Genomic DNA, 124,086 nt, shown 5'->3' on the forward strand with positions numbered 1-124,086 from the left:
TTGCTTTCTGTCTGTCTGGCTTGTGAAAAACATCTGTTCACATTAACCAACATCTAAACGACCCCTCGAGCCAGAATCTCTGCTGCTTGTTGTTTTTGTCTTCACAGGCTTGCCCGGCTTCGTCGGCACGTTTGACTTCATTTGTAGGCCGCAGTACATCAGGTCTAATCACGTCAAGTGGAGTCTAAACTGTCTAAACTCCATATATATGTAAACAGCGGGATGAAAGTTGCAGTAGTCCCGTCAATGGTGCAACAATAGCAGCAACAAAGTACAAACGACTACTTTAAATGCAAAATGTTCAACAGTGCAAATCAAGTACAAAAGAGAATAGCAGTATGCAATAACATAATAGAATAAATACAACAGTGCAGTACAGATAATTAAAAAACTGAAAATTTGGCAGTGACAACACAGTACGTTAAATGTTGTGATGTAGGAATAGAGCTAAGTTTATGTCTCTACTGTATATTTGTATTAATCATGTTGTGACAAACTTATATTATGAAAACACAGTCACATTACGAGAATTCACCTCCCAGTTGGAGACACAGATCTGGTCCACACCAGGTAAAACATTCAATTTCAGAGTTAGGGTTTTGGTAGGGGTTGGGGTTAGGGCATGTAGTGCTTATGGTTAATGTGAGGGCATTGGTCTCCAGGGATTTCGTGTAAGTCAATGCAGTGTCCTCCTAAGTGTGTGTGTGAGTGAGTGTGTGTGTGTGTGTGTGTGTGTGTGTGTGTGTGTGTGTGTGTGTGTGTGTGTGTGTGTGTGTGTGTGTGTGTGTGTGTGCGCGTGTGTCTGGGCGTGCGTGCGCGTGTCTGTGTGACGAAATGCGTGTTGACAACATTTAAACCTGGAAGCCCTGTGTGCGCTAATAACACACACATGTATACACACACACAGACACACAGACAGACAGTAGTTGCTGTAGGGTGAGTGGGGCCACGTCCAGTATATGAATGTCTTCATTAAAACCATTTCACAAGCTGTCGGCGTGTATCACTTCATCCACCATCATGACTTTGTTATTGTGACATTTTTGCCATCTACTGCATCTATCTTTTAACTGGCATGTATTTCTTTTCCCACTATTATACATTCACTTCTCAAAAACATGCAGTCTACTCCGTTACTTTCACTTACGATTGGCATGTAGTTTATACCCTGTGTCTGCATGCATTGTTTTGGGTTCTTACTACTCGCCTGCCTTAGCTGTGAACATTGGAAGTGGAAATTATGGTTTTGGTTGGATGAATCACTCCTGTGAATATGTAGTGTAGCTTACCAAAAGGAGATATGCTATTGACCCCAAGTTACTCTACATTTTTGCAGCAGTCGTCATACAGATATTCTAGTTTGTCCACACGCACTCTGCACAAAGACACTTACACGCAACCTAATCTCTTGCACCTCCTTTGTTGATAAGGTTGTGATCGCACCTAAATGTGTTTGCTTTGCATGCACGCCTTTTCTCTGTCATCACTGCTTTATGCCATACACACGGAAACAGATGTGCGGACACCTCCTCTATTCTGCTGTCCTGAATCTTCATCCCTTCATTCATTCCCTCCCTGCCTCTAAGTCTTGCCCTTATCCATCCTTTGTCATTTTTCTCTTTCAGATGCGTGTCTTTATGTACTTTTACACAGGTTTTACTGTTGTTGGCAACATAATAACAGACCAGACCAGTGATTACATGCATCTGTCTGCGCACAGGGCTGCTTCAGGTGAGTTTAACATGCTTTTTCTTACAATAACACACACCTACAAAAAGGGTTGATTTGGTCAGATTTCACTGACAAGCTGGTGTGTGGGAAATAAAGCATTTTTGCCTCCTCATTTAAGTGACACATTTGAAGGTAATTACAGGGATGTATTTCATAGTTTGACCCATATTTTATAGTAAACTTTGCGGCTACGTTTCATGTTTAAATTTTGCAGCTAATTATAAGTATACTTTTCACAGTTTAACCTAAATACTGAAGGTAATTACAGGGATACATTTCATAATCTGTGTTAACAAGCAGAAACTCCTCACAGCGGTCCTCAAATGGCCTCCTGGGCATACATGTTACAACTATTACAATAGAGAGAAAATGCCGCAGCTGATTTACAGTAGGCAAGAAGAGGCAAGAAGAAGCTAGATTGAAAAAAAATTAAGGCTTGTCAAGTGAGAAAAATGCCAAGGGGAAAAGTAATATTATGAGCATAATAGTCTGACAGTACATCAAGTTCTGGTTTGAGCAGCAGAAATTTCTTCCTCACACGGACAGGTTTCAGATCCATTGAACTATCACCAGTTATCACTTTTCCAGAATCAAGTCTAATTTTTTTCTTGATACTAGTGCAAATATCCCTGGTCATTTTCATCTTAAGATGGTCTGATCCTTTCAAATTGAAATTTCCTAGTTTCCCTTAACGGCGATATGAGTGCGAAACAGGTCTGAAAAGCAATCCACTTTACAGACTTGTTTCTCGTCAGATTGAATTTAAAAGAGATTAAATACCTCTCTAGGACACATACAGTGTGAAGGTCTTTTTAGCATGCTTCTTTGTTTTCTGACCTTTCTTCATGCAAGTTTTCATCGAGGAACGCGTTCGTTCTTTTTTCAACGAGCAGTCCTGTACAGTTTGGCTCAAAGCAGCTACTACAGTACAGTTCCCAATTTACTTTCATAGATTTTCCCAGCCGGTCTGGGGAATTGGAGTGCTCAAAGGGCTGCTTCTTTAACCTCTTCGACCACTGTTTCCAAATTGGGTAGGACGAGTCCCAGAGGCCCGTGAGAGCAATTCCGGAGGAGCACAATTTAACTACTAATTAATACAAGAGAATATAAAAGAATGGCTGTTGAAGAGGTCTCATTTCTTCAACTGCTGCAACTCTACCCACTGAAGAGACCAACTCCATTCTGTGCATTACATGAAAGTTCTCAGATTTTAAAGGGATCTACCTGGGCGAAATTTTGGCAAGAACATATTTGGGAATCATTGCTGTAGGCTACAAATTACCATTAAAGTGTACATTATAAATGCGTGCAGTTGGCGGCCCAGTGGCCCAGTGCTCTAGCAACACACGGACTTTAGTGTGTTGACTGAGTTAGCCAGGCAAGCTTTTTAACTTCACACTCCACACTGTGCTGGCAACCAGGAATTACTCTGCACCAGCCCAACAAGAACACTCAAGCCACAGCGAGGCAGCTTTGTAAACACTCTGCACTCCCATCGTGTCAGCAGCATCCCAGTGTTTTTACGACAATCTGTAGAAGCAGGAGGATGACTTCTTTGCATAAGGCTGTTTGATTTCATTTCCAAGAAGAATTGTGTGTTTGACAACATTATTTTGTGATAAATTTGTTCAAAGACACCAGAACGTGGAAATTGGAGGTGTTAAAGAAATACAAATTGTTAGTAAATGATCATATTTGTAGCAGAGAGGGTTGCTTTGGGTCTCCATCAAATTCATTGTAACTGGTGTATGTAGAAGTATACCTGTGTATTTGTATATGACTTGTAGCCACTAGGTTCCCATTCATTATTTATTTTTTATATTTATTTTCTTTACTCGGTTGGTTAACCCAGCTTTGCTGCCATCGTCTGTGAGGACTAACGTACAAACTTTTTAAAGCTGCTTTTCAGACCTGTGGGGCATGATCCTCAAAGGATAGAGTTTCCATGGAGTATTCCTTTCATTGTGTGGAGTATTCCTTTAATTGTGTTAATTGTGTCCTCCTGGTCCTCCGCTTTGTGGAGGACCAGGAGGAAGATGAAGATAGATTTCAACATTAAGGTGTGCAGGTAGTTTTTCCATTCTTTATCAGAAAAACAGAGGAAAGACTTTAATCAGGGTGGACTGAAAAAGGGCTTCAAAAACTGTACACGAATCCTGCTACATTGACACATGTCCAACCCATTTTGCTCAAAAGCATCAGGGTGCTTCGTCCAACTCTCTGTCCGGGCAGAAAGATGAAAAACTAAGTGTAGCTGTGGCACAGCCTTCTCCAATGAGCTCATCCAAAAACAGACAATACTCATTCAGTAACCACAGAGGGACTGGGATGACAGACGGAGAGAGTGCAAGAGGAGGAGGACTGAGAGAAAGTTTGTTTGTGGATAACTGGGTTGGAGCATCTGCTGATAGCTAAGTAGGGAGTTAGAAAATGGCAGCAGGTCCTGGTTATTCAGCACCTATGTGGTTTTCATGGCCATGTTGATGTCTGGTGGTGGGCAAGGATTTTGGTTTTTTATAAGGAAATTACAGTCAACCACAGCTAATTAGGTTGAACTGATATTTTGTTTAGATAGTGATTCATATTCACATTTTATTATGCAGCCTGCAATTTACAGTGGAATTATTTTGTATGAATCAGGTACCAATAAAAAAAATTACTGGATCCTACTGGTATTTAAACGTGGGGAGAGTGGAAGAAAACAAGACTAAACAAGACTGTAAAATACAAATTTTGGGAAACTGCTTTTAGCTGCTATGCTGCACAGATCTCCAAACGAGACTAAGAACCTACAGCCATACCAGTGGCTCTGTGAGGCTGTACTTTGGTGCACAGTGGTGTATTGAGCTAAATGCCACTATTGGCAAGTTAATATGGTCACAATGACCTTAAGCAGGTATAAGGTTTACAATATTCAGCCTCTTAGGTTAGCAGGTTTGCATGCTAACATTAGCTAATTAGCACAAGACAAAAAAGTACGGCTGAGGTTGATGGGGATGCCATTAGCTTTGCAGTTATTTGGTTATAAACCAAATTGAAATTTTGACCTGATGTTGGCGCTAGATGAAAGTCAGAGGATTACCAGAGTGATCGCAATTCGTCCTGAGGGGTGCATGAATGTCTACAAATTTCATGGCAATACATCCAATAGTTGTCAAGATGTTTCTGTATCAGAATATCAACTTAAATGTCAACCTGCTGGTGGCAACAGTCTGATGATCACCACAGTCAATAGGATTCATCCTCTGGGCACCATCAATGTCTGTACCACATTTCATGCCAATCCATCTAATAGTTTTTAAGATATTTCAGTCTAGGGCCAAAGTGATGCACCAACCAACTGACATTACCATCCCTAGAGCCACGCTACTAACTTCGCTAAAAACATGCACAAGATCTGAGTCTTGCTCCAAAAACCAAAGTTGTCCAAACCCATAGAAATCTATTTTATATTCTGGGGATCCCAAAATTTTCAAAAACAGCCAATATGTCAGGCTGAATTTGGGGAAATGGGTATTCAATACTGCACAAGACATCTAGAATATTTAAATTTGATGAAGCATGCAGCCATAAAAACACTTCATTCAGGGTAAACATAGCTTCAATGAAAAGCTAGAAAACCTTGATAAAATAAAAATAGTGATTATTTTTCAAATTTCTAAGCTATGATATTTTATTGATTTTTTTTCTGTATTTTTTCCTTTTATCTGCCCTTTTACAAACTTCAGGTCATATGTAGGATCTTTTGGTGCTTTCTTACTGTCTTAGTTAAAGCAATTTGAATTACTCTGCATGAAATGCACTATAGAAGTTAATTTACCTTGCCTTGCTTTTCTGCATGCTGTGCTCACACATTCAGGGGCTTTTTTAACAGGATGATGCCGGCAGTCAAAGCAGACCACATCAGGATAACAGGACAGGGACACATTGGGAATAAACACAGCATTGTCAGGTTTAGTTTAAAATTGGAAGTCATGCACAGCAACAGTGGCTCAGTGGTTGGTTTTTATGGAAGAAGGGGATTTGTCTCTTCCTAAGAAAGATGAAAAGAGGGGCTTGTGGATAGGAAAAGAAGAAAGGAGAGTGTTTGGCTCATAGAAAAAGTTTAAAAAAACAACGGAAAGGGAAAAGAAGTAAGAAGATACAAGGAAGTGAGGGAAGGAGAGGGGAAGACGGGTATTCGAAAACAAGAAATCAATGCAAGGAGGTAGCAGATGGAAGGTAGAAGGGTAAGAAAAAGGCAGGAGAGGAAGAGGGGAACATGAAAATGTTAGCGAGAAGGTGGGAACAAGGTTGGAAGAAAAGAGCAGAGGCAGGCTTGGAGGGAGGATAAGACCATGAGAGGTATGATGGGGAGAAAGAGGAGAGACCTGAAGGGGAAAAGCGGTCAGGATCTATTTTGGACAAGACCTGATTTGATGTCCGGTCAGTTCCAGCCAACACCAGTCATCCCCGGTTAATAATCATTCATCTGGACGCTGGCACTGACGCAGGCCCGGAGGGCAATCTGTGCCGGTCCACTGATCTGTCCACCCACACCTCTCCACCTTCTCTCCCACAGAAGTCTGGGCAGCGGTACCGACCAACCCCACAGGATGCGTCGTCCGTGTCAGAAATCTATTTCCACCTAATCTCGAGGTCTACATCCTGCGATGTTTGCTTCACCGCTGACTTGCCTTGGCACCACAAGGCTCTACTGTAGCTCAGACACAGTGCCATGACTCGGCGGAATCCTTTCAAGCTGATCTATATCTTTCTATTTACAGCAGAGTTAAGCATTAAACGCACATGAGGGTCAGTTCAGGAATGCCTATTGTCTGTTGATCAGTTGTGTCGTAATCCCATGCTATCAACAGTCAGACCCAATTCTCGACGTTTGTTATCAGCATAGCTTAGAGCCAAAGTCAACTCCTTTCGTGTGTAAAATTCCTTGGTGTTCATCATGCACTGGTCATGATTGCATCATTATTGTGCACACATGACAAAGATTGTTCAAACAAAGGAGTTTGGTGGAAGAAGTCACGAATCATTTCGTCCTCACTTCAAAAGGCATGTAAAATATGCGGGGCATGCATGGGTGAATTACACTTTGGGGTTTTATTGTCATCTTGAGGTTGAAGTGGTGGATTACAGGAACGTGGGGGTTCTGGCGTCGAGGAATGCGGTCACACAGGCGCAGACTGGGGCAAAGTGTTTATATTTCACCCTGTGAAACGGGTTCTGTTCATTCGGCAACCCCCTCTGACCCAGATTTAACGAGACAGTACCAAAATCTGACATTATACAGGCGGGATTTTCATGTTGCCCCGCGTTCCGCACAGTAAAGCAAAGTAAAGGCACACCAGGAAAAACCCACACTCTGCTCAAATATTTACAGTCTAATTCAAACAGCAACAGCCTTCACAGAGTGTTGGGGAGATTTTATGATTTCAACCGCACAGTGTTTTTCCAAGGCTATTCTTTTTTTTTTTTCTGTAGTACTTTCTGAGTAAATATACAGCACTAAGCCATTCCAGTGATGTTGCAACGTTAGCTCGGCTGGAATGAACCTATAGTGCTTTAATACGCATTAATACCTTAGGCTCATTAAATCTTTCTCTAAACAGTTTTCCTGGCACGTGCGAGATGATATCTGCAACATCTCACATTCTGACACAAGCTTTTAACAAAACCCCAATAATAGCAATTACCTATAGACTGGCCAAGACAAACACAGCGACTCTATTTCTAGATGATGTGCACATGCAGAAACTGATGTCACCCTTACTGTGTTTCTCCACGGCTCTCCTTGGCCCATGCACTCTCTTTTCAGTGACTGGCCTCTTATAAGCCACCCCTGCTCCTGGTTAAAAAGTGAATGTGTCCAATACCACCTGTCGCCTTAGTAACAGATTGTTTTACAGGATGATGCTGGTGGAGCGATCTTGGTGTTGTGCACAGATAGAATTAGTTCCATGTGTGGATGGCTACGGCGGGGCTGGAGCGAGGGATAAGTCATTAGTGTCAGTGTAAACAGGGAGGGTGTGGGCCCGATCTGCCTGGCTCATGCTTATCCTCAGACTAATAGACAGTGAAGGCCCTGGAAGAAAATGAAGGGGAATTCATAATGGATTAACTAATGGAAGAATTCCAGCTGATTCTGCACCCTGGATTCCATTAAACCAAAAATAACACAATACTGCTATCAAGGATCCCCATTGTGTGCAAATTCAGCAATTAAATTCATCAAGAATCAATTGGTTATTGAGTAAATATTGTTTAGTTGAACTTTCTGACAAACTGTGATGCTCAGTGACACACAGATAACTTTCCAAGGAACAATACCACCTCTTTAAAAGCCCTTTTGGATTAAAATTAAAAAAAAAAAAAAAATCCATTCTCTGACTATGTGTAATGAGTAAACATGTAGGCTTTTTCTTAGAAATTGAAAAATCCAGCAATGTTTTACTTTAACAATCTTATACTCCACAAATTACCTACGTTTTTAGTATCTAACACCCTACAAGCCTACACCCCCTGTTGGCTTGTAGGGTGTCTGTTGAATGTTTTTAGCGTACTGCTTCGTGGAGGACAGCAGCTGCACTCAGCTGGAATGAAAACAGTGTATTTGAAAGTGACCCAGATTCAAAGCATACAAAGGGTCTAGAAGTCTGAAGCTTTTGCCGTGAGAAAGAAGCTTCAAGATGCATAGAGGTGAAATTCTCCAGCTGGAGTGACCTTTTTTTTTTTTTTCCTTTTCTAAAATTTCTTTTTGCCAAAATATCAATAAGTGCACGGCTTCAATACATGTATGTTGCTGTTAGGTTGTTATGTAGAGCCAGCTACGCAAATGTACTTTAGTTGCATGTTAGAAAGATACATACTAGTGACAAATTGAAACTGATCACTAAGCATTTTTTAAATATGACTAAATATGAATATTAAATATTAAATATGAATATTGGGAACATACTTGGGCATTTTGTTGCTAGTTTTTGATGCTCAAAATATACGCTGGTGAGCCAAAATACTGCGCCCACTCACAGATGAAGTGAATAACGTTGATTATCCTGTAACAACGGCACATGTCAAGGTCTGGGATATATTAGAAGGTAAGTGAACAGTTGGTTCTCGTTGTCAGCGTGTTGGATACAGGAGAAATGGGCACATGTAAAGACATGAGTGACTTTGACAAGGGCTAAGTTGTTGTGGCCAGATGACTGAGTCAGAGTGTGTATCTGAAACAGCAAGGCTCGTGGGGTGCGCCCCGTCAGCAGTGGTGAGTACCTACCGTCATTGGTCTTAGGAGGGACGATCCATGAACCGGCGACAGGGTGTTGGGGGACGTGCTTGGAACAACGAGTCAAACCCACGGCACTTCCACCTCACAAGGTGCAGGAGGTAAAGGATCTGCTGCTAATGTCTTGGTGCCAGACACCAAATGGCACCTTCAGAGGTCTTGCGGAGTCCATTCCGTGGCCGGTCAGAGCTTCTTTTGGTGGCACATGAAGGACCAACAGTATGTAAAGCTGGAGTTGTCGTCATGTTTTGGCTCGTCGTTGAACCAATATCATGAACCAATATCCTGTGTAGCAACACGCTCTCGGTATGATCCCTGGAATGCCTGGATGCATGGAATGACTGTGACCTCACAGGCATTTTATCAGACAGACGGCAGTGTGTGTTTACCTCATAGAGTATCGTGGTGTTGATCTTTTCATTATACTGACATCCATCCCTCTGAGTCATATATACAAGTACGCACATGCTTGACTATGTGCGTGCGCGCGCATGTGTATCAGCGCTCGCGCTTGTGTCACGTAGCAGCTCAGTGGGCCTCCTCGCCTGTGTGCTTCAGCAGTAATGCAGCTAATGTCAAACGCGTGAAACAAGTGTAAAGCCTGAAGCCTGCAACGCAAGAACTACACACTGAAATTAACATGAGGGGGATGTCTTCCGGAGTCATGTTAGCCATGTTAGCCATGTTAGCGATTACGCCGGCGCCGGTGGGTGGTGAGGGCCCATTTATGGGAACATATGAAACGTGACTGGCAGAGAGCAGCTCTGGGAGGAGAGAAAACAGACAGAAGGGAGTCCAGAAGGTCAACACCAAGAGCCTGGAGAAATCAGAGGCAAAGAAAATAAAATGGTAAGGAAATGAAAAAGAACAGCCAGGCAGAGAACGCCTAGTAGAGAAATGCGGGTGCCAACGTGAGGGCTGGTACAGAAGGCAGAGGGAAGCTAGAGGAAGGTAAGGCTGAGAGAAACAAAGAGAAAAATTACTTGGAGAATAAAATGATAAAAGGAAGTACAATTAAAGTGTATATTAAATTCCCATATAAAATACTAAACTATCTCCATTGGATAATGGAGATATCCTGCATACTCAGCTGCTGCTTTAACTACGGCTACAGCCTAAAACCCCTGTGAGGTATATGGAAAAGGTCATCGCGTCAAGATATCTAGAAGACTTACTACCTGTGTTTTTAAATTTATAAGATCCGCATATCCAACCTGGGAAGATAATTATCCTCCTTATTTGAACTAATAGCTAATACCCCTGATACCGGATCACGGCACATGTAGTTTTAAAAGCTTCTTCTACTAGTCCTGAACTGCGGAAGACTGGTTTCTGATACTTTGCACCTTCCTACTGTAATGAACATGTGGAAGTTTGAAGTCCAATATTTGTAACTATCTTCAAAAGTGTGTTTGAGATGAGTGTTTTAGGTGATTGACTTTTCTTGCCTGAATCATTACATACAGACACTATGTATGTAATTTGTTCTCAGGTTTCTGTGGCAAAAGAGGTCTTTATCTCAGTGACCATTGCTGAATAAAGTAGGCTTTAAGGAAACTATTGTTTAATGTAGCATGGGTTTTATTTTTGTTGCTCTAACCATCAGTTCCATCAGTTATGATTACGTTGTACTGCCCAAAGTAAACGCTGAAATCTTGGAAAGCAGGAGCGTTGCTAAAAACAGAAGAAGAAACAATAGGAGTAGGTCAATCGGGCAGTTTTTTAAACCTCCAGGTTATTCAGGTTACTTCAAAGAGAATGGCAAATGTTAAAATTATAACCCAAATTGTCGGTTATAAACATCCACCACAGTTTACAGATCTACTCTATGGTTGATTTTTGACCTACTGTATTTGCACTAGTTGTGTACACTCACTGGTGTCCTGTGCAATTTGAGATTTTCAGCAACACTGTAGGTTGTGCTTACTTTCGGGCTCCAAATAACTGGTTTAGATCATCTGGTTAAAAGGTCAGCTTGTTTGAAATCTGTTTTTCTTGCCCTATTGGACCAACTTTTAGCAGTGCTACCATATTTCCAGATCTCCACAATTACTTTGGTGGGTATGTTATTATAGCCAACAGAACCCAGTGTTATATTAAACTGTTGGGGTTTTTTTTTAGTATTTTCATGAAACAGTGGTACTAGAGAAGAAGACACAAACTTCCTTGTTCCATCTTTTTGCAGTTTGGTCCTACAAATTTAATAACAAAAAAGATAAATTGGGGGAATGAATAGAAAAAGAAAGAAAAACAAGCTGTCAAGTGAACCTCTGATGACTGGACCAAGCTTGTGACACCTATACTGGATATACTGGACTACAAACTGCCCAGTGATGCTTTACGTTCTATACATTTCTTTGTAAATACTGGCAGGAGCTCCTCTGTTGTTCGTTTACTATATACAAGAGGGCGGAAAGTATGAAAAATGTGAGTTGCTGTGTGATTCTGAGGTCAGAGGAGATCTGGAGGAAAAAAAACTGCTGAACTCAACAAGATTAGATAGATGGGACATTTGCTATGTTGCTCTTCCAAAAATCCCCAAAAAGTTGGACTTGGTTTTCAAATAAGAAAACTCACGTATAGTCACGTTGTGGATTTCCCATCACAATATAGCTACACAATATTATTGAGGGGATTTTAAAATAATTCCATCACCAATTTTTTTTATAAAAAGCAGCATCCAAAATAGTCTTCCCTGAATGCGTTCATACGCTAGCTGCTGTCTTACGCAGCTTGGCCTCAGAAGGGACAACACTATTTATGATTGTGTAACTCCAATTCTGACATTTCAGGAAGTCATTCCGTCAGCCATTTCCTCCAGCTTCCCCAGATTACAGGGCCATGAGTGTGCTCGTGGCATGGCGCCACACTTCACCACCACATTAGCCTTTCGTCACCTCCGAGACATTCACCCAGGTGTTTCACTACAGTCACTGTCACAGTTTAATTGTGGTTGTGACTGACAAGAGGGCAGTTCAGCTCTCTGCTAGGGGTGTAATTATGGCTGTGGGTTTGGCAGCTGATGGCGTTGTCGTCATTGTCTGTCAGAGAGAAAGAGAGAGAGAGAGAGAGAGAGAGAGAAAGAAAGAGAGAGAGAGAAGAAGATTGATAAAAGAGACTCAGTGTCTGCCAACATGAGGAGAGGAGGAAAGGAGGGGGGATGACACACAAAAGGATGTTTGAGATGACAGCGGAGAACAAGAGGATTCCAGTCGTATATAGCTGCAGATGTGTGCGTGCATGTGTGTGTGTGTGTGTGTGTGTGTGTGTGTGCCTGCTTACCTGTCCTCCCTGTCGGTACACACTTACAACAGTGGAGTGTGTACAGTAGCTGCTGAGGAAGGACCGTCAGTTTTCTTATTCACAGTTTCACAGCCAGTGCATTTACTTGCACGGAACATCTGTCAGGATAGGGAACACCTTCCTTGCATATTAGTTATTTTTGGGTCATTTTATGCCTTTATTCGATAACGGTAGAGAGATCACAGGAAAAGCGGGGAGAGAGAGATGGGGAAAGGGCAAAAAAGGTCTCGATGAGGACACACACACAAGAAACATAGCAGACTGTACAATTAATGCCTGGTGAATCGTATCTGGGAAACAGCGATGTCAGCTCGCAAACGCTGAGCTGCTCTGCTCTCGTCTTTTAAAAAAATGCAGTAAAACAAAACGACGACAACAACAAAAAAACAAGCTTTTTACAAAGAAGTTACACAGGTTTTTTTTTTTTTTTTTGTGGCTTTTTTACTAAAAGATGATGCTTACGATGTTGCGTCAACAAGTGACAGCCAGGGGTTTTACTATACTAGACATGAAGAACTGTGTCTTTACTTCAGATTTTCCTAAGAAGACTTGTGCTTTACCAAAAGGACGTAAAACAGGGGTAACATACATGACAATAATTTACTGTATTCTAGACCAGGAGAAACCTTTCAGAGCACAAACAAACTGCAGAGCATTCCCACTTAGGTCAAGGTCTTTTTTCAGCCATTATTAACATGATCTTGTCCCAAATCAAGAATGTTAAGTCATAGGTCATTCTTTGGGTAGCAGGTCAAACAAGCTCTTCCCGGGTAAATTTTTTTGCTGGACTTAGTTTTGTTAAACGTTCTGGATAGAAGTCTCCACCAAAACAGAAAATTTGCATGTGTCACCATGAAGTTATGATAGAGAACTCTCTGATCTCATAAGGGAAAAAACAGATTATTAATATGTAAACATGAAGGATCAGTACCGAGAAATCTCTTTCACAATTCCCCCTGCAAGAAACATATTTCATGTTGCCTACATGGAAGTAAAAAAAGATGCAGCTTTAATATCCTTCTTAAGCCTTTGGACTTGCTGTTCATTTACGATGCCAACTTTCCTTTCATTTGTCTCCGCAGTCCTGGCTCAGACTATCACACTCCTGGACCAGGTGTGTGTGTGTGTCATTGAGCAGTTAGTGTGAGAGTTTACTGTAAATCACAGCCTATTTAAATCAACAGTTTTGATGGTTGACAGGGCCTTGTGTGCTTTGCAATGTAGTTTACAGCAAAGCAGAGCATAGGAGACAAATAGTGGTTTTAACAGTATCCTCTGGTGAACTTGTCGAGCTTTTGAAATTTCCAAGCAGTGCTTTGAAGCTTTACTCACGTTACAGGGAAAGAAAGAACCAACTGCAGATTCCTGCCAATAAGCCCAGGTGTGTGGCTTCTGCCCCAGTTCCCAAGAAAGACAGGTGAACTTGGTTTATTCAGGATTATTATGCGTGGGAGTGTTAATAGATCTTGTTCTGTAGCCAACATTTTCTGCGGCTATGGAAAAAGTGCTGGACCTGTTCCCTGTTTTTAACTCCCTGCAATCGAAGGCCAACAGTGCCAGTACAAACTGGACGGGGTTGAGGTGCTTCTTCATCTGATGACTGACATTGTTGTCATTTCAAATAAATAAAGATTTCACCTCCTTAAAATAAATATTTGGAACAACATTTGGACAGTTTAGAGCTGAGCTTGAAAATCTGTCCAAAGTTTGCAAACTAAACAGATTCAATTACTAGTGCAAATACAGGCATACAATAAATTACAGCCCCACGTTAAAATGCTTGCGTAGGATTTAAAAAGTATTTCTTTGGCCTTGGGAGATAAGGGATCTTATCTTGAGAAAGCAGTCATTCGGAGTACCTCTCCTCTACAGTACTGCTGGATACAGTTCTGTAGTCTTGGTTTAAATTATTTAATACATAACTTTAATACCATTTAAACAGCCTACGATAAAAACATAAAACATGCACAAACAACATAAAAACCGACATGTGCATAAAACAGCTGAACCACACGGTGATACTTCAGCACATGTTACAAGAAGACCTGAGTGCTGCTCTTTCTTTGCCAAAGTTCTTTTGTTTTAAGATTCCAGTTGAGTCACCCGAGCAGCTGTTCCTCCATCTGATTCATGCAGGAATAATGAAGGTGGGAGAGCGGTTCCTCAGTCAGTGCCAGCGACCTGACGGTGGAATGCGTCCCAGTCAAGTCGTGTCCCCTGACACATGTCGCCTCCTGACAAACAGAAATCTGCCAGCGGTACATGGTACCATCAGTCAGATGGCAAAGCCTGGGTGGAAAGAGACGGAGAGATTTTTTTTCATTTGTGTCTCATAATTTCCATAATAAAGCCTGTGTAGCTTTTTCAGTGCTACTGGAATATTTTCCTTGTTTCGTTTTGAAAATGGTCCTCACTGCTGTAGTTAACACCTTGGTTCTGCAGTGCTGGCAGGAATAGTGCCTTTATACTTTTTAGCATGCAGAGAAGAAAGTCAGAAAAAAATGAAAGGCATTAAATGAGCAAAGTTGTGACCAAAGCAGTGCTGCTCTGTAAAGGTGATCTCTGTATTCGCGTTTAGAACAAAAGCCTTGACCAGCAGCCCCAGCAATTATCTTTTCCTGATAGAAAATAATAGCCTGATGGGTGTGGAGGCTAAACTCTGTCTGCACTGCAGACCAGAGGATCTTTGAAGGACACTCAAAATTTTTCTTTCTGGGTGCTGGTGCAGTGCCCAGTGCTCTTGATCCGACCCAAACCTCCACACACTGATGGTGTTTTTGCCTTCATGATTTTTTTTAGCCTTGTTCACCTTTCTCTCTACATACGCTGATTCAACTCAGTCACATTTGTCTACGTCTACGTATGTGTCGTCTAAAATGTGTGTGTGTATGTGCGTATGACATGTATGTACTGTACATGTATGTACTGTATATGTCTATTATGTATATGTATGGAATATGCATATGCATAAACTAATATATATATATATATATATATATATATATATATATATATATATATATAAAACCAAAACTATCTGCATGGTTAGACACCACTATACAGTATATCACTCGAAGACACCATATGTTTTTGTTAATTGCTTTTCTTCTGTTTTTATTTTTTACTTTTTTTTTTTTACTCTCTTAGCAAAGCCTTTTAGTTGTTCTCACAGTATGAATGTGTATTTTGGCCTATTAGTATTTTGTCTTTCAAATTAATGGGGTTTTTTTGTTTTTGTTTTTTTTTTCTTGGTCTTTGGGTCTTGTGATAAGGTAAATCAGCCAACACTAACTTTGCCTTCTATCCAACCTCTCCACCCCTCTTACCGCCCACCCAGGAGGATCGAGGCTCTCACGGCCTCAGCCCCACCACAGGGCAGCTGACAGGTAAAAAAAAAAAAACACACACACACATACAAGAGCACACTATCACACTTATACTTGTTCTTTCTCACACACACAGTCAAAAGTATCTCTCTTTTACACACACCCCCACGTGGATCCAAACCCTCTTTGCTGACCCCCCCCCCTCGCCCTGAGAAATGTGCCATATCAATGCTGAGAAGCAGGTCAAGCATTCTGTAAGTGCAGCAAAGTGAGATAATTGTAACATAGACTGCTCTCGGCTTATTATTAAAACACCCTCACCCCCTCAACCCCCCTCAACAAAATCACCCAGTCCCCGCCCCATTTAGACCCAGCCCTCCTCAACTCACACAACATTCTAAACAACCTGCTTTTCCAAAGGCAGCGGCATGAAGGGCCGAGTGGCAGTGGTGTTGAGCTGATCGTTTTTGAGGATGGACAAGTCGTGAAATTCTCAGCGACAGAGCGATCCGTGAGCCGGGCTAACGAGCAGCCCGATTGGTCTGATCTCTCGCTCTCTCCCACCCTCTCTCAATTCTTCCCCTTGATGTGGATCCGTGTGATGTTCGACGGGTATTAGGACACAGAGGCGGCAAGGCTGGTCTTAGAAACGCACCGGCTTTTCAAGTCACTCCCAACGACTGGTACCCCGTCCTCCACCACCACTGCCGCCTCTTAACTAATCCTTTGAACCTAAAGGATGAAGAGTTGAGGGTGCAAGGAGGCATGACCAAGAGTCATCAAGCACATGTGAATGTATGTGTAGGTATGGGTGAATGTGAGAAAGGGGGGAAAGCGGCAGCAGGAGGGGGGGGGTGACCGAGGACACAATGGGTTCACAGGCAGTATCCCCGACTTTGGGTTGTTTTTAATGACTGCTGGAGCTGGAGCTACTGTGGCCTGGTGCCCTCTTTTAATGTGGGACGTGAGCTGCTGGTACCGATTTGTTGCAGGATTACCACCGCAGACTTTGATGTACCCTGAGTGACCAGAAAAACAGAAACTCATGAACACTGTAAAGCAATCCAATACAACAGTCCTGTGATAAATACTGACTGTTTTGCTCACCATTTCACCCCTAATTTCCATGTGCGTATAACAGGTACACAGAATATTAGAAACACGTTTGATTTCAAAGAAAGTTGACAAATTGAAGGAGGAATCTTTATTCGTCTTAGTTTGGTGTTGGGCCTTCACAGGCCTCCAGAGCAGCTTCGGAGTTCTCCAAGACTCTGGAACTCTACTGGAGGGATGAACACCACTCATCCAAAAGATATTCCCTCATTTGGTGTTTTAAAGAAGGTGATGGAGCGCACTGCTGGTCAACTGTTTGAGCACAGTATCCAAAATCTCCCATAGGCTGCGTTGAAATTCGGTGAGTGCAAAGTCCATAGCATATGATTCGCATCATTTTCACACCACAACTTCCAGTGACCCCTTGTGCCCTGTCTGAAACTATTCATTTTACTCACTACTCATTCATACAGGTTCTTCTTTTAATTCGTCATACATCGCCCGATTGGTAATGGTTGCTCTCTTCTAACTCTTCCAACAGTGGAGTGAGTAGACTCACTGTATATCTGCGGTTCCTGATCCTAAATAGTGAGGACAAGTGATAGAAAATTGCTTCGAAATCTAGAAAAAGACAGACAGGAAAATCAAAGTCTGATTGGACGAGACTTCAACCTTTTTACAGTAGGCTAGACAGACCAAGACCTCAAAAGCTGCTATTGAAAAGGCCACAAGCCTCAGAAATCTGTAACCTATGGACACAATAATGTAATGGGTCCATTCGGAGCATATTGTGAACAAATAGGAAATATCCCCCACCCCCAAAGTTATCATCATTGTGCATCATGTTTATTGATGCGGTCACTTCCCATTACAAAAGAGCAGCCCTGTGTCTGTTTGTGTCAGCTGACCTGGATCTAATTATAACCACTACTCTCAGGCAGATATCCACCAATCAAAAATAAAAGTTGACTTCGGAGACAGAAAGCAGACAGAGAAATAATACAAATGTGTGAAACAACCTGTATCACATTAAGGGCATTAAAGTGACTTGGCCTGTAGGTAGCTGTTACACTGATTTCAAAGGGGCAAATTCTCTCACTCCCGGCTTATCATTCTTCTTTGTGTAATGGCATGTCTTTCTCTGACCGGACAAAGAGATTATGGAAGGTATAAAGCGAGTGTCATTTGCCATTGCCCCTGCTCTTTTCATGTTGTGACCAAATGGCCTGCAGGGGGCAACCACTTAAAGCCAGTCCATGAGTCTCCTGGGCCCTTGTGTGTCTGCTGACCTTTCCTTTTTTTTTTTTTTTTTAATTTTCTTCAGACGGCCAGGACCCAACCTGAAAAGAGCTAAGAGGCTGTTAACTCACCATGCTCGCAAAGCTAGGGGGTCAAAGGAAGATAAAAGGTTCCTCAGTGGAAAAAAAAAAAATCCATGATGCTTCCATGGAAAAAAATCTATATGTCAGACGTTTGCTGAAGTAGCATCCAGGTTAATCCACTCTTTCTAAACGGTCCGGTCCATGTACCTTAAAGATTCATCTGACTGCATTCTGATGGTTCTCAGAAGACGTTTGACTTCTAGAGTGCATGCTGTCTATGCAATAAATTCAGTACTCCAACCCTGTACCCCTACTGTGCGACCCATAGGAGGGAAACAAAGGAGTAGGAAGGGGGTTGTTGTTTTTTTAATAAGGCCTTTGAGGTACACACAAATAGACGGCTTCTAATAGACATCCTCTCCTGTCACATGAGATGACCCACAGTAAGTGATTCAGGAAATAGCTGGATAATAACAATAAAGGGGATGGATGGTTGTACATGGCCTATGTCAGACATCAGGAGAGAGCTAACGAGACAACGCAGCTTAATTAAGAACATCGCTAATGAGTAAGCTATTTGATAAGGGTTTTGGGGGGTGAGGGAGGGTTATTGTTCCTAGAGAAACACAAGGGGAAATCACCCGAGGATGGGAGGTGACCCACATTTGGCAAGAGGAAAGATAGGGGCAACCCCCATTCCCCTGACCGGCACCCCCACATCCCCTCCTGGGCAGCCCGCTGATTGGTTCATTACCCATAGTGAACACGTCTACCACCCCCCACCCTAGTACACACACACACACACACACACACACACACACACACACACACACACACACACACACACACACACACACACACACACACACACATAGCTGGCCCTGCCCCCCTTCCAGTCCGTCTATGATCATCCTGCCCTGGTAAAGACCAATGTCCAGATTCCTTCAGTGCCTTAATCAGATTCATACATAGCTCCACACTCTCCCCATCTGCTGGAATGCGGAGCGCAGGATGGTGAAAATATTTCTTTTGTTTGACATAGAGTTCACAAAATCTGTACAGAGTCCAGGTAGCGATTTCTCTGTATAAAACAAGTTTACAGATTTGTCACTGATTAGATTCCGTTAGAAATGAAAATGTGGCTTCATTTTTCTTTGCTCTGGAAAGTGAAATAAAAACCAGGGGTGAAGACCAAGTGATTGTAAAACCTCACAAGGGGAAATGCTAAATTATGGCAAATACAATCCATCAAATACACTTGGTGACACACACAAATATATGAAAATGCATTTCTGGGCATAAATTACTTTCACTCCTTATCCATCCGTCAACTCAAATACCCAATTACACAAAATAACCAATTAATGAGGATGAAGATTTGAACGTGAACTGAATAGGGTTCTTTTAAATAGGGAATTCATAGGTGAATTTAATATCCCGTTTAGTCTTTGGTTTGGATTTATTGTACATCAAACAAATACCAGGATAACAAAAGAAGGCACATTCTTTTATTTTGTATGTTTGTCTGTTCTGTTTTTACACCACATCTATACTGTAGTATATGGAAGGTACTGTTAACATTAGTCATAAAGACGAGGGTATGCCAGATACATTTAAAGTGTTCCGTTTCTTCCTTGGGCCAATGTGTTAAATGATCTTGAATATTTTCCTGCCTCTTATTAGCAGACAGATGTACTTTATACCTGCAGGCGTTTTGACACCTCACACAGAGATGGTCTACTTTCACTTCAGATCAACGCCAGCAGCTGTATCCATTTGGACACTTACACAAAGGTGGGAGTTGTACTGTTGAAACACATGTATTTCAAGTTGTTCTTTGGGGCTGCATCCTGCCATCTCTACACGGAAAGACCCCCTTGATGCGCTGCACTCTCATGGCCCCCTCCAGGGATTTGAGCGAACGCTCTCTGAAGGTTAAAGTTTTGACCGTGTTGCATAGCCTCCTAGACGATCTACCTTTACCATCTGATGTCTGTGCCTCCCTGCTCCCCATTGGCTGTCACTCCCGGTTACTGCTGCTTCGCTGGGCGGCTGGCCATTGTCCTCAGGCGGCGGTGCTGCTGGCAGCTGCGCTCAGATGGAGGAGAGGACCGACACGCCGCCGTCAGGCCTGCTGTGGAGCCTTGCAATTGGCTCAGAAGGAAACAAAAGAATATATCACACACCACAACAAGGCAAGAGGAATGTGTGCTGTGACAGATAAAAGAGATGATAGATGATAAAACAGTGAAACAATAAAGAACATACAAGTAAATAAAAACAAGTTAAAAGCACAGTTAAAATGATGCAAGCTCATACTGTTTCAGCTTATAGCTTCAGTTCAGGGACATTAAACACATTGGTACTCAATGAGCTTTCCTTGCATTCATAAACATCTTCCAAAATAACCATCGCAGCGTCACCTGCAATGCTTAACCCAGAGATCCAAAGACAAAGGGATGTCAAACTGCATATCTCCAACGAGTGGTGATGTTCAGTAGGGTGAAACGTGATGCCAGAGATTCAAATTTATCCCCTTTCAGACTTTCTCACATGGTTCATATCAAAAACAGAACACACAAGTGAATATTTGCACGTACGAAGAGCTCCGTGGTACAATTTTTCAGCTGTCCTTTGCAAACCCATCATCTCATGCGCCATCTCTGTGCGTCTGCCTTAGCCTTTGTCGCCCTCAAGTGTCCACAAAAAAGATTACATAACTAGGACCCATGAAATTATTAGCTGTGACTCACTGACCTTAATCTTTGTAACAGATGCTGAAAAAAAAATATATTCGATGGGTGCTTTTAATTTGTATTTGATGTTTATATATGGGACAGCTGCCATGAGTGAGAAGACATCAATACTTCAGTCACGGCCAGATTATGGATATTGTGCTTTTGTGTGTGCGTCTGGTGGTTTTGTGTCTCTTTGCAGATGTTTTGAGTCCATTTTGTGTTTATTTTGTGTCTCTTTCTAGTCGCCTCTGTCTCTTTGCGGTCTGTTTGCATCTCTTTCTGGCAGTTTTGTGTCTCGTAGTGGTCCTTCTGTGTTTCTTACTTGAGTAAATATACTTTGTGACTTCCCACTACTGCCCCTAGGGTACAGATACCCCTGATTGGAAATCACTGGTGTCCAGATTCGGCTTTAAATAATGTCTGCACATCAGGGCTTTTTATCTAAAAAAACAAAACAAAAACAAAACCCAGGATGTGTGCTGATGAGATGAAAAGAGTTTTGTGGTTAGACCCTAATAAAAACTTCAGATTCATTGGCACAATACTTGCCACATACTCATGAACTCGTCACCAGCATTTTCCAAAACCTACAAAAGTTGTGCTGGCCCTGAGCCCGAGGGCACACGGTGGCCCAGCAGCAATTCCAACAGCTGGAGTGGGCGCGTTTGAGGGATTCAGCCATGCAACTGCAGCTCAGTGTAGCTCGTCGTATGCGTGTGATCTGTCCTTTACAACTTCAGAAACTGGTTGACTGGGCTATGCTGTGTCCATGGCCGTTGCTGCAGGCATGCACCTTTATTGTGTGTGTGTGTGTGTGTACCTAACAGTCATATGTGTGTATTTTTATTTTTATCTTTTACTTAACTCTATATGTGCCAACTTTTTCTCACCTACCGGCTTGTGAATAATAGTCATCTGTTGTCCTTGTTTTTGCTTTACGTCCACGTACACCTCCATGTTATTGGTGCTGTGTATTGTGTGTAAGTACATTGAGAGCCAACCCCCTTGTATGCACAGACATACTTGGCCAGTAAAGATGATTCCATTCAGATTTTTATTGTTGATTTTATTGCTGATTATACATATTTTATTTGTTATATGAATTTGATGGCAATATGTCCCCGAGGCATATGGATTGTTTTTTTTGTTTTTTTTTACATCAAGGGCCACATTGGAAATAAGTGCGAAATAAGCTAAACAAAACACACCAAAAAAAAAAAAAAAAAAAATCTGGAGACTATATCTACGTGGAGGATTTTACCTGATGCGGTAAGACGAGACACACTAAAAGCATCGAGGCGGAATTAATCGGAATGGGATTTAAAGTAAAATATTCTTCGTTATTCAAGGGGCAAACTCCGAGGACGCTGAACGCACCTGCGTGGTCACGTGACAAAGACAACCGCCTGCAGCTCATCGATTAGGACAAAAAATTTAAAAAAAAAAAAAAAAAAAAAAAAAATCATTTTTACTGACATTAATGATGGACAGACGGGACAACCCCAGCGCCGTCGTATGCGTGTTATGTGGAGAGGCCTTCACTCTGCCCGGTAGGATACTTACATCCCCTTTTTTTTCTTACGGTTTAACGCTCCGGGTTTTGTGACAAATGAAGATGTCGTCGGCTAAAAGACGTCTGCTAGCTAGCGGCAGCTAGTCGGTGTAACGAACCGCGTCCCGGCGGGTGTCTGGACGGGCCAAATTCACCCCCTGAGCCCGGCGTTGACATCCCAGCGCGACGAATACAACTTATTAGATAACAATTGTCTTGGCCGAGGTCTTCAGAGGTTGCGGTTTCTTCCGTGTCCGCTAAGCTAACCCTGAACCAGAGCGCCCAGCGCCCAGCGCCAGACTTAAAAACGTCGCGCCAAAGCGACAGCATTGACACGCTTCCCCGACGAGTACTAGTGCAGCTGCAGACGAGGTGTTTAACCCGTGATTCAAGTATGTTGACAACGTCCTTTAGAAAATTTCCCTCAAGATTTTCCTCAAAGGTTTAGATTAGTAAGGCTGCAACTCACCATCGCGTCCGTTATCAGTTGGTCTGCGGATTCTCTTCTCGGGTCAGTCCCCGAAATGTCAAGAGTCCAAGGCGATGTCTTCAGATGTCTCTGTTCTGTCTGACCAGCGGCCCAAAATCTTAAATAGTTTCAAGTTTATCTACACGTAACATCGACAAACAAAAAGTAAAGTGGTAGTAATATAAATTCTCACAAACGGTACCAGAGATTGTGTGGCGCTTTAGCATGAAACATTAGTGAAACGATGAATCGATTGTCAGAATAGCTGCAGACGGTTTTCCTGTTGCAGCTCTGATATTAAAATGCATCAGATGCATGAAGCTTACACTCATTAACCCCACCAGCTATTCCTGCTCTCTGCTGCTCTGCCATACTGTTGTCTTGTCTGAACAGAAATTGTACTCTGTCTATGGAAAATAGTACAAGTTTTATTTTAAAATTAAATTAAATCTGTTTACAGCTTAACAGTGATGCCAAGTTGGATTTAATGCCAGTAAACTAGCAATGTTGTTTTTCATTACTCAGTTTGGCATTGATCATATATTGCTGCTTTAAAAACACACTCGGATGAAATCGCCAGTGTGGTGAAAACTTGTAAGTACGCATGAAACGTGTAATTCACATGTAAAACGACTCTTGGAAACATTAAAAGGAGCAACATCAACATCTTTAGGCCCTTGTCTCGGGATGATCTACCACCGTCTGCTTCTGTGGTAACGGTCTGATTCGGCAAAGCCGCTGACTTGAATTGTAGTTTTAAATCAGAAAATTTCAGACTTTGACAAATTTGTGTCTGCCGCCAATTTGTGTTGTGTTGTGGCTGTACAGGGATTGTGGACCATGTTTATCAGAATATCTGAAACGCTTGGATGTACCCGACCACAGTGCAGTATTAACAGCTGGACACATGTCAGATATGGATTATATTGAATATAAAGATGTTTTCGTGGTCAGGGAGAAAAGAACATAACCGGCCCCTTTATTTGTGTAGGAATCAGTGACCATTCACCGCAATAGCAAATATCTACATCGTACGCTCTTGTATGTATCATTTACACTGACATTGCCTTGGTCTTTATGGTGCTTGTATGTGTGTGTTTGTTTTTTGTTTTCTTTCTCAGATGACGAAGTTGACGGCAACCTCCCTCGTGTGCTGTTATGCGGCCACATCTACTGCACGTCTTGTCTGCGGTCCATTCAATGTGACAGAGTCATTAGATGCCCAGAGTGTGAGGTAAAGCCACCAGTGATCTTACTCTTGTAACTGAAGTAATGCTTTAGGTAAAGCCCAATACAAGTAAACATGCCTTGCCTTAGCTAGAGAGCGGCATGACTTAAGTGTAGACCAAAGGAAGTGTAACAGGTCACCACTCAGTGGGTTAAATTCATTCAGGGTCAATCCCTGTTTCTCATAGTTTGGAAAAAAAAAAAAAAAAAAAGGAGTCACATGAAGCTGTGTTGATAATTCTGGTTTGTTCTCATAATAATCTGTAACTGGATGATATTCATCATAAATTGTTTAAATAACGGTCCTGGAATTTGTAGATGAGGAAAATGGGCGAACTCCAGATGCAGCCTCTTGCCGCTTGTCATATCATCCACCCTTGTGATTAGAGTAGGAACAGATCACAGCGGGGCCAGAGGTGCGACATTCGAAGGGCTCTTGGTATTGTCATAAGGCTGCTGAAGAATTTCCCAATGCTTTAGTGGCCTTATGCAACACACCTCAGCCTGTTCCAGCAGGCGGATTATCGTCAAACTGTGAATATGGGGTGTGCCTTGTTGTGTGACTAGGTATAAAATGCAAACCTTGTCCTTGCTGGCCACCTTGGTTGGTAAACAGCCAGCCATTTGCTCAATTTTGCCTGGGAAATTAATGAAAAGTCGCTGAAGAATTTGTGATTGGTGTCAAGTTCAAGGCTGAAAATGTTCAGTTGGTATAATGACAAACAAAGTTTCCTCCCTGCAGGTTGAGTCGACCCTTCCTGAAGGTGGGGTGTATCATCTGCAGGAAGACAGCAGAATAATTGGCCTCATTTACACTGCTAAAATGAACAAGATGAAAAGGTAATTGTTAAGCTGAACCACACTACTGACACGTATGTAGTTTAATATATATATATTTATACATTTTTTTAAAAGAGAGTTTTTCCTCTTCCTCGTGTAATCAGATTGTGTTGTAGATTTTTAAAAGAGAGCGGGTCTTTACTTTGATCATTTCTCTGGTGTTGTCATCTCCTGAAGCCTCCAGTGTGACAGATCCAAGAATCGCAGAAGGAACAAATTATCTTCATCTGATGGCAATACCGAGAATATGGAGCAGGTATGTTTGGGTAATCACAGGGGAATGAAAAGTTGCCATGCCAGCCCCTTCTGTTAATGTTCAAACTGCCTGTCTAAATTAATTTGACAATTTGCATATTTCAAGTCACACAGCCCAAGCCTGAGTGAAAAAGGTAAATTGCTTATTGTGTGTTGCGGGTGAGATGTTGCCCAAGTGTGCAACTTTTAGCACAGGGTTTTGTTACTGGCAGTCCAGTAAAGATGGAGATGGACAGATGGATTGGTTCAGTCACTGCACCAATCGGTTTCACTAGACTGCCGTGAAATTTAACCGTTCAGTCTATGTGCAACTCAACACACATTGTTAGAGGTTTTCACCACTGACCAAGAAGATTATTACAGATACATGCGGCTAATACATGTCTGGCGTTAACTGTTGAGAAAAGTTGAAGAGTTCAGAGAAGTCAAATGAAATACTAAAAGTAGCTTTGTGATGTGGATAGGGATGTTTCTTGAGTTACTTCCTTTTGAGATAATTGGACATGTCCAGCTGGGAAGCCACCCCTGGGGGGGAGACCAAGTACACCCTGAAAGATTTATGAGTCGTCCTGGCTTTCGTGGGAAAGTCTTGGGTTCCCTGGAGGATGTAGCTTAGGAAATGTTTTCCTGGGACACTCTGTGATGAGATAAAAATTCCTGGCTGACTAAGGTATACTGGTGTTGCAGAATGTCTGATCAGAGTTCAAACTGTTACTAAAGCTTCAAATTATACTTTGAGTATCTGCATTGCCACATTGTTTTATCATTGTCATTTGATACGTTGTCAGAGTTAAATATTGGTTATGGACCCTTTAAACTCTAAAACTAAATTGGAAGGGAGGGCGGAGTTAAGATTCTGGTTATGTTTTATTCAGCCAGCTGATCCTGAGAAGATTGAGAGGGCGGTGGATGAGGCATTGGCCCAGGCTGCAGAAAATCGTGCCCAGCTGGAACACATCCATGAGGTGAAAGCTGCACTAGGTCCAAAAACTTCACACAACTTGAGGCAAAAAAAAAAAAAAAAAAACATTCCTACATGTCAGAAAAAAACAGTAAAAGCAAAAGTGAGTGTTCCGTGTGTGCGTTTCATCTGTTTAGACTTTGACGACTGGTCTGGCAGAACAGGTGAAGAGAGAGAGAGCTCGGCTGGAGGTGGAGATCAAGCAAGCTGCAGACAAGGCTTTGCATGCAATCCAAAAGTGGTATGGATATAAACAGCCAAAATATACTCAAATAGTAAAAGCTTTATGATGGGATTCTAATTATGAAACCAGAAGACATTGCACACAGCGCTAGCTTCTCCTCAGATTGTTTGATTTTCTTAAAAAGGTTCTCTGAAGAAAGTCTGTAAAGCGACATCTTGATGCCTGTAATTTCTTTCCTCAACAGGAGGGATGTGCAGTTGAGTCAGCTGACAAAACTGGAGGCACAGTTCTCCACCAGCCAAGCTGAAGTATGCCGTGTCCAGGAGAGGATGAAGGCCCTGGAGATTGCCATGCAGATGGCCAGAGAAGTACGCCGTGTCCCCTTCCTAGGGCAGTACTGCACCCTGGATAAGGTATGAAATGTTATGCTTACATACATCCAAACAGTTCCTTCCTAGTAAGCACACAATGCACAGTCAGATAATAATATAAACCACTGACACAAAAAGGCTGGTAAACTGTGTGTGTGCATGTGTGTGCGCGCGTGTGTGTGTGTGTGTGTGTGTGTGTGATAGGTCCTGGAGACGTTGAAGGCCCCTGTGGTTAACCAGTCCTTCAATATGAAATGCATTACTACGGGCTCTGGAATGCGGTTTGTCACCTGATGATTGTGTGCAGTGTTTTATAGTAGACCTCGTGTTCTGTTCTGAAAAGTGTTTTTTCACCACTGCAACAGTTTGCGCATGACACGCATAAATGACGATAAACAGTACAATGTTGTAAACAACTTCTTTTACTGTTGTATCAGCTACTGTAGAAGCTAAACAAATTGTTTTAAATATCAAAATAACTGCATTTGAAATATTGATGTATTTGCCACTGTTCATTTCTTGTGTCCTGTAACTTTTTTTTTTTTTTTTTTTTGGGTGCTGTAGATGCGTGCAGCATGGGGGGCCTGACAAACATCGCAGTGACAAGCTTTGACTCGATAACTATTAATTTTGATTGAGTATGTATGTTTGTGTGTGTATATTTGTGTTCTAGCTGTGTTTTCCAGTCAGAAGGTTACAACCAGAGTCTGGCATTGTCCTTGAAGGTGGAAGTTAGCAACCCAAAGCAGTGAGTCCCTAAATATCTTCCAGTATGTCATTTGGATTAATTTGGGCCAGGGGATGAAAACTGCCAAAAAGCCCTACCTGTTTTTTTTTTTTTCCTACAACCGGAATTATAAACCTCAACAGAGAACATGATCCCACGGCCGGTTTTATGTTGCTACAGCTGTCTTTACCATAGTTACCAGTTGTGGTCATGAGGAGAGTTTGTCTCCTCTGTGCCACTTCAGATATCACAATACATCGTTAACAACGTGAAACAGTGTTTTACTCTAGGTTGTTTTGTTCAAATGAGTGTTTGTTGTTCCATCTTAAAACATGCAAACATTTTTAAATTTTCTTTTTTTCCTTTTTTATCAACTGGAGTGGCTAAAATGCATTTAAATATTATGTTTTACAGTAAAACAACTTTTAAAGGGTGTTTGTGGTATTAGTTTTTAAGTACTAAGTACCTTTTTGATCTTTTTTTAGGTTAACTCAAATACTGTTGTGTATCATCTCAACATAGGCAAAGTTTCAGATTTCCACTAATAAATGCAGCCCTCTGTATTTGGGAGAAGCTCTTGATTTTGTACCATATCTGTGACTAATAGGTATAAATATATTTTATGTTGAATTTGTTCCCAAACATATTTGATGAGTGGGAAAATACTACACCCCAATACAAGCAGTACCCTATCCTGTAATTGCCTCAAATCTTGTAATTTTGCATCTGCAGCCAGTAGTGTTTGTCAGGATAAGTCATATCATTTTTGAGAGTATTACACAAAATATTATGTGTAATTATTCTTAATTTTTTTTATATGGCTCCGTGTTCTGAAACAAAGTCCTCTTGCTGTTCCCTCTTAGCTTGTCCGAGTTTCCACCCAAAGGCTACCAGCCGGGCAGCTCCAACAGAAAGTCACCCTGGCAACATGCAGAGGGCAGTAACAGCAACTGTATCCCACCCAGTCGCAACAGGCTCCCCACCCCACAAAAACAAGACAAGGGGAGCGCGGGAGCTAGCAGTCCTTTGTCGCGAGGCTCCTCTCCAAGCCCAAAACCTCGCCGCAGGTCCAACCATTCATGCCACAGCTCAGGCTCAGACATTGGAACTCCAGACGTAATTATCGAGGAGCTTTTAGACGAGCGACAAGAGCACGGTGTGTGTGTGTGTCTGTGTGTGTATGTGTCTGTGTCTATGTCTGTGTCTGTGTCTGTGTGTGGCTCTTTGTCATATGTGCCTATTTGATCTCACTTACATAATGTCAGATCCAATCAGAACATTAAAGTGCTTATGATGGACGCAGGAGAGAAGCTTTAATCTATTTTTGTTCAATGCTTTGTATCTTCCTGCAGCTCTCCCACCCACTGGCCCGGAGTTGGCTAATGACAAATGGAGAATCCAAAGGATAAGGAGAAATCAGTTTTCTGGCAACAAGAGAAACGGTAGGGAGAGGCAACTCTTTCATTTAGTTGCATTAATATTATACATACAGTATTGTGCGAATATTAGACAAACCTCAGATAACGACTTTTTCTGTTTTAGCTATAGCTGTAAGACATACACTGTCTTTGAAGTCTTTAAATTTATTGCAAGATTTAATTAAAAATTAAGTGAATTTTAAAAAATATTTTAAAAAAAGGTTGCAATACATGTAATATGGGGTGGCAGAAAACACTTTCTTAACACACACTGCGGACAGGTGGGTAGAACATTGGCAGCCTGGCTGTTTATACAGTCAGACTTTAAACAACCCATAATACAGCACTCCAGGCTCATTCTGTAACACAAAAGACATTACTCGCTCCATTATCCATCCTCTTCTTCTGTCCTCCCCCTCCCGTCCCGACTGTCCAATCTCAAAACGTTTATCTCCTTGTCCTTATTTTCCTCTTCATCTTCTGTCACTCTCTTCCTTCTTTCCTCCCCACGCTTCCTCTTCTACTTTGCTTCCTGCTTTCTTCCTTTTGTCTCTCATCCAACCTGGTAATATGGCCAAGTACATCTCTCTAACCTCCTTTCTCCCTTCTTCCCCTCTCTCCTCCCCTTTCCTGCTCCCTTCATTTCCTTTCTTATCCCCTTGCACCTTCCCTGCCATCCCTTCTTTTCTCGCTTTTGATTAAATTTTCCTGTTTTCTCATCCTTTTTTCTCCCTGTCTCATCCTTCTCTTACCCTTAATACCTAGTCACCCAGTGGGTGGTGGTGACCCACGTTGTGAACCCAAGTCACTTCTACGTACGCTATGTGGCTGAGAAGAGGGAAAGCGAGAGCCTGTCTAAAAAGATCAACCACTTCTGCTGCAGAGATAGTTGCCACTTCACTTCCAGTGACACAGTGGAGACTGGTGTGTGTATATGTGTCTGTGTGTGTGTGATTGTGCATGTGAGTGTGTGTGTGTGCATTTGTCCTCGAAATGATGAGGAAATAAGTTTAAGCATATGGCAATGAAAGTTAATGTTATTCCTAATGGTTAAAGGCTGAAATTTCACGTAATTAGTGTTGAGCTAATTAGACAAAATGTTTATTAGGTTTATTAGCTCTGCAAATTTATGATGACGGATTAATTAGTTGGTGTGTGTGCACTTAATTGATTAAGAATTTAGTGAGAGGTTGACTATATGTGGCTGGATCTATGTTGTAAATAATATTTTTAAAAAACACAGTTTTAATCATTACAAAAATGCTTTTATTTTCTTCTCCATGATAACAGATTAACAGATTATACTATTCCACTCCTTTGTGTTCACTTTCATTAACTTTGAGTTTCCCACCAAATAATATTATGAATGCACTGCACACCACTCATCCTCCCAGAGTGGAGTAAAAGCATGTGATTCGGCCTTTGTTCCTCTGCTCCTGTCCAGGTGCCATGATCTTTGTGAAGTGGAAGGAGGGACTCTGGTGCCGGGCCAGTGTGGTAGAAGTCTTGCAGAACGGCTGTGTTGAGGCTGTGAAAGCCTGCAAAGTCACCCAGCTGGCCAGTATCCGAGTCTTCTTCCTTGACTATGGCCTCACCAAAAGTATCATCATACAGAGGTACATGCAGAAATGGACGGGTAAACGGATCAGTTTTTCCCCACCGGTTGATGGTGGAGCCTTGCAGCTCAGGCAGGAGCAGAAGCCATTTCACTTGACATGTTCCATATACTGTCCAACGAAACGAATGCTGTTCCATCCCTCCAGTAGCGAGAGATTCAAATCAATATGTCTCGTTTTTAAAATATATCATCAAAATATCTTAGCCTCTCAGTATAAAGCCTCAGTTTAAAGAAATCGTTTCATCAGTGTGTTTTGACTGGGCTTGTGGCCAGGGCCTGTTTCATCAGAGGAGATGCACATAAGTATGTAGTATGTGCAGCATAAATGCTTAACTAACCCATTGTGAATGTTTTGAATGTGAAGCATTTGTCTCAGTTATTCAATAGAAATCTGTACAAAGTTATTCCGGTACATCCTCCACTCCTCTCTCGCACCTTTCCCAGTGAGGAGGGGACCACTGAGTCTTCACTGAAGGCTGTGAACAACCACCTGAGGAAGGTGTGTGAGGCAGCAAATGTGGAGCTAGGTCACTTTGCTCCTCAGGCCATCAGATGTTCCCTCAAAGACCTGGTCCCATATGATCTGGTAAGACCACTGAGATTTACAGTGTATATTGATACATTATGTGTGTTTGACCAAATTACTTACGTTTTCCTTCTCTGATGAGGGACATAAGAGAAAATCCATCATACGGTGGCCCTCAAGTTTAGAACACAAGAACATTTAAGAAAACACTTGAACAAAAGCAAAAACATAACATGTATGTTGTTTATGATTTATTCATAAGACAGAAAACACAACTACACAACCGGAAAAAACTAAATTTCACAACAACTCAACAGAAAACACAGTCTTTGAGCAAACAAATCAACAGACTTAATGCTATCATTTACCACTTTGTCTGCCATTTTGGGGAAAAATTTGTGGTCATTAGCAGAGACGCTGTGCCTTTCCCTGTGGATCAGAAAGGGTTGCCAGGTAATCGAACATTTGCTGAAGTATAGAGAAAATTCTGCGTGCACTCGTTTGGACAACAGGTAATTCACTAAAACAGTACAGTGAATTGAGAGAAATGAGAAAGATGTGGCCAGCGTGAGCTCGTATTCCTTACCAGGCCACGTCACCAGTACAACACTGTAAAGGGTGCACAGAAAGGAGAACACAACTGCATCTTTGTCAATTTTCAAGTAGTATCTGAGGGATAATGTCGAAGACAAACAGTCAGAAGTAAGACTGAGAAAGACAGACGGTGCCTAGAGCACCTTTTCCCAGTTTCTGAAATTTTTTTTTTTTTTTTTCTGTTTTGTTAATCGTTTCTTAAAACCTTGTGTTTTTTGGATGTTGCATTGTTTTTCTCTTTGATTTGTTTTTTATGCACCACCACCATGGTACATCGTATGCAGGGCATTATGTTGTCACGCTGGTGTCTGTGACTCTGTGACTCTGTAGACACATTCTTGTGAACACGATAACTGGAACGATACATAGTAGAAACCTGGTGGGACATAAAACAAAATGTAGAGTTAAATTATGTTTTTTATGCAAAAAGTAGCAGTATTAGGAGGTGTGTTTATGCTGTTGTTTTAATTCAGAGAGGAAACTGGTAGATGAAACTAGGATCTAAGTCAATGGTTTGTGTGTGTGTGTGTGTGTGTGTGTGTGTGTGTGTGTGTGTGTGTGTGTGTGTGTGTGTGTGTGTGTGTGTGTGTGTGTGTGTGTGTGTGTGTGTGTTTTCAGACAAAAGGCTGGAGTAAAGAGGCACAGGTTGAATTCTGCAGTGTAGTTGGCTCTGCAGCAGTGGAGATGAGGCCTCTGGGTCAGGACAGAGACTCTTTGTTGGTGGACCTGAGGAAAGCGCCCATGGACCAATCCAGTGACGTGCCCATCTCTGTCAGAGAGTTCCTTGTCTTCATTGAAGTGGCCAGGTACATGTGCAAGTTACAAGTAAAAATCTGATAAGCAAATTGGTATTTATCTAATGTGATTAAATGATCAATAGTCAATTACATTGAATCAGAATCAAATTCAGACTTTGTAAACATCAAGCTCATCTACGGAAGTGGCCTAACTTTGGCTTTGCTCTTTCAAAATTGCTGATAGGTTTTATTCTCCAGTGACGTTGGGCAGGAGGCCCCTGCTATACTACCCTCCTGTCCATCCCAAGATCAACACAGAGCTCAACGCTGTGGTGTCCCACATCAACAACCCTGCTGACTTCTACATCCAGCTGGTACTAAATATGCACATAAATAAACACACATTAACTATATATATATCTCTATATAGATATATAGATAGATGTAATATCCTTAAAGAGGCCCAGATGCCAGTGGCAATCTTGAAGATTCTCATTAACACAATGGTGATTGAGTCTTTGGCCCACTGATGAAAGTCTTAAAATTATTATATATTTGCAGTATTATGAACTGGGCATCTGTGGCGACATTCCCGGAAAAAATGCAGTATTTGTTACTGCTAATGCAAACTGAACATTGCCTACAGGCTGCACACCTCCAATTTTTCAGTCAGGTATCCAACTTCTTTCACTGTGTTCACAGAATGACGGAAAAAGGCCAATTATGGCCTGGCTTCTTCATTTAAATGAAAATAGTTTGTTTTGCTGCCTCCAGATTTCTGTGACCTGTGCTATTGAACCGCATTTGCTGTTACCACCACTAGCTAGAGTTGTCCCCAAATCAGCCAGGACTGAAATCTTTGAGATTGCCAATTAAATTAACAAGAGAAAAGAAAGAAACCTTGTGGACTTAGAAGAGGAAACATGAGGAAGGTTAGCATTTTAAGGAGATCATAGAATGAACATTTGATAAAAACAAAACTTTCCTTTTTTTTTTTTGTCATTACCTTTTTTGGTTCTTTTGTTTGTTTTGTTTTGTTTTTTTCTTTTTCATTTCCCAATCTTTTCCCTTTGTCTGTGCCCCACCCACCTCCCCTATCCCCAACCAGACTGACAACATGGAGTCCTTGTTACTCTCTGCCAAGCTCCAGGATTTTTACAGTGCGACAACAGTGGCTGGACAAGATGACCTCAACATCTACTGCCCTGTGATAGGACAGGCCTGTGTTGCCCGCTATGACGACAAGTTGTGGTACAGAGCTCAGGTCATAGGTGAGGGAGCGTGTGTGCATGCCAGTGTCTGTTTTATCAGTGGGTGTTGCTTATTAGTGTAATGTAATAGTGATTCAACCTATACCCAGGTCATGAAAGTTTTGTCTGAGTGTCCACTGGATGAGGCTTAGTTTTGTCCCAGCGGCAAAGTGGCTCTGTCATGACCCCGCTGTGGAGGACTATCACTGCTGCCCCAATTGGGCAGAAGAGTTACTTTGCAAACTAACCAGAAGTCTGGGCGTGTGTGTGTGTGTGTGTGTGTGTGAGTGCGTGTAGGTCATCCAGGGGGCAGAAAAGTGGAAGTGCGGTATGTAGACTTTGGTAACAAGAAAATCTTGTTGGTCGGCGACTTGAGGAAGATCAAGGACGAGTTCTTTGCCCTTTCGTCCATGGTGAGAACACAGTATCTATTGATGAACCGGTATTTTGTTTTTTACTTTTGTGATAATAAAACAACACAATCTATATCTGCTGTAATTAAGTGTAATAGCACACTTCGACTGTCCTGACTAAAAGTCCTTAAGGAAAAATCTTGTCTAGATTAGATTAGTTCCTGTACTATTTCTTCAATACATTTTTTTTAAACCATATTTTTATATTTATATAAATATAAATATAAATATATAAGGAAATGTCTTAGGACATACTGTATGAAACATCAAAGAAACAGTCCTTCAAAAGTCTGTTTACATTATTTTACAGTAAAATGTTGACATTTTCAAAATATCATACATAATGTGCACATTTTATTTACTTCACACTCTTGAAGAGAGCTGAGTTAAGTCAACTGGAGGTTTGTCCTCTGCTGTCCAGGCAATTCACAGCTGTTTGTCAGATGTGATTCCTCTGGATGGAGAGACCTGGAGCGACGCCTGCACAAACAGATTCATCAGCCTGGCTCACCAGAAACTGGTCACTATTGTGGCTACAGGTACTGTGTGTGTGGGAGTGTGAATTATTTTTATTTCTTAAAAAAATAAATAAATAAGTGGGCAGGAGAACAGAGTAGTAAGTAGTAGTAGTAATACTAAGCTTGTATTTTTAATATTGCGCTCACTTGTCACCAAAACCGATTTTGTGGTCTGTGGGTTTTGACACCAGTTTTATTTTCTTCCCTGAGCCCCTCCAGGAAGAGTCCCCAAGACTGAGCCTCTGCCAGTCAAACTATTTCAGAGCGGCCCTAACGGGCCACTAGCCAACATCGCTGAGCTGCTGGTCGAAGAGGAGCTGGCCTGCTTCAAAGAGGGGTGAGACTTATCTGGAGTCTCTTCTATAACTTGTACTTCTAAGATTGAATGATTAAAAAGGCCACCATAAATTATCTAATCTAATAAAAAGAATTTGACTTTATATTTCTACACCATTGAAATATGTTGTATGTCAAAGAACCAGATCTGAGTAAGAGCTTCTTAGTTATTAAAGAGGGAAAAAATGAGTGTCTGTCTGATTGGTATTGTAATCTTCAGCTACTCAGTGTTGGGATATTGTTGTCCAAATGGAAAAAATGGTATCAAGCCATTCCTACTTTGTACGTGTTTACTTTATTGTATCATAACATCTATCCCTCCACCTATCGCTGTCACTCCTCTGCTTTGTCGTTCATTATCTTCATTTCACCTCTTTTTTCTTTTTTTTTTTCCTTACACTCCCCCCCCTTATCTCCTCCAATACCTTCTTCCCTCCTTCAGACCTAAGTCCAAGCATGCCAGTAATGACTCTGCCGTATGGGACCCTCCGCTTGAGCTCAGCTCGGCCGCGGAGGGCGTTGATACCTCGGAGAAGAAAACCTTCGGAGAGCAAGATGAGGAGCCGCTGGAGCTTCAGCCTCAGCTGAAGCTCCCTGTCCAACTCAAAGACCTAAAAGTGAGAGTCAGCCACGTCAACTCACCGAGCAGCTTCTACGTCCAGCTCACCCAGTGCGACTCTCAGCTCAAAAGGTCAGCAGCTAAGACACAAAACCGTGCTTTGAAAATCCTTTAAATAAACCAAATATTGGTACAGAAAAGTCAGTGTTGTTCTTCCAGTCAAGGGGGCCAGATTTTTCTGTACTCTTGTGTAGAATACTCAATATTTACTATGAATACTACTCTAAGAAATGCTGTCCAGCCAGCTAGTACTGAAAGTATTAGTATATTAATTTTTCTGTCATTGCTAATCTACAATTCTGAATGTCGAGAAATTACTTTGAGCAGTTATTAAGCAAAAATTATAATTTTTGTAAACTGATTATCTTTAAATTATCTTGATTATCTTTAAATTTATGCTAGTAGGCAAAAACAAGTAAATTGAATATGTCACCTTGGACTCTGGAACTTGTGATTTGCATTTACTCTATTTTTTTCCAACATTGTAGATGGACTGAAAGATGAATTCATTGATCAAAAAAAAAAATCTAAGGTTAATTGACAATGAAAACCATTATTAGTTGCTGCCTTAACTCTCACACACCATTATTCAGAATTAAAATCAATTCTAGAACATACTGGGAGCCAGTGTAAAGGAGCTAAAACAGGAGTGATGTGGTCAGGGCTGTTGGTTCTGGTTCGCTAAAGTCTGGGATCGATCGATAGCTTTTTGGCTAAGAAAAATAACAATAATTAGACCTAGAATTGACTAGGAGAGAAAGAGAATACGTTATATGTGCACACGAAGAGACGTAGTTATTGATCCACACACAGCACATCCCGTTTCAAAAGATACGAGGAAAAATACTTTGAAGCTTTAAGGCAGAGACAACCACCCAGCGCCTCGGTCTGTTTGTTAAAATACCGTGGTCAGTTGTGTCGATGGCTGCACTGAAGTCCAGCAGTACCAGAATGAAGCACATGCCTGCATAGAGGCTTGAGGAGATCACTGGTAACCTTCAGAAGATCAGTCTCTGTGCTGTGGTCTTTTCAAAAGCCGGGTTGAAACTTTTCGAAAACTGGAATTATTTTCCATAGCAGAAAAAACTTGCTAATACACAATTGTTTTGAAAAATATTTTTGCAAGTAAAGGAAGCTTGAAGATAGGATGATAATTCTCCACTTGGTTGGGATCCAGCATAGGTTCCTGTCTCAAAGTAGTCAGGAACACAGCCAGACAATAGTGAACTGTTAAAAACACAAAGTAAACAGGGCTCAATGGATTCCATACAACTGAATAAAAACTTAGGTGGCAGTACATTCACAGGGCTGGAGGACACTCTCATATGCGATACTGTTTGTAAGAGGTCAGGCAGGGTAATAGGAGAAAAAGTCTCTCAGACTGTCCTGATGTGGTTGATGTACTTGAGAACAGGTGGCGCTTGGGTTAATAGAGGCTCTTACGGACTAAAAATAGCCTCATGGTGGATCTGGAGACCTGATTTCTTCCCTCTCTGCTCTACTTTCCTACATTTCTTTATACAGCTACGGACATTATCATTTATCCGAGGTTGCCTTCTTTCTCTGGACTTTAGATCTGACCTTTCAAGGTGCTATTTAAGTATTTAAGGTAGATAAACAGATCTTTTTAAAACGATCAATCAGTTCATTAATAAATGATTGATACATTTACTATCTGACAAAGTCGTGTCCTGTAACTCCAGGCAGGACATTCTTAAACCACAATGGACAACTCTGTCATAAATTAAAAGAAGACTGGATAAGAATCCAACAAGTTCCTCTAAAAAACCGCCGATTGGATTTGGGGGGTTTTGGTTTTCTTTCTGTGTTTTCCAGGATATGCGAGCTGGTAAAGCAGGAGTGTGTGCTTACGGAGCCCCAGGATGTGGTGTGGAAGGCAGACATGCACTGTGCTGCTCACATCAACGGGGTTTGGGAGAGAGGACGGATCTGCTCTGACGTCACATCCGGCAACGTTGCAGAGGTAGAAAAGCTATTGCTCCCAAAGACCAACCTGAAAGTAGTGTTTGTCTGCTATTACATCTTTTTTTTTACAGCCATTTTAATGCAACATGAGAGATTTTTTGAGTCAGTAAGTCAAGAGCTTTGATGTATGTGTCCTTGTTTAATGAGAATGTGCTTGATCTTGACTGAATTTTGCAGCCTGGCAAGTGCAGCCTGATTGGCTGGATTATTTAAAGATATGTACCCACCATACCGTAGAGGACCTTAGTTCAAAGCATTCGCTGTATGTTAACATGGCTTTAAGAATGCTTGATGTTAATAGTAGTGACTCTCTCTGCTGGTTGATACCAGGTGATACGCTGTGATCATGGCAACACGGTGAAGCTCCACGTCGGCGACCTGCGGCCACTGCCATCCTCTTTGATCGGCTCTCTGGCCCTGGAGTGCACTCTCACTGACATCAGGTTAAATACACAAACACTGTCTCTCACACACACACTGCATTTTAGTCATGCACTGAGACACATCCAGCATGTATCCATCCATAAAATAGACACACAAAACCTCCGATGGTAATGATGTGCTAGATATCACAACGTCTAACCAGTTCTCGTCATTTCAAAAGAATGTGACTTAAATGCAATAAAAGGTGCTGGGATAGTAGCTGTTTCTGTCTAGAATTAAAGTTTTTAATCAGTTAATATACTTATCAGTGGTTGTGGAGGCTGAGTTTCATACATGTGTGGGATTAGCTTCATTTTCTTATGACAACTGCTGTACAATTTTAGTATTCTAGTTTTGGGAGGCAGCTCCCTTTCTCTCGTCTAGACCTATTCCTCAGTCTTTCTCTCTTTCAGGCCGGCAGGGGGCCGATCCACCTGGACGGCTACAGCCTGCGATTTAATCTCCTACTACCTGACGGGAGCCTCGGCTGTTATGACCATCAAGGTCCTCCTCTCCTTTTCTCTCCTCATGCCCCTATTTCTTTCTCCTTTTTCTCAAGTGCTGAAAACATTTCCTTTATCTATATACAGTAGTTTATAAAGATTAGTAATTTCTTCACATCACTGGCTCCAGAGGGGCTCTTCCTGCCTTTTTTTTTTTTTTATTAAGAGTTACTTCACCCATCTTACTCTTTGCCCAAATATCCACATCTTTTCTTTGTTACTGTAGTGACCTAGTTTCAGTTTGTGTCTGTCTCTCCTCGCTTGTTGTCCAGGAGCTGACAGAGGAGCGTCCAGTACCCATCACTCTGTTCTGCTCCAACAAGATGGGACAGTTTGTCAGCATCGCAGACTTTCTGGCCAGCGAGGGCCTTGCCCTCAGGGAAAGAAAGCCAAGGTCTGTGTGTGCACCTGTGCCACATGCATGGAAGTGTGTGTGTGTGTGTGTGTGTGTGTGTGTGTGTGTGTGTGTGTGTGTGTGTGTGTGTGTGTGTGTGTGTGTGTGTGTGTGTGTGTGTGTGTGTGTGTGTGTGTGTGTGCGCGCGCGCGATTATTGTATTTACAGGTCTTTAATGACATTGGAAACCTTAGTTTTCTCTTTTCCATATACGTTACAGTGCACAAGTTTTAGGTACAAAAAAAAATGCCAGGAATAGTTTTCAATTATCAGTTACCTTTATGCAAAGTGCAATTAACAGAAAAAAACGAAATCAAATCAATCTTTGGTGTGATCACCCTTTGCCTTCAAAATGGCACCAATTCTCCTCAGTACACTTGCACACAGTTTTTCATGTTACTCAGCAGGTAGGTTGTTCCTAGCATCTGTGGATTTAGGCTGTCTCAGTGTCTTCCGTGTCTTCATGTAAGCTCAGACTGACTCAGGGCTCTGTCGCGGTCAGATCATCTGGTGCAGGGACTCATTGTTCTACCTGTCACCGATGATAGTTCTTTATGGCTCTGGCGGTGTGTTCGGGGTTGTTGTCAGGCTGCAGAATGAACTTGGGACTGATCAGACGCCTCCCCAATGGTATCAGGGGATGGCTAAGAATCTAAACACTTGTAGTGCCTAAACCTTTACTCTATATTTGTCTGAATATTTCTTTTTCCAGTAGGTGTAACCACACATCAGAAGCTCTGAATACAACAACATCATAAATTTTTTACATGCTATATCTACTTTTGACTGTCATTATTATCTTCAGTTTGACTGTTTTTGTTAACTGCCTGTGCAGTAACGAGGGTCTGATTTTTATGTGATTTTTAGAACTGTATCACTATATTTGTAATAACCAACACTTGTGGCTGATATTCATTTTTTAATTTAAGCAAATGTCTGTCTAATGTTGGCGGGCACCTGATTTTGTGTGTGATTCTGTTTTCTCGCAGAGATGCTGTCATTCAGAAACCCAAAGAAATCGATGAACAGTCTCCAGGGAGCGAGACACACACTCACAGCTCTGATGCCGAGAAAAATCATCCAGCTCCTTCTCTCATTCCTTTTCCCTCCCAGTCCCCCCTTGTCTCCACTCTCATCCCTCCCAAACCAGCCCGCCGCACAATTATGTCTGCTGAGAAGGTGATATCTCTCACGCGCACACGCACACACACACACACACACACACACACTCTCTCTCTGTGGGCAAGAGACCATTTTTATCAACTTGGATTCCATGTAAATACAAAAATATGTAAAAGAATCAGCAACGGAGGCAAATCTGTTGACAATGTGTTGCACTTTTGCCATTCAGCTACGTTCAGAACAATATTCAGTGTGTGCAATAGTCAAATCAAGTCAAGTCAGGCTAAGTTTTATTAAATGTGCATCAACACACTTTACAACAGTAAAAACAAAAGCAAAACTAGCATAAAATTACAATTGATAAATTAATAGAGGAAACACAAAGTGAAATAAAATAGCTAAAAGAAATGCCAGTACCTGAAATGCCAGAACACAATTACTATTTGATGGACATCTTGAAGAGAAAGTCTTTCAGAATCTAAGGACTATAACTAGTAAAATATGGAAACGTGTATTTGAATAAATGAGGTGTATAAGAAATGAACTGGCCAAGCTATTATTATCCATATTTGTGGTTGTATTCCACTTGTGTTTGTGTGTATTTTTGTGTGTGTGTGTGTGTGTGTGTGTGTGTGTGTGTGTGTGTGTGTGTGTGTGTGTGTGTGTGTGTGTGTGAACAGGTGAAGACTCAGTTGTACCAACCCCCAGAGCTGCCATGCCTCGGTCACATCCAGATAAGTGTATCTGCCATCGGAGAGGATGGTCTCATTTACGCCAGAACACAGAATGCAGGTGCACATAATAGATCATTATCACTTTGCTAATGCTGAGATTAACTTTTTTTTTTTTTTTTTTTAACATACTACATGCTTGATCTTTCATTATGAAAACAGAAATTTGACTCAAAACATAATTTTTCCATCATCAGTCCTTGTTCAACTGAAACTGGACTCTTGTCGTTGATACAGGTTGATACAAGTGTTTTTGTATTTGGTAGAAAGGGGACAAACAGGCTTGTATCTGCTCTAAAATCACTACAAAGCACAGTGTCGTTTTTATTATCTTGACTCTGTTGTTTTAATTCAGAGAGGAAACTGGTAGATGAAACTAGGATCTAAGTCAATGGTTTCTGTGTGTGTGTGTGTGTGTGTGTGTGTGTGTGTGTGTGTGTGTGTGTGTGTGTGTGTGTGTCAGCATGTCAGTTGGAGCAGCTTAGAGAGAGGATTCAGCAGAGCATGAAGACACTGCCAAGACAGAAGCCCTACACCTGGAAGTCAGTCCTGGGCTGTGCCGTCATTGGACCTGATATGTTGTGGTACCGAGGACAGCTGCTGGAGGTGCTGGGAGGACATGTTCAGGTCTGGGAAAAACACTCACATAAACCCCTTTACTAGTAATGTCCCTCAACCATTTAAAGTACCAATCAACAACCAATTACAATTGAAAACAGACAGTTTTAGATTTGTGTTACCTTCAAAGACAAAGGCCTTTAGAGAATTTAGAGAGCAAAGTAGCCAAAACCAAGACAGTGGTTTTGGCCATTGGTGGGCAATTCTTAACAAACAATGGATGGACCTCTGTCAAATAATGACAGTTAGTCAAGCCACAGTGTCACTTTTATCCTATATTGTATATACATAATGGATACGTACGTATGTACATACATACATGCATAATGATGTTAAAGTATATATAACTTTTATTAAGTAGACACATCAACTTGAAATACATAAACCTTGATGTTTATTATCATCAGTATGGTATAACTAAGAGATATTACCTAACACAGTATCTGCTAAACTGCATTTGCATGAAGAAAATTAAAACCTTTTTAAAGGTTTTTTTTTTTTTTTTTTTGGAATATCCATGTATATGCCTGTGTGTATTTGTGTGTTACCAGGTACAATATGTGGACTACGGCCTGGTGGAGAACATCCCGGTGGTCCACGTGTACCCCATGCTGCTGTGTGACGATGTCCCTCAGCTCTGTATGCCCTGCCAGGTGCAAGGCATCAACCCCGTAAGAGTCCGTGTGTGTCGGTATACCCATGAGTTCTTTTTAAAAAAAAAAAAAAAAAAAAGCGAAAATTATCAACTCAAAGGTCCACTTACTAGCTTTTCAAAGCCATCTTCTTCAGTGAATAGGAAAAAAACCCCTGAATTTTAAGGTGAGCATTTTATTTTGAAATTTTAAGTTTATAGTTATTTGGGTGAAATGTGCAAAGCCACTGGTGTCGTCCTTTTTTTTTTTTAAAGGTCTTAACACGAGGCTTTCAGGAACCTGCAAGTATCTGTTGTAAAGCCACACAGCAGAAGAGGATTGTTCCTCGATTCATGGATAAGCCCCTTTAACATGTTCACCTCATCTTTTCTCTCCTCACTTCTCCGCTCTCTCTGTCTCTTCAGGTCGGCGGCAGGTGGCAGCGGGACGCCGTGGCCTTGCTGAGGGAGGTGTTGCTGAGTCGCTGTGTGGACATGCAAGTCATGGTAAAGTTAGACTCAGTACCTTGTTAGGGTTTCATGCCTGAATGAAAGTATTATAAAGTGTATAAATAAAGGCATTGATGGCTTATATGTGATGTCTTGGGTTTTTTTTTTTTTTGGGGTGAAATTTCCTAGAATAACAATAAATTGATTACTCGAAAATAACTGGCGGATTATTGATGATGAATAGTCATTAGTTACAGCCCTATTGGTTTTAGTAGTCAAGTACTCCACCAGTAATGTAGTTGGTGATCCCTAGTGTGTATTTGTGTGTGTGTGTGTGTGTGTGTGGAAGGAGCTGCCAACTGACCCGAGGCAACCCCTCACAGTTGAGCTCTTTCTGGACGGGCTGAGCCTCAGCAGGATCCTGTGTCACCATGAACACGCCTCCATGGACCGGACTGTCTCAGCACAGGAGGTTTTTGTGTGTTTGTGTTTGTGTTCAATTCTGTTGTTTTATATTTTCCAAAGACAAAGCAGTGCTGCCATAATTTAGACTGGAGCATCTATGTTTCTCTGCAGGGACAGGCAGTGATGGCTCCTGTCCCCTTCCTGGATGATTGGGACATTGACACTGAGGTATGTAGTTAAAATTAAGACTGGAAAATTTTATTTTAAGAAAAGCCACAACTCGCTTTAACTTACTTGAACTATATTTATAGCTGTAATTTAAAACTAAAGATCAACATCAATCCCATGATTATATGTGATGCAGTCCATCTCATATAATTGTGTTTACCCGAATTAAACTGTTTGTTTTGGTATGAACAGTTGTTCGTCCAAAGGAAATAATTCAACGTAACTTCAGAGTTAAACAAAAATATTGCATTTGCTGTATCAAAACTGAGCCAAGTAACCCCGTGTAATGTGAAAGGGGACATTCATAGTCCTGAGGCGACTGAGAACATCCAACTCAGCAGCTTTGTTCATGTTTTTTTACTTATTGTTTTTTGTCCTCTGGCTACACATAGTCTATAAATGATTCTTACTGCTCTTGCTGACCTCCCGAAAATACATTAAAACAGTAATAAAACCGTATCCAGCAAACAGGCTGAGAGAGGCTGAATATTTGCTAACTGTCCGATAGAAGTGAAGAACTGAAGTAAACAAGTCGCCGTCGAAGGAATCGGAATATGTAGCACCTTGAGACACCGATATTTTTCTCAGGAATTGAAGACCAAATCAGGGCTAAAAGGAAAATTGATCTGTTCATCAGCTGGACAGAAACACAAATAACTCTGGTGCTCATGTTGCTCCATGTCTGCTGCATGTCAAAATGGGCAAGAGTTTGCTACCAACAGGCACCGGGAAAGTTGGCAAGGCTGTGTTTGTTTTCGGCGTTTTTCTGCCCCTTAACGGCCGAGAATCACTTAATACCGCCGCTTTCTAACCAGCAGGGAATGAGAAAAATGGCCTTGCTTACATGTTTCACAAATAGTTTTGGCTGCAATTTTTAATAAAACATCATACTGGTTGGTAAAGAGGAGCATGCTATGTGCAATTTATTGACGTCACTTCACAGGATTCCTGGGTAAGTTTAAAAAAAGTTTCCTCTAGTTGCCCTTTGGGCGTCCATTTTGCTAAAAGGAGATTGAAGCTGTTAACAAGGCATTTCCCGGGATGAAATTATCACAAATGAAGTCAGTAACGTAAAGCATACAAGTCAGAGGGCTCATAAAAAGCAGGGTTATGGGGATTCATAAAGAAATTACTAAACAGAGATTCAGGACCTAAAAAAAACCTCAGTTACCTTTGGTCTGTGGCTTAAGTTTTAGATTGGAAATCTAACGATAGTGATGGAGGTCACATTGATTCAGGGTGCTTTCACACCTGCCCTGTCTGGTCTGGTTTGGTTCAAATGAACCCGGGCGCCTTTGCCCGGTTGGTGCGGTTCATTTGGGCTGGTGTGCTAGCCGTCAGCTGAACCCTGGTGCGGGCCAAACAACCACTCTAAAAGGAGGGTCTCCATCTCCTTCCAAGCGGACTCTGGTACCGTTCATTTGTGATGTGAAAGCAACATTTGACAATGTGCGGTCTAATATTATTAATAATGCTTATAATCAGTTATTTCTTAAAACCAAAATATACATGTGAAGCATTTTAGTGTCTCATAACCTGCTGTCAGTCACTGGACTTTGAATTTTTCCACATATGAACAGGAACTGATCTAGAACTAAATTACAACAGTGACGATTTTTTTTTTTTTCCCCTTGGTCTGGACCAAGTGAAATATAACTACAGGAAGGCTTTAGACTGATGCAGATGCTGTGTTTCTAGGGTCTGAGGGGACCAGAGGAGCCGATGCTGGGGCCCTTTATCTACCCAAACCTGCCGGAGGAGGGAGAGCAGTTTCAAGTCAGGGTCAAGCACCTGTGGACCCCCAATGAGGTAACTACTTTTCCCCAGAGATAACTATTTAAAAAAAACTGTTAAGCTAAACTCTGTCTGTCTGTCCGTCCCCGCAGCTGTTCCTGTGGCCTTTGGAGGGAACAGCAGATGTGGAGGTGGATGGCGAGAGACTGGAAGAGGCTCTGACCAGAGTCAATGCAAACATCAGCAGTCTGCCGCGACTCACCAACTTCCCTCATGGTAACATTTGACCGTCTTCTCTGTGTTTCCAGGCAGGGTGGAGCTTTTTCAAAAAGATTTTAAACGTCGTTAACATCATATCAGCATTAGCTGATCTTTACATTTATGTAAGAAAAATGAACAAGTGACATCTTTAATCTATGTGAAATTTATATACATATTTAATTCAAATGTGGCAATGCCAGCTGGAAAACTTGCAAATTATTAAATTTGTGAAATTAAATTAAATTAAATTACGTTCATAAAACAAACTGTCGCTCTCTGCAGTTATTGTAACACTAAGTCATGTACAAGAGAAATCCCGAGGACAGAGAAGGTTTTCAAGCCTGTGTAGATCTACACTGTGTAGCCTGTGTAGATGACTGCAGATAATCACTGCGTCACAAATGTTTGTGTGCAGAGTCCAGTAAGTTAGACAGACCTGACTTTCTGTTTGCGGTTTCCAGGCGGTCCGTGTCTGGCAGAGTACAGCGATGGGAAGTTCTACCGGGCCAAGCTGATGAAGTTCGCCAGCGTGGAGCCCGTCACGTTCCTGGTCCAACATGTGGACTTTGGCTCTGATGACACTCTGCCCGTCAGCAAGTATGAGCTTTCACACACTGCAGGAGCACGGTCTCATTCAAATAACCGACCGGGGCTGAACTGCTTTCATCAAACCTCAACTAGGAAAATTCAGCAGCCACGTTGGCCAAGTGGAAAGCACCCTAAGGCTCTACAGCCTTGCTAGCAGCTCTGTGAGGCTGCAATGTAGGCGCAGCGGGGCTTTGAGGTAAATGCCAATGCCGGCATGCTGCCATGCTCACCGATGCTGATGCTAATCAGTTGTTTACCACAATAACCCTCTCAGTGTAGCATAGTAACGTTTGCTAATTAGCAGTAAACAGAAAGTCCACCCGAGGCTGATGGGAATTTCATTAGTTTGGCAGGCATGTGGTCACAAACCGAAGTGTTGGACAATAGGTCATTTTACCTGATTGTGGCACTAGACATAAAGTCAGGATCCCCAAAGTTATTACAGTTCACCCTGAGGGGAACGTGACTGTGTGAACCAAATTTTATGGAAATCCATCCGGGAGATTTTGAAACATTTCACATAAAATCACAAATGTCAACTTCATGTTGGAGCTCAAGCAAAATGCCAGAGGATGACCAAAGTCGGATTAGGATTCATCCTCTGAACTGTGTGTGTGTGTGTGTGTGTGTGTGCACGTGTGTGTGCCAGTCCATCGAGCAGATGTGGTGATACTTCACAAAATACGTGAAAACTTTGACCAGCTCGTGGTGAAGAAGGCAGACAAAATACAGGCGATCTCCAGAATCGTTAGGATTCATCCACCGGAAACCATGAGTACATGAAATAGTTGTTTCAGTCTGGACCAAATCGGTGGACGGAGCGAACAACCGACATTGCCATCGCTAGAGCCCCGTCACTTGCATGGCTAAAAATGTTAGTGTCGCTGACAAGGGAGACAATGAAAAGCGGTGGTGATGTGCAGATAACAAAATTAAAACATTCAGGTATACTTCATGTGGCCATTAGTATCTTCCACAGGTCAGTACACAGATTTTTAAATGACTTCTTGTAAAGGGGATTATTACAGAGCTTAGTTTATGTTTCTGTGTCGATGTAAAAGGTATTTGCTGTCAGTAATTAAGTATTGGTGTTCCCATGAATATACTCAGCACTTCACTTCAGCTCCAAGTACCATTAAACCCCCCCCCCCCCATAGTGTCTGAGCTACAGCTCGTGTATCGCTCTTGATATTCTGTCGCGTCCCGTCAGGCTGCGTCAGCTGCCGGCCGAGCTGCTGAGGTTCCCGTCGCAGTCGCTCAAGGTCAGAGTCTCCGGCTTCAGGGCTCCGAGTGTCAGCGGGCAGGAGGACGTGCTGCCCTACAGCCCCGGGTGGAGCGTGAGGGCCGCGATGGACATGATCGAGCTGTTACACGGCAGCATCACAGCCTCTGTTGTGGTAAGAAACGCACAACGTGACTGTTTTTGAAATGAAGAAACGTAAATAAAGAGCCGTCATTATGTTCCTCGGATTTTCTTGGGGACTGGGCCTAGAGCGATAGTCATTCAATTGCTGATATGAAAAGGAGGAAGGAATGAACCCTTAACGAAGGAATGATCATCTCATATTTATCTATCAAACTCCAAACGACCTCATGTCTTCTCTCATTTGTATCTTGTAGCTACAGTAGGTGATCCAATAACTACGTGACCTCAGATATTTTATACGTACGCACTGAAATTGGCAGAACTAGTTTCAGGTGTTATTATTAGGATCCGGATTTGATACTGGATTTGTTAAAATGCTATCAAACGTCATCCCTAGTTAAAGAAGATAACGTGAAAAGACAACTTCTGAGTCTATATTTCTACATTTCCAGAGCTACAACACACTACCACAAGTCAACAAGGTGTTGGATGAGAGAAGTAGTAAATTAAGAGTCGTCAAAGCACCTGGATACTCACATTTCTATTGCAAACACCATGTTTATTGCCCAACCTTTGGTCTCAGACGTTTGTCAGAGCGTGTGACAGTCAGTATCCTTCTCGTTGTCTATTCAGGCGCGGGAACCGGAGCTCACAGTGCTGCTGTACGGCGAGTACGGAGAGTTGGTCCATCTGCCTCTGGTGAGCAGCGGACTGGCTGAGCTCGAGTGAAGGGGAGCGGAGACGAACTCTTCAACCCACGGGTTCGTGTAAGTTTTCAGCTTTATTTCAAATGTGGAAAAACAAGTTTAATCGTAGCAGTCTTCAAGTTCGGTTGTCGGTGACCTTTTATGTTACTGCACCACGAGTCTGACTGCAAAGGTCAGTTTTAAATATCACTTTACTGTATTGTTAACGTTGCCTGAGAAAATACTAGTCCATACATTGCGTGCCTTGTGACCTGATGGTATCCAGACAATATACAGTATAGTTGAATTCACATCACATTAGCCTGAACGCATCCTTATCGGTACATAAAGTAGTGCTGAAAAACGGTCACCTAATTCAACAGAAAATTAATCGGCAAAACTTTCTGTAATTAATGAATCATTCAGGTTATTTATCAGGCAAAAAACATTTCTCTGGTTACAGTTTCTCCTGGAGAGGATTTGCTGCTTTTCTGTTTTATAACCCAAACTTTGGGTTGTGGAATGTTTGTTGAAATAAAACAAGCTTTCGAAAACATTACCCTGGGTTCTGGGAAATCATGACGGACATTTATCACCGTGTGTATATATAAGAAGTTGCAGCCTTGGATCCAAGTTGTATCAGATACTAAATGCTGCAATGAAACAGGTTTAACCAGCTGAATCTATAAGACAAAAACAGTATATTTCACTGGTTTGACATTATTTAAGCTGCTGTTAAATTCCTCATCTCGTCTTTCCCCAGGTTTACTCACTGGCATCCTGTTCTGTGAACATCTTGATTTCATTCTGTTGCGCAGTTTGACTGCTGCTCTTAGTTTTTACGTGTTGCAGAAAATTTGCTCTAGTTTTTACTTTCACATTGTTCATGTAGAGCAGTGATTTGATTTCAGTTTGTTTAACTGTTGTTTGAGTGGGCTGTGTTGACTTGGCACTTTGTTTTCGAGTCATTTGGGTCACGCCAGACGGGACTTGTCTGTATGGTGCAGATTAAAGTCTTCCAGTGCTGCCAAACTTTCTGTGGCGTTTTTTCTTTGCAATTAAAAACTTGAAGCTGTTCTCTGCAAGATGTCCAGACCAGAAGAATCCTGATACGGAGTTACATCTCAACAACAATGAACAAAACAAAAAATTTATTTTACAAAAAAATATATAGCCAGCTAAGACAATAAATATGTATTTAAAATTTTTACAAATTAAAATGACTGCAAACAAACATTTCACACACCACACACCACACTAAAGCAGTTCTCTTTCAATCGATGTGTTTCAAATGCTGCAACGGTGACATTTTGTTCCTGCACAGCATTTCATTATTCCCAAGCCTTTACTGGAGACGTAAACAATGAGTCGATGGAAGTATTTCTCAGTCTGAGTTACTGTCAAAATATTCAGATTTACAAGACTGTGAATGAAGTTTGGTGGTAGATCATAAACGAACAATGTCCTGATATAAATAAAGCACCGTCTTGCGTGACTAAAGGAGGGATTTCGTTGCAAGAATTCAAATAACTTTAGACAAAAGACATGGTCTTCGTATCACTGCAACACTAAAGATGACCTGTGGGATTTCCATGCAAAGTTTCTGTTTGCGAAACTTAGTGTCTGTATCTTTTCAGGTCTGACGAATATGCTGAATGCATTTCCTCCCTCCTAAAACATCTGCAAAGCCATTTTTTTCTGGTGGTATTGCGCAAAGAAATGTAGCAACGTGCCGAAAAAGACTGAAAGCTTGAAAACATGTAAACAGTGCAGGGTTTAAAATATTTCCAAAATCAATTCTGCAAATGTTTCATGAAGAAGAAAATGCATTCAGCACATTTGTTAGGCCTCAATGATGAACGCCCAACGTTTATGAGAAAACTGTTCGGAGCATCTGGAAGAAGAGAGAGACTTTTGTCTCAAAGGGCAACACATTGGATGCTACATAGACGGACGTGGTGAAGGTAGGACAGCTGAAAGGTGCTCATCTGGGGTGGGGTCAAAAGTTGACCCTGGAGTGTTGAATTTTGGAAATGGGGCAGTGGTGTATACGGGCATCAACCCATATGTGTGTGTTGCCATAAAACAGAAGGAATCTCAACTTTCTCACCTTTAAAATAAATAAAAAAATAATTAAAATATTTTTAAAGAGGCTGAAGACTTCCTCAAACCCAGTTGTTGTGGATTTCCACCCGCAGCTTTGCCTGTCCCTTTGGCAGCACGTTAGAGTATTGAAGGAAGATCTTTCCATGGATATTTTGAGAAAATATCCCAAAAATCTTTTTGCGTTCTCACCAAGAGTTGAGAAGATTGATACCAACCTTAGGTCTGAATGCTACAGCTGGCAACTTTTTCCTGTATGAAGTGAGCTGAAATAGAAAATCTCTGAATCCAGACCAGCTGACCTCTGACCTCCCTGTGGAGAGGGGAGCAACTGGAAGTCCAGTATTAAAAGCTGTCTCTGATATGTTAGAGACTTTTTGTCTTTGGGAATCATAGTTGTACAAAAAGTAGCCAGAGGAACCCAAAAAATGTTCAGAGCTTGCTTTCAGATGCCGCGCTTCTACGCCCTGTTGTCCAGGATGACGTTGCCGTCTTTGTCTTTGATCCTGAGCCGTCCGGTGGGGTAGCGGGTTTCCTGCCTGCCGTCGGCGTAGACCGTCTTCACGGTGCCGTCGGGATACTCCCTCCTCTTGTAGTCAGCTGTGTGGGTCTCCTTCTGGCCCGTGTTGAAATGGATCTCCTTGGTGCCGTCCCTGAGAGAAGGGGCACGAGTTTACACCCAGTTAGTCTTCATTTAAAGACTTTTTTTTTTTTTTAAACAAGTAACTTATGTGAGTAGCTCGGATCAGTATTAGTATTAGTCGTTTCCAGTGGTGGGAGAAGAACTCGAGTTCCTTACAGAGCTGCAATTGTTTGTTGATTAGTCGATCCAGTTATTTTGATGGTTCAATAATTTTTTTTTTTAGTAATTGTTTAAGCAAAAATATGTCACTTTGGGCGTTTGGTTGAATTAGAGCGTGAAACAATAGAAGCGGTGAGAGAAGCCGGAGCTGCGTGTGTTTTACTTACGGGTTGACCTGTATGATGGTCCCGTCCGTCAGCACGCTCTCCTCTCTGCCGTCTGGGAACAGGTTCTTGACCGTCTGGTCTGGGAAGGTGATTTCCTTACGGCCGTCTGGGAAATGCTTTTCTGGAGGGGCGGGGGACACAATGTAATGTACAGTGCAGTGTGGTTCCAGACACTGATTAGCCGACTGTGGTGATCACTGACACACTCTGACAAGATATTCATTTCACTATCCAAAATTCTTTTTTTTTTTTTCTTCCATTTACCTGCCAACTGGATTAAAACAAAAACACCAGATAACCAGACTGTGTCAAAGTCCAGTTGTGGTAAGTAACTAAGTACATTTAAGTACTGTTCTTAAGTACTTGTACTTTATTAGGGGAATTTCATTTTAAACTCCTCCACTCAATTTTAGGCAGAATTGTTGTACATTTTACTCTACCACATTTATTGACAGCTATAATGACTTTGCAGATTCAGATTATTAAAACAAATATAATCAAATAAATTATTAGGCATTCTTATAGATTAAGCTCAACAGCAAGTATACTTTATGAAGTAGTTAAATCTTTACACACAGATGTCAAATAATGTAACCAATAGTCATCTAGAGCTATGACAATAAGTTGATTGATAATGAGAATAGTTGCTGATTCATTTTGTCAAACTGTTTTGAGTCATTTTTTAAAATTTTGGACTGTTGTCAGACAGAATATCAGGGACTTTTTTGCTGTTTATACATTTTTTGACCAAGCAATTAATCAATCATTAAAATCATAATGATTAGTTGTGGCCCTTAAATATTAGACGTGGGCTGTACTGCATACCGAGTATAAGTATACTTTGATGCTAATAATTTTGTACTTTTACTTGTAATAGAGTATTTCTACACTGTGGTATCGCTACTTTTACTTAAGTAAAAGATCTGAGTACTTCTTGCACCACTATCAAAATAACTCCTTTACTACACAGTATAGTGAACTATATTTACCCCTTGGCCATTTTATTTAAATGTCCAAATTCTGAATGTTGAACGTATCCACTACATAGTGCTCTCAAAAATCCCCACAACAGAAAAATAAAAAACTACTTCCAAATATACTGTCTTCCAATATGTCAGCAAAGCCAGATTCACCAGAAGGTCATTTATATAATGCACTCATCAGTTCAACTGATCCTCTACAGACAATCTGACAAATTGGGGATAATGCCTCCTGACAGCCAAAACTGAGCAGCTTTTGTCTGGTGGTAATGTTATTGCCTGATACTAAAAAAAAAATAATCATCTGCTCTCACCAGTCTGGTTGTTGGAGAAGTGCAGGACCTCCAGGCCATCTGGGTAGGTGATGTGTGTGGTCTGGGCGTCAGAGTAGTAGTAGATCTGAGCACAAGGAGCAGAGCCGTGATAAGAGATTTACCAGCAGACGAATTCAGACGGGTAACATGGCTCAGGTTTTATTTATTTATTTATTTATTTATTTGCTCTTGTGTTAGAGAAACTTATACAGCAGGTTAAACTAACTGTCCAGATTAATGTCAGAGCCAAGAGTTTTTTATTTGTGGCTTCATAAAATTCTTCTAACCTAATTACCCTAACAAAGGAAACACGTTTATTTCCAAAATAATCACGTGTTCAAAAACCTTAAAATCTCCCTTGAAACATTCAAATCTGCCTGGCAAAGGTTAGTCAGACACCTCCTCCCCTCCTGCTACATTTACTGCCCTTGAGCAAAGCACATAATGTCCAGCAGACGATGACCAGAGTATGTTTCAGGATCCAGAGACCAGAGTCACAGTTTCTACTGTAACAAAACCCGCTCGGCAAATGTTCCCTGACTTACTGTAGCACTAAACCCGCTCTTAGTTATTTGTTTGGGAAGACCTACGGAGATTGAATGCAGTCATTTTAAGCCACTATGAACAAAAAGCGCCTTCAACATGAATTTAATGTAACGAAGGGTAAAAGTCTCACCACTCTCTGGTCGGCTGTGATCTGCTTGGTGTCTCCGTTGAAGAAAGTGACCCTGACCGTCAGTCCGTCTGCTGAAACCTCCTTCCTGGTCCCGTTGGGGAAGATGATAAGGCGATCACCGCCGGCCAGAACCTTCTCTATCTGGAAGGATCACAACCAGAACTTAACATTAAAAAATACAAAAACAAAAACACTTCTTTCTTCAGTCTTCATTTTAAACTAGTAGCATCTTGTCAATGCATTTTTTTGTGAAGTTAACAGTAAAACCACCTGACATAACCATTGTAGTGAACTCTAGTTGTTCACAGATGTATGTGGTTTGTCACCGGTCATATTAAACAAGCAAACTTCAGACACCTAAAATCTAAAAGTCTACAAAAAAATTTCTGTTACCATTAACTGGGGAGGTAGATTTAATTTTTGACAGGTTAATTCGTCACTATAGCCCCGTTCAGACCAGAGTAAAGTTACAGGGGGAGGTAGGAAAATACATTTTCACAGTGCTCTTGTGTAATTTGAATCATCGGGAGGGCATTTTGACCATCTGGAAATTACAGGACATGGTCTGTAATAGACATGGATGTCCATTTTTAACTTTTCTTCTGTATCAGAGCAATCCAGTTCCAGCCGGAACTATGAATAGCTAATTCAACATACTTCAAATGGTGTCAGTTTGCCAAAATGTAACAAATTTAGACTGAAAAAACAGAATACCAGTATCTCTGCAGCCCATTTGATGAGTTTCTGCAGGGTCTGGCTCTCCGGATGGCTGGAATTTTTTTTTCTCAGATATGTTGATGTTTGCATGTTTCTAGATGTGCAGAAACATTTTCATACAAAAGTCAAATTTCACACTGATAACAAAAGAAAATAAAGTAGAAGGACAAGCAGCTCTTCCCACGGAAGAGAAACGTTCAGAGATCCAATTTAAGATACGAGGGCGCCTCTCTGGACGAGATTTAAATTACAGAGGGACCAATGAGTTCGATTTAAAAAACAAAAAAAAATAAAACAGGAGGTAATTGTGGCTGTGAATATTACTGAGGTTGGGGTGAAAAATTACTCTCATACTTGCTCCAGATGGGATTAAGATGACTGACCACAGGCGATGTTGAAATCAACCCACATCCCTGAGAGAAATAAACCCGATCTGAATGGGGCTTAAGTACGTACTTTTGTTTGAGATTCCTTGTTAGTGGAAACTTTACGTCCCAACTTAAGGGGTAGGTCTTTAAGTATGATCCACTTTTTCTAATTGTCAACAAATCCCATGAAAAGACCAAACCAACGATGAACTGATGTTACTAAAGAGTATTGTGTGTCCAAAGCCTGAGATATCTTAATCGTCCGTGCCGCAGCGCTCCACTGCTGTCCAGAAAGTATTATAAACACACCAATGAGCCACACTGTTGCACTGGGTGAGATGTTCTTACATTACAATGAACAGAGTCACTGGGGTTTATTCTGAATCAATTCCACGTACGTTGTCCTGCCGCTATAAATGCTCACAAACGCACCGAATTTCGCAATTGAAAACAGTCCTCAACAAATTCAGAATTTATTCCCGTTTGAGCAACGTCCTTAAAAACTTCAGTGTCCATCTGTTTTAGTAATGCTCTGTTAACAAAGTTATACATTGGGGAGCCATAGTTAATGATTAACATCTTTAATGGGGCCACAAAGAGCAACAGACAGGCTGAGTCGGAAAGTATTGAGAGATTTGACAAGCGCATTGTTATTTTTGTCTCTTCATGGGATTTCTTAACAAGAGAGCTGTAAAATATTGGCAGCCTTGTCCTCCAAGATCCAAATTAAGGTCAACTGACAAAAGCAGCAATTTCCAGTTTCCCGATTTTCCTCAGCGGAGTCTCAGCGTTGAAGACATCTCCTGCCCGGTGGTTCCCATCAAGTCACAGAGTTTTCGGGATTTCATAGTCTGTCGATGTACAATATGACACCATCTATAGACTTTACCTTCCCGTCAGGGTGTGTGATAACCTCCTGAGCTGATTCCGCCTCTTCGGTCTCGCTGCGCTCTGGTTCTTTTGGCAGAGAATCCCTTTTCTACAAAGAGAAGATGTGAGAAAAACAACAAATTATTCAACATGGGCGTAGTGACTGAGCCCTGTGATGGACAGCAGCATGTCCAGATAGGCTCCAACAGCCCACGACCCTGATAGGATAAGAGATTTCATGTGGGAATAGATTTGTGACAGGTTGAACTCACCACTCTGTCAACAGTCTCCTGAGATGGTCAGGGGCTATAAATTCCCTCTAGCTAGACGACCAATATACGTTGCACTTTATGCTTTTTTTTCCCAGATCGTATGATAATGTTCAGTGGTGCTGTCCCTGTTACCTAAAACAAATTAGTGAACTTTTCACAGACTTCAAATCTATCCTAATTTTGAAGGAGAGCCAGAGCTTTAAAACCGGCAATACATTCTCTTCTTTTTCAGTAAAAAGTGCCACCGCATTTTGAAGCACCCAGTGTTTGTGTAGATTTGTTAAAACAGACAAGAGACAACGGTACTAACGATGTCTCCTACCGGGGAGAAGCTGTTTGCTGATTGTTCTTGGTTTGGCGGCTTGTCCTGGCTTTCGCTGGCAGGTGTTGACCTCTCCTCTGTCCTCCTGCCAGGCAATGAGGAGGAGGAGGTGCTCGGCCCTAACGGCCTCCTCAGGCTGCTCTTCATCCCTGCTGACAATGACAATAGAAACAAGACAAAAAAATTTTTAAAAAAAGAAGAAAAAAAATCCTCATCCTCAGCTACTTACACAATAGTTCACCACGATGACCTTGTTTGCAAAGAGATGCTTGTTTTCACCTCCAGCAGTTACAGATTACCGGTCCCATTACTCTACTTCAACCTCTCTCCTGGCCTCAAAACAACTGCTGAGGGAACTGTCTGGCTCTTCAGCCAACCAGTGGTCCGTTTTGTTCACCGGCCAGTCGTTCACTTTGTGTGGCTGCCGTCTGCTGCTGAGCAGGTAGTGTACACCGGGTTTATCAGAGCCGAAGAACGATGCTACAAGGGTGAGCGAGAGAGCGCCACAACAGCAAAGTCGTGGGTTGCTCAACCAAAACAACGACCTGAAAGTTAGTATAAAGCCTCAGAGAGGTAAGGAGAACTTTGGAGACACGTATCTGTTGGTTCATCCCTTGACTGTACAAAAATATTGATCATAGCTGCTTTAGAGTCAAACTTTTGGGGCAAAACAACCAAATGTGAGTCTGAGTGTGTATCTGGATGAACAAAGAGCCCTATAGTAAAGACACTCGAATGGCATTAATCCAAGGAAAAATACTAAATATCAGTGTGAAAAAAATGTGCTGCTTTAAATATATCCATTACACAGTATATTTCCATCAATACATGTTTTATTTTAATCCTCCAAAAAAGGCACCTTTCTGAAGTAATAAGTCAGCAACAACCTGTTACTCCATAACCCATGTGCAGGAATTTTTTTTTTTCCCTCCCGGTGGTAGAAATCTCCCTTTAAACGGAAACTATCCTAGAGTACCTAGAGTACCTGTACTATCCTAGAGTACCTGTAGTACTACTGTCCCCGGAGCTCCTTCTACTGGCTGCGGCTGTGCTGCTCCACGGGGGACTGCTGCTGCTTCCCCTAGACTCAAGAGGACTCTGAAAATCAAGACAGAGAACTTGTGATTTCAATGTGATGCTGAGATGAGGAGAAAAAAAAAAAATCTGAAGAGATGATCAGAGCACCTACACAGGTATGAAAAGTGAAATGGAATTTGGTCTGTGAAAGATCTGGGGACTGTCAGAGACCTGATGCCTATTTACATGGTTGTTAAATGTTATTTTATGATTTTTTTTTTTTAAATCTTCACACATTAACTATTGTTACGGACCCATTATCTTAGTCACACTGATATAAAATATTTAATTAAGTTTCAGTCCAATCAAGAAATTAAGGTCTGAGCAGAGTATCACATTGGTTTTGTGATCATACTATTGAAAAATGTAATCCAAGCCACAGACGGATTTATATTGAGGCTACATTCTAGAGAGCATCAGTATAACCAATAATAACAAATTTTATAAACATGCTTACCGCAAATTTCACTCCTTTGGTCACAGATGAAACACTGTTTGCAAATATTTTGGGACCGTCTTTTGTTTCCTTGTCCTTCTCTGCACTGACAGGGAATTTCTTCCAGGCATTGAGGCGGAGCTTTTCCAACATTCGGACCTTAAAGTAAAAAAAAATAAATAAAAAAAAGAGGAAAAAAACAACAACATGACATGGCTGCCATTACAACTTAATCATGATAGCAAAAATATGTAATGACTTAAAGTTATTATTTAACTATTCAGTAAGACTACCACTTTAGCCACAAGCATTCAGGGTATCTTTCTCCATTATTGTCTAAGGCCACATTGACACCTGGTATCTGGACTCGGTATCTGGATAATGACATCCAACCCAGGGGTCTCTGCATTTACAGTCGGTATTGAAATGATCACGTTTTCTGAGTTGTACCCGCATTGTGATCGGGTCTCATTATGCAAATTAGTGAGGGGGAGTTTTGCAATAGACATGGTTTGTCTATTGCTGCTGATGCTACTCGTAGCTGCTTGCCCAGAGCCAACAGGAAGAAGCAGAGTTGGGCGACTTTTCAACAAAGAGCCGGGAGGATTTTTCTCTTAAGAATGGGGTCACGCTGTACAGGTTGCATTCACACCTGGCTGAGGTCTGATCGCAATGCGAGTCTGACCGCCTCCAGATGTGGCCGGGCCGATCCGATCGCATTCCTATCCCGGTGCGTTCTGCAATGTTTTACACCTGGCGTCTACATGTGTTTTTCCATCTCCAGATAGCGTACCCAGATACAGATCGAATTTCAATGCCAGGTGTAACTGGGGTAAAGGGGTCAGAGGCCAGGTGGGTACCTCGTCCCGGAGAGAACTGTTCTCCTGGCTGAGGGAGTCGATCTGTTGCCGCAGCCGGCTGTGTGTGCAGGCCCAGCGACTCTCCTTCCGCCTCAGCTCCTCCTGCAGGGAGCTCAGCTGCTGCTTCAACACCTGGTGGGGAGGAGGAGGACAGATTAAAGGGGAGATTCACCTATTTAAAGATTTCACACATAATTTCTTATTGTGCTGTTGAACAGGTCGGTTACTTTTTACAATTGGTTTTGATTTTGAAATTACACATTTACAGTAAAAGAAGTTTAAAAAAAAAAAAAAACAATAAATTTTGACCAAAAGGGAAAAAAGTTCAGTTGCTTGTGAATGTGAAACACACTTTCTAGATCTACAATCGGAGAACTCCCTGTTAAACCTGTGATGTGTAACATTTGACCATGACTAGGAACTTTCATTGATAGCTCAAATTATTTTCTTTGAATTATTGCCACTAAACACTGTTAAAATTCTAGTTCATGTCAAGACCTGCTTGCAATGCCTTAATATAAACTTGATTTTGGTGTGACAAGTCAATTTAATTCAATTTTTTTAATTTCTCCAATCTCTATCTTAATCTCGCAATAACAATATTTATTCATATTCTTTTTTTGGTCACTTGGGGGCAGCAGAAAGAGTCTGTTAATATAAAACTGACTTATCTTATGACTTATCTTTCAAGATGTTCTGTCAAACCTTTGACCAAACCCAAACTAATTTACACACCCAGCACATATGGAGGAACGTTAGTATTCTCTCTCTCATAATTCTTACTATGACTGTGAGCTCCAGATCTCATATTTCCAGATCCAACGTTAATATTTATTTTAAGTCATGTTCTTGGGAATGTTTTTGTAAAGTACACCAAGTTCCTGGGCCCGGAAATTAACAAGTGAACTGCTGATTCGCGTGTTATTGTCTGTGTGTCACCTGGATTTCCTCACGCTCCTTCTTGTCAGGAATGGTTCTGGCGGCTGACGCGTGCTTCTCAAACAGTTTGCGCTCCTTCTGCAGCTTCTTGTTTTCGTCTTTCCTGTACTCCTCAAACTTGGCCAGCTCCTCCGCTTTTGTCTGCTCAAACTCCAAACGCTCTTTCCTACAAAAAAAAAAAAAAAAAAAAAAAAGTAGACATAAATCACACAGGAAAGGAGAGATAAACCCTTAATTCATTGAAATATGTCCACCCAAAAAAGGACATGGTAAAAGAAAATATGGAGCTGACTGTACATTTCAAGAGATTACTTCCAAAGTCATGATGAGATGTTCATTGTTCAGGGTCTCCTAAAGCAATAAGGTCAGACATTTATCAATGAATTCTTTGCTTACACAATAAAATCTGACAAACCAGTATACAGTTATGACCTGTAGCATGTTGGAATGACTAATTCAAAAAACTCAGAATGTCAGTGAAACAGGTTATTTGATTCTGAAACTGGTTGACTATTTAAAAACAAGAGGAAAAATTTTGACACCTTAAAAAAAAAAAAATCACCACCATACAGCCACAAATTAATCAATATAACAGCATGAAGGAAAATACAGAAAGATAGTAAAACAGCATAAAGCAGGGAATCAAAAGTCTAAGACTGAATAGGTACATCTGTTTCAAAAGGTAATTTAAAGGGTATTAAAACAACATTAAGTCAGATCTCTCACCTGAGGTTTTCCTGGTTTTTCTCGTTCTCCTGTCTGAGTTTGGCAAGGGCAGCGTTCTCCTTCCTAAACCTCTCGATCTCAATCTCCAGCTCAACTAGTCTCTCCCTCAGTCGTCTAGACTGGACCTGCTGGCCTGGGGAAGGGAAACACACACACACACACACACACACACACACACGCACACACAAATTATAATAACAGATATTCACAATGAAAATAATGATAAATTACAACTCTATTGTCACGCGTCAATGCCAATCAGATTCTTGTGTGAACAACAATGAAAATTTGCTTTCTGTCTGAATGTAAAAGGAGAATAAAAATACGGATATAGGTTATGATGTGTAATAGACTAAGATTCTCACCCGTCTCCTCCTCTGGTTTTTTGGACCCAGGAGCAACAGAAGTGGCCGGAGGAGGGAGAGGTACATTCTGGGCCTTTGGCTTCAGCGAGGGGAACAACCTTGTCATGAGCTGGGAGGCAGGAGGAGGCGGTGTAGCTGGCTCAGGAATGCCTGAACCAATGACTGTGCCCTTATCCAGCGCCACAACTTTGCTCACTGCCACCTTCCTCAACAAAGTCCGCTCCGGTGGTGAGGCGCCATTGGCCGTTGCCTTGGAAACTGGACTGACTCCTCCACTGTCACCGGCTGGGTTGACTGGAGTTTCCTCCAAGTCGTTCCATGTGTCATCGTCATCAAACACAACTCTCCCCTGCTGGCCATCTTTGTCCCCTATCAGAGTGGACTCGTCAGCGTCGCTGAGGACGCTGTCTCCCTCCCCATCGCCATCTTGTGTCGCATCCGAAGCTCTACAACTGTCCTCGTCCTGGTACGACCGCTTATCGTATGGCGGGTTAGACTGTGAAGGAAAGTAAAGGGTGCTGGGAAACAAAGGTGGTTTGACCGCCACTCCCTGGTCCTCAAATTCAGAGCCACCACAGGATGAAACATCAGAGTTCTCCTGCTTGTCTTCTGTCCCACTGTCCTGTCCTTCTCTATCCTCAGTGCTCACTTTGTTCTTGAGTGCATCATCTTTTATCTTCACCACAAATGCTTCTGAGTTCACAGAACTGCTTCTACGTGCCAAATCACCACCGCTGCCAACACTGCTGCACCTCTGAAGTGCACCTCTGGGAGGTGACTTGATGGGGGTGGAGGAGAGCCGTCGCAGGTGGTGCCCCCGAACGGCCTGTAGCTGCTGGTGCTGCTGGTCCATCTGAAGAACCTGCAAGTACAGAACAGAGTCTTTCAATTAATCTGCATTACAGTCAACAGGTCAAATATAAAGGGATGATACAGGGAAAAAAATCCACACAATCAAATCTGTGACTACGTAAAAGATAGTACATCCTTGACTTAGAACACAGCAATTACTGGAGAGTTGAATTGAGCACCTTCATGACAAAAGAAGAGTTGGACGAGAAGGACAGCTCTTCGGCTGCCTGCTCCAGTAGCTCAAACTCTCCCAGCTCCATGCTTTCCAACTGCCTGTTGCACTCCCAGCGCTGAAGCTTCTCCTGGAACGACAGCTCAAACGAGTCCATTGGAACTCCATCTCCTTCTTCTTCTCCCTCTGACCCCATTCGTCCTTCCACTGATTCCACTTTTGAACCACAATTTTTCTCTTTAGCTGCATAATCCTCAGCCTTCCCTGGCCCTTCCAACATGCCCACCTGTTTGGTTACAGGGTTTGGCTGCATGTTGTGAGACCCAGGTTTCCTCACAGCCAGTGCAGACAGACCCACTGTCCTGTTGTTCTGTTCCTTTACTTGCCCCAGTTGACACTGTCTGGTCTGTCTGCCCTCTGGGTAGGTTTGAATAGACTCTGGTCCCTCTGTATTCTGCCTTTGATGACTACCCAAAACCTTCATCCTAGCTGCCTTACTTTCAGCTCTGATGTCCTGAGGTGGCGAACTGAGACTTCTCAGTCGGTTCTCCTTGTTAAGTATGGCGGTTTTACGCTGAACAGGAAGCCGCTGGATGCAATTTGTGCCACCTTTCTGTATAGCTGCAGGTTCTGAGTTGCTGCGGGAGATTATTCTGGCCTGGGGTTGTGGTTTGCAGTCCTTCTTCACCTCCTTTTTTGGTAAAGAGGCTTTTCGATTGTTGGTAAATCTAGAAAGCCCCTCGCCTCGCTTCAGAAAGGCCCTCTTGGGAGGGACTTGTACATCTTCAGCTCCATCCTGGCTCTGTTAAGGTGAGGAGACAAAATGTGAATATAATGTGAACGTGGTTGTTTGTCGCATTAAAAGACTTACTTTTTAGAAGAAACTCCAAAGCTTCCATGAAAGCGCAAACATGAAGAGGTTCTGCTCACAACTATATTAACAAGCAATGACAACACACTCTGGAAGAGATCTGCCTGAGAGTGATGAGTGTTATAAATTTAATAGATGGCTCACAATTATTCACAAAATTGTTGTGGTTGTTTTTTTAATGAACAATGTGGACTCCATTTTCATATTCTCTGACCTGCTGTTGCCGGGCAGACTTCAGCCTCTGCTCCTCCAGCCTCAGTTGCTCCTCCAGCAACTCCTCAAACGTCTGCTTGTGACCTCCAATGCCTGGTTTAATAGGTCTGGCCAGGGGACACACACAAGGCAAGTATATGCATACAGCCAAGGTTGTCAAAAAAATATACACCAATAAAAAAAAAATTAAAAAAAAAAACAGCAGCATTGGCATTATTTAGCTTTGTGACTGGCTTAGATTCTCTTTTAGTTTAATACTGGCTATGGTTTTATAATAGAATATCGTATGTACCTTTCCTCTGAGATTTTATCTTTTTTTCTAGCATGATCCTCAGTCAGAGCCACGCCGTTACTTGGTATCAATGTGTCATCAAGCTCTTGGTCATAGTCTCTGGAGTTCCAGATGCCTGTGGGAAACACACACTTTTAGAATTTCATACTCAAGAGATTTATCATAGATCTGTTAAAGTTAAGGGTAGACTTGCGCTGGTTGCACTGTAAATGCAAATACAAAAACAGTGCAACCTCTGTTGTCAGCTTATAGTAGGTTGAGGAGGAGAAAAAAAAAAAAAAAAAAAAACCTGCTTTCTCACCCCCATCCTTGTCATCCATCTCCCCATGATTTTGACCCCTTGGTAGCCGCTCCCGTCTCGCTGCTGGTGAGAGAGTTTGTTCCTGTTGAAGGCCATAGGTAGAGTCCTGTGGGATCCCAGAGCAGTTTCCGGTGGGGCTGTTTGGGCTCTCTCTGTGATGAGAGGCTTCCTGGAGTGAGTTCTCCTCCCACCTAGCTCCTGACAGCCCTGGACTCTCTGAGTGATCTGTAAGGTACATTACAGTCACTTCATATATAAACACAAAGAAGCTATGACTAAGTGAGAGAAGCAGGAAAAAAACATACACATCACTTTCCAACCTACGTAGTTTATATCTTATGTGATACAAATAACCTTTGCAGTTATGCTAGTCAATATTCTTTCTTACCTCCTGTGCGGAGCTGAGATCCATTCATCATTCCCAGCAGCCTCTGCTGCTCTTCCTGGAGGCAAAGGAGCTCCTCCAACTGATGGGCCTTTAGCTGCTCCTGCATGTGTTGCTGCCATTTCCTCAACTGCACAAAGGCACAATATTATTTTTAAATTAGTCGTGTAGATAACACGGTTACATATAGAGCGTCTCACAGTGTTCCTCATTAGGTTTAAAAGGCATTTCAAACAGACACTTAGCTTCTGAGTGTTTTACAACATGTACATTGAATTGTGGCTGCCCAACACAATTGTACACTGCACATACTGGACACACTCCCATCACTATTTGAGTCCTCGGCGACATAAATAGTCTTAGGGGAAATATACTAATAATAGCAAGGAGAGGCAAAGTTCCTGTGTGGGAGTGTGTGTAGGAGGTGGGGGGGTATCAAGTCAACAGGAGTCAGTGATATAATCAGCACTGAATTCCACACATCAACAGACGTCCTAACAATAATGGTTAAGTTGCTGCTCTTATTTTCATTTGGTTTGATATGTGGAGCTGTTAAAACTGAATTAAACTGAACTTAACCACTATAACTAAAAGACCTTCCCCCACTATCCATAGAATATATCATAATATCTGTTTAGGTATGGGAAATCAGCAGTTAATTTGTCAAGTAGTTGGAGTGGGAAGAGCTGCCAATTTCAGATGACATGGACAGGTTTTTCAGATTTTTTTTCCAGTGTTAATTTTGACAACCAGATTGTGCATTTTATTCTTAATATATATTTATATATATATATGAACTGAGGATATTATTACAGTGACAGGCAGTTAATATTTGTTGCAGCCTAGGCGTAGAAATCATTTATAGGAGACACCATAATCTGAAATGCAACGATGCTCTTACCTGTTCTAGCTTCATCATTAGGGGCAGATCCTGTGATTTGCTTGCCATCTCATCCAAACTGTCCAACTGTCCATCTGAATTTCTCGTAGGGACAGAGTATAGACCGTTCACTGGCCGGTCAGTCCCAGCCCTCTCTCCTCCTGGCAGCCGTGCAAATCCATCCACACCGTGGCAGCTGCTGTCTGCGGAGGCGGGCAGAGGGGCAAAGTCGGATGCGAAGGAGTCGTCTGGCTGCTGGGGCGGGGATCCCACGGCGGAGCTGTGCCGCAAGGACCCCGCCAAGTCCGTGCTGGGGTTGAGGATCACGCCGGCTCTGCTGCTACTTGGCATCCACCGGGCCAGGAACTCTAACTGTGAGTACTGTACCCCGGTTGGCGATGACATTATGGCCGCACTGTCTCAAGCAGGTCTCGCTAATCTGGGATTTGAACGAGGGATTATGGGGACAGGTCAAGAGTTAATCACACCGTGAATAAACACGTTGTTGATGATGCCCAGATCCAAGAAAACTATATGGGGTAACTGATTTACGTTGAAATAACATTAGCGGTTTTAATAAGAATCGGACTTCGGTGGGTTAAACGCTACCACTACACCGCAGCGTGTCACGACGGTAGAGTGTCGGTTTTAAATGAGTGTCTGTTTGGTTAGTAACGGCACAAAGCTGCTTGTAAAAACGATGAGGCTGAATCACTGACGGATCGACAACCGTAACGACACGTATCTTGGGACTCGGCTAGCAGTTTGACGGTGCTCTTATTAGAGTTTAGCTGGTTCATTTTCGATGCATTTAAAAGGCTCGGCTTCCTCGGTGATACTTCAATATCGTTAGCAGGCTACATATTACTTGACACACCGATAGTTTTTTTTTTTTTTTCCTACAGGTGTTACACTGTTGTGACGAGGCCGAGAAATCCACAACATTTGCTGAAAGCGTGAAACACACATTTAATTTACCTGTAACGCAGGAGGAAATCGGTGTTGCTGAAGCAAAAGCCTGCGTTGTGGGAAACATACCCAACAAAAGTTTCGAAGCCTGCCGCCATATCAAAACAAAGCCCGCGAGAGTTTTAAAAAAAACAAAACAAACGACAAAGCGGTTGTTATGCATTCTGGGTAATATAGTCCAACTGTCTTTTTAAAACGTCGGTTTCGCCTGTTTATTGAAATTTTTCTTTTTGATTCATGTAAACTTAAATAGTTAGATTATGTATCAACTACGCGTTTTAGAAAATTAAAAGTAACATTTCTATCAAATACATTTTTTTTGGCAAAAAAAAAAATATATATATAGCTTCGAATTATATCTGGTTCAACGACGCTTCGCTAAAATATTTCACAATAAAGGTCAACGAGCAAGTAAATTCTGGCGCACTTTTCAGTTTTCATTTTATGTTTTTTAATGTAGTCTAAGATTTATTAATAAATACGCTATTATATCTTTATATTTACTTTGAACATAAGTGCTTTTTACTAACCAATGTTGACATGAACTTTTACACTGATATTTGTACACCGGAAGCCTTTCCTGACAGTTGTGATTGGTCGATACGAAAAAACGGAACGTTTTAGCAAATCGAACTGAATTAAATGTGTCAGGACAATGGAAAAGATTGTATGTAATGTCCACGGTGAGTCGCGATACGTCCCTGGTAGTTATTAGTTTTGTTGGATACGACATTGTGTTGAGTTTCTAAAAGTCGGAGTTACGTTTTATTCACCCGAAACGCTGTTGTGCGCATGACACCGCACTTTCGTTTACTTATGGCTTAACCGAAACTCGTCTTCTCCCTTTGCTAACGTGCAGTGAGTATAAAGTTTACATGATTTGCTCGATAACTCGTCCTCCTATATCCTCATACAGGAAGTCTGTGTATGTTAAAAACGGGCGTGAAAGATGGACCAAATAAAGGCAGGAGCTTCTACGTCTGCGTGGACAAGCAAGGCTGTGATTTCAGTCAGCTGGCCAGGTATTCACATCACCGAAGGACACACACTTCCTCACCGATCCCCCTGTGTCTAACAGGGGGGACACGAATTCAGGGAGGATGTCAAGGGCAAGGGTGGATCCAAGTACCCACCACAGCAGCAACATGGATTGTAAATCCTCATTATTGTCCCCTATAAAGATGACTAAGGGATACTGTAGTCCAACCCAAAAGTGTCCAAAAGTCTAGTACCTCAAAGGGGAGATGCATGAGACCAGTCTCCTATACCGAGACATGTGAGACACCTGATTAGATGCTCACTATTCTGTTTTTTTTTGTTTTTTTTTTCCTCACAGAATCAAATGTCAAAGTCTTATCTCTTGGACACACACTGATATTCGTGAATGCTGGATCTGAGTATTGCCATTGTCCAAACAGTTTAGGTTAAAACTAGCAGTTATTTAACGCAATAACAGTTACTTTTTTTGGCAAATTCTGCATTCCATCTCCCACTTTTGTGACTTCGCACAGATTCGTGTTTCTGTTTTTGGTCTGCATTATCATCATCATCATCGTCTCCTCCTCAGCATCTCACCATCCCACTGCCTCCATCATGAAGATTCGATGGTGGAACTCCAAGCTCTCACATACAGTCAGCAACAGCAGAGCCACAGGTGTGTGTGTGCAGGTCGACTGTTTTATGATCCAAAACATAAAACCGTCCACCTTTTTAATCATAACTTGCAGTACAAGAGATTAAACCTAATTCCTGCCGCAGCTTTACATTAAGTTGTCTTGCCAGAATACATATTGATTCTTATGTGTGGCTGTTTACAGTAATATCCTTCTATTAACACTTTGTCACTTTCTACAAAATAAGAGCGCCACCTCGCTTCAGCTTAAAATGATAAGAGTTAGATGTCTTTCTCAAAGGCACATGAACAAGAAGATACCTGTCTGTGGGTGACAACACACACACAGGTGTTTGTCGAATTAGATCTTTGACTCTAAATTCTAAATTCAATTTGTTTTTTCCAGGTTATTCTACCGGTGTATTATAGGTAAAAAAGCCGGCCAGAGGTGGTGTGGAAACGTGCCTTGGACTGCAGTAAGACTACACCATGCACATTCTTATTTATACAGTATATACACTTTTACCTCTTCAGCCCTGACGCCACCAGATGTTTTACCATTGTACACTCATTATGTGAGGAGGAGCATAAAGCCAAATAACAAAGCCAAATAACTTAATGTTAAATACACATCAACATCTCAATGTTTACAAAGAGATCACATATGCCAGTAGTAGGTTACATTTTGTGAAATTCCACTTGGTGTGTCCCCATTAGGGACACTGACTATGTAAATGCAATGTCCTCACTTTGAGTCTAGCTGGGAACCTTTGCTGCATTACACCGCTGATCTCTCTCTCTCTCTCTCTCTCTCCTCTCTGTCTCCTCATTTTCTGCCTGTTCTCTGCTGTCCATTGTCTTAATAAAAGCTTAAAGTGCCTAAATATGTTTGAAAAGTACTTAATACTGAAACACAAATACAAAAATCCCCATGATATTTTGAAGCAGTATTGAAAAAAGTTACTTTCCTAACTTTAAGTAGTTTCTTAGTTTTTGCAATTGCTCTTTTAGAGACTAATTGTCTTTAATCACTTTCCATTTTTAAAATGTCTGTTGTCTGACATTGCAGCCAGACAAAGAAAGGAGAAACCCTCTGTCTGACACACAGCTACAGCCGTCCTGCCTGCCGCCCGTCCGAAACCCCTTTAAGGCCCCTGCCAAGCCAGACAAGGACTCTGAGTGGAGAAGGATGCAGTGTGGTGGAGGTAATGAGAAGGTGAGAGAGGAGAAAGACAGTGAGGCAAGTCATAAGGCTGAAGGAAGAAAAAGTTCTAAGAAAGAAAATGTGGAGAGTGTAGGGGCGGGAGTGGAAGAGGAGGAGGAGGAAAAGAAACTGAATTCATCGGATACATACCGAGGTAAACAACTTCCACAAGGGATGAAGTTAAAGAAAAGAGTTACAGATGAGGAGAGAAACAGTCCCAAAGCCAACAGTGTGGAAGAAATTAAAGATAAGCTGCAAGACAAGACTGAAGAGAACCACACTGAGCAGGGCAAAACAGAAAAAGCTGATTCTACCTCCAGCGGCAATGCTGTTAATTCTGAGAAAATGGATAAAACCTCACAGGATCCTCACAAGGACTCGCCCCAGCAGCCAACTACTGGGGAAACTTGTCTGGTGAAACAAGCCGACCCTAATGTAAAAGAGAGTGCCTCTAAATCTGAGCCCGGCAGCAGCGCCCAGGCTCCCAGGGACTCAGTTACCACCAGGACCCCCACATCTAACAAAACAACAGAGTCAGAGTCCAGTCAAACCAAAAACCACCAAGATGACGACAGTGACGACGTAGTGTTGGTGTCAGTGAAACCTGCCACTCAGAAAACTCCTCCTGTTTCTGCTGTACAAAAAACCCTGACCACCTTCCCAGGATTCCAGCCAGCTTCTAAGCTCAAAGGTCAACAGCGAGATCCCGAAGGCCTGCACAGTCTGCTCACTGCTCAGCTTCAACAGAAAAAGGTGAGTGAAGGACTAACTGAGAAAGACAGGATTGGCTGTTTAGCCAGATTTTGAAAGCAACACGTCACACATGAGCAACTCTATGGTACACATTAGAGCTGGACAAATACTGTATTTCTGTGGCTAATACCAATATTATTAAAAAGACGTCTGATCAAGATTTGCACCTCACACATATCTTCAGCATCTCTTCAATACAATTTCTTGTTACTTGTGTTTAGTGCACTTAAACCATAATATATTTGTGTTAAGCTAAAATCAGCCGATGATATCAAACGTGCCGATGTATCAGTTGGGCTCTGGTACAAATCTACCACAGCCTTGTGTCCTCTCTGCTAAAATCTGATGGAAACTGGGGAGTATAACAATGGCATGTCATTCGATCACTTGTTAATTTTTCTGTAATTGAGAAGAGAGGGTGTGGAAGACACAGCAGCCTTTATCTACATTATGCCATTATTGCTGGCATATCGTCATATAGTACTTCACGGTGTATTGCTGCCATAGAGCACCATCTTTGACTCCGTAGGCAGGGAGACTCACCTGTCACTCACCTAAAATGTAGGACAAGAAATTACGGATTTATCAGTGAAAATTTTTGTTAATGGTACAGGCTACAGTATTTAGTACTGCAGAACACAACAGCAAAGAATATGAGACAAGTGAAGTTTGCAAACTTGATTCTTTGACTTTCAAATGAATGAGACAGAGGTTCTCCTTTGATACTGTATCTATTTTTATCTGTCTGTCTGTCCTCTTACCCATTTTCCTTTTTTCTCTTGATAAGGCCACGCTGTCTGTGGTGAATGTGGCAGCTCTGCCAGATAAAGGGGAGAGGCTGAGGACTCAGGTCAAGGAGCTGGAGGAAGCGCTGGAGTCTCTGAGCCTCACTGCTGCTTCTCAGCCAGGTAACTCACTCATTGTACAGTAGCAATAATATATACATTTATAATAGTTTTCTTTTTTAAAGATTTCCCTCCATTTTACCTTTTTAAAGCATGTTTTAATCACAAGTCATTCCACTAAGCCATTCACTTTAGCTCCTAATTAATCAGGTATTGTAAAAGTCACTAGTCAGGAATTTAGCGGGCATCAAACCCTATTTTTAAACATACAGCAGAACTAAATCATGTATCATTTGATCGTTTGTCCTGTAATTTATTGCCTTCTTAAGACAGATTTTTAAAGAAAAGATCATTTCACAACTCAAAATAGTTCTTTTCCCAGGACGAATTAACAGTGAAATGCAACATGAATTTACTCTGTTTTATACACAGTGACACACAACAATGCTGGGGAGTAAAAGAATCCCATCTGAAAATGATAGATAAACGCTAAGAGAATGAAAGGGATGAATAAGAAAAATGCTTAGAACAAAATGCTAGAGAACAAGAAAAGCTCTGTAACACCACAAATATGGAGAAACAACTTGAATTCACTTTACAGTGGGGAGAGTAGTTTACATTAAAGTGTGTGTCTTGCCATGGCAACTGCAATATACATATTGTTCTCTCAGGGTCCCAGGCTGGATGTAGCAGCAGTGATGCTAATCCAGGTAGCAGTCAGGTCAACCCATTCAGCCGACAGGGCGGCACCATCCTGCTCCCTGCCCCTCCAGGCCCCCCTTGGCCCCAGGCCTCCGGCAGCTCCCTGGGGCTCGAGCTGAGCCATGGGTACACCCAGATGTATGGAGGTAGGCTGAACAGCTTTAGTTCTGTGACACCATCTGGTTTTTAAACACATTTCTGTAATTTCTGTAATTTTTTTAGGGAAATAACCGTTTATCGCTTCACTTAAATGTGTAATTGGAACTGTCTGAAAAGCTAGCCTGTGGCAAGAGTTGGCTATCTTTCCTCTCCAACATTTGATGTCATTTGCATGTCTCATTTTCACCTTGGTCTTGCTCTTCTATCCTAACTATTTTTCCTCTACATTTATTTTCTCTTTTGCTGCTTTTATTTATCATTTGTACAAATGCCCTAATCCTCAGTCTTTCATGTTTCCAGCAAACCCACAGAATCAGGCCTATTACGGTGGCAGGATGACCGAGGATCGTCTGTTGGTGGTGAAAAACGCCACCTGCGAGGCCATCGACCATCTCCACAAATCTCTGGAGTCCTGCCCCGATGCCGAGGCCGAAGCCCCAGACCCCAAGGGCATCAAGGTATCACTCTCCCTCGGTCGCTAGTCTGGTTTTTCATCAGTGCTTCACATAGGATCTGACACCACTAGATAGATTTTGAAGAAACTTCAGGGAATGATATTGATATGATGGGTTTTTTTTAGGTTTGGGGCTTTGGAATTCAGTCACACATGGTTTTAATCTTCGGGTGTCCACAAATTCTCTAAAATTCTGGCTATGGAAACCGAGCATCTATATCCTTTTTTGAATGGTCCATTATGATACTCTAATAACATTGTCCTCTTGTGATTGGTTGGTCAGGTGTCGCTCCTGGCCCATCAGAGGAGAGCTTTGGCCTGGCTGCTCTGGAGGGAAGCCCAGAATCCCTGTGGAGGAATTCTGGGTATGTTTTAACCATTAACATGATTTTTATTAAAGAGGTTACAGTGAAGACCGATAAGAGATCATGATGAAGTATGTGGGGTAGAGGAGGAATAATAGGTCAAATTAACGTCATTTGTTCTTCTTCTCTTCCGAGTCACAAAAGGACTCAAAAGAAATCAGGCCAATCATTTTGGTTCGTTAGAAAATAGATCACAATGAGAGCTCTTTACAGCGAGATCTGTGGATTATCCAGAGTAACCAGGAAATTGTTTCTGAAAAGAGACATTGCTGTTAAGGTTTTTTTTAAATGTAATGTGATCTGTTTGTGACAAACCAAGTGCTGTTTACCTCTAGTGAACGGAGAACTTCTTTACAGGGTGTCGAGGAATTATGATAATTCTTAATTCTTCATCGTTTCTTCCCCTTGTTATTCTCGCACTATATGTTTCTGGAATCAGCGGATGACATGGGTCTGGGAAAAACCCTGACCATGATTTCTCTCATACTGGCCAAGAAGATCAAGGCAAAAGAGGAAGATGAAAAGAAGGAAGAGAAGAAACTGGAGAAATGGATCTCCAAGACTGGTAACTAGAACCTTATATCACTCTTTCGGTTAATATGACTAAATAAAGCAAGGTAACCTCGGTAGTGTCCATTCAGTTATTATTTAAAATAAATAATACTACCTTCCCCACCATCATCCAGACTCCAGCCTTGTGGTTTCTAAAGGCACTCTGATCATCTGCCCTGCCTCCCTGGTTCACCACTGGAAGAAGGAGATTGAGAGACATGTCAAGGCAGGCAAGCTGACTGTGTACCTGTACCACGGCCCCAACCGAGAGAAAAGGGCCAAAGTGTGAGGGGAACCGTGCACGCATACATACACACCAATGTTCTTTTCTCTTTTCTGCACTCTCTCTCTGTTCCTAAATTGCAGTCACACCCTGTTTTCCTTGTAGTCACACAGAGTTTCCTTTCTGACAGTTTTGTACCTAACTTTATGCCCCCCAGCTGCAAATTAAAATGTAGCTGCAGGGAGACCAAACAAAACCACATCAGTAGAAAAACTACCTTGCACACAGTTATTTCATGTGATCATGCTACGATTCAACTGAAAGTCCAACACTGATATAAAAACGCTGTATTACCCAGCTCTAGTTGGCAGTCAGTTTCATGATCTCAGACTTAACTCAGCTCAGCTTAGAATTCGTAGACATCAACATAGACCAGATGAAGGCCCTTTTAAGGATGGTTTTGAATTCACACAAAGGAGAGTTATGTGCAGTATCTACTGAAGGAGTTTGATAATGAACAGGCAAAGCAGTGGTGAGAAATGGCTTCATTTCCTGTGGTTTCTTTGCCCTCAAATTAATTTGCTTGTTATGTCAAAACACCTTTGAAAATCAAAACTCCTACTGACGAATTGTAATGAAGGCGTTCCGGTTAAATGTTCTCTGTCCGTCCCTCAGGCTGGCAGATTATGATGTGGTGGTGACCACTTACAGTTTGGTTTCTAAGGAGATTCCAGTCCAGAAGGAGGAGGCCGACAAACCCGCCGCGGATTCTGATGATGTGGTGAGTGATATATATTAAGACGCAAAGCAGCAGTTCTGACTGCAGTAGTTCTCCGCTGGACTGCTGTAATTTAAGATTCAGCCTGTAAGACTTGAATACAAACAAAGTTAAACTGAAGATGCTGGCAGCTGATACTTGATTCTGTGTGCTCCATTCTGGTGCAGATAATAATAATCCTAAAAACTAAAAACCCAGACCCATGTACACCTCATCCCTTGTCATTTTTCCTCAGCCACTGCACTCGGCTCCTCTTTTGCGAGTGGCCTGGGCCCGCGTGGTTCTTGATGAAGCCCACAACATCAAAAACCCAAAAGTGCAGACCTCCATGGCCGTCTGTCAGCTGAGGGCTCGCGCTCGCTGGGCGGTCACTGGTACGCCCATCCAGAATAACCTGCTGGACATGTACTCACTGCTCAAGTAAGACAAAAGCACAGTGAAAACAAGAGGTTTACAAGTCTCACTGGGTGGAAATGCTTCCTCTGTTTTGTCTAGATGCTGGACATGTGGGCTTCTCAGTCGGAGTTACTTTATTTACAGTGAGACCTGGTTTGTTTACTATTGTGTTTCACAGACCACTATTTTTATTTACTTTAAAGCACATTGAAGAAAGTTTAAGTTTTTATGACCACGTAATTTATATAGAAAAATATGTTCATGTACATGTACATCATAGTAAAATGGCCAAAAATGAAAAATAAAATATATTAAAATACCATGTAAGCATATTGAAGCTAAACAAAATGAAGCAAATAATTAATGTTGATATAATTAATTCATGATCTCTTCAAATGAAAATTTGCGAGGCTCAAACTTCCTTTTAGTTGAGGAGTTATGAATGAAAAGTACTTTAGAAAAGGCCACAAGGTGGCGTTCTGGATGAACCTCAGCTTTCCAAGTACTTTTTGGGAGCGATCCTCTAAAATATCAGACAAACAAACAGACATACAGGAGTAAAATCATCTCCTTGGTGACAGTAACAACATTTTCAGTTGCAGGGTGGGGGCTCAACTTTAGAAATATTTATTTAACCACCACTATGAAAGCATTTAGACTATTCTGAAGTCATATTTCCTCACATTGCACAAAGAAACGTTGATAAGTGAAATTATGAAATGATGCTTTCCCCTGATAATGGACTGAAAATTATTCTGACCCTGAAGTGGTTTTTGAAACTACTAACATAATTGCATCTTCATTGCAGTCAAGTGAAGTGAAGATGGTTAATTGGAATGAGACTGTATTTATTCCCTGTCTGTCTCTCAGGTTTCTGCGTTGTTCTCCATTTGATGAGTACAAACTCTGGAAAGCTCAGGTGGACAACGGCTCTAAGAGAGGCAGGGAGAGGCTGAACATCCTGACGAGGAGTCTGCTGCTCCGACGAACCAAAAACCAAATGGACTCCACAGGAAAACCACTGGTAGAGACACACACTCACACACATTGCACTGGTGTCTTTAATGAGAATGTTACATTGAGTCCGCTGCGAAGGCCACAACGTTCGTCTTTGGTTTTTTTTGTGATGTCTTGCCATGGCCTGCGGATTCTCTGCTCACTCTTGATCCTGTCTGAATTGAACTGTGAAATGTTTCAGGTGTCTCTTCCTGATCGGACCTGCGAGGTGCATCGACTCAAACTGTCTGAGGATGAGCAGGCTGTGTATGATGTGGTCTTTGCCCAATCCAGGTAACACAACAACTTGTCTTTTTTTTTTTAATTTAACGCAAGATTCCGTCCCCTTTTATCCGCCCATAGACTTTTACATTGTATTCACTGATTCTCTGTTGGCTACCTGATGATGTTTCCCATTAACGACATGGGAAAGTGCCTAGGAATGAAGTAAGGACTAATCGTTGAGACTTCAAGGTTGTAGAAGTGACCTTGGCTTCTCTAGGCCAGCTGGCTAAGTCTGGACAGGAAAATAATGAATGCTTTAAACGACTCTCTGACTTCTAACAAGGATACTAATGAAATCTCCAAGGTCTACATGGGTGTATCTGCATAAAAAAAGAGATGGGATGGCATTAAGTCTTCGTGGACGCAGTGGACAGATCAATGAAAACTACATAAAATGACATAATGTTGATTTTCCACTCTAGATCCACTCTGCAGAACTACCTGAAGAGACATGAGGGAAATGATGTGAACAAGGGGAACACCTCCAGTTCCAATCCCTTTGACAAAGGTGAGGTATCAGCTGGTTTGTTTTATAGTCCTCAACAGGCAGAGTGTGTCCCTGTGTCACGAATACTGCCCCAGTTATTCTGACAGATGTGATTGTGATTCAATGTATTTATATTTGTGCCTAAATCCTGGGTGTGCGATCGGACATTGTCATTGTCAGAAAGATATTTTTTGCAAACACAATTTATTTTTATTTTTTTAATTAAGAAATTTAAATAATTAAAGTCAAGCAAACAAAAAAATCAATTTTGTGCTCAATAAATATATTTGTGTGGTTGCTTCTATCCACATGAGCCCACACTAATAACCCCTCTCACTCAGTCTTACTAATTTGTCAAATTCCTGCGCTGGGCACTTCCACGTTTGGCTGCATGTACGCTCATCCCGACAGAGTGTTTTACAGTGTGACACAATTACAGCGAAACTGAAACTTGGAGGCGGTAACTTCTGCTTTGGTTGCTCTGTCTCCCGTTTCTAGGAGGATCATTAGAGCAAGATGATACCTCAGCTGACATTTGGCAGTGTGTGAATGAAGTAAAATATACTGTATGCCTAATTTATATATTGGCCTCATAACTATGAGTACAATACAAGTTTTTACTTGTTGACATCGCAGCACGTAATTTGATACATGTAGAAAGAAGCAGGGAGAAGTGGGAATGTTCCGTTGGGGCTGAATCAAGCCTGACAATATTGCCTTTTAAGTCAAACTTGGCTTTTAAGTAGTGTCGCTATTACCAATGGTGGTGTGTCAAAACTATGCGTGTGTCTTCCCTCTCCAGTGGCCCAAGAGTTTGGTATGTCGCAGTCTGACCCTGCTGTGTCTAGTTCCCAGCAGGCGTCCAGCACCGTCCACATCCTGTCCCTGTTGCTGCGCCTCCGACAGTGCTGCTGCCACCTGTCCCTCCTTAAGAAGGTACGCTCTCACATACGCACACTCTGCTGCCCTGACAAGGCTTGTCAGTTCTGTTAATCAAAAATACACACTCGCACACATAAATACACAAAAAGGCCAACTGTATACTGTACACGAGCATTGATTTCCCCCCCCTGCTCAGACTCTCGACACGTCGGAGCTGCAGGGTGATGGGATCGTCTTGTCTCTGGAGGAGCAGCTCAGCGCTCTGTCACTGTCCTCCAGCCCCTCGCCATCGGGCCCCGACCCTAAAGACACTGTGGCCCTTAATGGCACCCGCTTCCCCTCACAGCTGTTTGAGGACACCAGTGAGAGCACCAAGGTGAACAACCGCTGTGCTCGGCACCCTTACATCACCATCACACTGAATATGATCTGTGTTCTGGAGGCTGTAATAAGATTACTCCTAAGATTGCTACTATTTTCAGAACATGTTTTCGTTAACTGGAGCCCACGGAGCTCAAAAGAACAAGTGACTTGTCTAGCAAGAGAAATGGCCGTGTTGATATATAAAAGGACACAGGTTATTTGAATGTATTGAATGCCCTCATGAGAACCTCTCTCTGCCCACCAGTTGACACAGACAAATCTATGAAAAGACAGCACAACACAGGCTGGATAATTAGAATATTGAAGCACAGAATATGGCAGTGATTATTTAAACACGGGTGCTGTGTTTATATTTGCCATGGTGCAAATGAGCTGTTGTATTCTTTCCCACACAAGAATACCCGGAACTTGAATTTCGTACCGTCTGAGCGGTGCAGAAACTGTGACACTGGCTACACGTCAGCTTGTTTACCTGTATCACTGCGGTTGTTTTATCAAATTTTTACTACAAATGAACTAATTCTTCGACCTCAATTTTCCAGATTGCTGCTATTGTCTCTGAGCTGAAGGCAATCAGACAGAAGGATGACGATCAGAAAAGGTAAAAAAAAAAAAGTCACCTCAGATTCTATTTTTTTAATCCAGTCATATCCTAAATCTGCTTCATTCTAAGTTCATTTGTATTTTTTTCAGCAAAGATTAAATGCATTCATTTGGCAGACAAAACTGCTCTTTCATACATATTTACCTTCCTCATAAGCCACATTCATTACCTGTACCTGTAAACTACTAACATCTGTTGAACTAAAAGTGGTCATTGCAAGTGACACAAGAGAATCGTTTAATCCTTCCTTCTTATCTTTAATCCATGTGGTGTCTCCTCTCTGGTAATGTGTAGCGTGATCGTGTCCCAGTGGACCAGCATGCTGCACATTGTAGCGGTTCATCTGCGGCGGATGGGCTTGAGATACAGCGTCATCGACGGGACTGTCAACCCCAAGCGTCGCATGGACCTGGTGGAAGAATTCAACACTAACCCTAAGGGATCACAGGTAAATTTAACCCCACAACTCAAAAACCGAAACAAAACACAGGATTAGAATTTACTACCACAAATTCATTGACAGGTCTGTTAATACAGATATAATCTCAAATTAAATCTAACTTTTTTTATACTTGCAGATTCTGTGGAAGGTTTGTTTACATCAGAAATGTTCTTAAACAATGAAGAATCACTGATTATTCTTTTTTCATGATCAAATCACACTGTTCATTTACACACTGTATGTAAATTGACTCAAAGACAATGTGCTCTTTAAGCACATTGTTTTGTCAAAAAACATTTAAATACATAGTGGATAAGGGAGGTCTCCAGGGAAGTTATTAGTGCAGCTGTCTGCCTTTTCAGAGCTTAATGTACTGGACTTTGACCAATGTAAAGTCGAGCTCAGTGTGAGTAAATATATTGATTTACATTTCCAAATCTCTGCCAAAGGTGATGCTGGTTTCTCTTTGTGCTGGAGGGGTTGGACTCAACCTCATTGGTGGGAATCACCTCTTCCTCATTGACATGCACTGGTGAGAGACGCACTGGCACGCACAAAACCGAAAGAGCACAATTGTTGGTAATTGCTTCCCTCTGCTTGATGTAGCCAGCAGCCTACAGTATGTCTTTTGTCTGAATCATTGTTTCTTTTATGCTTTTGTTCTTAAACCTCTTGTTATTGCTCTTTATTTAACTCTCAAATAAACTTCGCTTGAAAAATGTTATGAAGAAAATCCGAACCTTTTTACAGTGTTTTCAATTGCAGCTTTTACCCACACACACACTTCTGTGCGTCAAAAACAGTAGTACTATTTGGTGCTGTTTTGCAGTGACTAGGTCATCGCAAACGGATCACAACAGAAAGTGTAATGCTGCTGATGAAGTAAGATGACCGTTTATCTGTTCACTGTAACAATGGTTGAGTTTTTAACCCCTGAACCCTGAATACTCTGACAGGAATCCAGCCTTGGAGGATCAGGCCTGTGACCGAATCTACAGAGTTGGACAAAGGAAAGATGTCACCATCCATAGGTAACAAATCAGCAGGACATTCAATGTGTGTGGACACTATCATTTATTATTATATCATATGGCATTGTTGCAAAAGGACAGTATTGAGACGAGTATCAGCTAAAGCAAGCTACAAGCTAAAGTGCCAGAATACAGTTCAAGTTGCATAAAACAAGGATCAAATTCAAATTTTGTAGGCAGGAGTGGAAGAGCGAATCCACATATTCATGGGACAACGTTGTCCTTTCATTTGGTCCGAGTGAAATGGTTCATAGACGGCTTCTAATTAAAGCTTAACAAAACTTAATTTGTACGCATGCTCACAGTAACGTCATTTTACTGAGGGCTTGTTTTCCACTAGTGTATTATAATGTTGTGTTTGTGGGTCAATAAATAAATATTTTTGTGTGTGTGTATTTCCTTATTTATTTTTTTATTCTTTTTTTAATAGGTTTGTGTGTGAAGAAACAGTGGAGGAGAAGATCTCCACACTGCAGGGAAAGAAGAAGGAGCTGGCCCAGAACGTGCTGTCAGGAACAGGAAGCACCCTCACCAAACTCTCCCTGGCTGATCTCAAAATCATTTTTGGCGTCTGAGAAGGGAGAGAACTGAGGAAGCTGTGCCACACTGTCAAACCTTCAGCTACAACACCAGACAGCTGTTCATACATATATTCAGAAAACAGGGTATACATTTAGAAAAAATATTAAAATAACTCATAAATAACTAATAAGATTGAGATAATAACTTACCTAAATCTAAGACACTAGAGAGCTTATTTTCCGCCATGTAATGGCAGGTTTCTTCATGCTGCCTGACCTCTCTTAGCTCAAGCCAGAGCAGTGTTTTCATCTCAGTCCTAACTGCCTTACAAAATGTTATTGGGATTAATGTGCCCTAACATTTTATTTCGAGTTTTTCTTTTCCTTTATCTTCTTCTGTAAATCCGGGGCCGGTTTTAGCTCTATTCAGTCAGATACATGCTGCTCTTAACTGATTTATCTTAAGTGTTTCAGTCGGTCTTAAATTGGCTCTGAAACTTGTACATACTCTGTAACTTCTTAGATTCTGCTTCTGCCGTGATCTGTTGCTCCAATGCAAAAGTGGTTACTTGATGACTGTCAGTTTCTCTTATTTTATTCATTTGTAAGAGCGACATGAAGCTGTTTACAACAGAGGAAATCCTGGGTATCTTAATAACATTTTTTGTTGTTTAGCAGGTGAGAAGCAGTTTCCCCCAACAGCCACTGCAGCGCTGTTGTGGAGTTGCACTAAACAGTAGATCTGAGCTTACTATACTATGTTAAGATTAATAACCAAAGTGAAGTTTCATCACGACAGTGGCTACAGCTGCAAATACTGTTACATACAGCTAGAAATCAAATTCCCCAACTTGAAACATGCACACTAAAATCATCAGGCAACTTCTATACACAAGTACATGTGTATATATTGCCTGTGTCTGACTGCAAATGCCATAGACACACAGGTTAGGAACTCGTACACCTGTTCTTTTGGTCAAGAATGAAGATTTATGGCGCTTTTCCCTTTGTGTATGTCGTATGCAGCACTAATTGTGGCCAATAACTTAGTAATATTTTTAGATGAATGCATGTATATGTCTTCTTATTTTATTATGTCAAATCACGGGCGCACCGAAAAGAGGATTGTCCTTTCTCAAAGTTATTTTAATTTCGGTCAGCTTACCAAAAGGAAGGAAGCACATTTTTGTTTCTATTTGTGTCACCTGATGGAGTTTATTTCCTTTAAGGATGTTTTCAGATGCCTTTTTTTTTTTTGGCATTGTTTATTGTTGTATGTGCGTTTGATATGATGTTTAAATAAATTCAGGTCATGGAAGTTAATGTGACTTCTTGCCGTACAAAGTCCTATGCATAGTAAATTGAAATGATTTATTACTTTAAAAAGGAAATTAAGTCAAGATGAACTGCAATTTACTGAAGTTTGTTTGGATTTGAAGATTAAGTGGAACTCAATGCCACCCATATTTGGAAAATATTGTACTTTTTAAGATACATTAGAGATGTTAAAAAAAATATTAATTTACTAAAATTTGAATACCACAATGGTGTTTATTTGAAAAATATTTTTTTAGATGCTGTGTCTACATTCTGGCCACAGAAAATGTTCAATTTGATGACACCCAGCTATTTGATTTAAAATAACATTTTTAGTACGTTTTATATGTTTAACATAACATGCATGAGATGAAAACATGCATTATACTTTTTTTTTTAATTAATTAGTAGTATGTACTAATATTTTGCATCTGATTTATCCCCTGACTGCCTCCTCTGGCGGGCCGCCCTGCGCCGTCCACCATCTTTTCATCCCTTCCAAATGTTTGCTACGCAAAATCCACAGGGTAGCTTTACGTTCATGCTGCCTTTTCGATACATCGGAATTTTGGCCTTCAACGTCCACAATAGCGACACGGCAGAGGGGCTAATAGAGTCCGTGTTAACCCATGTAGTCCTGTCTGTATTTAGGGGAAACGTTTCAAAAAATCATCAAAACCCCACAAGTGTTTAAAAACAATCTTTCGGCCTTCTATAAATCCTTAGTATCGCCTTTTTCTGAATTGTTTCGGGTAAAGTTCCTAATATTGAATATCGCAAAGCACACATTTGTTTACCCGCTTGCCGGCTTCAACGATAACAAGCTGGAATCGCTGAACGCCATAGAAGTACAACATTACGAGGTTAGTAGCAGCGATTGAACGCAGCGCAGTGAGAGCGGGCGGTAGCTGCTCTGCGCTCGGTTCAACCCTCCGAGCTGCAGCGCTAGTACGGTCTACGGCCGGGTACGTTAGCGTTCTGCCCCTCTGAACACACAGGGAGAACATATACACTTTAGCAAAAAAAACAACAAAAAAAAACAAATAAAAAACAAAACAGCCCCAACCCGCAGCCATGGCGGCCGAGACCGATAAGGTAGAGCCTGCGGACAGCGAACAAGACGAGGAAGAAGATGTATACGAGGTGGAGCGGATCATTGACATGCGGGTGGAAGAGGTAAAGCGAGCTAAATGCTAAATGCTACGTAGCAGCCTGGCTAGTTTGGCAAACATGGCTGGCATTGCTTTCACTCCGCTCTCACGACGCATAGCCCACCTACAACGGTGTCCAGACCACTTTCCGCTTTATACAACACCTCTCCAGAATCCGATTCAAGTGCATTTTGATGCATATAGTAGCTTTTGTGTGACTCAGTCATACGCGGTTACCCATCTGTTGTGGCTCACCGGTCGTCCATATATAGCATCGTTGTTTTTTTTTCTGCACAACTTCTCCCATGATGTCCGCTCGCCTCTCCCCTGCTGAGGCCAAGGACGGACGCTTTGCAAGCTTGCAACTATTTTCCATCGCGGTTGCTTTTGCCCGGCGGCGTCGATAGAGCCGACGCATCCCGGGAGTGATGCTAGTCTCATTACGCCATAAAGCAGGTCGGCTGGCGAGATGTTGCAGCGGTAAACAAAGTGAATTTACCAAAGCCTGCTAATGTGCCCGTAGCATCGTGGACGCCGTGTATGAAAAAGCATCAACTGACCAGCCTACCTGTTTTGTTTTTTTTTTTTTTACTTCTCTGTGCATCCACAAAGAAATGCCTCACTTAGAGAATTTTAAGTTATGATGTTTGTTTTTGTTTTTTTATATGAACCAAGTAACTAACGTACCCAGTTATGGCTAAAGTGACATTACATTTTTACAAAATCTAATTAGTAACGCACCCCGAGGCTTGCGTGTGTTACAACTTGCACTATAGTAATATTAAATGGTTTGTAATGTCATTAACGATGAACGGTCGTTGGGACTCCCAAAACGCGATCGCTGTACATAATAGGGTGAACCACTGATTTGCATCGTGGTGCTGAACCGCAGCAAAAGTATTTGTTCAATTTCACAGTCCTCCCCTAAGACTACTACTTCGAGGAATTACGTTTTTATGATGCACAGGCGATTTGGTGGTTTCTGATTGAATAATTCAAAAAAAAAAATTTTCTAATTGAAACTATATTAGCATATTATTAATAAACAAAACGGAATCATACTAAGATTTTTTATTTATTTTCGGGTCTGGAGTCGTTTGCAACTCTTTACTTTTTGCAGACTAGTAGTAGTGTAGTGATCCCTTCCATTATTTCATCTCATGTTTTGTTTACAAAGTCATGCCTTGTCACGAGATGGTGCCACATTTTCACACTTAAATATTAACTAGCCCTCCACGTGAGTGATTGAGGAGGGAGCGCTTTTTTTGTGTGTGTATAGGTGGAGGTAGGTTAATGGGCGGTGTTTGTTTTTCCTTGAGTGCCAGGGCCTGCTACAAAGTTGTTTTTTCCTTGTGCACATTTGCATGACAAAGACACTGGAATAAACAAAAGCATTGGTTGGGTATCAACTTGGCAGAAAGCAGAGATCGCTGCTCAAAGTTTTGCGATGTTGCATGCAACCGAAGAACGCTGTATGGATCTTACTTCTCAGAAGTAGAGGTGTTAAATAAGTCTGTTTCCACAGCTGAACAGCGAGCTATTTTTAAGACTGAAACATATTCACGGTGGCAAAAAAAAACAAACTGATCTCCAGCTTCAGAGCAGTTGTCACTGCATAATTAAAGAAGCATCACTTTACATATTCTGAAACTTCTTAGAAAAAATCTGTATTTCGGTACACTTAATGAGGCTAGTATTGCTTAATAAACATGGTGCAGGAGAAAAGAATTACAGGCGAATAGGGCTCTTCGACGTAAAAGTTTGTTTAGCATGTCAATAACATGCCAAACAAAAACTGCTTTTATGAGAGACTTTAATAACAGTTACCCGCCCTAGTGAGTTATTAACACACTCTGCCTTACACTTGGCTTACTGCTGGCCCTCCACTGTAAAGAGGCCCTCGAGTCTCCGTGGGTTTGTACCTGTGTAGGAAAACCTCAGGAACGTTGAGGAGAGTGAAAAGGCATAAAGTAAGGCAAGTAAGCTTAGCTCTCCAGGAAGATCCAGCCATTGAAACAGAGTGTTTGTATGTTGGCGCACTGTTGAAAAATATGTTGGGTCAGACCTAATGTGAGAGATCAGAGTTAAAACGCGATAAAATCACAGTTTACATGCTAGTCAGGAAGCCAGGATTGCAGAAGGTGCACTAAACCAGAAATCTGAATTTATCTGTGACGCAAGGGACAGGAGCATCCTAATAAAAATGCATGTCAAAATAATGAATCGAGCAGTCAGACCTAAGCTCGATATAATCATTGTGAAAACTGCACTAATTTGATGTATCATAGAAAGACTGTCCTGTAGATGCCTGTTGTGTTATTGTTGTAGTTATTCCTGTTTTATACTTCTGATAGACTGGTTTGACTTTGAGAAGAAAAAGCTTTACATATCAGTGTGTATGCTGTTGTATCCCAGTGCTGGCCACTTTCAAATGTTTGTATGACAACGCTGATCTTTAAATCCACGAAAAGAGAAAAAAATTATTTGATTTCATTACCTTGATTGTGGTTCAGTTGATGTACGCCCAAAATGCAGGAATCATTCGCAGCTCTTCAACTAAACAGTTCCCTGTGTGAAACTAATTTCCTGACAAAAAGAAAAAAAAGCACAATAATTTAAAGTATAGATGTAGACCAACCATTCCTCTGGTCACTTCACAATAAAAGCAATGTTGTTTCACACTTTTCAGCATTGCTTTGCTCTCTTGATGGCCGTGCTTAATCTTGTAAACCTTGTATTTTAGGCTCTCGACAAACAAAAAGACTCAGCCTGGACTGTCCTATAAATCAAGCTGATTTAGATACATTGGCGCTTCTGTAATAGATTTGTTTGGAGATGCAACAACTTTTGTTGTTGCACGAAGGTCTGGTGTTTGGTATGGTGTGGTTCGGCACACTGGAAATTACAAATCAAAACTTAGGCGTGAAACTTCATTGCATGCATGTGCATCAGAAACCCTGTACCTGACAATCATTTCCTGGCTTGTCCCATTTATTTTTTACTTTGTACAAATGCTTTTATATGTTCTAGGTCAGTTAATGCGTATATGCAGTGTGCAGGTTGCCTCTTACCGTTTCTGTGTGTGGGTGTAAACATTTTTCCAGCAGTTTGTTATTCCAGCTTAAGTGTTTTTGCTTTTTCTCCCCAATGAAATCTTGCTGTCTTGTACAGTGTATCATCTCTTAGGCATACAATCAATTAATCAAAGAAAAATTTCCACCATTCAGAATACTATAATTATTCACTTTATCTAGTCTGTCAGCCATGTCTGCATGCTTGCAGCCACCATCTGGAAATCTAGCCACCGTGCCAGGTTGGTGTGGTGATGATTCATGAGCTTCTTACTGTATCTTATCTCTCTCTGTTTTCAGGGGGAAGTGCTCTACAGAGTCCGTTGGAAGAATTATTGCTCTGATGATGACACTTGGGAGCCAGAGGCCCATTTAGAAGACTGTCGCGAAGTCCTTTTAGCATTTAAGAAGTCGTTGGCTGATGCTAAGGCCAAGAAAGAAGCAGAAGCCAAGAAGAGCGTGGTAAGTCTAACTGACAGTCAGGTGTATAGAATATGACTGATATTGTGTTCACCGCTATATGATCCATAGTGGTCAGTGTTTGCAGCCCTGGATTACGAGACAGCTGCACTAGTTTTTGATTGACCGTCAGACTTAGGGCAGAAAGCCAAAAGACAATATATCATCTTAAAATGTGACATTGCTTGTCCTGTTCTCCTACTAGAAACTGCTGCCTACAAAGAGTGACGTGTTCGATGCGGACTCTGAGAGTGATAGCGATAAAGACCGTCCAGCTGATGCACCTCTAAAGAAGAAGAAAAAGAAAAAGACCCGGGAGGAAGAAGATGAACCACTTCCAAAGGACAAAAAGAAGAAGAAGAAGAAAGACAAACGGAAGGAGGAGGTCAGGCCTCTGCCTGCACCAGAGACAGACGAAGAAGAAGAAGAAGACGAAGAAGAAGAGCGGGTCGCTACTCCACCCTCACCTCCCAAGGAGAAAAAGACTGAATCAAAAAAGCGTTTGGTTGACTCTGAAGAGGACGACGATGAGCCTGTTCCCTCCAAAAAACACAAAAGGGAAAAGGGAAAAGAGGGAGGAAAGCATAAGAAAGAAAAGGGAGAGGAGGGGAAGAAAAAGAAGGGGAAAAAGGAACGCAAGATTGAAACCTCTGAAGATGAGGCCACTGCACCTCTGGAAGACGACCTGAGTGACGGCCCATCAGAGTCCCAAATGGACGATACAACATCAACAGAGACTGTAACGAAGTCAGCCGAAAAGGCACATTTGGATGATAAGTCCAAACAAAAGAAGGGAAAGTGGGAAGTAAAGCTGCAGGGCATTAAGGACCTCATCCATGACAAAAAGAGCAAAAAGCCAGACGGCGCTCAAAAAGAAAGCAGCCTCCAAAAGCTGAAAAGCCTCACCTCTAAAGGCAAGGAGGAGAATGCTCCACATTCAGACTCAAGTGATAGCTCCACCCTACATAAGAAAGCGAAAAGCAAAGGGCAGGAGAGCGCATCAGCACCACCCAAAGTCCTGTCTTCTTCCACATCGTCATCATCCTCGTCTTCTGTTACAGCAGCTAGCAACACCAAGGTTAAGGAGGAGGAGGTGGCTAAAGAAGAGGTATTGGGACAGAAGGACGCCACAGGCTCCACTAACCTGTTTGAGAAGTTCCTGTTGAAATGTGAGGCCAAGGATCGCGCCCCCCGCCGGCAACCAGTTCATCAGCCCCCTGCGGAGAAGAGCAGCAGCAAAACCACAAAGGTGCAGTATTAGCAATATGTGTATTTTTCACACAAATCTGATTAAGATTTGTTTACGGTAACGCGAGGCTACACATTTAACTTTTTAACTGTTGGTGGAGACGTGCGTACACAAACGTGCTTTTTAGGCTCACGAGAAATTCAATCTACATCGTGTAGAAAATGTATGAAGTGTTAAAACCTTACTACAACGGACCCACCATCATGTTCTGGTCTAATACATCTAACAACAGTACAGGTGTTGTGTACATATACAGAACCTGCAAACAGCGCCGAGCTGCTCCGATAAACAGCTGCCCTGAAAAACAGTGGATCAGTGGCCCCGCTGCTGTCCTCTGTGTGTCCACATGGAAAAGGCCTCTCAGCGTGTTTACAAGCTCGTACATCTCTACACCAAACACTTCTTATTTCCCCAGACCAAAACCAGCCGGCTAAACAGTGCAACTCCTCTGTGGGGTTTGTAACTTCAGATACTACAACCTATTTATTGTTAATAAGATGTAATATCCGTCCTGGCTTCCTAGGCTTTTATCTTTTATCAAGCTTTGTTAAACGTGATAATGCGTATTCTGTCCGTGCAAAGTTTCATATCCAGACAAAAAAAGTGCAGGAAATGCCAAAATATACTCTTAGAAAAATTATATGGAACAAATCAGTGATAATGCTTGAAAAGGGCCTAACCCTTCCTTCAAATTAAAATGCATTTACTGTGAAGAGCACTCAGAAAGTGCCGAAGTAACTGAACGCACATTAGCTTACCGCTAGAAATGTATTAAATGAGGATCACTGACACTCGGCAGACACCCAAAGGTCGCTGTCAGCGTGCATCCCTAGTGTACAGTTAACAAGAAAAGACATATACAGATCAGCAAAACAATGTTTTTGCCTCTTCGGCTAGCCGAAAGCACTGAAGGATTTCGGCAGGACTTATACACTCTTCGAACTGGATGCCGGATGGTCGGACTTTTCCGACATCAGATAGAGGGTCTGTGTATTGACCAATTTTCAGTAATTTTCTGAAACTGACAATCCGACATTCACACCCACTTCAGGCTGTGACTGGCCAGGCACTGTACTTGTCTCTCTAGCTCTCTTTCTTCATTTTTTTACACAACTATTTGTGGCACTTTTAATATGAACAACTTAGAGCAACACTAGGAATGTCTTCCAGCAGAGACTGCCTGAAAGTATGTGCTGTTATCCTTGTTTTTAAACAATATAGCACCCCCTTCTCTATGACGGCCGGCTATAAACACATTTACTGTCCGATGTGGTCAGAGAGCACGTCTTAACCCTCTGGGGTCGGAAATCACGCCGGCAGTGTATATAACAAAATTTTCCCCAAACCGCTTTTGAAAACTTCTGAGTTTTTGTCCGAGAAACATTAAAGAATACTCCAGTACTTGCAACAGTCTACTTTAAAATGTATATATTTAGAAAGTGAATTTATTTTGTAGAACTATGTGAGGAGAATAAAATACATTGTTAATGTTCAATGCCGGTTAACTGTTGAATCTAAGATTTTACATAGCTGGGGCTGCATCCCCGGCAGACGGCAGCCCCCCTCTCCCCACGCTAGTGCCCGGATGTTGTAAATAAGCAAGGTGAAAAGTGTGTCCAGAAGACGTCTCAAAAAAGCCAGCATGGTTTGGAAGTAATTTGATCTACAAAATGAAAATTAGGTTGTGCTTAAGCCGTGTCAGAATAAACTGGCATATAACTACTCGACCCGTCGATTTAAAATTTCCGGTTAATCAATAGGGAAATTGGTCGTTGGGAACCTCCGTAGTCATTACCAGGCAAGAAAACGCGTGAAAACTCCTATAAACAAGAGCACATGTTTGGGTTGTTTTTTACACTGGCCCAAGGAAGATGGCACACAGATGCTTCTCTGCTGCTGACGCCTTGGAACAGATCCTTGACGAGACGATGACTGCAACTTCTCCTCGAAAGAAAGTGGTGAGGACAGTGAGGAAGAACGTTTCCATTTTGAGCCTACAACTCGATCCCGCTGAGGATGTTTGTGATAAGTAAGTTAATTATTTTACCTCAATCAACTCTGCACAGGCACAGCAAATCATAAGGTTTTCCATAGCTAAAACGTCTGTCATAAAGCAGCTAGAGCGGCTGCAGCGGCTAAAACTGTATCATCAAATTGCAGCCAGCAAAGTCAACTCATTACCCATACGCTAAAGTTAGATAGTGTAATTAAAAAAAGTTCATTCTTTCCATTTTACCTTCTCAGTCTTTGCTCCCTGCTTTTATTTTTATATCTCCAATGGTCAGAATAGCACTCTCACTGATTGATTATTTTATGTGTCGTCTCCATATCAGACTCCTGTACCGTAATAGTGTGTGCTATACTAAATAATACTGTAATTTTTGTTGTTCTTTTCAGAGGAGGCCTCTGCCAGGAACACAGCCAGAGGTGCAAAGTACAGATGGATGGATGTTGGAATTGCTGAATTTTACAGATGCATTGGACTGATATTCCACACGGCCGTGGTCAAGCTGGATAACATGACTGACTACTGGCAGAAAAAACAGCATCTTTTACATTCTTGTCCCATCACAGGTGATGTCCAGGGACGGATACCGGACCATATCCTGGAATGTACACGAGTGACCCAGATGAGGGCAGAGTGAATGATGCCTGGAGGGGAAACCTCCGAGCATGACAGACTGTTCCGGGTCAAACCCCTCATGTACACGATTCAGAATGCTTCACAGGCATTCGATCCACCCTGCAGAAGTCTTACTGTGCATGAACCGCACCGGAGAGACTAACCAACCAAGTGGCGTTTCAAGTTATTTGTGCTTGCAGACCCCAGCAGTGGGTAAACTGTGGACTCTTTTGTATACACTGAAAAGAACAACTTCCCCCTCAGGCCAGGTCTTTCTTTAACTCTGTAAAATCACCAATTGACAGAAGGTATTTGGGGTCCGAGTACCACGTTTACATGGACAGTTTCTATACAAGCCCTAAGCTTTTCAGGGACTTGTTTGCTTGTAAGTCTGGTGCTTGTGGGACATACCGAGAGTCCAGGAGGGACCGTCCACGCAGTGCTGTTAATGCACTGACAAAGCAGTCACCTAGACGAATGTACCACCGGATAAGGGTATGTCCTCTTCGTTAAATGGATGGACACAGGAGAGAGCTGTCTGTCCTCTCCACCATCCATACAGCCCACACTTGGGATGAAGTACAGAGAAGAGTGAAATCCACAAGAGCAAAGAACTCACGCTACAGGACAGCTTGACCCGCGAGGCTGTCATGGAGGAGCTGTGCAGTGTGAAACAGAAGACCCCTGCAAAGACAGCCAGGGGTTTTCATGGGCCAGATCCTGGGGCTGAGCTCGTCAGTGACTGCAGGATGAGGGCTACCGCTGGACACAAGACCCGTGTATATTGCAGGATGCATAGGGGAAAACAAACAAGAACCCCTCGGAAGGGCAAAGCGTGTGATATCTGCCTCTGCCTCCAACAAGACAGAAACTCTTTTGAAGCTTGGCATTCTGATTAGGACTGACAATTATAAGATAAAGATAAGAAAACATTGAACTTCATTCCTCCTGAAGGAAATTTTGCTCAAGTTTTGTATTATTCCAGTAATTTAATGTGAATGCACCTTATATTCATCATAAATTTTATCCAATGAATGTTTGGTTTTGAACACGGCATTTTCAGTAAACTGTAAAAAGGCTTTTATTGTCTCTCTTTGTCTTCACACTGACTTTACAAACTGATGGGACATTACCTTTGACAGTGGGGAGGGGCACTCTTAACGGTGTGTTGACACCTGCCTCATCAGTATTCACTTTGTAGGTCAATGGCATTGAAAAAAAAATAGTGTCACTCCAAAGCTCTAACACTTCAGTAGTCAAATCACATGAAATTTCAGAATGATTGAATAACCTCGGTGTAACCAGCACCTATGTTTACAAGTTCAGAGTTCAAAAGTCTTGGCCAGAAATAGGTTTTTAGAAGAGTGTTTGTTTACAGCTGATTGAAACAAAAAAATAGTTTAATGGCAGTCTCACTGCTCACAGATTATTGGTGCTGAGTTTCTGCTGAATATAAGCATATGTTGCACTTCAGGATCAAAGTTTTTTAGATAGTCGAATTATATAAAAATATCAAGGCATGTCAAACTACATCAAAAATGGTTCACAGGCCTCGGGCTCCACAGGGATAAGAACTAGTTCTGAGGGACCATGAACCAGCCCTTACTGCAGAGTAGAAACAGGCAGTGGCAAGGACATTGGTCTTGATAAACAGTCTTCTGGCTGAGATGGAAGTCATAGGAGAAGACCTGAACAACTTTTTGAAGGCAGTTGCGAAATAGCACCAGAGACAGATATTATCGGATATTTCTGTAATTTGATAATTGCCTTTGGTTGTCAAATTGAAAGGAGGGAACTCATAAAGATTTCAGAGTGAATACTTTACTTCCATTTCAACATATTTGATAGGTATTTGGTAAACAAACAAACAAAACAAAAAAAAGAGTCATGACATTACCAAACTGAAAACATGCTTATTTTTTTAGGATGACCACGGCTTGTGTCAAATGGTGAACATCTCATTTTCTTAGCCAACATTAATGTTTGCTCATTTTTCCTGAAAAATTACAAGATGTTAACAGTGTTGTTTCTTTTTTTGTGCCAACATTAGATGATAGGAAAGATTGAGAAGATCCCCAAGCCAAACAAAGACTCTCCAGCTCAGAAACCGGAGCCTGAGAAGACAGAGAGGACCAAGCAGTCTGATGGTATGTAGGACACAGAGACACTGAAAAATCACATTAAAACAGTTAGTTATTGATGTTGCATAGTTTAAACAGTGGATTGATGAACATAGTTGCATCAACCCCAACTGACTTCAGCTAAAGAGCAACTTTAACACCAAGTGAAAACAAACCAAACACAGAAATGCAATAGGTAAAACCAGAAAAAACAAAGTCTAGGTATGATTGTTCCTGTAGCCTCTTTCCTGCAGTTTACATGTTGCTCATTAACAAATCAAAGGACTGTATCATACAACTGGGGTTCTTAAGATTATTAGCCATTGTGTCTTCCAGCCCCCATATTTTATACTATTTCATTTGAACTGGGTTCACCATCTATACGTCAAAGGACATTTAATGGAATTTAAAAACTTTTTTCACCACCGAAGAAAAAAACAAAACATTTACCGTCATATCAAATGTTATCTCCCTGTATATATTCTGGTTAAATTTTTTAATATGATTGTGTACTTATAAGGAGATAACTGGAGGAGATTTGCTTGTATCAACAAACTGTACTTGCTGGCCAAAACTATGATGAAATGCAGAATAAATGTGGAAATAATACTCTTCATTTTGAAACTGAAGGTGTCCAGAGAAGGTTGAGTAATAAACTTCATTTTTATGGTATGCACCATCCCAAACAATAGGTGCTTATAAAATAACAAATCAGAGTATAGATGATTTGCCGAAACGTAACTGGACTTGACTGACAACGATTTCATCCAACAGAGCTCATTTTAAGCTTTTCAACGATACATGACACGCGTGGTCTGGTTGGTTGGTTGGTTGGTTGGTTGGTTGGTTGGTTGGTTGGTTGGTTCACTGCTTCATATGTGCGCATAATCCAGACTTGTATGTCACTCATCAACAAAGCATCTGTAGCAGAGAGAGAGAGAGAGAGAGAGAGAGCGAGCACAGTTACACACAGCAAGTGTTGAGATCATAGCAAAGTTGTCTTTGTCGGAGTTGTTGGAGGTCATTTTTATGAGTTTATCTAAGGGAGAGAGTGACGGAGGATCTGGTGCCGGAAGGATCGCCTCTTTTCAGGAGGGCGTGTTTGTGCAGGGAAAGACACAGCCCTCGACATTTAAGTAACTATGTTTCTAATACTTTGCCAGTCCTCTAATACTAATCTTGTGTGGGGTCTTAGTTGAAGTATAATGTGCAATCTTAGCACTCGTATTTTCCTCGTTTTCATTGTGTGAACTAAACCGTATTGTTTCGTAGCCACAAGCCAGCTGTTAGCACTGGTAGCCTGTGTGTGCGCTGCCGAGCCATAAGGTAAGGCACGGTTAAATTCTATAGCACGATCCATATAGTGAGGCGGGCTGGCAGTGCAAACGTGGAAGAGCTTGTATTTGAAAGGGCACGCGAGAAATTACATCACGTCAGTGTGATTTCTTGTGACGGCTGTAGTGCTGCAGCGTTCCTGAATTTGCTGTGTCGTTTAGTGCCACAGGTGGAGGCCGCTGAAAAGAGGCCTGATGGATGTTTTCCGGTAACTGTCGCTGATGTGAGCTCAGCAAATCGTCGGAACAAGGCAACAACGGGCAGGAAGTACTGTGTTCTCTGCCTTGCCCTGAAGAAGAAAAGCAAAACGATCTTCAAGTGCCGGTCGTGTGCTGTCCCGCTGTGCATAATCCCAGATCGGCTCTGCTTTACAGAGTGGCATGACCGACAGATGGCCAGAGGACTGGAGAACGGAATTTCAGATGTGCTATGACAGATGATGTAAATAGTTGTAAAGTCGACCAAACAACATTACAAAAGGACAATACTACATCAGGTTGTTTGTGGTTTTAATCAGCGGTATGGACACATTCCAGGTTTTGTTGTTTTGTTTTTGGTTTTTTGAAACATAAATAGCCACTCCTCTTATACCAGGTGAAAAGCCCTCATTTTGTGGATTTTACTATTTGTAAATATATCTGTCATTAGCTCCAAAGGATTATCTTTTTTTTTTTTTTTTTTTAATCGATATTTCTTGAAATATTGAACACCATATTGTAGCCATTTCGGAGAGAACTCAAAAGGATGGCTGAACACGCTGTTAATTGACTTGGAAAACTGAAGTAATTTCGCATACTTGGTAAACTTTTGGACAGCAAGTGTGTGTGTAACATAAAATGTAAATTTGAAAAGAGATTTATAATTCCTATTTTAGTAGATTCTTTTGTGTTCCCAAATGAAATTGTGCATATGCTGTCCTATACTTTCATGGAGATTATTAAAATTAGTAATTTGTGTTTATACATTTAATGGCACAGGTGTCTTCTTCAATTTAATCCATTAACAGTGGTTCTGTGATGTTTAGATGAGTAGTCATTAAACATTAAATCGAGGGATGTGAAACCAGGCAAAAATAGGCTCAAAATCGCTACTGAGGAATGAGGTTAAATTAGTTTGCAGATAAAATGGTCCAGTATCTTACCCGTGTACAACTCAACAGGAGAAATGGTGGTTGCTGGTCTTGGGCTTGATATTTTGTCAGTCATTGGCAAAGTGGAAGACGTTTCCACAAGCATCACACCTCTCTTTTTTTTTTTTCAACTGTTCTGTCAGACGGATCCGTGAGACAACAGTAGTCGCTGTGGAACAGTCCATCTCAGACCACAGTCATAACAGAGAGTTTTACAGATCCTTAGTCTCTCAAACAACAGAAAAAAATCGCAGGGCTCCCTCATAATTTCAAACTTTTACTTCTGAGTTATGTCACGATTTATTGAACATGCCCGCTATAGCCTGTGAGAAACAGGTCTACACTGAGCTGGAATGGGGAATGACAGTCTTGAAGATAAAACAAGCTGATGTTTTCTATAGGTTTGATTGACAGAGGTGACAAACGGTGAAAGGCTGTTTAGGCTCCCTAAGACACATCTCCCGCAAAATATGATGACTTGTCTGCCCCCCCCCCTTTAGTCCCCAGACCTGGCCAGAGTTACGGCTTCAACCTGGACAGTGATGAGAGGGAAGGAGAAGAAACTGGGGCAAAGCCGAGGACTGGAGACGATTCCCGGGAGCGGAGGGAGAGGCCGGAGGAGGCGCAGCGGCCGGGCTGGGAAAAGAGAACCCCAACGGACGACAGGAGGAAAAGGAGAGAGGACAGCGAGCCCAGACTCTTAATGGCTTGTGATGACAATCAGGACACCCAGGAACCACCAGAGGGCGCTGACAAATCTGGTACGTGCCTGATTGGCCACTGGAAACGTGCTCCAGATACCAGGCTGTTGTTTCATGTTTAATTATACAGTTCCCTCTGCACGGATGAGATGTCAATTCTGTTGATTTTTACCGTTTTACCACGTGGCTTCAGTCTTACTACAAAAACTGTGGTTTGAAACCTTTTTGTGAGTAAGATTTTCAAACAGAATAAGAGGTGATATGAATTCAGTATGCATGGTTTCGGCCTGCCAACTGATGAAGCATCTCTCTGCATTGTGTGTGTTTCTACAGACAAGGGCCAAGCCACTTTGAGTCTTGGAATGGACCTCAACCTGGACTGGATGACTCTGGATGACTTCCAGAAACATCTGAACGGAGAGGATGAGATCCTGTCAGGTCCACCGTTATCACCCAGTGAGTTTTTCCATTCACGTCTTAGACAGTCACATGACCGCCGTCTAATGACTGACTAGTACTGCTATTTAGAAGCTATCGAGGAGTTGATAGGCGATTTTCTAACTTGATCAACGAAGTTTAAAAAGGCACGGTTGTTAATCAACACAGGAATTGTATTTGGAATTACCAATTTTGGAATTTAAATTCCAGCCTCACAGCAACAAGACAGTTTTTCCTAACATCAGGACATCTTGTGTCTCAAACGAATGCCTTACTGTTTATTTTGTTTGTTTTTTTTTCGTAAAATCTATCTCCTCATCCAAATGAAACAGCAGTTACAGCTTCTTTAGCTTCTTTAATATGGCGCACGTCAAAGTGAAGCAGAATATGTGGGCAGGGTATAGTCACGAGAGGGATTCAAATCAAATTGTGGCCGGGATTTAGTGAATATGGAGCAATATGGAGCTGTAGAGAAGTGTTGGCCTCCACGTACACCTCCCTCCCCCTTGTTGTTAGATCAGTAGGAGCACACCAAGGGAGAATTAAATAAACTGTGGCCCCACCACTCTGTTTTGGAAATGTAAACAAAGTTTTTTCCAACTAATATTCAAACACACCCCATGATATTGCTCTGGTAGCTACAATGACCTGCAAGCAGACAGTCTATTGCAGTTTTATATGATAGGTGGGATTAGCTAGTAGCTCCATACCATAAGTGGTTATATAATTGATGTTTTCTCCCCGAGTGCATAATCATTCAATAAAAAGTATTATCTAGAGAAAAAGAGAGAGATTATTATTTTTTGCTTCTTTTTGTGGCATTTTTTGTTCATGTAGTCACATTGACATCCAAAATGGCAACAGCTCTGCCCACCATTGGGGAAAATTCACGGATAGGATTTGTGGGTGTAGCCAAAGTTTTCCTATCAACAAGAGAGTAATTCTACCATTGCTGCTAATGTTACTATGCTGATGGCTGTATCAGAGCTATGTTCTCATTAAAAGTAAACAATACATACCGTCTCTGCATGTGAGAATTGACGTACCATTTGGAAGCCCGCCGGCTCTCAGATGGCTGCCATTCAGTTTACAACTATTTTCCCTGAGTTGTTAATGTAATGTATGGCTCAGGTATAAACATTTAATATTATATTTCATTTGTTCCGTATTTGTTTTTTTCTTGTTTTGTTTTTTAAAGGAAGATTATATTGTGTGTGTAAAATATTTTTACAAAGTTTTGTTTGTTTTTTTGTTTTTTGTTTTTTTGAATATCTGGTAAAATATGTTTGATTGCAAGATCTATAATGCATACTTTCTCTAAACTTCATTTGGGTTTACTTTGTTCCTGTCAGGTGAGTTGCGGGATGCTGTGAAAAGTGGAGATTACATGGCTGTAAAATTGGCACTTAATTCCAAAGAGGACTACAATCTGGACCAAGAGGTATGTCATGTCATAATGTAATGTCAGTTTTTTGTTTTTTTTTGTTTGTTTGATTTTTTTAGTAAATTTTATAAAATCATTCACCAAAACCATCTTTATTTTTATCTGCTGACCTGCTTCTACTGTTTTTTATTTTTTTTCATATTTATTTTTAATTGACACACATCTCAAGGCCTCGTGAGCCTTCACTTCAAAGACAAAAGCACAATTTATATATTTTACTGCTTGCACCTTGGTTGCCCCAATGTGTATGTGTGGGAGTGATTGTGTGAACAGGTTTGATAAAAGCGTAAATTATGTGGATGAGCAGTATAACACGGTTCTGTGTTTAAAAACGTTGGACACTTGCCTGACCAGGTCCCCTGCATTACAAATGCATGAACTGACATTGCGCTAAAATTTCACTTGCGGACGGAGAAGCAACATGGTTGGAAATATGTGGAAAGCATTTGACATAAACAATTTCAAGAACTGTTTTTGTCTCATGGAATGTCTCCACACGAGACACATTTTAGCTCTTTAAAGCAAAATGTTATTGTTTCAGTTTGACTTTATCAAATTTGGGACTTCTGGAGCTCTTTTGAGAACCCTTCCAATAAATCTGCAAGTTAACGTTAGGAACGCTGCTCACTAGGGCGACATGACATCGCGGTGATGACTGAGGCTAGTCCATTCGAAGGATCTATATGGTAATAGTAACCAATGCATTATTCATAAATGAACAACTAAAGTTTTTTCACAACTGTGCACCAAGGAATCTCTCTATTCAAGATTTACATCGACAGACTTTACTGTTTCATATCTACTAATAACGGATCGACTCAAGATGTTTTTCACATCTCCAAAGCACCTTTGCTTTTGCAACAAACCCAGGTAAGAGAGTGACCTTAAATGTTTTCTTAAATAGTTTTATGGAAATATAAATATATCATCTGTTAAGCAGTGTTTTAATGGTGTAAATATATTGCAAGGCAGTAATTTAATCCAAGAGTACAGCTTTTGTTTGATTTTGTAATATGAAGCAGAAAAAAATGTGTAATAAATAGTCAATATTATGTTGAATATGAACTATATTTTTATAACTTGGGCAGAATATGTTAAAAGCTATATGAGGTCTTACTGCCTCGCTCTGTTGTCCGATGGGGGAAGTTAAACTACCTTATTGTGTCAACCATATTACCATGGTATCTACCTTATTAATACAGTGTTGATAGGGCTGATCATTCAGTTGTTTTATATCAGAATTGTGATTGGAAAGAGTACTATGTAAAACTGCAAAAGCCATAATTGTAATTACTGACATTGTTTATATTTAAAATTATAAAAATTGTCTTTAAAAATTTGGAAGAGGTGAAAGTTTTAGTCTGTGACAAATTTAGTAACATTTGGGTTTCCTTTGCTTAGCCAAATTAAAAAATGAAACTCTTGGCTTGTTAATATGGCTTGGTTAATATGCTTTGCGCATGCTTTGTGCATGCCAAGCTGTGTACCACCATCCTGTATCATTTTTATGTTTAAAATGGCTCTTTAATGTTATTTGTAATTGTACATGGGGTGGCTTGGACATTATATTATTCATTCATCATTATATATTCACTATAATGTGTGCACATTAGAGACTGTGGTGTCATCTTGCCTTGCAGTGAATAAACCAATGGAAGAAGACACCGAAAACATGAAGTTATAGGACAAGATGAACCCTTTGACGCAGGTACATACTGTATATGCTTTTAGAACATGTATCATCATCTTGATCGTAGCACAACATGTGCAGCCTGCATTATGCACCAGTAACTATCATATATTTAGCACTTTTTTTGTCTTTTATCTTACCATCAAAATTTTTAAAGAGTAGATGACATATAAATCAAAAAACTATAATGTTATTATGTGAATGGCTGAACACCATATAAGTTTTCCCATGTTTTGCATGGGATATGTATCTGGCCTGATCCTGGACTCTGTTAGATGTTTTTCAGCCACATTGAAGACATGTTGTGTTAAACCACCAGTTTCATAGATTTTACTGTAAAAACACTGCTATGCTAAGCCAAATTTTTTTTTGTATATAACATCAAAAGTAACATAATTATTTGTTTTGATTGCAAGCCATGAATGTAGGTCTAGTGTCAGTGCATATTCTTGTTCTCTCCATGTAGCATTTCATCCAACACCCCATGACTACATATACTTGGTTAGACATTTACAATGTCAAAACGCTGCTTGATCCAATAAAGCCATTAACTGTTATCGAATGGGTCATATGTGGTTTTTGTACTGGAGATTTGTGAGGTGTCAGGGGTTCTTTGATACCGGCGTTGGGCTAAAAAGTGATGTGTGGCCATCACATTGATTTTTGTTTGAATGAGCCTGGATCTTGGTGGGGCATTGCCAAGGTGCTGATGCGTTAAACGGCAGTTGAAAAGTGTGCAAAGGATTTTGACAAGGCAGTACCAAAAAAATGTTTCTTGATTTATCACCACCAATTAACTAAAATTCAAACCAAATTATAGCTTTTGTTTTTTCCCCTGCATTTATTTCCTAATGGTTGTGTGTTTCAAGCTCACTTAATCAAATTATTCATGGGGTCTGATTTGGCGATGAGTCTTACATATACTTGTTCTTTTACAGGCGTGTACTATTGGTGAGAAGAGGTCATTTGAAGGAGAGAGGAACTTGATTGAAGAGAGAAGTTCGAATGATGCTCTTAGGTTGACTTCTAAACTTGACAGTGCAAGAAATGAAGAGGGTACTCCAAGAGTAAAAGAGAATATCCTACAAGATTTGGATGGTCCAAAAGATGTTGAAAAAATGCCATGCTACCCTGCCAGTACAAACACTGAGCAAGTGACAATGAGGGAACATGAAAAGATCCAGAAAGGTGGGAAGGATATAACTGAACTCAAAAACACTACTTGTGATTCAGCTACCGAGCTGGAAAGTAAAGGAAAGGAAGACGAGAGGAAAGCAGACGAAGACGAGATGTCAGTTGACACAAAAGGTGGTTTATCAAGTGAAATGAGTTTGACCTTTGATAATTCCAATCCAACCACAAATGCAGAAGGGATGCTGACAAGGGACAATGAAAAAACAGAGCAAAAGGGCATAGCTGACAAACAAAATTACTCCAAGGAAGCAAATGACTCAAACAATGAGGCAGAGGATGGGGTGACAGGTCATTCAGACAGTACAGATCATGTTATCTTTGAATCGGTCACAAAGGAGATTACTAAAAGGCGATCACGGCGCGGGAGGAAAACTCTGGAGAAGAAACAACCAACACGATCAAGTCAAAGGACCTGTAAGAAAGTGCTTGAAACAACACCTAGCCCAGCGGATGATGAGAAAAAAGATTCATGCAAGAAGCACTTCTGTTTATATTGCAAAATGGCTTTCACCCAACTTGCAAAGCATTTGGAAAGGAAACATGCAGAGGAAACAGATGTTGCTCATGCAATACACTTTCCCAAAGGTTCTAAAGTCAGACAGACATTGCTTGACCAGATTCGCAATAAAGGAGATTATGAGCATAATTGCCATGTTCTCAAAAGTGGTGAGGGGGAAATTGTGACCAAGAAACAGGTGAAAAATCCCACCATATCTGTTCGTGACTTCTTGCCCTGCCAGCACTGCTTTGCTTTTTATCGCAAAACTGACTTATGGAGACATGAGCGGTCATGTAAGGCCAGAAAGGGAGATCAGAAATCCTCTGAAAGGACAAAAAGAGGCAGAGTCCACAGTGCTGCCTCACAGCTGCTTCCAATGTCAGAGTTCTTAACCGGAGGCTGTGAGGAAATCATCCACATCATGCATCAAGATGACATCTCAAGGCATATCAGAAATGACCCCCTTATTTGTAAATATGGCAATGCATTGTCTGCTAAGTATGACCACGACAAGTCTCAGTTTGCTTATATCGCACAAAAGATGAGGGAACTGGGTAGATTTGTGCTCGCTGTAAATGGACTTGACAAGAGTGTGAAGTATTTGCATGAAATATGTTTACCATCCAGATTTGAATTGGCTGTTGAAGGGGCCAAAAGAGTTAGTGGTTTTGATCCCAGTTCTAGTAAGTTTAAAACCGTTTCCCTTGTCTCAAAGATTGGCTACTCTTTGAAACGAGCTGCAGAAATAGCTTTTGGGGAAAGTCGCATGACAGAGGACAGTGAAAGTGAAAGTGAAGTGAAAAAGTTCATACAGCTTCTTGATACAAAATGGACTGAGTGTTTTTCTCGCAAAGCTCTTGCATTATCTCTAAAGCAAGATGTCAAAAAAGTGGAACTAGACAAATCAACTGTGACAGAAGATTTGATAAAACTCCACAGTTTTATAATAGGTGAAGAAGATGAAGCCAGGAAGGAGCTGAAAGAGAGTCCTAGTTTGTCCACGTGGAAAAAGCTCAGCGAGGCCACTCTTGCAGATGTGTGTCTGTTCAACAGAGGAAGGGTAGGAAATATTGGTAGAATGCTCTTACAAACTTACACTTGCAAAAAGAGGAGTGGAACATTTGTGCCCTCTGCAGATCAGATAAGGAAAAGCACAAAATTGGAGCTGGACCTTGGTGCCAGTTTCACCAGATTGGAACTAGAAGGTCAGTATGGAAGGAACATGCTGGTTCTCCTAACAGAAAGGATGGTTTTGTCAATCGACTTACTCATTGAAAATCGAGAACAAGCGGGTGTGTCAAAAACTAATCCATACCTGTTTGCACGGACTGAAGGTCCCTCCTTCATCCGAGGATTGGATTGTTTCCGAAGGGCTGCAATGGAATGTGGAGTTAAAAACCCAGAAGCACTTCTGTCCTCATCATTAAGAGAGCAAATTGCCAGCTGCTGGCAGCTAATGAGCCTAAATGAATGTGAATTGGACCAAGTAGCTAAGCTGGTAGGACAAAGCAGCCAGGAATGTTACAGGCTCTCAAAAAATGCATCACAGCTGGAGGAAGTGAGCAAACAACTGCTCAAGATGGATCGCACACTGCCATCAAGTTCACCCAGCACTGCAAGAGATGGTTAGTATCGTTTGGTTTTTGGCATCCTTTTCTATTAATGTGTTCTTTGTTATCAAAAGTTCGATGACACATAGCCAGTGCTCTTAAAGTATTGTTAACATTTGACAAAACAATCTCCACTTGCTTGATCTGGAACTTTAAACTGTATCACAGTCTTCATCAGCAGATGACATTTTCTCAGTTGTCATGCAATAGTAGATGATCAAATTTCTTATTTTTCTAATCCCAGTTCATTCTTGAAACCACGGTAGAAAAACAATCTCCATTTAAGGTCCACTTACTCGTTTGTTCTGGAGCTTTTGAAAGTATCGTACGGTCTGGGAAAGAGGAGCTAACCAATAAAAATCCTGCTCCAAGGTCAAGAATGAACTGTCAAGCTCTGCAGTTAACATCGTGCTATCATTTTAAATTTCAATACTACATCATTCTTAATTGGATGAGGATTTTATTTCTCTCATATAACCATTACTCTTTACACTCTTTATCATTTAGGAACTGTACAGAAGCCTGCTTTAAAGAGAAGACCTTGGAGTGAGAAGGAGCAAGCTGCAGTTAAGCGTTACTTGAGTGAATTTATCACAAGTATGAAGGTTCCAGGCAAAAAGGAGTGCAATGCTTGCATAGCTGCTGAACCAGATCTTGTTGGAAGATCTTGGACAGATGTCAAAAACTATGTACACAACACACTACAGACAATACGAAGGAGAAATAACCAGCATAAATCAGAAGGGAATGTAAACATTTTAAATCCAAAGAGTCCTAAAGCTGGGGTCCAAACCACAAAGAAAGATTTTGAAGATGCAAACGTTGTCTGTAGTATGACAACAGTGCATCCCGATCACCTGAGAGAAAGTTCAAATTGTTGTATGATAATGGCACCACCAACAAACTTGAGAGAATCATCAACACCATTCCCCCAAGAGATTACTTCAAGTTATGCGTCCTTGTGTTCTACTAGTACAAATATGGTCCATACAAGTGAACCATTGATTTCTACATTCACACCATTGAATGCTACTGATACACAAGTGGTTCCTACATTTACTCCACACAACACTACAAATGCACTAATGCCTCCTGCATACACTTCAGAGAATAACCAGATTCTATCAATGTCTCCTTCGTATACACAGAATGCCGCAAGTATGCCACCCCCTTCTGTGTATACACCACAGGACACTACAAGTTCACCAATGATTCCTACTTTTAGCCCGCTGAATTCTCCAAGTACCTCAATGGTTCCTACGTTCACATCATTAAATACTCCAAGTGTGCCAATGGTCCCTGCATTCTCTCCACTGAATGACAGAAATAGGCCTATTGTTTCTTCATTCACACCTCTTAACCATTCGAGTACACCAGCTTACCCCACAAGCCCACCTAGGGCCCCTACAACCGCACAGGTTGTCCCAACAATCCATGGACCCAGTGTTCCTGACAGAGCACCAGTGGTACGGGAGGGCACACCCATGTCCAATGCAGGAAGACGAGTCACTCAAGCTGTCAAGCCTCAAAAGAGAAACAAGAGGTTGTGGAGTGAAGAGGAACAGGCAGCGGTGAGGCGTCAGCTAGGAGACTTCTGTAAACTGGTGAAAGTGCCAGGCAAAAAGGATTGTGATGCATGTTTAGCTGCTGAACCTGCCTTGAACAGCAGGACATGGAGGGAAGTCAAGTATTTTGTACATAACTCAATTCAGTCAATGAAAAGAAGAGGGCATGCAGTCGCCTCCAAACAAAGTGGAGGACAAGAACCAGAGACTCATAATACAAACACAGATTGGGATGGTCCCGTTTATCTGTCCCTGTAAATATTTGTAATGGACATGCTAGAAAACAGTTAGTGATCAGTGAGACTCTGGAGGTGTCTGAGGACTATGGCTTTAACCTCTTGTTATATGGAGCTTAAAAATTCAGCAGATGTGAATTGTTGTAAAATGTACTGTCAGTGAACCTTGGTCTCAGTAGCCATATGGATCTTGACAACGTTTACTGACTGCCCTGCCATTCTTTGAACCACAAATTTTAAAACGGTCCTTAAGTATTCAGAATCAAGTCCACCATACCAAGCTGTTAGTGTACTGTTGCATGAATATACACTAAATGGGTGGAACTACGAACATTTGTACTGTAGCTCTGGCTCAGAAAAAAACAGATATTAATGTTTAATATGGTTAGATTGCGTATACATATGTAACACAGTCAATTATATAACAGTCAATTTGTCAGATCATCACAGTTTATCTCTAGGAAGTGTTCTAATTTAGATATGTGATCATTTAGTAAATATGAACCTCATTTTTGCCAGGATTTGCGACCTGCCATCAGTCATTGGCTGTGGCAAGGAACCACTGTGCCACCCCAACACGCTTTCAGAATTTTAAACACAATATTCATGAAAACTGTGAAAGCAATGGCTGAATTGTTTGGGACTTCCTAGCAACCGTGACAAGGGCATTTCCCACCCTGCACTGAGCAAAGTTAGCTTTCGGGACTGTACATTTCCAGAGGGATTTTTACTGTTCTTTACTTCAAAACTTACTTAGACAACAATCTTTCTGCCTGCACTGTTTTCAGTAGCATTTTTAAGAATTTTGATGATCAAAAACCTACCAGCAAATCTTTGCAGCCAATCCCTCCAAACATGATAGATGTACGTTGACTTGCTTTACATAATTCCTGAATGCCTGACCCAACTGTACTATGTTCTTGCTTTAGCCAGTAGCCTATATTGTAGATGGCCCCTGGTAGCCCCCAGCAGTAATGGCATACCCTCCTTGTGGATGTTAGAGAATTAGGATCTCATTGTGTATACCTCTCACTTAAATATTAAAAACTTTTTTTTCTTCTTCGACGATCCTGTTGATGAATGTTCGTTATCTTCATTCATATGTTGTTTTTTTTTTCTTTTTCATGTGTATTAACAAGCTGCAGAAAGGTTTGGTTGTATTTTTCTATCACTATATAGCAACTGTATAGAACATTTTAGTACTTTATTGTATTTGATGTACTCTAATTTGAGGTAAAATACACTGCATTGGTCTCATTTCTTCTACTTAGTTTTAAGCTTTTATTATCTGGATGTTTGTGATATTAATATCCAGTTGCAAAGATCAGATTGCCTTATTGTTTTGACTATTGGCTTGATTACAAATTTTTTTTGTATTCATGTTGATTGCATCTAACACACAACATATGAAATATGATCTTGAAAATTGTTGTGAGTTGTTAATCGTGTTAATCACGGCTAACCGCGATGACCAGTTAACCCACATTTTTTTTGTACAAGTGAAGCATTACTACAATTACAACAATGGCAATGACATTCCTTTGCATTTTTAATATAGAGGGATGGTTATAGCTTGGTGAAATCAAACATACCATACCATGCTACACATTAGGCAGTGGATGAAAAGGATTATTGTTTCCCTGTGGAACAAGATGGTAACTACATTCAGATTTTCTTATTATTATCACCTTTAACTAAAAATGCCTTTTAGTAATTACAAAGAAATTACACATTTCATTTTAAGTACAACTTAGTTTATATATTTTACCTACAAACCCTGTTTAAGGTTTAAAAGAGAAAATTCAACACAGGTTCAACCTGCATTTACCAATAACATACTGCTGGTCACATGCTTTTCAAAAATCGGTCACTGCAGTGTGTATTTTACACTGGATATTCAACAAGAGCTGTGGACGATGTGTTGTTTGGTCAGGTCAGTTGACTTTGTAGTTGTCTTCATTAGGACACATAAAAAGAAAATTGCAGCCCAGTTATTTTTAAAAAAAAAAATTTTGTGATCAAAAGGAGCAGAAATTATGGTTACGAGTTTCAGACAGCACTGCTATTTGTCAGGGACAAAAGCTTTTGTGTTGTCCTCAGTAGCAGCTGTAGATTAGCCAGTGTTCACCCTTTCCTTCCAGATGTATTAGTAAAGACATTGGTCAGATAACCCATTTTCACTTTTCACACCAATAGCAAACTGTTTTTTCCTGTGTCGTAGCGTCAGTGTGAAAGGGGTATATCTGTATTGCAGTATATACATCAGTTAGAGTTGCACTCCAGGTACAGTTTTATTTGGAAAATAATTCTGTGGAAGGTCTACAAATGAGGCGTGTGCATTCAGACACTACCATTGCTGTTTGATGTTTCAAAGCAAAGGGATTTTTTCTCTTTCATTGCTCTTGTATACACAGTGTGTGTTACTCTTCATCCTGTTGTAATTACGTTGACTTCAGTTAATGCTTCTTATCAAGTATTGTAAGAACCGTATAACTTCTGCTTGTACAATAAAATGCTCCTTGGCTTAAAATTTAAATATTTTGTTGTTATGACAAAGACATTGTGTATTTGTTTTTGCCTTTTTATTTGATTAACCAGATAGTGATTTTTAAACAAGATTAATTGTCTGCAGTCATGCTAGTGGCTCTGTCTGATTGTACCTAGGCACTATTTTCTAAATAGCAATAAACAGTTCAATGCAGCTGAGGCTGATGGGAATGCCATTAATTTCGCAGGTATTTCGCGGTAAACCAAAGTATTGTACAAGTTACAGTTTTGACCTGAAGACGGCGCTAGATGAAAGGTCAGAAGATCAAAGTTATTGAAATTTATTCTCAGGGGACCATTAATGCGTGTATCAAATTTCATGGCAATCTTTCAAATTGATATTGAGATTTTTTTTTTTTTTAAAACAAAAAAAAACAGTCAACCTAATGATGGTGCTAGAGAAAAGGTCTGGGCACTGTCTGTACAAAATCTAGGGCCAATCCATCTAGTAGTTGAGATATTTCTCTCAATACGCGAGTATTTTGACGCTAGAGGAAAAGTCGGGATCAACAAAATGATTAGAATCCATCCACAAGGGACCTTGAATATCTCCTATAAATTTCACAGCGATTCATCAAATAGCGGTCACGATATTTCACTCGGAACCACTAATGTCAACCTCATGCTGGCAATAGGGGAAAGATCAAAGTATCACCAATGTTATTAGAATTTATCCTCTGGGAACAATGAATGGCTGTATACAATTTCATAGCAGTCCATCCAGCCTAAATTTTTATTTATTGTTTATAACTGCATTTTGTTCTAATGAACCCTAAATATGTGCATATTTCTTGCTGTCATGGTAATATGTAATTGTGATTTAAAATTCATGAAACCACGGTATTGACATTGCTGTGACCCCTTCAGTATCCTTCTAACGGTAGATATTTAATCACTCTTCTTAGTTTTACTCCTGCTCAATTAATACACATTCAACTAAATATATCTTTTTACAGTGTGCGAAAAATATTGTCTCAGAAAAGGGGCATGAACTATTTATTAAACCCTGTTGGAGAACAAGGAATTTTATTAACAGTGACTAATTTGCAGTACAGATAATACTGGTTTTCAGCTGACACACACACAAAAAAAAAAAAATCAGGTCAAATATCTCTGCAGACGGCCGAACACTTGTTGTGTCAACATATGTATTGATTTCCAATCACATCACATCCGCTCAAACATTCAGTGGTCACTTTGTGCTATGAGGCAAGATACAAAGGTTTGCATGTTCTCCCCGTGCCGGCGTACTTTTCCTCCGGATCGATGGGGGGGAAAAAAAGACAAATACGAATGATTGTGATTATTTGGAATAGCACTAATATCATAGACAAACCTGCTCAGACCTTTTGGCGTTTTGTGAATGATTATTCTTTTACACCATTTATGCAACTTCAACACATTGTATCACGTAAGTTTCTGTCGAGGGGCCCTAATGGAAAAACTTTTAAATACATTAAATCCAGCACTTTTTCCAAATCTATAAATCCTCTGAAGAGGCTGATTAACTGAACACAAAGTCTTCCTGAAATGCAGTTGTAAATAATGTTGTTTTTAAACCATGAAGAGTAATTACTTTACTGCATTATAGCTCTCAACCTTGTTACAAACGGACTCTGTTGGTGAATGACTAACGCTTTGCTCAACAATAGCTCAACACAAAAGTTGACATATTGTAGCTTTAAAGGTGCTCTGGTTGATGTATACAAAATAAAAACCTGTGGATTTTGTCTGCCATTATAACATTGTAGAGGGAATGTATCATCACAAACTCCACAGTGTTGCTTAACCCTGTGGCCTGGTCCTGTGTACACTTTATCTGAAAACAAGATGTCAATGTGATTGCAGAAAGGCATCACCTTGTCTTCTGATGCCCAAAAAGAAAGTAGTAGAATTCAAAAAAACTTTTTCGAGAAATGTTTATTTCAGGGTTTCAGGGATTCACGCCTTCAGCTATTACACAAGACAAACTCTTAATTAACAATCCGAAGCAGGTTAGTGAGAAGCTGGTCATTTTAAAACATTCTTTTGTGACACTGCAGCTTTGTATCTGTCTTTCTGTCCACAGGACGTCAGTGGTATGTCCCTGAGCATGCTGGCAGCAGCGGGGGGGCAGGACGACATCCTCAGGTTGCTGATAAAGAAGGGGGTGAGGGTGAATGGACGACAGAAAAACGGCACTACAGCCCTGATGCACGCTGCTGAAAAGGTAAGTCAGCATCTCACCCAAGATGGGAGGGGGTCCTCACCTACACTGTGGTTTTTGTACATAAAATTTCTTCTAGAGTTCCAACTGAGGTCAGAAATAATCAAAAAAAACAAACAGCAGAGATAGAGGTTTAACATTCATTTAATAACTGGCTTACATCTGGTTCTATTGAAACCTCAGTGTAAACTAGAAGCTTAGAAATTGGATCTAACAGGAAATTCCATTCCAAGATTGGAGAAAAGTATTTGTTAAGGCGCAGACGAGAACAATTAATGGATGATGTAGACATACACAACTCCTGTTAAGCTAAATAAATACGAATATTCACGATATTTGTTTTAAATGTGAAGAACCTCAGGGTGCTCTTTGTCATTTTTTGTAAGGGTGTGTTAGAATAAAGGTTTTTGAAGGAAGTTATTTATATAATCTCAAAAATCTTATTTGGAAATATTCCTTTAGAACCTAAGACAGATTTATTTCACATATACCCACTGGATCTTATTCGGAGAGCAAAAAAATATATATAAATTTATAGTTGTGTGTGTATTGCAAGCGTGGCTACTTATTGCCCTGAACGGTGGAAAAAAGCAGTAAGCCACACATCAATGTCTGGATTAAAAATATGGATGTTGTATGGGATTGGAAAAAAATAAAATACACTTTGAGAGGTAAACTAAGTGTTTATGAAGAAGTCTGAAAACCATCCAATCTTAATTTAAGACACGGTGATTGTTGAGAATCACTGTGTTAATTAAGCACTGGGTCATGTTTGAATGTAAATGTAATAGTATGCTTTACAAGATATATCAAATTTACAAGGGTCTGTTAGTTTTCTTTTTCAATGTTTTTGTTATATTTTGTATATGTCAGTGTTGTTGACAATCTTTAATTTTATATAAATTATTTGAGGGTATGTAAAAAGAGAGAAAAATAGGAAGCAAGTAAAGGAAAGTGGAAGGAAGGCTTTGTTTTTGTTTTGTTTGTTTTTTTTAAAACCGGGCACTTTATTAGGAACACCACACTAACACTGGGTAGGGCCTCCATTTGCTCTCAAAACAGCCTCATTTCCTTGTGGCCTGGATTCCACAAGATGTTGGAAACATTCCCTTGAGTTTCTGGTCCATGTTGACGTGATTGCATCACGTCATTTCTGCAGATTTGTCAGCTGCACGTTCATGCTGCCAAATGCTGCTCCTGTTCTACCAAATCCCAAAGGCGTTCTATTGGATTCAGATCTGGTGCCTGGGGAGGCCACTGAAGTCCACTGACTTCATTGTCACGTTCACGAAACCGGTCTGAGACCACTTTTGCTTTGTGACATGGTGCATTATCATGCTCGAAGTAGCCATTAGAAGATGGGTACACATGGTCAGTAACAACACTCAAGACAGGCTGTTGCATTCAAATGATGATTGGTATTTAGGGGCTCAAATTGAGCCAAGAAAACATTCCCCACACTAATAGACCACCACCACCTGTCTGGACTGTCGTCACAAGGCAGGTTGGGTCCATGGATTCATGCTGTTTATGCCAAAATCTGACCACAGCAACTGCTGCCTCAGCAGAAATCCAGATTCGTCAGACCAGATTGCGTTTTTCCAGTCTTCAGCTGTCCAGCTCTGGTGAGCCTGCGCCCACTACAGCCTCGGGTTTCTGTTCTTGGCTGACAGGAGTGGAACCCGACGTGGTCTTCTGCTGTTGTAGCCCATCTGCCCCAAGGTTCAGGGTGTTGTACATTCTGAGATGCTTTTCTGCTCACCACAGTTGTAAAGAGTGGTTGTCTGAGTTACTGTAGCCTTTCTGTCAGCTCCAACCAGTCTGGCCAGTCTCCGCTGATCTTTACCATCAACAAGGCATTTCCGTCGGCGGAACCGATGCTCACCGGATGTTTCTTGTTTTTCCACCATTCTGAGTGAACTCTAGAGACTGTTGTGTGGAAAAATCCCAGGAGATCAGCAGTTTCGGAAAGGCTCAAACCAGTGCTCGGTGAACGTACAAGAACGAAGGCGCACGCATATTCATTGAAAAAAGTTAAGATTCTCACGAAAAAGAAAACCGGAGCAGGATAACACTACTGTACATAGTCAGATAATCAGGGAACCATCACACTTGACAGCAGTTGTTCCCAAAGTCTGTGCCCATGCAAACTCAGTTGCAACAGGCTAAAGGTGCTGCTAGAATTGTTTGTATCCATTCTTACTGTATATTTTTAATTTCATCATATTAAAAAATGAGGCAACTTCTACATTAAATACATTTTATTTTATCGTATCATAATGAAGAAGAAAAGCAATAATCACTGAAATAACATGTTCAAAAACCTATTATTATATAGTCCACAATGCCTGATCTCGGGGGACTGGAACCATCTCAGAAAAATCTGATACAGAATACGAAAAGCATATAGGAAATCTAAATGAAAGACAGAATCAGTAAATATCAATGTTGTGATTTTTTGCCCTTCAAAAGCAAAAATGTAGGCTAATTTTATTTTTGAACCGAAAGAAATTCACTTAACCATTTAGCACAACTACATTTTCTTTATTGCTTATTTTAAGTTCAAATTTATCTGCAAATCTGCATAGCAACATAGCCTAAAACTGCTGACGACTTTCTCTGAGTGATATTGAAAATAGGCCCTTATCGCGTCAGACAACCATTGCCCTACAGTACCACCATCACGTACGCAGTATTCACAAACAATATGCACAGTGTGTTGGTAATACAGTGTTTTGTAGTTGATTGCAACATGATATTCAGGATTTCTGGAGACCCTCTCCTCAGACTAAGATGCACACGGTCACCGCTTTCGTTTATCTTCTCACACCTGTCATTTCATTTCTGTCCTCTGTTAGAATTTCTTGACAACTGTCGCTATCCTGCTGGAGGCGGGCTCCTACGTCAACGCTCAGACAGTAGGCGGGGAGACAGCCCTGATGAAGGTAATGCTGCATTTCACGCGCAGACCTCGTGCTTGACACAGAGCAATAAACCCCACCCAGACAGGGCCATATACAACGGACACGGGTTAATCTCTGGTCAGACGAGACCTGGTCCTCGGACTGCAGTTCTTAACACAACTCTGTTAAACTGTAAAATGGTATCTCATCTTATGCAGGCTATTTATCTGAGTTGACTATTCATTTAAGTCCTGTTAAAAATAAGCACTAACATATTTACACAGGTAAAGTAGCGTGACTTCACACTGATTTTCACTTATTGCATCTTTAACAATCCACCCACAATATTTACTATAGGGTTATAGTAAGGGGGGGGGGGGGTTAGCCTGGCCCTTGGCAGCACCTCTAAAGCTCAGGGTGACAACAGGACTCCAGAAAGTCACGCCACTCGGCTAATAGTCCAGCACGTAACCTGGCAGTTTGTCGTTTTTCACATCAGTTTTTGTGCAGAATAGACAAACAAGACATATCGTGTTGATCAGTGAGCTTCAGAGGTGCAGGCAGGTGGGTTTTGTTACATTTGGGCAGAGTCAAACTTGCTGTTTCCAGTCTTTGTGCTAAGCTAAACCAACCCTCTACTTAACTGCAGCTTTGTAGTTATCCGGCAGACATGAAAGTGGTAACAATCTAACTCTTTGCCAGAAAGCAAATAAGCATATTTCCCAATTTGTCGAACTGGTCTTTGATATAGGGACACTGATTCCAAACATGTCACCCAGCCCCCCCCCCCCCGGAAACTTCTGTTTACCATTTCACACCGAAAGCCAAGCAGTGTCAGAAATGTTTTAACTAAGATCGCAATCGAAGTCTAAAACCAGGTAGCATGACATGTTTTTACCATTCAGACTGATGGCAAACATGCTTTATCCTGGGTCCCTGCATCGCCTTTGTGTTAGGAGACGGTGAAGAGGCAGGCAGTGATTGAAAAAAAGAACTTCTCTGGAGTGATTTACAGTGGTAGGATCTGTACATGGGACACAAGTAGGGTTGGTAAAGGTTTCCTGTCGTTCGCTCAAGGCATGTAAAAGAGGGAACGCTGACGTAGTGCGCCTCCTGCTGGAGTACGGAGCTGACTGCAACATCCTGTCCAAACACCAGAACACAGCCATGCACTTCGCCAAGCTCAGCAACAACCTGATGGTCTGCGACCTCATCAAGGATCACATCAGCATGTGAGTGTTAACCGCAGCTTCGCTCAGCACTGAGAAGGGGGAAGGGATTGGGTTTACCGCTGGATACGAGAGGCATCTGTGTGTGTGTGTGTGTGTGTGTGTGTGTGTGTGTGTGTGTGTGTGTGTGTGTGTGTGTGTGTGTGTGTGTGTGGTTGTGTGTGTGTGTGTGTGTGTGTGTGTGTGTGTGTGTGTGTGTGTGTGTGCGCGTGTTGGAGGAGAAACTACCATAGAAGATATTTAGATGTTGCCACACTTGTCACAACTGTGCCTGAATACGGACACTATTTATTGGACTGTTTTTGGAAAGATGCATCTTGTGACGCTACTTCAATTTTTCTAATTTATGCCAGTTAGCCTGGGCACATTGGTTTTTCGGCGCATTCAGTCTGAGAAATGCAACTGATCGGATATTGTCATCGTCTCTCAGTATTTTATTTTTTTTGCTTCCGTCCGAAAAGTGTTGCTGGACACCTCATAGCAAAAAATGTCAAGTGCCGAAACCTGCCATCGATTGTCTGGTCAGATTTGTTCTCTTCTTCACTTCTTTTTTAATTCTTTGCTCAGACAGTTTCTAGTTTAAATCATATGCCATTTTGTAGGGTTTTTTTTTTGTTGTTGTTTCAATGCTGTATGTAAAAGACATCTGGTTTCTGAAAAAAGGATTTTGTGTAGATTTTCCTCAAAGTAAAGTATCAGAAAATTGTTTTTGTTACCTAGCCCTATTACTGACTGATATACAGTAGGCCCACTTGGTTACGCAGTTGTTAAAGAGGGCCCCTCTCTAAATGCATCCACTTTGGTGTGTAGTTTTGTCCTCCTTCTTACCTCTTCCCGTCCCTTCCCGTCAGGTTGTCCAGTGTGGCGGAGGACACCATCCGAGCGTACTTTGAGTCTCGTCTGGTGCTGCTGGAGCCCGTCTTCCCTCTTGCCTGCCACAGGCTTTGTGAGGGGCCAGACTTCTCCATGGAGTTTGCCTTCAAGACACAGCCGCAACCAGAGGGTAAAACACACGCTTTGAATTTGGAGGTCATCGACTCTGTTAACAGCTGGCTGCATTTCGTAAATACACAGCTTTATCGTCTCACGCAAGGTTGGGAGATGAGGTTTGTTTTTCTGTTGCCGGACTGATCACGTTGTCATTGATCCATCTGAGTTTCTCAACATTGGGCTTGGGACCCCACAAAGAGTCACTTGATATGCGGACGACATTGTGGGAGCAGGGTATGTGCAGGTCTTTAAAAGCCTTAAAAAGCACTTCTCACAGTTTTCTCATTAAAATGGCCTTTTATTAGGTATTAAAAACATTTAGTTTATGAAGATCTTAAATATATTGTTTTTGCCTGCTGTAGGCAGTAATATTAGTTATATCTTTCATAAATGGGCTGCTGGGGAGATATTACACCTTTTTATTATTTTATCCATAAACTACACATGAGATGGCGCAACAGCGGATTGTGCACGTAGAACGATGCTTAACCCTTTTTTATGGAATTATGATTTATCATTATTTATTCTGCTAGCTACAGTAGTTAGGAAGCTCCTCGGCTCATAAGGTGATAAAGTGTCAGTTGTAGCAATAACTGAACATTATGAACATGAAAAAGGTATTTTTAAAGAAATATACTTTCATTCAATGTGGTCTTAAAAAGTCAGTTGGCGCCGAGGGAGAGATCAAAATTTAAATACTTTTAAATAATTTATTGATAGCGTAAGTGTGGTTGCGTCCACTGTATGTAACGGTATTAAAAAGTCCGCTTGCCTCGCAAAAACAATCTGGGAGACTTCTAAGACTCTCTTAACCTTTTTATCCTCCCTTCTTTTCCTCCCCAACAATGCCTCTGTCCCTCCCTCCTATCCCAGGCTCAGGAATCCTCCTCTTCATCTTCCACGCTAACTTCCTGAACGAGATCACAGCCAGGCTCTGCGGACCCTGCAGCGTTCACGCCGTGGTGCTCAACGACAAGTTCCAGCTGCCAATCTTCCTGGTTGGTTCTTAACAGAAACAGCAGACAGCGCTGTTCAGTTACACAGTAAAGCAACATTTCCCCGGGAGGTTTATCAGAGCGAATAAAAAAACAAGGTTGCGAAAATACAACTGGGTAAAATAAGATTAGAAAACATACAAAATGGTAACAGCAGATTAAAAAGTGGGCAAAATAAAATCTTTTATATTGAGTATTTATATGCTGAATTTACTTTTTTCTTTTTTGTCTTCAAACATTCAGGACAGCCACTTCATCTACTCCTTCAGCCCGGTTCCAGGCATCAACAGACTCTTCATTCGTCTAGCGGAAGCACCAACAGCCAAGGTGACACACATACAGCAATACACAATTTTAAACATAAACATACAGTAGAAACCTCTGCTACCAATCAGGGTCATCATACAGTCTGACTAACAGCTGTTTTCGGGATTGAGAATTGTCATTTTTAGCATTTTAAAGGAAGCCTAAATGATCCAGCAGTCAGCGGGTTTGGAGACACGGTTATGTGTTAATGGTAATGTCAGGATTTTTTTATGTGCTCTTGAAAGCCGCATTGAGGAAACTCGAGCACTTAGACAAATCTAAATTGTGGATAGAAGTGTCCTGGGTGGTTGAGCTAGGACAGAGCAGCACTCTTGACCAGTGAAAGGGCAGGAGACCCGTGTCTGCTCGGGAGCTCGACAGAGTAACTGCCAGGACAGAGACAGAAGCTGTGTATGTAGCCAATTTTAGTGGAAACACGAGCGTTATGAATTAAAAGTGGACCGTACCGAGTGTGGAGATGGACAACGGAGAAGTGAATTCTGCTACAGAGATTATTTTAATGGAGATTTTGATCGATTTTTTTTACATACATTAAAACCTTTCCCAAATGAAATGTAACGGACACAAATCCAAGCTGACCACAGGGCTTCATGAAGGCCCCCGTTCGGACAATGGGCCAAATGCATTTGCATAGCAGGCGTCTCCTTGCAAAAAACCTGTTCCGTTCTCGCAACACCACCTAATTTCATCCAGGACTACAATGCATTGGCCAGCCATATATGTTCAGTTCCCAGAAGATCACTTTGTAACACAAACAGTGTAATCCTACCGTTCTTACCTCGCCATCGTCGAGAGGATAAAATGATTTCCACCGTGATAAGTTTACAGACTTGTGAAATGCAGTTTCGTAGTATTTCAGACGATTAATTACCAAAAAGAAGACTATCCGGATCGTGTTCCGTCTTCTTACCTGTACCTGTAGCAGAACACCAACACAGGACCTTGCAGTCTTTGAGTGAACCTGAGGAAATAGACCACAAGGTTTTTACAGAGACCTTTCAAGTCTGTAGGGGCCAAGTTTCTCAAACTCTAAACCATATCCCCAGTTTTTGGCTGCTGCATCACTATAAGGCTGGCTACCACACATAACGTAGCTGGCAAGTTGCTGTCAAGGTTTATGTTGACGAGCGTCCAGAACCATTTAACACGTGTTGCGTCCTTTGACCTCCCGCTCTCTCTCAAACATTTTTCGGGAGCCGCAGTTTCAGTGATAAAGAGAAGTCCTGAAAGAGAGAGAGAGAAAAAAAAAAAATAGCCGAGGAAACATAGTTTCTTCCAGTTTGGAATGAAATGTACCAAAAACCTTGATGAACCAAATTAGGGGTTTTATTCTCAGCCTGTCTGGACATGAAGTAATTCTTAGTATATCAGATGAAGTGCTTGAGTCATTGAGAAGGGAATCGTATGCAGCAGGTGAGGTTCTACTCCCACTTTATCTTTCTCCTGTTGAGTGGCTGTCGATTCATGTCAAAGGACGAGACTGGCAGTATTCTATATGTTTCTTCTTTCTTGTCAAAAACAAAACAAAAAAAAAACAAAAATCCCATGAAAAGACCAGAGCCACCAGTTTTTTCCCAACCTCCATACTCCGTCTGTGGCACTCCAAGCCCATCGGTTTCTAGAAGACCTGAACCTTTAGAAACAGCTCACAAATAGAGTTTCATTTTTTTAAAAGGCTCAGTTATTTCCTTAAACAGCTGGTCACTGTAGTTTTTAGCAAATGTTACTCAAACAGGAGAAAAGTTTGGTCATACTAATGTTTTTTTTTGTTGTTGTTGTTGTTGTTTTTTTTCCCTCTCTGATGTTCTCCTCAGGTCAAACTCCTCATCTGTGCGTACAGAGTCCAGCTGCAGTGATGTCCCCACGAAGGTCACCCCCAAGCCTGGACGACAGAGCAAAACACACAAATAAACACACTCCGCCACACACACACTGAGCAGATGCTGAAATGCTACACCAAGATCCCTGTCGTCTAAGAGAGCAAGAGTTTGTTGGATCTTCATCGCCGTGAAGGGCAATTAAAAGCCGGCTTCCTCTGACGTCAGGGCAAATTTTCAAAGACTGAAGCTCATTGATGACATTTGAATCCCGTCCAGACCACAGCTCTGTGATGGCCTACATATGCAGCACAAATCCGAGGATCTTGCGAGGTCAACAGACTCTCGGGCGGCCCGTCCATCTGTTGGTGATACCTTTGATACGCAGCTTCCGGGTGGAAGGAGGCAGTCAGAAACTCCCTCCTCTCTCACTTTAGAAACTCCGAAGACTGAAACCCTCGTGGGTTGTGCCTTTTTTTCCCACCTTCTCTCAGCGTGGACATGATAGATGCGTGTGTTGTTTGTAGACCTAGCTTGTGTGTACATGTGTGTCGATTGGATTTTTCGGGGTCTTTGAAGATTACAAGGAGGGGGTGGGGGGAGGTTCCCATCATTGTTTTTTTTTCGTTTTTTGGGGGGGTTTTTTTCTATTTTGAGCGTTTTTCTTGGACCAAGCCGGTGCTTTCCCACTCATGTTGTTCTTGGTAAGACGTTACTTTATAATGGACTCATTTCAGTGTATTAACTTGTGCATCAGTGGCGCCCCCCCCCTCCCCAAGCTAAGCGCTTTTCCAGAAGTTAATGCACCAGAATGAGGTGATTGTAAAGTGAGATGTTGAATTTTAATGAATGAAGAAAAGTTCCCTTTGCCTTCCCCGTTGCTGTCTATATTTTCTGGTCTGTACATATTCACATACTATATATATATAAATATATACATTCTTATATACAGTTATAAAGTGTCATCTGATGACTGCTAATGTTTTGTTGCTTTTTGTTGCCACTGTAGGAGTGGGTTAAGTTATTTAGTGTGTACAGTAAAAAGCCCTGATGTTAATTCAACTTTTAAGGGCTGAAGTGTCTCACCTTAGACCGACCGCCCTGCCTCTAAAGGTTCGGGGTTTTAAAATCATCGGAAATCTTAAGTCGCGTACCGATCGCTGCAGAATCTCTTACAGGGACACTGTACCGAGGCTGTCAGTGCACCACGGCTTGCCAATCAAAACCCGCTCCTCCGACAGTCTTTTTCGCCAGGATTCGAAAAGCGTAGTTGATATCAAAGGAGCGCCTCCACAGCAGACAGACATGTTGTACCAACGGTTGCGAGAACACGTCTAGATTTTGGCTGTGTGATAGTGCCTATGAGCTCAGCTCCGGCCAGCAATGTGTCTTCAAAGCGTGGAACAGTGCTGTTGAAATGTCTCCGCATTTTTGTCTGTGTTTGCCGTCACAAACTCCAGATTGATGGGGGGGCTCTCCACGCTGCCTTAATATCCAGACTTTTCCCATCAGTTTCTTGGGTTTTTGGCTCTCAAGTTTGAAAAGTGAAGGAGGAAAAGACTCACTCGTAATACTTCTGACCGTTAAAAAAACATGACAGCCCAACGGCTCGGTGGCACGAGTGTAAACCCGACACCAGTTATTGCTTTTACGACACATTTCAACAGCTCTGTTTCAGTGACAACGTGCAACATGTTACAAAAAGAACCAGACTACTGAGGTCGTAACAGGCAGAGACAGTATGGACGCCTGCGCTCGGCGCTCTTTGGATGAAAATGTAACTGGCTCTGTTTTTCTCAGGCAGATACAGACTTAAAAGTTCTCCCAAGAACCCGCCCTCTGAGAAAAACCTCAGTCCTTTACTTTTTGGATCCTGTTTTCTGTCACTTGCTGATTATATTCCCTTCAGTCACTTCATTATAGAGCTGCTACCCTCTTGCTTACCGACTCAGTTCAGTCATGACAGGCAAACGGAGGCTCCAGAAATCATGCCTAACCTCAACTTCCATCGTGCCGACACTCTGTAAAAGTACTTTTATATTCACTACACCCGACCTAACAATTTTGACTTATTTTACTTCGCTCAGCGGCGGCACACAACGCATCCCATTTTACCCAGTTAAGTGGCAGCAGGACGTTAAAAATGCAGCCTTAGAAACATGTAAACTGGCTTTTTCTTTTTTTTTTTTTCTTTTCTTTTCTTGGACGAGCAAGACCTGGGCAGCTCTTTACTTACATGACTACTGAGACTTATGATCAGTGTGTATTAGAAAGTGTTCGACTTTAAACAAGTAAAAGAAATAAAACTTGTATGTCCAGCCTTTGGGAGTGGGAGGGCTGTTTGAGGATTATCTGGAAAAACCAAAGATGACTTCACATCAGACCTTAACCATGATTTTGCGTGTTTTAGCCCCTTTATTCTGTGCTTTACAATCACAGCTAATCGTTTTGCAAATCAGTGTGCTTTGTTTGTATTGGTTCAAAATCAAAAGTAGACTTGAAACTTGCTTGAGATGTGTAAACCATCACGGTGAACATTAAATCTGCCACCGATTTCTGTTTAAAGTCATATTACCATCATGATTGTACAGACTTTTTCAAATCAAACCGCTTTACTCCGCCTTGACAATGATGCTTCAACAAAAATTCATTACTGTACCACAATAGTGGACGGATTACACCCTCAGTGTGTAGCTAGTTTCAGGAGTTTGCTAATCGATCAACACACTGCATGGAAATGAACAGAAGTCGGTGGCGGCCTGGAGGGAGGGAAAAATCAACTAAGAAATCTGAAACTTTGAAGCATGCCGTCAAAAATTGTCAGAGTAATGAACAATACATAGGATTCTTTGTAGGTGAGATAAAACTTGTAAAAACGGTTGTGTGGTCCTTTAATAGTAATGGGAACAGGCTCTTTATCGAGGAGAAGTGTTGACCAACGGCTTGTTTTGATCCTGTGTTCGCCCACGGTTTGAACCCTCGTGGTTTTTCCGACTACTTTGCCAATCCCCCATCACCCCTGAAGACGTTTCGGTCGTTCCGGTCCGCCCTCCGGAAACTCCCGTGTACACCTTTTATTTTGCGTGTGTTGACAAATACTTGGCTCTGAATGTTTCCTGCAGGTAGACGTACGGTATGTGTGAGAAAAAAACTGACCTCAGTGCTGTTTGTAGATGCTGCAGCCAATCACTGCTTTACCCCTGAGGCCGTGTCTCTGTCCTTAAATAAAATGTGTACATATATTTCCACACTGGCTTCTCCGTCTCATTCGTCACACAGGGAGTTTTCAGTTAAGTGGAAAAGCTGAGGTTGGTGTACATGATAAGGAGCGCAAAACACATTTTTTCAAATTAGTTTTTTTTAGTAGTTTATGCCTTACACTGTAGGCGCAGTTACATGCTTTTGAACAGAAAAAAGGCAGAGCTCTTAAGCCCTTTTCCCACTTTTGTCTAAATGGCTCTGTGTCCCGATGGCCCCTCCAGCTAATTTTATGTAACTTGGAGATAGCCTTTGATTGCTTAATGGGATTATTAAGTGCACCCTCAGTTTTAGATGGTTTGGGTTCTTCTAAAGTTCCTCCTATTGATAGAACCATATCACAGACTAGGAAAAAAAAAACCTGAATAAATGGGTGGATACTACTCCTCTATCAGCTGATTAAAGGACGTTACTATACCATCATCAGGGAGGCTTGTAGCTTCTCTATTACCCTCATCTTGCCAGACTCCAAAAGTTATCATCATTAAAATGGTAGTAGTAAAAAAGTAATCCAATATATAGTATATTATTATTGTTTTTGTTGTTGTTATTTCCTGATCTTGTCTTGTTCTCTTCGCCATGCAATGATTTCTTGGCCACAAGTAAACTTTCTGTGATCTCAGTAAAAGCTGGGCTCCCCTCCTCGTCCAAGTAAGAAAGCTCCTTTCTTTCCTTTGGACTTTCATGGTGGTGGTTCTTCGTTTTCTCATCAAACAGTCACGTTGTTAGTACAGCTTCAACTCTATCCCGACAATCTCCCAGTGATCTTTGCATAAAAACACGAAATAACAACCTGCAGATGTGAGACAGTTTGCAGTTTGATGGTTTGCTGGCCCTTAAGGTCGAAATGCCAAGAGAGCAACGCATTTATACTCCATTTTAAAACGATGAACATGTGGGTAAAGTGCAGATACTGAACCGCATGTGGCTTCTTGCACCTGCAGGTGAAGATAAAAAAGCTTCTGTGTCTAACCCAATCTGTACAGCACCTATGAAAAGTGTTCGACCCCTCTGATCTTTTCATGATCAACAGGAAAAAAAAAAAAAAAATGCATCAAAGTCATCTAAATTAAATATAAAACATAGATAAATGGTATTCACTCCCGTCTTTATGACGCACCCAGATTATCACTACTGCAGCGGGTTGCTTTTGGAAGTCGCATAATGTTTTGAATTGGGATCACCTGCGTGCTTTTCCAGGAGTGAGAAGTGATGTTTCGTCAAATACACCTGGAGCTGAAAGGTTTAGGCAGTTTCCTAAGGACAAGATCACCTTTCCGGGGGAAGGTTCCCCTGGGAGTGCAGTAAGTTCGATCACTTCAGAATAAATCTGTCTCCTCAGTAGTGGAAAGCACAATTACTTTTCTGTACTTCAGTACAATTCTGAGGTGCTCTTCCCGTTTTCTGCTGCTTTATACATCAACTCCACTACATTTATCTGACATCTGCGGTTACACGTTACTTTTCAGATCGAAAAACGTAAATATTTACGTACAGAACGTCTCATAGTCTCATAAAATACTCGTTATGAACTAACAGTAGTTTAAATGAGCCCGACCTCAACCGGCTACAACAGTAAAATGCTACTTACACGTTAATGTATCAGCAATAATATAATTTAGAATAATTTCACCATCACAGCAGCCTTTTTTTTTGCATTGACTAGTACTTTCACTTTGGATCCTTGAAGTGCATCTTTCTACTAATATGTCTGTACTTTTACTTAAGTAAGACTATAAATACAGGGCTTTCACTTGCAGTATTTCTGAATTGTGGCATTGAAACTTTCACTTAAGTAGAGACGAACTGAATACTTCTTGCCACCCCTTGAGTAAAACAGAAAAGTCCCGGAGGAAATCCTGCCAGTGAGCTGCAGCTCGGGAGGGACAAAAAGCCAAAGCTACACGGGGATGGATTTAAACCAACAATGTCATGGAGCTCAAGAGTCCAGATCTCAGTCTAGTCCAGTCCAGTCCAGAATTTGTGACAGGACTTGGTAGACCGCTGCTCCCTCACGGTCCAGATGCAATGTGACAGAGCTCGAGCAGTTTTAAAATGAAGTGTGCTGGAAAACCGCAGCGTCCAGATGTGCACAGACTCAAAAATGTAACCGTCGAAGGCAGCGGCGGAAAGGAACTAAGTACATTTACTCAAGTACTGTACTTTAGTACAAATCTGAGGTACTTGTACGTTACTTCAGTGTTTCCATTTGATTCTGCTTTATACTTCTACTCGCCCAGGTTTCAGAGGGAAAGGTTTTTTACTCCCCAGCATTTATTTGACACTGATAGTTATTTGTTACTGTTCTGATTCAAATTTGATATGCCTATAAAATCCAACACACTGTTAAAGATTAAACCGGTATTTGAGACACCCCCTGAGACATTTCAGACGCCTATGAGTTGTTAGCAGTTCCACCAAAGCTGGGTTTTCGATACTGAGGCCCAAAGACGGTCACATTGTCCAGTACTTCGCCAAAAGAATCAATCCAGTTTTGTGTATCAAAGCTCTGTTTTTCCACTCCTTCCCTCTCCCATTAATCATCTCACCACCCCTCTGATTCATCTGGTGTCCCCTTTGGAGGGATCCCGACCCCTGGGCTGGGAACCACTGGACCGAACTACCTAACTGTAAATGAAGTATTAAAATTAGCTCCACCTCGAGCAGTACAACGGCAAAAAATGCTGCTTTCACACCGATGCATCAGTATTAACCATCTAACCACTGGTCAAAGGTGCATCTACTAAATATTAACCTGAAGGTGGCATTTACTTTTTCCTGTGGATCAGTTATGAACTGCTCACTGTAAAAGAAAACACGTTCCCTCGCTACATTACGGAATCAGGTCTGGCTCTCGTGCGTCTACGTCACGCTCTTCGTTTGCACTTTTACAGAGCGTGGCGGAAAGTGACGTCAAAGCACCCTTACTACGAATATCACACGATTTGCCTCTGTTGTCTAGTTGTGGATTGTGTGATATGATCAAGAGGGACATTGCGGCGTGACTGGTTTTTGTTTTAACCGTTGCTTCCAAGGTCAGTGAGCTCAGATTTTGAACCAACATGAATGAGAAGTCCTTAAAGTGCTCAGAAAATAAATAAATAAATAATAATAGTAATAATTAATTTTATCATCTGCAATTCCATGACAACCGGGCTCTTGTGATACGATTGAAAAGATTAATGTTATGAATGGGCCTTGACGTGAGATTCCTTTGTCCGCTAGTTTAGTTGAGTTGCACACAAGGCTGCTGCTGAAAAAAGGAGAAAAAGTGCAAACTGTGGTTAATGTGGTCGTGAAAACCCTCGACGGGCTTTTAGATACGTCTCACCTCTCCCAGAGAAGAGGCCAGCTGGCATTTGAGCTCAGCTCAGACAGATATAGGGCAAAAACAAAATGTATTATTGATGAGAAAAGAGGAATCAAATGATTATATAGTGCGGCTTGCTTGCATCGAGTGTAAAAAGTAGACAGTCAGATCCGTACAAATAATCACTGAAATGTCCCTTGAGACTGATATATTACTATATGTGACATTATAGATTATTACTGATGCATCAGTGTGTAAGCAGCATTTTACTGTTGTAGCTGTTCAAGTGGGAGCTTGTTTTAAAAACTCTTATTTACTGCACAGTTAACTGGTTTAGTCCAGTGGTTCCCAACCCATGGGTCAGGCCCCCTTCGAAGGGCCACAGGATAAATCCGAGGGGTCGTGAGATGATTAATGAGGGAGGAAAGAAGTAAAAACAAAAGTTCCGATCCACAGATTTGTCTTAACATTATGGACTTTTCTCTAAAGTTTGAGCTTTTGCGACATATTGAGAATCTGGGGTCCTCTTGGGGCCTCAAACTGCTGTTCAGATGATACCGCGTGAGAAGTTTGGAGGAGAAATGTGTCTCTGGTGGAAACAACTCACAGACACCTGAAACATGATAAGAAGCTCCAGCCGAAAAAAGAGGTCACAAGCCAAAAAGTTAACATACGCAGCTGCCGGATAAATGCAGTGGCTTATAACGTGGAATATTTCCCCCCTGAAGTGTGGTGTGGTAGAAAAATAAGTAACACAAAATGGATGGGCTCAAGTAGAGCAGCCAACAGGTAACTCAGAATTGTACTTAAATACGGTACCTGAGTAAAATTACTTTTACGCCACTGCAAAAGACTAGTTTTTATCCACAGCGGCGGTGTTGCTGCCAACTTTGCCACCAGTCCCCCGAATGGTGGAATGAAATACTGATACCAATCTCTGATGAGGCACCATCTATGTGCTCCACTTAACGGCTCTACTAACGGTTAACCAATCACGATTTATAGATCCGTTATAAGCCATTAATAAGAACAACTTCCGGGTTGACCGATTATTTTTTTTTGTGGGACCTGTCAAAAAAAAAAAAAAACAACACGTGATCCGGCGACCACGTGACCGCGCGTCTCCGTCCGCTGGTCGAAGCCGTCGCGGGCGTTGGCGGAGCGCCGCCGAGTACGAAGGGACGTCACGCTTCACCGCGAGCCAGCGGCGCTTCCTGGCGGAAACGTCACGCGTGACATCGGCGCGGGCGTCTCGGCGTCCCACGAGCCCCCGTCGGCACGGCGCCGTGGCCGGGCGTGCCGCTGAGTGGAAAAAAGTTGAGCAGTCCGCCGCGTCCGCCGTCTCAAGCGCCCCTGCGCCGCCGATTTCCGTCCAGGCGTCCCGCAGCCATTTTTTTTTTTTTTTTCCCAGAGGATGAGCGGTCAAACGGTCCGGTGGAGGCGGTCTCCCCGATCAATTAAAGAGTTCAGCGAAAAACAAGACAAGCGACGTGTCGCGCTAGAGGAGGATTTTCCACAATCTGGCAACCCGAAACTTGAGCCTGTTAACGGCTTATAACTGATCTATAGAGCGTTAGCGGATGATGTGTTGACCGTTGATTATTACAGCTTACAAACACTTTATAAATGGCGCCTTATCGGAAAGTGGCACCGAGGTGAAATATTGACAAATTCAGACTAAAAATGCGCCGAACCGTACGAAGGTCAAATGTATAATAAAGAGGCGGACGGACTTAATATTGGCTGTTTCGCACCAATCAGAGGGATCGCTCGGCATTTCCTCCTCGGTCGCCTCAATTTTTGCTCAGCAACCGAGGGACCTAAGATCTGGCAACCCCGCCAGTTGGCTTCGACATTTAAAAAAAAACCGTCCCGTCCAGTCCCGTCCCGTCCCTCCACCCGTCGCCGCCTTTGACCCGGTGAGTTGGGGGATACGCGACGGGCTGCAGAGATTGAAAAGTCCCCCCCCTGCACCGCCTAACCCCTGACGTGGATCCGATCTGCACGTTTCAGCGAGACATTTGAACGCACCTGATCCGCCATATTAACCACGAAATCATCAGTTCATTTGACTTTTTACCTCCACCCCCCCCCCAATCCCCAAGTTTCTTCTTGTGACCCAAAATTGGCCTGTTGTACACTTGAAGGTATTTTTAGTTCCCTTTTACGAATACAATGTGGATTTATAATGCTCCTAAGCTGTGTGCAACACTCCGATGTGATTATTAGTTATTTACCCCCTGCCGTTTGGTTTCTCCTGCGTGTGTCTGGATGAAATTACGTGAGGAAACCCGATGTTGCGCCGACCGAGCTGAGAACATGAACTCTCTCAACCCGGCTCCTTGCTCCTGATTGGACCCGAGCTGTGTACTTCAGTGCAGCCTGTTTTAGCGCCTCGACCAGGGCCTCCCATGACCGAAGCATGTCATTTTTCCTGCTGGAACTGGACTCGCTGTACACGGGAGATGTGATATGTGGCGGTGAGGTTAAAGTCAGCTTAATGGAGCATTTTAATTGCCAGCCAGGCAACCGCTGATTGCTCCTCCTGCGCTTGCGCGGCCAGGGTAAAAAAATAA

At 41.5% G+C, this 124,086-nt stretch overlaps 4 protein-coding genes and 1 long non-coding RNA gene across 16 annotated transcripts; 3 read left to right on the plus strand and 2 right to left on the minus strand.

Moving 5' to 3' along the window:
• Positions 1 to 14,193: 14,193 nt before the first annotated feature.
• On the minus strand, positions 14,194 to 23,136 carry LOC120801850. Its single transcript, XR_005709144.1, has 3 exons — positions 22,774 to 23,136; positions 19,992 to 20,168; positions 14,194 to 14,602 (listed from the first exon to the last, which is right to left on the minus strand). It is a non-coding gene; the product is annotated as an uncharacterized LOC120801850 (long non-coding RNA).
• Positions 22,180 to 48,516, plus strand: rnf17 (ring finger protein 17). 6 transcript variants are annotated; one of them, XM_040149130.1, is made up of 38 exons: positions 22,180 to 22,302; positions 23,895 to 24,007; positions 24,743 to 24,840; positions 25,018 to 25,096; positions 25,971 to 26,060; positions 26,194 to 26,297; positions 26,485 to 26,653; positions 26,816 to 26,892; positions 27,285 to 27,359; positions 28,202 to 28,494; positions 28,691 to 28,780; positions 29,522 to 29,680; positions 30,201 to 30,372; positions 30,819 to 30,960; positions 32,113 to 32,300; positions 32,476 to 32,605; positions 33,340 to 33,502; positions 33,779 to 33,894; positions 34,316 to 34,433; positions 34,623 to 34,749; positions 35,191 to 35,439; positions 37,204 to 37,351; positions 37,684 to 37,796; positions 38,190 to 38,280; positions 38,552 to 38,673; positions 39,663 to 39,852; positions 40,476 to 40,587; positions 40,990 to 41,153; positions 41,696 to 41,815; positions 42,202 to 42,282; positions 42,575 to 42,703; positions 42,802 to 42,858; positions 44,557 to 44,667; positions 44,745 to 44,868; positions 45,315 to 45,450; positions 46,652 to 46,838; positions 47,441 to 47,574; positions 48,257 to 48,516. In XM_040149130.1, the coding sequence occupies exons 1-37, from the start codon at positions 22,233 to 22,235 to the stop codon at positions 47,534 to 47,536; spliced, it is 4,803 nt and encodes a 1,600-aa protein (XP_040005064.1). In that variant the 5' UTR covers positions 22,180 to 22,232; the 3' UTR covers positions 47,537 to 47,574; positions 48,257 to 48,516. The 6 variants fall into 6 exon arrangements, with proteins under 6 accessions (XP_040005064.1, XP_040005065.1, XP_040005067.1 ...); XM_040149131.1 differs by having other exon boundaries at positions 47,441 to 47,568; XM_040149133.1 differs by having other exon boundaries at positions 42,575 to 42,697.
• A 229-nt stretch (positions 48,517 to 48,745) lies between these two features.
• Positions 48,746 to 64,588, minus strand: cenpj (centromere protein J). 3 transcript variants are annotated; one of them, XM_040148152.1, is made up of 19 exons: positions 64,432 to 64,588; positions 63,475 to 63,892; positions 62,577 to 62,703; positions 62,189 to 62,413; positions 61,888 to 62,002; positions 61,597 to 61,702; positions 60,519 to 61,313; positions 59,488 to 60,349; positions 59,123 to 59,255; positions 58,397 to 58,562; positions 57,458 to 57,589; positions 56,619 to 56,756; positions 56,089 to 56,182; positions 55,085 to 55,233; positions 54,510 to 54,599; positions 52,536 to 52,676; positions 51,860 to 51,944; positions 50,566 to 50,686; positions 48,746 to 50,249 (listed from the first exon to the last, which is right to left on the minus strand). In XM_040148152.1, the coding sequence occupies exons 2-19, from the start codon at positions 63,856 to 63,858 to the stop codon at positions 50,057 to 50,059; spliced, it is 4,056 nt and encodes a 1,351-aa protein (XP_040004086.1). In that variant the 5' UTR covers positions 63,859 to 63,892; positions 64,432 to 64,588; the 3' UTR covers positions 48,746 to 50,056. The 3 variants fall into 3 exon arrangements, with proteins under 3 accessions (XP_040004086.1, XP_040004085.1, XP_040004088.1); XM_040148151.1 differs by having other exon boundaries at positions 55,085 to 55,236; XM_040148154.1 differs by lacking the exons at positions 48,746 to 50,249; positions 50,566 to 50,686; positions 51,860 to 51,944 and adding an exon at positions 53,250 to 53,346 and having other exon boundaries at positions 52,545 to 52,676; positions 55,085 to 55,236.
• Positions 63,706 to 79,395, plus strand: ttf2 (transcription termination factor, RNA polymerase II). Of its 3 annotated transcripts, none has more exons than XM_040148156.1 (23): positions 63,706 to 63,827; positions 65,339 to 65,444; positions 65,990 to 66,076; positions 66,441 to 66,510; positions 67,104 to 67,991; positions 68,779 to 68,899; positions 69,508 to 69,684; positions 69,998 to 70,155; positions 70,435 to 70,516; positions 70,956 to 71,081; positions 71,203 to 71,353; positions 71,967 to 72,072; positions 72,305 to 72,489; positions 73,336 to 73,489; positions 73,664 to 73,755; positions 74,169 to 74,254; positions 75,036 to 75,169; positions 75,312 to 75,491; positions 76,042 to 76,100; positions 76,398 to 76,551; positions 76,995 to 77,077; positions 77,502 to 77,576; positions 78,007 to 79,395. In XM_040148156.1, exons 2-23 carry the CDS (start codon positions 65,350 to 65,352, stop codon positions 78,149 to 78,151), a joined length of 3,408 nt encoding a protein of 1,135 aa, XP_040004090.1. In that variant the 5' UTR covers positions 63,706 to 63,827; positions 65,339 to 65,349; the 3' UTR covers positions 78,152 to 79,395. The 3 variants fall into 3 exon arrangements, with proteins under 3 accessions (XP_040004090.1, XP_040004089.1, XP_040004091.1); XM_040148155.1 differs by lacking the exon at positions 63,706 to 63,827 and adding an exon at positions 64,991 to 65,105; XM_040148157.1 differs by lacking the exons at positions 63,706 to 63,827; positions 78,007 to 79,395 and adding an exon at positions 64,991 to 65,105 and having other exon boundaries at positions 76,995 to 77,124.
• Positions 79,396 to 80,311: 916 nt separating this feature from the next.
• mphosph8 (M-phase phosphoprotein 8) lies at positions 80,312 to 118,183 on the plus strand. Of its 3 annotated transcripts, XM_040148150.1 has the most exons (14): positions 80,312 to 80,590; positions 83,937 to 84,098; positions 84,301 to 85,344; positions 90,018 to 90,114; positions 93,052 to 93,312; positions 93,586 to 93,708; positions 95,043 to 95,131; positions 106,544 to 106,684; positions 109,540 to 109,626; positions 110,662 to 110,816; positions 111,665 to 111,816; positions 112,677 to 112,801; positions 113,042 to 113,125; positions 114,940 to 118,183. In XM_040148150.1, exons 1-14 carry the CDS (start codon positions 80,489 to 80,491, stop codon positions 114,979 to 114,981), a joined length of 2,664 nt encoding a protein of 887 aa, XP_040004084.1. In that variant the 5' UTR covers positions 80,312 to 80,488; the 3' UTR covers positions 114,982 to 118,183. The 3 variants fall into 3 exon arrangements, with proteins under 3 accessions (XP_040004084.1, XP_040004082.1, XP_040004083.1); XM_040148148.1 differs by lacking the exons at positions 106,544 to 106,684; positions 109,540 to 109,626; positions 110,662 to 110,816; ... (2 more) ...; positions 113,042 to 113,125; positions 114,940 to 118,183 and adding exons at positions 97,763 to 100,142; positions 100,635 to 104,472; XM_040148149.1 differs by lacking the exons at positions 80,312 to 80,590; positions 83,937 to 84,098; positions 84,301 to 85,344; ... (9 more) ...; positions 113,042 to 113,125; positions 114,940 to 118,183 and adding exons at positions 96,744 to 96,842; positions 97,763 to 100,142; positions 100,635 to 104,472.
• The last annotated feature ends 5,903 nt before the right edge of the window (positions 118,184 to 124,086 follow it).

This window comes from Xiphias gladius, chromosome 16 (genome assembly GCF_016859285.1).
Source record: "Xiphias gladius isolate SHS-SW01 ecotype Sanya breed wild chromosome 16, ASM1685928v1, whole genome shotgun sequence".
Lineage (NCBI taxonomy): Eukaryota > Metazoa > Chordata > Actinopteri > Istiophoriformes > Xiphiidae > Xiphias > Xiphias gladius.

Excerpts from the sequence above, each read along its gene's own strand:
- ttf2 (XM_040148155.1), top strand. The coding sequence starts at position 65,078 with ATGGAAAAGATTGTATGTAATGTCCACG. Across the intron at positions 73,490-73,663 it reads ACTCCACAGGAAAACCACTG|GTGTCTCTTCCTGATCGGAC; the intron begins GTAGAGACACAC and ends GAAATGTTTCAG. Across the intron at positions 74,255-75,035 it reads TTCCAATCCCTTTGACAAAG|TGGCCCAAGAGTTTGGTATG; the intron begins GTGAGGTATCAG and ends TTCCCTCTCCAG.
- rnf17 (XM_040149130.1), top strand. The coding sequence starts at position 22,233 with ATGATGGACAGACGGGACAACCCCAGCGCCGTCGTATGCGTGTTATGT. Across the intron at positions 28,781-29,521 it reads TTCTGGCAACAAGAGAAACG|TCACCCAGTGGGTGGTGGTG; the intron begins GTAGGGAGAGGC and ends CTTAATACCTAG. Across the intron at positions 32,301-32,475 it reads GTCTTCATTGAAGTGGCCAG|GTTTTATTCTCCAGTGACGT; the intron begins GTACATGTGCAA and ends AATTGCTGATAG.
- mphosph8 (XM_040148148.1), top strand. The coding sequence starts at position 80,489 with ATGGCGGCCGAGACCGATAAGGTAGAGCCTGCGGACAGCGAACAAGAC. Across the intron at positions 90,115-93,051 it reads GAGGACCAAGCAGTCTGATG|TCCCCAGACCTGGCCAGAGT; the intron begins GTATGTAGGACA and ends CCCCCCCTTTAG. Across the intron at positions 93,709-95,042 it reads AGGTCCACCGTTATCACCCA|GTGAGTTGCGGGATGCTGTG; the intron begins GTGAGTTTTTCC and ends TGTTCCTGTCAG.
- cenpj (XM_040148151.1), bottom strand. The coding sequence starts at position 63,858 with ATGTCATCGCCAACCGGGGTACAGTACTCACAGTTAGAGTTCCTGGCC. Across the intron at positions 57,590-58,396 it reads AGGAGCGTGAGGAAATCCAG|GTGTTGAAGCAGCAGCTGAG; the intron begins GTGACACACAGA and ends CCTCCCCACCAG. Across the intron at positions 56,757-57,457 it reads ACAGTTCTCTCCGGGACGAG|GTCCGAATGTTGGAAAAGCT; the intron begins GTACCCACCTGG and ends TTTTACTTTAAG.